General features: G+C 35.9%; 3 protein-coding genes and 2 pseudogenes across 9 annotated transcripts; 1 reads left to right on the top strand and 4 right to left on the bottom strand.

Annotated features, from left to right (window-relative positions):
* Positions 1–6317: 6317 nt before the first annotated feature.
* Decr1 (2,4-dienoyl-CoA reductase 1) lies at positions 6318–48062 on the bottom strand. 3 transcript variants are annotated; one of them, XM_058583713.1, is made up of 10 exons: positions 47951–48062; positions 33095–33297; positions 31580–31637; positions 31368–31454; positions 30278–30425; positions 14179–14278; positions 9245–9317; positions 7084–7230; positions 6601–6663; positions 6318–6490 (listed from the first exon to the last, which is right to left on the bottom strand). In XM_058583713.1, the coding sequence occupies exons 2-10, from the start codon at positions 33259–33261 to the stop codon at positions 6431–6433; spliced, it is 903 nt and encodes a 300-aa protein (XP_058439696.1). In that variant the 5' UTR covers positions 33262–33297; positions 47951–48062; the 3' UTR covers positions 6318–6430. The 3 variants fall into 3 exon arrangements, with proteins under 3 accessions (XP_058439696.1, XP_058439695.1, XP_046314568.1); XM_058583712.1 differs by having other exon boundaries at positions 47946–48049; XM_046458612.2 differs by lacking the exon at positions 47951–48062 and adding an exon at positions 47120–47265.
* Positions 48063–48633: 571 nt separating this feature from the next.
* Positions 48634–52236, bottom strand: LOC124102358 (large ribosomal subunit protein P1-like; annotated as a pseudogene).
* Positions 52237–52247: 11 nt separating this feature from the next.
* Positions 52248–87336, top strand: Nbn (nibrin). 5 transcript variants are annotated; one of them, XM_046458621.2, is made up of 16 exons: positions 52248–52407; positions 55402–55535; positions 57399–57547; positions 57976–58135; positions 60409–60512; positions 62870–62987; positions 63539–63732; positions 69468–69565; positions 71507–71636; positions 73534–73809; positions 75000–75450; positions 78472–78534; positions 79491–79646; positions 80437–80550; positions 85925–85974; positions 87157–87336. In XM_046458621.2, the coding sequence occupies exons 1-16, from the start codon at positions 52371–52373 to the stop codon at positions 87185–87187; spliced, it is 2265 nt and encodes a 754-aa protein (XP_046314577.1). In that variant the 5' UTR covers positions 52248–52370; the 3' UTR covers positions 87188–87336. The 5 variants fall into 5 exon arrangements, with proteins under 5 accessions (XP_046314577.1, XP_046314576.1, XP_046314578.1 ...); XM_046458620.2 differs by having other exon boundaries at positions 78472–78540; XM_046458622.2 differs by lacking the exon at positions 55402–55535 and having other exon boundaries at positions 52274–52407; positions 78472–78540.
* Positions 82223–82399, bottom strand: LOC124102383 (U2 spliceosomal RNA; annotated as a pseudogene).
* A 12035-nt stretch (positions 87337–99371) lies between the features above and the next one.
* Positions 99372–122607, bottom strand: Osgin2 (oxidative stress induced growth inhibitor family member 2). Its single transcript, XM_046458636.2, has 6 exons — positions 122478–122607; positions 115873–116027; positions 111919–112055; positions 111239–111430; positions 103915–104006; positions 99372–101388 (listed from the first exon to the last, which is right to left on the bottom strand). Exons 1-6 carry the CDS (start codon positions 122519–122521, stop codon positions 100356–100358), a joined length of 1653 nt encoding a protein of 550 aa, XP_046314592.1. The 5' UTR covers positions 122522–122607; the 3' UTR covers positions 99372–100355.
* Positions 122608–126674: the final 4067 nt, after the last annotated feature.

Genomic DNA, 126674 nt, shown 5'->3' with positions numbered 1-126674 from the left:
CAGAAAATAGAGTGAAACACACACACACACACACACACACACACACACACACACACGACGCACCTACAAGGGTAAATAAATGTAAGACTATGAGCTCAATGTCTACCTCACACCACAAACAAAATGCATTCCTAGTTTCTATCTAGGTGTAAAGGTACGCAGACAATAACATGGAAAAGCATTTTCAAAATCCCTGTTATGAAATATATTTTAACCAATTAGGAAGAAACAGACTGAAAGAACTTAACATTCACAAGAGTTTTTTCATATTTAAATCCTTTTTTAATATAGTAAAGTACCTAAAGGCAGTGGGGACAAGAGAAAATTTTTTTATTTAACATTAATTTAAAATATTGTAGGGACTCACTTGCCTCTCAAACAATGATCAACTCCCTTGAAACAAACAGAGAAGTAGAGAGAGGTAGATGGCATGTCCAGTATCACCCAACCAGATGTCTAGATGAGCCCTCAGGACTTCAGACTCTGCACAAGTGCTCTGGATCTTAGGGGTGCACCAGAATAACTGTGAAAGGACTCTCAGTTAGGATAGCACAAAGCAGCATTATCCATACTGTCATCCCTAGTTCCAAACACTGAGCCCCTGCAACTGGAAGACTCAAAGCCCTTATCTCTCCTAGGTTCCAAAGAACAGAGTCTGGCAGTAATATGTGTCCCAACCACATCATATATTCCTAAGTTCAGACAACCCTAGGCATAGGACAGTTGGTCATGGAGCTATAACCTCCTCTTACCTCACCCGAGCCCTGAAACCTAATGTCTTGGCGTTTGCTACAACTCCCAGAAAGGAGATCCTGATGAGACCCATCTGCCAAGAGATTGAACTAGTCATCCTTAGAAAAGATGTCACCAGAATTACCATGGTCCTCCCTGACCTCCAACTTAGGCTTCTGATATTCATAGGACCCCAGATTCATCTTGATATGCTATTGTTTTGGACTAGCAGTCTCTTCCTCTAGGAACACTCACAACCAAGTGGGTCCATCAGACTTTTCCACCATGTCCTGGCTTCCCCCTTGGTCTCCATTCCTACAGGCTCCCAACAGTCTATGACCATGATGGTTTCCTTCCTAGGAAGATAGGACGTTTCCTAAAGTGATTTACTAAACAGCAAAAATGGCCACTATTCTTTAAATGGAGCTTGTTCACTAAAGGAAAAGACACTGTTAGGAGAGAAAAATAAAATTTCAGTGTGGGAGAAGATATTTGCAACAATTATAACACAAAAGCACATATATCAGAAATATAATACTTGTAAAAATAAATTTTTAAAAATATAACCCAATTAAGAAATATGTAAGAAAGCTTAATAGGCATTTCACAAATAAAAGAATATGTAAATTTCTAATAAGCATATAAAAAGTAATCAACTGTATCACTGATCAGGAGAAATGGTAATTTTAAAAAACAAGATCCATACGCTCATCAAACAAAAACCATACGCTCATCAAAAATGCCAAAAGTAAAATGACTTTGCTAAATATTGATAAGGATGTGGTACAGTGGAGATTCTCACATACTACATGATGGGAGGTCAAACTGCAAATACTTGACAAAGCCATTTAGCAGTATCTACTAAATTTGAAATATGCATACATTATAACCCAGCAAATTTCACTTCTATGTATTATCGAAATAATGGTGAAAGATATGTACATATGTGTGTGTGTGTATATATATACACACACTCCCCCACCCAAATGACAAGCATGTTCACAGCAGCACTATATTTGTCAAGGCCTCAAACTGGAAACAACCCAAATATCCACTAACAGAACTAATAAATTATGTATATTCATATACAGTATATATTCAAAGGAATGATCTAAGACAATGAGGATGTGCAATCAGTTACCACACATAAAAAAGCCAGAAACAGACTATATGTTGCATGATTCTATTTATATAATTTCTAAAGCACACTAACTATGGTGGTGTTAGATGTCAAGATCATGGTTTTGGGGCTGGGGATATAGCTCAGATGGTAGAGTTCTTGCCTTACATGCACAAGGCCCTAAGTTCAATCCCCAGTACCACAAAAAAAAAAAAAAAGTGTTCTTAAAAGGAGGTGGGGAGTCTTGATGGAGGATAGAAAGGTTTCTAGATTTCTGGTAATATTGTTTCTTGACCTGTATTTAGGTTACATGTGTATGCTAATTTTGTGATAATTCATGATTGGTACACTTTTTAAATTAAGGCTTCTCCAACTATAAGATTCTACTATTCATGTGGGAGCAGTGGTACACTCCTGGAATCCCAGTGGTACACTCCTGGAATCCCAGTGGCTCAGGAGGCTGAGGCAGAAGGATCAAGAATTCAAAGTGAGCCTCAGCAAAAGCGAGGCACTAAGCAACCCAGTAAGACCCTGTCTCTAAATAAAATACAAAATAGGGCTCGGGATGTGGCCTCAGTGGCTGAGTGCCCCTGAGTTTAATCCCTGGTGTACACACACACACACACACACACCCTGACACCAAAAAAAATATGGTGCAGTCACATTCTTGCTGCTTTAGTTTCCACAAGAATAAAAAGGAAGAAATGATTGTCCCTCTATAATAGAAATATTTCCTGGTGGTTTCCCCAAGTCAGTTTTAAGATGTTAACAACAGCCCTTACTTTAAATGGCTGCATATTAATTCTTCCATTAGTGCAACAGGAACAGGACTATAAGTATCTGAATGACAGTAATAATTCTTGAGATGAGACACTGATGTGGTTATGGCCCAAAAGCAGTCGTAATCAGGACACTGATTATCCATAAGTAACATCTGTTTCTCTTTCAGACTCAGGAAGAATGTCTGGTAGGGGAAATCTCCATGTTTGGTCCTCTCTGTCATGCTCATAAACTTATCTCCCTCATCCACCTCTTGTAATATGATAAGACAAACTTTAAGAGATAACTAATAGAAGGGAAAATGCATACAAACTCATAATAAATCAAAAATTTAAATATACCATTAAGGTTCCAACAAGTAAAATGACAAACACAAAATTCTCAAGTATAGAAAAGTGTTAAAACTCACTAGTAATTGGACACATTTGTAAAAGAGCTATCCTTTGTTTCTTATAAAATTGGTAAATAGTTTTCATTGTTGGCAGGTATTTGTTGAAATTGGAATCATCAGACATTGCTCAGGGAGGGTTAAGCCCATACAAATTTTTGGATAAAAATTTGGAAATGAGTATCCAAGGCATTTAAAAGCTTCAGAACCTTTGATTGATACTACTACTTCTAAGAATCTGTCATGAGGAAGCCAGGAGTGCAGTGGCATTACATGCCTGTAATTCCAGTGGCTCGGGAGGCTGAGGGAAGAAGATCATGAGATCAAAGACAGCCTCAGCAACAGCAAGGCACTAAGCAACTCAGTGAGACCCTGTCTCTCAATAAAATACAAAATAGGGCTGGGGATGTGGCTCAATGGTTCAGTGCCCTGAGTTCAATCCCTGGTACTCAAGAAACAATCTGTCATGAGGAAAAAAAATCCAAATTATAAAAATGTTTTAAGCACACAAATATGTTCACATAGTTTTATTTATATGACTAACAAAATAACCTATGATATCATTTACATGTGGAATCTAAGAATATTGAACTCAGAAGTTAGAAAATAGAATAGTTGTTTCCAAAAGTGGTGGTGATAGGGAGTGTTGATCAAAGGAATTTTAAACAGAAGGAACAGGTTTTGAGATCTATTGCACAGCATGGGAACTACAGTTAATAGTAATGTATTTTAAATTTCAAAATGACAAAATAAATTTCAAATATTTCACCATTAAAATGACATAGATCAGCCACGTGATGGATCTGTTAATTAACTTAATTAATCATTCCACATTTTATACATTCATCAAAACAGACTGTCCTCCATAAATGTATCCAGTTATGATGTGTGAATCAAAAATAATAATTTTAAAATGCACTGCCAAAAGGCAAACCAATAAGCATCTTTGAAGGAAAAAATGTAATTAAAAATAAGAATTCTAAGAACAAAGAATTAAATTGTGATATTTGTAAACCAGAGAACACTAAAAATCATACTTTTATTTAAAAAAAGTAGGATCTGATTGGTCATATAATCTGAACTATGAAAAGAAAAGAAGGTGGTTGAGAAAACACTAGAGAAAATATTTTTAAAATTATAAAAATATAAATATAATATTCATTTACCCAATATATAGATATATTGGTGAAAGTAGTGAAGAGAGTGTGTCTATGTCCGTGTATTTTTGGTGACAGGTGGTGGGTGGAAGGTGGGTATAGAAATGTGTCGCGACCCCTTGCCTGCAAGGAAGACGCAACTCGGGAATCTTCTTTCAGCAGTTTATTCAGGCCCTTGATATTTCTTCTTCTCTCTCTCTGATGCCCCTCCCAGCCTTAATAAAGCATCCCAAGCCCCAATGCAAAGCTGCCGCGTGGAGCTTTCTCACAGGGTGGTGAAAAATCATGTGCCAACTTTCCCAGATAAGAAGTTGTTTGTCACAGACCACAGCGGAGCCAGCGTCATCTTGTAATGGCGACCATAATCTGCAGAAACGGCAGAAGCGGCTCACCACAGAAATGGAATAAGAATGCTAAACCATCATTCATGGAAGAAACAAACTTCTAAAACTTTAAAAACAAGAAGTGTATTCTATAAAGAAAAAATAGTCAAAAGAGCTGAAGATAGTTGGAAAATGAGCAGTTGAGGGAGGACTGCAGTAGCCTCTGTGTAAATTATACAGAGATGACTTTAATAAAAATAATTAAGTGAAAGAGCAAAAGGGTGAAAACTTATTCCAAAGTATGAACATAAGTTTTCCTTATGAAATTAGTGAGCTTGTCCTTTTCTATTCTTTTGCATTCTCACTTTTTCTATAACAACCAGGTCTTAAAAATAAAAGGTACAAAAACTAGAAAGGCCATCTTTCATTTGTTTGTTTGCTACTTTATAGTGTTTTTATTTGTTTGTTTCATCTCACTTAACAATCCATGAAGCAGATATTATAATAGATGAAGAAAATAAAAAGTAAGACACAAGGTCTTAAAACTACCAGCACTTTTCTTTCTTAACACTATGGGAAATACTAACAATTAAAAAAAAGATGAGTGAGAAGAAAACAAGGATTACTGTTTAAGGTAAATGGAGATGGGGTATTTGTACTGAAGAGTATACAGAAAGTGTTAACATCCTAAAAAGCTAGTGAAAACCAAGGGCATTTATTCCAAGCCTATAACATTATCCTGAGTGTACACTATAAAATATAATAAATGTAATTGATATTCACAATTATCAAAGTAAAAAGATTGCCTTAAAAGGTTTATAGCATATAATTCAAATAGGAAAACTGAATTCCTCCATGGACCTCTTCAGATGAAGTAAGATAGAAGCTGGTCCCCTATCTGAACAATTTGGGCAACAGGGATACTCAGTCTAGTGAACATGTTATCAGTGACTTCTATGAAAGCAAATGGCCTTCTAGGTTCAAAATTATAACTGTAGACTCAAGCCTTTGGTTTTCTTATTCTATTCTCACGATTATAAATTAGTCAACAAAATATGAAATTATACACACAAAAATATTTTATATGCTTTATTTATCGTCTCTACCCAGAGAAATCTAGTTTCTTTAAGGCTGAGATGAATGCTGTCTCATGGGAGCCACCTTCTCTGAACTTAAGAAACAAAATGAGTAACTTCTTCCTCCACACTTTAATACTGCTAGAATAAATGTGTCATGCCTAATTGTTTACCTGTCTACCTATCCTGATAGATAATGAAGTTTCAAGAGGGCAAGGGATGAAAATAGGAAAGATAGTAGAATGAATTGGGCATAACTTTCCTATTTTCATGTATGAATACATGACTCCACATTATGCACAACCACAAGAATGGGAAGTTACACTCTATGTATGCATAATATGTTAAAATATATACCACTGACGGTATAACTAAACAAAATGAGTAACTTCAAATTTAAAAAAAAGAAGATAATTCACAAGTTTAATGAAAAAGAAATTATTAGAAAGGTGGAATCCATTGAATTTAGTGTAGATTTCTTTCCTTTATGCCCCAGCACAATAAGCATAGTGTAATATGCAACTTACATGCTACTCTCACCATCAGGTTTCCCTTGACTTTCCAGATCACAACTACCAGTGCCTCACTCTGTACTTCTAAGCACTTTTCACCTCTAGGCCTTTCTCCATTCTCCCACCTACTCAACAAAACAAAAAAATTAAACAGGTGATATCCTATCTTATTCATCTTTAAATATGTAATAACTTCCACTGGCCAGGTACACAGTATACTCTCAGCAAATGCTTGTTAATTGACAATTTATTAGACTTGAAAATACTTGAAAGATTACAGTCAATTTATATCATTTTTAGTCTCTAAATTTTACGGCACCCAAGATTAAGGCCAGAGTGATCTTAAGAGCCCTTTGTCTTTCGGATGAGTCCCTCTATTGTGTCCCACTCCTCCTTGGTGACCTGATAGAAGAAAAAAAATGTCAATTTAAAGGGTTTCTTGCATGTTTACAAAGTTTAGCATATAATATTGCTAGCTACTAATATTGATTATATACACAAAATGGCATTACCTTCCTTAGGCTGTTGAATTCACCTGATATAAATACTTCCTCTCCACCATCAAATCTAATAGTCTGAAAAAAAAATTAAAAACTCTGAAACTAGCTTCTTTTTAAAAGCTTCCGAACCATTCCCATTTTCATACCCTAATTGGTTGAAATATCTCCTTAGTACTTTCAAAACCAAATTTTAAAGAATAAAACTGATGATTAAAGTTAAACTGATATATTCTATTCAGAATACTCTTTCCAACATCTCTACAATTTCAAATTCTACCCAATCTTAAAAGATCATCTTAAAGCTTTGCCTACCAAGGTAACTTGCAATTAATAAAATAATTTATTGAATAATTTTTATGGGCTAAAATGTAATATTTTTATATTATTTACAGCTAAATAAATATTTTAAATCATATTTATATGCAACATTGTCAGAACTGCTTCCAAATTAAGGCTTCCCAAACTCCCCAAAAGTCAAAGAGATGAAATGCTTACTGCTCCATTAATCCAAGAAGCATAATCACTACAAAGAAAAACAGCAAGATTTGCAAGTTCTTCCATGGTCCCCAGGCGTCCACAGGGAATTCTGTCAATCATTTCTTTCTCAAATGTCCCAGCTGGGTCCAAACGGCTAAAGGCACCCTTTAAAATTAAGAAAATCATTAGGGTTTTTTTTTGTTTGTTTGTTTGTTGTTTTTTTTTTTTGTTTTGTTTTGTTTTTTTTTTTTGTGTGTGTGTGTGTGTGTGTTTAATCCAACCATTTTCCTACTTAAATTTGCAAAAAATGAAATGCTACTATGGCAGCCTGTTCATACCTTAGGCTTTGGGAGTGACAGAATTTCACTAAATTCTTTAATATTCACTCTAAGCCAAAACAGGTCATTTTACCTAAATTTGAAATTTAAAAAAAAAATCAATAGAAAACATAACTATTAACCTTAGTTTCTTCTCTGTAAAATGAGGACATGTACCTTAGCTACCTCACCAAGTTGTAAACATCAAATGAGCAAATGTATACAAAAGTCCTCTGAAAAATGTACAAGCTCAGTGTGGTGGAGGCAGTGGAATTACTGGTCATTTCATTTAGTGAACAGAGAAAGGTGACTCAAGTAGGAGGTACTTTCTTTTCTTCTTCCCAGAATAATAAGAAAGGAATAAAACAAGCATGTTATGATATTAAAATCATGTAGATCTTAAAGAAAAACCATAACTAACTTAGTCAGAGCAAGATGAGGTATAGATATGCACTGATCAATAAAAATGACTGGAGCTTTCTGTCCTAGAGCCTTGAATTGTAGATAATGGTTTTTCTCAACACAGTTCTGAGACAGAATACACACCTGAGACTCTTTATAGGTCCTCTAGTTCTCCCTAGACAGATAGGGCATAGACACTGGTCCCAACCCTGGTTCTGAGAGCTTCTACTCTTCAGCTTTCTTTAACCTCTTTAAAACTATGTACCTAATCTTTGGGTAGAAGTCATATTTCCACTGCTAGACTATAAGTTCCTTGATAGCAAGAACTTTGTCACAAATGTTGTTGTATCATTCCCAGTACTTTTGTGCACAGTGGCCACTCATTAAATGTATGTTAAATAAATAGTAACATGAAAGTGATCTTTCCTAGATATTGGAGTCCAAGGAATAAGTTTCTGTAACTGCAGAATTCTTTTCAGATAATTCTGAGCACAGGCCACCCTAAGCCATGTGTTTTAATAAATGTTTTTGAGTTATTTTTTCCCTGCTTTTATTAGATTCTTTATTATTGAAGTGTCAGATAAGAAGATATTCAATCAAGCTTCACTCTGGTAATTTTTTCATTCCACACATTAAACAGCTAAATAAATTGTTCTTGCCATTTCCATGTTAAAATTTAATATCCCAGAGCTACCTTGCCACCCAAATGTTCTTTAGTCTTATTTATTAAATTCTTATGCATTTTGATTAGGTTTTCCAGCCATAACCCAGTTGAGTTTATAAAATCCTGTTTCACATGCCAACAAAAGGTGTGAAAGTCAAATTATCTGGGGGTAATGTTAGAGAACAGAGAACCTGTGGACATTCTGAGCAACATCTGTAGCAGCATTAGTGATAATTATGAGTTGCAATGAGTATCTGTAAGGATTATTATTTATAGGTGAAATGCATGCCTTCGGGAGGATTTTTAATCAGAGAAACGTAGGAGTTGGATGACATCCATAATTGATGGAAAGTGAAAAGGCACAGGAATGAGTCAAAGAAAATGCTACCTATAGCAAGACCGAGCCTTCATGATCAAATTTTAGGGCACTTCTTAAACTAAAAATATAGTTACATTTCCATGATTAAAAAAAGAAAAGAAGTCAAAGTAACAAGAGTCCTTAAAATTTGGCAAAAATGAAAAAAATACCAGACAATAACAGATTACAATAACAGAAGCAAATTGGAAAAACAAGTCAGTACTGATGGTTTAAAAGGTCCTAGAAGACAATGAAACAGACCTCATCATGATGTTCCACAGCTGCTATATCCCTTCCCATCCCATTATTTCTCATGTTGAACAATGCCAAAAGCTCTCTTCCATACTGGACAGTCCTTCCTATGCCACCCAGAGTGCATTCATCACTGCTTCATTCTTTAATAATTTACACTGTTAAAATAAGGCAACTATAACTTACTTTAGTTTTTATAGGCCCCGGCTGAATTACATTGAATCGCATTCCATATTTACCCCATTCAGCTGCAAGGGACCTAAAAATTTAAAAAGACAAAACACATTAAAAAGATTACACCATATTCTGAGAAGCACAAATAACCAAGATTCACTGCATTCTTAATCCACACCAAAGATTATAATACCCCTCTAGGTACATAATAGTATTATTTCCTATGTTATAGATAAGGTAAAGTGAAGGTAAAGACAGGTGAAATCATTTTCCCTAGGTTATATGACTAATCTATCAACCTCAAGTGGTCTAGCCCCAGAGTTTGTGCCCTGAGTCACTCTGCTGTACCACTACCCATTTGTTTTAATGTCTTTACTCGCTATGCCACTTATCATTTACACTACAGAATAAGAAATCCAGTATCAATACAAATTTTAGAGTAGGTATACACTAAGCACATAAAAACATGAAAGCTTCAAGCCCTTCCCTCCCATTTTCTGGAGTTCAATACTACATTTACAAAGTTCATTATAATTTTACTTGTAACCCTGGGCACTGGATTCCAATGTCTGCAGCATCACAAGTTCTTTAATTGAATAAGAAGTGAATTACACAGACTTAAAATATCAACCACATCCATGTTTATCTAGTCTTTAATATAATTGTTGAATTGAGCTTTAAAGGTAATAAAAATCTAATGCAGCCTTACTAAATGTCTTGAAGCAAAATATAACATTAATAGCAAACATGGAAACTTGAAACAAACTGACAAACATACTTGACAGATCATTCTTTTTTAAAAAATATAAACTCATTTTATGAATTTATACTGTATGTATATTTGTTTGTATAAAGAAACTTAATTTAGTTTCAATTAATGAGTTAGGGTAGCTTAAAAATATAGATAATGCAAATGAGAAGACAAGAAAGGCAAGGAAAAAGAAAAGGATAAGAAATACAAAGGGGCAAAGAATGAAATAAACCTCTAAATATATTATGATGTTTCATATGGATTGTAATAGGCAGGTCACAAATTTCTATCCACTCTTTCTATAACCCTATATAAAAAAGGTAAGCCTAATCAGTTACATGGTTCACTGTGCCCCCCAAAAAGGAGCAAACTAATGCTTCAGAAAAACACAATTGTTTCTGATACAAAAATTAGAATATTTCTTCCGAGAAGATTTATAAAAGGAAAATTGTATAACATAAAAATGTCCTTAAGACATTGTATCTTTGCAGTGGATAAAAAAAGGATAAGTTTTATGAGACTATAAGATATCCTTATTATAGTCAGGCAGTACTTCAAAGGTCAATTCAGTAAAACCAGTTTTGTGTGATACGGCACATGTGAAACAGTTCAGTCTGTTACTCTGACTTAGTCCATAGATGCATTTTATTTATTTATTTTTTAATTTTAGGTGAATAACAACCATACATAATAGTAATCTTCACTGTGATACACTTTTTACCTTAGATGCATTTTAGAAAAATGGGTGGGTAGCATCTCTTTCAGGCAAATCATACATAAAATAAAAATTGCTTCTGTGAGTGGTCCTTTTAATAATATTCATGACCATGCCTACCATAGGCATGTATTTACAGAACACCTACTCCAAAGTGCTGGAGAAGTAGTAACTTTATGTTTTAACAGAATTACTCAGCCAAGCAGAATCTGTTATCCGGTAAAATACTGAGCAACTTAATAAGGAAATCCGCTTAGGAGAAAAGCCATCCTATCTCTTCTAAGAGGTATACCAGATAAATCTGTTTCGTGCTAGCACAGTCTATCTGCTCTCATTAAGCTAAGTTATATACTGAAGAACAGGATAAGGAATCTATCTCATTTGGTTAGATCTGCATGTTAAGTTGAGGTACAATATACTCAACACATGTTAGCCATTATTATTCATGCAACAAATGTTGATCATAAACACCAACACTCTATAAGTACTGTGTAGTACCCAGTAAGGAAGTCAGTGTCTGTTCTCAAAAGAGTAGTCTATCTGAAGAGATGCCAATTTGGTTGTATACTTGTTGTACCTGGAATAATGTAAAGTGTGTCATGGCTGCTTGAAGGACAAGATATCTACTCAAACTGAGAGGGCAGCGAAGGCTCCCCTGAAGAGGTGGTATGGAAGCTGGCACTTAAAAAAGATTGAGTTTGCTGCAGGAGGTGACAGCAGGGATGCGGGGATGATGGCAGGGATGCGGGGATCCAGGCATATGGAGAAAGAAATACAGCTCAGGCATATGCGTCAGTACGAGTAAAGGGCAAAGGTGCAGACAACATGCAATATTTGGGAATCTACAGGCCTTTATCCAGTTGACTGTGTACTATAAAGTAGAAAAAAGGGTTAGTTAGTTCAGGCTATAAAAAAAAAAAGCACATATTTATCGAGCATTTATTAAGCTCAATACACTATGTAGGAACACAAAGAAAAGCCATATGGAATCCAAGTCCTGAAAGGATATGAAATTGAAACCTCTAACAAAGAGTCAAAGGTGCCAATGAAACAAATGCTGACATTACACAAATGCTATCATGTTTTCATCCTTTATTTCCAATTCTTTCTGACATTAAAAAAAGGTAATTATTCAGAACAAGATTTAACTTCTGAATAAAGTTTCTATGGTTTGACTGTGTCCCCAAAGGTCATGCATTAGAAATTTTATACTCAAACAATAGTTTGGGGAGGTGAGACCTAATAAGAGGTGATTAAGCCATGAGGGCAGACTAAATTAATGTTAAATCAGAAACGTGTTAGTTGTGGCGAGAATGGCTTCTCATAAATCAAAGTTGACCCCCCTCTTGCTTTCTCTTCATTTTGTGCCATGGAAGGATATAGCAAAAAGGCTGTTGCCAGATTCTGGCAACTTGATATTGGATTTCCCAGCCTCCAAAATTATGAATAAATAAATCACTTCTTTATAAATGACCTGTTATAAATTACCCAGTTTCAGGGTTTGTTTTGTTTTTTGTTTTTTGGGTGCCAGAGATTGAACCTCTGTTCCCGGCCCTTCTTTTATTTTATTTTATTTTTTATTCTTTATTTATTTACTGCTTTTGTAGTTGTAGATGGACAGCATGCCTTCATCTTGTTTATTTTTATGTAGTGCTAAGATAAAACTCAATGCCTCACACATGCTAGGCAAGTGCTCTGCCACTGAGCTACAGTCCCAGCCCCCTCCTTTTATTTGAGACAGAGTCCCACTAAATCTCCAAGGCTGGCTTTGAACTTGTGATTCTCGGTTTCCCTACTTGCTGGGATTACAGGTGTGCACCACCGCATCCAGCTCAAGTATTCTTTTATAGCAGCACAAAATGGACTAAGATACAAAATAATTCTCTTTCTGTCTCAACAAATGTGTTACTGCAGATCTAAATGTTAAGAGTATTTTGGAACTTGAGGAAGAAGAGAATAGAAATGCAGTTCAACAAGCATTGAACATCAGCAATGTGCCAGAATCCTACTGGGTAATGAGGACACAAGAATACGGTCCCTCCTCTCATAGATCTCACACCCCAGTGGGGGAAGTCAGCTTTAATGTTATGTTTAAAAGTCTATCTTTCCTTTCTCTGTGTCCCTGCTACATCAACATATTTTAAGTTCATCTAGAATCTATTTTTCAGTGTGTATGTCTTCTCACTAGACTGGATTAAACAAAGACTTAAGGCACAGAGAGTGATAATTAATTCTGTGTAATGAGGAAACATGGCCATAGAGGTAATATGACAAGAATCTTTAAGTAGACAATATATCGTAGCAAATCCAACAGCGAAGTTAGAGACATAAAAATGTCTAGCATAAGCTAGGTATAGTGTGGTGCACATCTGTAAGCCCAGCAAGAAGGGAAGCTGAGGCAGGAGGACCACAAGTTTGAGGATAGCCTCTATAACTTAGTGAGACACTGTCTCAAAATAAAAAATAAAAAGGCTGGGGCTGTGGCTCAGTGGTAAAGCACTCCTGGATTCAATCCTCAACACCAAAGAAATTGCTATTGGCATGTTTAAGGAAAAGTGAAACAATTCAATGGAAATTAAAACACAGGAATAATGGATGAAATGGTGTAAAAATATAAATAGGTGAGGACCAAGGCTGTTCTATTTCCATAACAACCACATCCTTTGTTTCTGCACAAAGGCATGCACTCAAAAAACACTTAGTGAGTAAATTGATTAAAAACACAAAGGCCAGGGACAAGTCTGTTTAGAATGCCATACTTAGTTACAGCTTTTATTCCAAACACTAATGGAATATGAGCGAAGGTTTTTATCTAGGGAATATCATATATACACATATATATAAAGAACAATACTTCTGGTGAGAATGTGAACAAAAAATAAAAGGGGAAGAGGCTGAAAGGAAAGAAATATATTACAGGATTATTAAACCAGACAAGCAATGAAAACCCCCATAACAACAAATACGATGGGGAAAACAAACTCAAAAAGACATCGTAATCTGCCAAGGAAAAGCCACTAATCTTGGCAAGTGCTCATGGACTGTGTTAGCCCCATTAATCTTGCACAGTAGGAAAAATAAAAGGATGAAGATGTGTTCACAAGTTTAGAAATGGCATTAGTAAAGACACATGGTAGAGTGGAAAAGGCTGTAGTCCTGTGGTACCTAATTAGTAGATACTGGCCCCAAGTGACTATTAAAATTTTTTTTCAAAAATTAGTTTCTCAGTCACAGTAGCTACATTTCAAGGATTCAGTGGCTACATGTGGCTGTTGTATATTGGAATTATAGGACATTTCCATCACTATAAAAAGTTCTATTTATAGTGCTGCTACAGAAAAATAGGACGAATCCAGGAGAATGTGTGTCTCTTAGTGAATTCAATTTGTCTTGTTTTACTTTTCTTTGGGTGAAGACTAGAAAACAGGAATTTTAGTACCATGAGCTATCTTCAGCAAGAGGTAGTAAGGTAGTTCTCACTTGTTCATGGCTTCCACACCTGCTTTGGAAGAAGCACTTGGTACTACAAAACCAGATCCAGTCTCAGCATAAATGGTTGTAATGGCAAGAAATGCTGCTCCTAAAATGTTAAAGGATACAGTCAATTAATAATACAGCCACATCCATTTCCATCAGGAAGGCAATATTTACATGAACAGAATCTGATTCAAGGGAGTATCACAAAAACTAAAGTATTTTTGATTTTTTCTAAGAAAATTGTTATATCTTGCTACCAATCTTGCCTTCTTTAGATGGCCCAGTCTGTACATACTTAGAATTATACACCTAGTAAGTCAAAACAAAGGCTCTAACCTCAAAGAAATGTCCCTATAACATCTTCTATAATCAGCTAGGTGGGATTCCCATTAACTAAGTACCACTTAAATAAAAATAAGTAATACTTAAAAAAAATTGTCATGAACTTATGCCTTTAGCCATGAAAGACTTATCCTCTTCTTGTAAACATCAGAAAAACTAAACAAAAAACATAATACAACTACTTTCAGATTCTGTACAAGGGGCAGAGAAGGACAGTGATACTTGAGAGAAGGAAAATGAATGAAATGAGCCCTAAGATCATCCTGGGGCCCTAAGATCATCTTGGGTTTTTGCCTAAAGGTACCACATAGACTGTGCCATAGGGAAAAAGAATCCAAGCAGAAAATGGCATTCAGCTAAGATAGCAATCAGAGTTTGGGGAGACTGAGGAAAATAAGCAGGGATGGAGCACCATAATTTTTCACAGTCTGCTTGAGTCTGGCCAAATGCTGAGGTATGCACATAAGAGTGAAATTCCATAAGGACAGGCAAAAAACAATTTTCAGGGAGCTCTAAGCTGAACAACTCCAGAGCTCACATAGGACAGGAGACACAGGAGCTCTAAAGAGCTTCGTTGAACATTCAGCGCTTTCTATAGCTATCGGCTACGGGGACTCAAACGCGAGAGGTTTGTCGCACGGAGGGTAACACTGCTTATTCAGCAAACCGCCCCGCAGCTAGAGTCTGCAGCGCGCGCTGGGAAATGAGGAGATAGCGACGCAGGAATACAGCGCTGCAGTTTCTGCCAGCCGTGTAAGCACCGTACTCAGGGCTGAATTCTGGGTTCGAGACGGGGGAAGGAAGCGGTCCATCTCGGTTCTCCACACCGGTCAGACCACAGAGGAGGCCAGCAGCCACCATGTTGGAAAGCTGACGTCACCATCCCTGTGTTCGAATGACCGCAGCTCATTCAGCCATAGAACAGGTAATTTCAGGCTGCCATTCGCCTGCGGCTTGCAGACAGATTGCTCGGGCTCAGTGCCTGGGTGCTTCTTAGAACCTGCTCTTATCGGAGCGAACATCGAGCGCGGGGTGGGCGAGTTCCGGCTCCCAGAACCGCCCTCGACCAGGGCTGGGGAGCCTGCGGAGGCTGCTTCTTGGACCTTGCTCCTATCAGAGCATACACCAAGCACTAAGCGGCCAAGTTCCGGCTCCCGGAACTGAGCCCGCGGGGGCTGCTTCGTGGAGCCTACTCTTATCGGAGCATACACCGAGCACAGAGCGGCCGAGTTCCGGCTCCCGGAACTACCCTGGCCCAGGGCTAGGAGCCCGCGGAAACTGCTTCTCGGTCCGGGTCCTGCTGAGGGCCGCTCAGGACTCACCCATTGCTTTGGTTGCCCAGCAAGGGGAACGAAATGCTGCCATTCACATAGGATACCAACATGGCAGAGATCTGATGTCATCAGAAAGCGGTGGAGAAGAGAACTTCATCAATACCATCGGCGACAGAAACAGTTGGTCTCCTGGTAGGGGGGGTGAGGCACAGACACCCGAGTCTCCTCGATTTGTCATCGAGCCAGAGGGGAGGAGCCGGGCCGCCGCCAGCGCCCGGAGCAGGCCCAGCGGCTCGCCAGCGTGGTGACCGCGTGACCCCAATTGGACAGGGGGCGGAGCGGAGCCGCCACCCGTGCCCGCAAGGTGGGCAGACCCGCGACCCAGTGGTACACGGGCGTGATAGGAGGGGCAGGGCAGAGCCGCCGCCCGCGCTTGCAAGGTAAACAGACCTGTGACAGACTGGCGGGTCAGGCCCAGTGGCCTGTCAGCGTGGTACACACGTCACCCCAACTGGAGTAGGGGCAGAGCAGATTCTTCTCCCACGCCCAGATCAGGCCTTGCCGGTGTGGTGGTCACGTGACCGAAACTGGAGTGGGGGCGGAGCGGAACCGCCACCCGTGCCCGCAGGGTGAGCAGACCTGTGACCAACCTGCAGATTAGGCCCAGGGGTCCGCAGGCGTGGTAGGAGGGGCAGGGCAGATCAGCCGCCCGCGCCTCCAAGGTAGGCAGACCTGCAACAGACTGGCGGATCAGGCCCAGGAGCCTGCCGGCGTGGTACACACACCACCCTAATTGGAGTAGGGGCAGAGCAGAGTCGCCACCCATGCCAGGAACAGGCCCAGCGACCTGCAGGCGGGGTAGCCACGACACCCCAATTGGAGTAGGGGCAGAGCAGAGCCACCACCCGTGCCCGAAAGGTGGGCAGATCTGCGACCGACCAGCGGGACAGGCCCAGGGGCCTGCCGGTATGACAGACACGTCACCCCATTTGGAGTAGGGGCAGAGTAGAGCCGCCGCCCGCGCCTGCAGGGTAGGCAAACCTGCAACCGACCGGCGGATCAGGCCCGGTGGCCTGCCGGCGTGGTACACTCGTCACCCCAATTGGAGTAGGGGCAGAACAGAGCCGCCACCAGCGCCCAGAACAGGCCCAGTGACCTGCTGGCGTGGTAGTCACGACACCCCAATTGGAATAAGGAGAGAGCAGAGCCGCCGCCCGCGCCTGCAGGAAAGATACGCAAGCAGTATGAAAAGACAAGGAAAGAAAGGACCACAAGCAATGCAGGTCAACGCAACTTTAGAAGAGGTAACAGCTGCAGAAGATGGAATGTCAGATAAAGAATTCAGGATATACATGCTTCAGATGATCTGGAGTATCAAGGAAGACATTAGAGAGCAAAATCAGACAACGAAAGATCACTTCGACAATGAATAACGCAAACAAATCCAGGAAGCAAAGGTTCAACTATACAGGGAGATAGAGGTTATAAAAAACAAACAAACAGAAATCCTAGAAATGCAGGAAGCAATAAACCAACTTAAAAACTCAATGGAGAATACTACCAGCAGAGTAGAACACTTAGAAGATAGAACATCAGACAATGAAGACAAAGGATTTCAACTTGAAAAGAACATAGACAGCTCAGCAAGACTCTTAAGAAACCATGAGCAGAACATCCAAGAAATATGGGATAACATTAAGAGACCAAACTTAAGAGTCATTGGGATACAGGAAGGTACAGAGCTCCAAACCAAAGGAATGAGCAGTCTATTCAATGAAATAATACGAGAAAACTTCCCAGACTTGAAGAATGAGACAGAATCCCAAATCCTAGAAGCCTACAGGACGCCAAATGTGCAAAATCATAAGAGATCCACACCTAGACACATTATAATGAAGATGCCCAACATACAGAATAAGGAGAGAATTTTAAAAGCTACAAGAGAAAGGAAGCAGATTACATTTAGGGGTAAGCCAATCAGGATAACAGATGATCTTTCAACACAGACTCTGAAAGCTAGAAGATCCTGGAATAACATATTTCAAACACTGAAAGAAAATGGGTTCCAACCAAGAATTGTGTATCCAGCGAAATTAAGCTTCAGGATGGAAGATGAAATTAAAACCTTCCACGATAAACAAAAGTTTAAAGAATTCGCAGCTAGAAAACCATCTCTTCAAAACATCCTCAGCAAAACATTACAGGAAGAGGAAATGGAAAATAACAATGAAAACCAACAGTGGGAGGTAGGACAGTAAAGGGGGGGAAAATAATCAAAGAGGAAAACAAACCATGTTTAGTAACAGAAATAAACAAATATGGCTGGAAGAACAACCCATATCTCAATAATAACCCCAAATGTTAATGGCTTAAACTCACCAATTAAGAGACACAGGCTAGTAGAATGGATCACAAAACAAGACCCAACAATATGCTGCCTACAGGAGACGCATTTGATAGGAAAAGACATACATAGGCTGAAGGTGAAAGGTTGGGAAAAATCATATCACTCATATGGACTTCGGAAACAAGCAGGAGTGTCCATACTCATATCAAATAAAATAGATTTCAAGCCAAAGTTAATCAAAAGGGATAAAGAGGGACACTACATACTGCTTAAGGGAACCATACACCAACAAGACATAACAATCATAAATATTTATGCCCCAAACAATGGTGCAGCTATGTTCATCAAACAAACTCTTCTCAAGTTCAAGAGTCTAATAGACCACCATACAATAATCATGGGAGACTTCAACACACCTCTCTCGCCACTGGACAGATCCTCCAAACAAAAGTTGAATAAGGAAACTATAGAACTCAATAACACAATTAATAACCTAGACTTAATTGACATATATAGAGTACACCACCCAACATCAAGCAGTTACACTTTTTTCTCAGCAGCACATGGATCCTTCTCAAAAATAGATCATATATTATGTCACAGGGCAACTCTTAGACAATATAAAGGAGTAGAGATAATACCATCCATCTTATCTGATCATAATGGAATGAAACTGAAAATCAACGATAAAAGAAGGAAGGAAAAAGCATACATCACTTGGAGAATGAACAATAGGTTACTGAATGATCAATGGGTTATAGAAGACATCAAGGAGGAAATTAAAAAATTCTTAGAGATAAATGAAAACACAGACACAACATATCGGAATCTATGGGACACATTGAAAGCAGTTCTAAGAGGAAAATTCATTGCTTGGAGTTCATTCCTTAAAAAAAGAAAAAACCAACAAATAAATGATCTCATACTTCATCTCAAAATCCTTGAAAAAGAAGAGCAAAACAACAGCAAAAGAAGTAGAAGGCAAGAAATAATTAAAATCAGAGCTGAAATTAATGAAATCGAAACAAAAGAAACAATTGAAAAAAATTGACAAAACTAAAAGTTGGTTCTTTGAAAAAATAAACAAAATCGACAGACCCTTAGCCATGCTAGCGAAGAGAAGAAGAGAGAGAACTCAAATTACTAGCATACGGGATGAAAAAGGCAATATCACAACAGACACTTCAGAAATACAGAAGATAATCAAAAACTATTTTGAATCCTTATACTCCAATAAATTAGAAGATAGTGAAGGCATAGATAAATTTCTTAAGTCATATGATCTGCCCACATTGAGTCAGGAGGATATAGACAACCTAAACAGACTAATATCAATTGAGGAAATAGAAGAAACCATCAAAAGACTACCAACTAAGAAAAGCCCAGGACCGGATGGGTATACAGCAGAATTTTACAAAACCTTTAAAGAAGAACTAATACCAATACTTTTCAAGCTACTTCAGGAAATAGAAAAAGAGGGAGAACTTCCAAATTCATTCTACGAGGCCAACATCACCCTGATACCTAAACCAGACAAAGACACTTCAAAGAAAGAAAACTACAGACCAATATCTCTAATGAACCTAGATGCAAAAATCCTCAATAAAATTCTGGCGAATCGGATACAAAAACATATCAAAAAAATTGTGCACCATGATCAAGTAGGATTCATCCCTGGGATGCAAGGCTGGTTCAATATACGGAAATCAATAAATGTTATTCACCACATCAATAGACTTAAAAATAAAAACCATATGATCATCTCGATAGATGCGGAAAAAGCATTTGACAAAGTACAGCATCCCTTTATGTTCAAAACTCTAGAAAAACTAGGGATAACAGGAACATACCTCAATGTTGTAAAAGCAATCTATGCTAAGCCTCAGGCTAGCATCATTCTGAATGGAGAAAAACTGAAGGCATTCCCTCTAAAATCTGGAACAAGACAGGGATGCCCTCTCTCTCCACTTCTCTTCAACATAGTTCTCGAAACACTGGCCAGAGCAATTAGACAGACGAAAGAAATTAAAGGCATAAAAATAGGAAAAGAAGAACTTAAATTATCACTATTTGCAGATGATATGATTCTATACCTAGCAGACCCAAAAGACTCTACAAAGAAACTATTAGAGCTAATAAATGAATTCAGCAAAGTGGCAGGATATAAAATCAACACGCATAAATCAAAGGCATTCCTGTATATCAGCGACAAATCCTCTGAAATGGAAATGAGGACAACCACTCCATTCACAATATCTTCAAAAAAAATAAAATACTTGGGAATCAACCTAACAAAAGAGGTGAAAGACTTATACAATGAAAACTACAGAACCCTAAAGAGAGAAATAGAAGACGATCTTAGAAGATGGAAAAATATACCCTGTTCATGGATAGGCAGAACTAACATCATCAAAATGGCGATATTACCAAAAGTTCTCTATAGGTTTAATGCAATGCCAATCAAAATCCCAAAGGCATTTCTTGTAGAAATAGAGAAAGAAATCATGAAATTCATATGGAAAAATAAAAGACCCAGAATAGCAAAAACAATGCTAAGCAGGAAGTGTGAATCAGGCGGTATAGCGATACCAGACTTCAAACTATACTACAGAGCAATAGTAACAAAAACAGCATGGTACTGGTACCAAAACAGGCAGGTGGACCAATGGTACAGAATAGAGGACACAGAAACCAATCCACAAAACTACAACTATCTTATATTTGATAAAGGGGCTAAAAACATGGAATGGAGGAAGGATAGCATCTTCAACAAATGGTGCTGGGAAAACTGGAAATCCATATGCAACAAAATGAAACTGAATCCCTTTCTCTCGCCATGCACAAAAGTGAATTCAAAATGGATCAAGGAGCTTGATATCAAATTAGAGCCCTAATATCCAGAGTATACAAAGAACTCAAATAAGAGAACAAACAACCCAGTCAACAAATGGGCCAAGGACCTGAACAGACACTTCTCAGAGGAGGACATACAATCAATCAACAAGTACATGAAAAAATGCTCACCATCTCTAGCAGTCAGAGAAATGCAAATCAAAACCACCCTAAGATACCATCTCACTCCAGTAAGATTGGCAGCCATTATGAAGTCAAACAACAACAAGTGCTGGCGAGGATGTGGGGAAAAGGGTACACTTGTACATTGCTGGTGGGACTGCAGATTGGTGCAGCCAATTTGGAAAGCAGTATGGAAAGCTGGGGATGGAGCCACCATTTGACCCAGCTATTCCCCTTCTTGGTCTATTCCCTAAAGACCTAAAAAGAGCATGCTACAGGGACACTGCTACATCGATGTTCATAGCAGCACAATTCACAATAGCAAGGCTGTGGAACCAACCTAGATGCCCTTCAATAGACGAATGGATAAAAAAAATGTGGCATTTATACACAATGGAGTATTACTCTGCATTAAAAAATGACAAAATCATAGAATTTGCAGGGAAATGGATGGCATTAGAGCAGATTATGCTAAGTGAAGCTAGCCCATCCCTAAAAAACAAATGCCAAATGTCTTCTTTGATATAAGGAGAGTAACTAAGATCAGAGTAGGGACGAAGAGCAGGAGAAGAAGATTAACATTTAACAGGGATGAGAGGTGGGAGGGAAAGGGAGAGAGAAGGGAAATTGCATGGTAATGGAAGGAGACCCTCAGGATTATACAGTGGAGGGGGTAGAGAGAGAGGAGGGGAGGGGAGGGGAGAGGTGGGGAGGGGGGATGGTGGAGGATGGGAAAGGCAGCGGAGCACAACAGACACTAGTATGGCAATATGTAAATCAATGGATGTGTAACTGATGTGATTCTGCAATCTGTGTATGGGGTGAAGGTGGGAGTTCATAACCCACTTGAATCAAAGTGTGGAATATGATATGTCAAGAAATTTGTAATGTTTTGAACAAGCAACAATAAAAAATTTAAAAAAAAAAGGTACACTACAAATAATACTACATGTTGATTTCCATAGTATCCACAATATTGCAGGTTCTCCATAAATAAAATATATTAATGAAAGATTAAAAGAGTAATCTTTAGCTCCACGGAAATCAGTGATTTTCTATGTCTTTAGTTTCAGCACTGGGGAAAGAAAATATTCTAATATTTGCAAAAGGATCAAAATACATTTATATATTTTATAAAACATGCTTTAAGAAGTTTAAAAGACCATAAGGGAAGTATTTTGAAAAACATTTAGATAATTTCTTTTTTCTCTTCCACATATTTAGTTTCTCTTTCCCTCAGCATTTTCTTTTTCTCAGCACATGCTAGAGAACATGGAGGTGGAGGAGGGGGCAGGAGTACCATTTTGAGGATATGAAAAATAAGATCAGTGATGTTAGTCATTCTAGTGACTCCTTTTATATATCAACCTCAGCTTTTCAGATCTCTGAAAACTCCTTTGCTTCCAAAATCGTACTCTCTTAGAGCGGAAGGATGCAGAACACTAGTGTGCTTCATCACAGTGCCCAGATACCAGATGCTAACTGCATCATTCTTATACTGAAATCTAAAAACCACCTCAAGAGTGCCAGTTACTTACACAAAACAAATGCTCCAACAGAAAGTGCACTATCTCTCAACTAAGATTAAATGGATGTTTTTTCCAAGTGTGGGAGAAAAGAAGTTAAGCATTTATATGTCATTTAGAGGCCAAAAAAGAAAAGTTATTGCATATTTCTCTTTCTCCCTGTAGGTTTTATTACTACTTAGAATTAAATACTGCTCATTTTTTATTTTCCCTGAGCATAAACAGGAAGAAAACTTTGAAACTGCACTGTTCCAATAGGAATGAATGCTGCACGGTGAAACAATTAGCAGCTAGACTTCAAAAACAAACAGTGGGACCAGAAGTTCAAAGTAAGAAATTGCCAGATTTTTAGGGCTAGTCACAGATACATTTTCTTTTTGTAGGAAAGCCAGTCATTTCAATGAAAATAATTGCCATAGAAAATGTTTGTATGTAGCAAGTTTCTAACAGCCCAATACAGACTACAAAAATGAATTTATGTTATTTACTGAGGCCAAGAAAATGGAGAAAGGGAACAATATTAGGCTACAAAATGGAACCCAGAGCTAGGCCCAGAGGCATATGCCTGTAATCCCATTGGTTTAGGAGGCTGAGGCAGGAGGATTGTAAGTTCAAAGCCAGTCTCAGTAACTTAGCGAGACCCTAAGCAACTTAGTGATACTCTGTCTCTATATAAAATATAAAAAGGGCTGGGGATATGGCTCAGTGGTTACTTGCCCCTGGGTTCAATCCCCAATATCAAAACAAAAACAAACAAACAAACAAAAAACCCCAACAGAGAGACCATAGAACAGAATACAGAACCCAGAAATAAATCCATGTACTTGCATAATAGTCAACTAATTTTTGACAAAAGTGTGAAGAACATTAAGAACATACGATGGCCAGGCACAGTGGTGCATGCCTATAATCCCATCAGCTTGGGAGGCTGAGATAGGAGAATTACGAGTTCAAAGCCAGCCTCAGCAACTGCAAAGCAATAAGCAACTCAGTGAGACCTTGTCTCTAAATAGAATGCAAAATAGGGCTGAGGATGTGGCTCGTGGTCAAGTACCCCTGAGTTCAATCCCTGGTACCAAAAAAAAAAAAAAAAAAGAACATATGTGGAGAAGGACACTCTTGTCAATAAGTGGTGCTGGAGAAACAACTGAATATTCACATGCAGAAGAATGGAACCAAATCTCTACCTTTGATCAGTTTCAAAACTTAACTCATAATGGATCAAAGACCCAAATCTAAGACCTGAAACTATAAAACATAGAGGTAAAAATTCAGGATATTGGAATGAGCAAAAATTTTTTGCATAAGCCCCCAAAAGCACAAGCAACAAAAACAAAAATAGATGAATAATATTACACCAAACTAAAAAGCTTTTGCATAACAAAAGAAACAACAGAGTGAAGATACAACCAACAGAATGAGAGAAAATGTTTGCAAACTATTTAGCCAAGCAGAGATTAATGTCCAGAATATATAAGGAACTCAAAAGCTCAACAGCAAAAACACATCCAATTTAAAATAGGCAAATGATCTGAACAGACATTTCCCGAAAGATAATATACAAATGAGTATATGAAAAAAATGCTTAATATCATTAATTATGACGGACATGCAAATCGAAACTAAAATGAGATACCATTTCACCCCAGTTAGAATGGCTATTATCAAAAAGACAAAAAACTACAAATGCTGGCAAGGATGTAAAGAAAGGAGAACTAAAATTGCCCTGTATAATTCCAGTAGGAGAGGATTCTAAAAGCTGTTCTCCCCAGACTTGGCCAGGTATACCTTTTCCCTTTATTGTCTCTGCTTTGTATTCTTTCACTGTAAAGAACCATACCCATGAGTAATAATTAAAAAATATAAATGAAATTTAAAATTATGCTAGCCTGTCCTCATTATTCTAAAATGGAAAAAATTTGTGTAATACAGAAATATTAAAAATAACACTGCATATTAAAATAATAAAATGTACATAAGATTGGGTCCAATTTCAGAAGAAGATTCAAAAGCTCTAAAATCTTGTTTCAATACAAAGAACGAAAAGTATACCAGTCAATGAATAGTTTTGGTTCCAACGGCCAACAGAGATGGCACTGTTATAGTTAAAGCTTCATCCCAGGGTTTCATAAACTGACTTCCAGACCACTCACGTATAATCGAATTAAGCCTTTATTGAAGCGCACCAGTGGTGGCTGACCAGAACATAAAGCTGTTCCCCTGATCAGCCCCGAACAATTGCAAGGGCACTCCTTATAAACCTGAAAACCGCAAAAGGGATGTTCAGGGGGCCTAGCCAATGCAAGCAAGCCAGGTTACAGAAGCGGGACAGTGCAGTCAAGCAGAGGGAAGCCTAACCAATCACAGTTAGCCCAGTCACCCCAGTTACAGAAACAGAGCCCCGTTACCCTAGTTACAGAAACAATACCCCATTAGGTAGTTTTGTGTTCTTAAAGGTTTCTATAGCAAAAGGAAAAGAACATCTTGCCCCAGTCATGACTCTTCTACTTGGCAGGGTTGTTTTACAGGATGAAGTCATAAAACAAAATGGAGTCACACTTGCTCCTACTACCACAGCACAGTATAGTACAAAGATACCTGGGCTACCCACTACTCATCTACCTCACAGAAAATGCCCCATTTTGAAACTAATAATATCATTTTTTGGATATCATTAAAAAAAATTTTAATAATCTGTAACTTGAGCTGATTCTACATTTGACTTCGAAGCTACTCTGCTACTTTCATTATAATCTGACTCCTGGCCTCACAGTTACAAATACATATATACCCACATCTCAAACCCAGATTCTGCCATCACCCTGGTGGCAACACCCACGTGGATAAAATCATAAATCCTATAGCTCTCTGACATCCCACCCCCACTGATCTCCAGTGCTTCTCCAATTAGGCCATCACCTGATCTATGTTATCATTACAAAATAATGAACACAGTGCCTCACTCTTAGGATTCAGTCCTTCCAATCCTCTCACACTTTTATACTACATGTACTTCTTAAAAATTTGTTATAAATTCTTGGTGTTTCTTCTCCTTCTTTAGGCTTATAATTTCCTCCTACTCTAATTTTCTGATGCTCATGCTGGACTATTACATGAATTAATCACTCAATTCCTTGCCGTCATCTCTTAAAGCATTCACCCACAACTGCCTCTCCATGCTTACCTAGGAGTTTGATACTGTTACAAATGTGGGTGGATGTCACTGGAAAGATGTGTCTACACATTTCATCTGGGCTCTCAACTCATCAATTCTCAATATACATAATAAGCTCCTCCACCAGTGTTTAGGATTCAGAACTCCTAAAACTAGATCATGTTTTTATTGGTTGTGTCTCTTTCTCCTTCATCTTTAACACCTCTTTTCTTTGGGCCCTCCTCTGAGCCATTAGTCAAGGTCTTATCTCCACTCTGAACCTATCTCTTCCTAAGACCATCCAGTTAAACATTACCCATCTCCAGAGGATAAAGTCCATCTCTCTTAGCCTCATCTCCTGCCTCTCCAGGCATTGTATGGTACCCCTTGTACCTTTTAAACACACAAGTAAGTGATTGTTTGCAGCTTTACCTCTTCTATTATTATATCTGGCAAATAACCTTACCACAATCATAAGCAGAGAAACTTTTCTTTGATGAGGAACTCAAGGAAATCTGTTTCTCAGCCATTTTTCAATAAAGCACAGACTAATAGCTAAAAAGCATCAATGCTCTTAAAGTTAGCCAAATGCCCACATAATTTTTTAAGAAAATTGAGCAACACTTTATAAAGGAATATTATCTATTAAATAACAACTCTTCTTGTTCAAATCTTTAATATACCACATTCTCATATAGGTTGCAACCTGCAAGTTTAATTACAATAAGTGGTAACTAGGGTTCTGGTTTTTCTAATCCCTTTAATTATGACTCATAAGCTAAAGTTCAGGTACTTAACAGTCCCCTAAAAGAAGCCTAAAAATACACTTACAGAGGAAATTAACAATTTTATTTAATGGCTAATCTGAATTAGCTTGGGCCAGGCATTATTGTTAATAGAAGAGGAGGAGACACAGAGAAGTAACTTGCCCCAGTTACACTACTAATAAGTAGTGTAATCAGGCTAAGCCATTTGGTTCTAGAGCCATCATTCTTTACTACTATATAAAAACAGTCTCCCCACAAAATTTCCTACTACATAGTTAAAAAGAAAAAAAAAGATTTATGTTCAAAATTCACAAATCACCTAATCTTTACATTATCTTCACAAAACAACAAAGACACATGGTTACTCCATGATTGTTTAACAAATGGAAGTGAAATCTTCCACCCAACTATCAAGGAACTCTAGCAAAAAGGGATTTTAAAAGGATACTAATGTTGCCATAAAAAGTTCAATTGATTACTAAAAGTATGCTTTCAAATAGTCTCTAAATGCACTTAAAGAAAGCCTTGGACAAGATCCAAACAATGTACCCATATGGTTCTTATATACTTAAAATCTCTACAACACACACCTCACATTCACACTGCTGACAAATATGCAAACCCTATTCTGTTCTCCTCCTCCTGTTCTGACACAAGCCATTTGCCTTCATTCTATTGTGAGCTATCTGGTCATCTTCTTTTCCATCTAAGGGTAAAGCTGAAGGACACAATTGAAAGAAGGGTTAAATACATCCTCAACTACCTTTGTGTATTTTTACAAGGTTTCACTGAATGAACAAAGGACCATCTTTATGTTTCACAATAAGAACAGTAAACAGCCAGGCACAGTGACACAAGCCTAAAATCCCAGCTGCTTAGGAGGCTGAGGCAGGAGGATCACAAGTTCAAAGCCAGCCTCACAACTTAGCAAGGACCAACTTAGTGAGACCCTGTCTCTAAAAAGAGCAGGCTGGGAATGTGGCTCCATGGTTAAGCTCCCTGGGTTCAATCGCTGCTACCAAAAAAGACACAATGATAAGGAAAAAATGGAGAAAGAATATAAAGGGATAGAAAGGGTTTTACAGGTAAGAAAGAAGGAACGGGCCTTGTTGATCTTGATGGGTAGGAAAAGAAGACTTCTACCATGAAACAAGAACAACATGCAGCCTGGTTTTAAATGCTGAAGTCTACATTATAGCCTCTAATGAGGGAGTCCTTCATTGAACAGTGGGACTGAAGCTGGGCTAAATGATTCTGAATGGCTTAGTGAAAGAATGACTCTAGTCAGAGCATGCATAAGGGGGCAAACTAGAGCTGTTCTGGACGGACACAGATTGGACAGGTTGAGGGCACTGGATTATGGAAGATGAGGGAAGAGTAACTTATTATAGTAGCCTTAACTGCTTAAAATGTTTATTAATACTAATTCAACAAAATAACTCTTATTATAGATCAAAAACATCACCTCTTGTGAATTTCAAAGCTACCTGTTGATTCTAGTATTTAACAGAAAAATTCAGTCTTTATGCTATCCATATCCCTTGTGACTAAACCTTCAAACCCATTAATGTGTCTTTCTGGTGACTGCCCCAATATCTTTCCTTGATTGATTTCTTACATGCTGAGCCACTTAACATACTTTTGATCACATATTACCATGCATTTCTGATCCTGAACTGACTTCCAGGTTCATCCACATTGACACAATTGAGAGGTCATCTTAACACTTGAACTCTTTCACTGTTGATTCATTGCTAGAATAGACCCTTCTGCGCTGTACTTTCCTTGGCCCAAGGGTCCAAGTTCTCCAAACTCTGTCAGGTTACATCAATAACTGACAGGAATCTTGGAAGAATAAAAACTGGCTTCCATCTTTTAAAAGTCTTACCTAATATATTTTTAATGAAGCCCATAGAATTTTAATCCAATGTGATGAATAAAAATAGATCAAAGTCTATGTTAAAATGAAAGACAATAATGAGAAAAAGTCAGACAGAAATCTAAGGGTCACAGAGATGGGCAAGAGAAGAAATGAAAGAGATAATGAGGCAGAGAAAGACAAAATGATGAAAGAGATGAAGATAAAGAGAGAAACAGATACCCCAAAATGAAAAGTTCACAAAGGCAGAGAGAGAAACAAAGACACAAGCAAGAGGTAGAAGAGAGAAAAAAATCAGGAAGAACAGAGAAACAAAAGAAAGATACAAAGTCCAGAACAGAGAAGTGGAGAGAGAAGTAAGCCCATTCTTCCTGTCCCACTCCCCAAATTTATCTATCCCTTCTGAAAATAAATAAAGAAATGTATATAAACTTTAAATCTAAATCATATCCACTTTGCTGCTGTGAAGTGACCGGATAATTAAATTTCAACAAGCATTACAGGGAAAGGATGGAAGTCATTAGTATCCAAAAACAAGAACAAAAAAAAGAAGAAGCTGTGCCTCTGCATCATCATCCTTCTTCCCTTTCTCAAGCTTGATTGAGGATTATCCATGTTGTACAGAAGAAGACATTGAACCTCAGAAGATAAAGCCTTCTGACTCAGGAAGAGGAACCTGGCCAGCTCCAAGCCTGCCTTTCTCCCCTCCCTTCTCAAAGGCTATCCTGATGATCAGGAGAATTCTTCCTCCCTGTCCTTGTCCAGAATGCTTTCTACCCTCTCTGAAAAGCACCCCCTCATTCAAGGTACAAGCCCAACTTATTCAGGGACAGAGTCTTGTCCACCTCTGCCTCAGGCATGCAGCATAGGGCCTGGTACACGCAAGCCAGCAGTTTTTGTCAATGAATATATTAAGTTGGCCCTACACATAAAGGTGTACATACACATATATATGTTATACATGTTTACTATGTATGTCAACAGAACTTGAGTAAAGTTGTTCATATTACTAACCAAAATATTGTAGTAATTTCCATCTACATCTACTCCCCCTCTGGTATTCTCAATCTCATTGATGTCATCACCATCCAAACTGTTCATCCCAGCTAAAAATCCCTTTATCTAATTAGTAAAGCCTCTAGTTCGTATTTTCTATGCGTCTCCTACTTTATCTCCCATGCCATGTATCCACATGCCAAAATTTAAAAAAAAAACAACAACAAGATCTCCTGAATGATTCTCTTTAAACTTTTCCATGCCCCACATTGTTGCCAGTAACCTTTTGAATTAAGTCACGTTCTTAATGAAATACCTTCAATGGAAAGAATTAACATCAAACTCCCTGTTTTAGTATTGGGAACTTCCCTGGCTATACCTCACCTACCTCCCCTAGCCTTCTCTGTCCTTCTCTATCCACATCATTCCCTAAAAAACACTTCTTTTTTTCCCCTCCACCAGACTTCTCTATCCAGGGACAACACATTTCTTTGCCCTCCCCTTTTCCACATCTACTTTTTTTTTTTTAACATTCAACTCAAATTGCATTTTATTCCTCAATCTTCTGACTGACGCTAGGGAGAGGAAGTCATTTCTGTATCTGGATTTCCAATGCCCTTGAAACATGTATATATTATGGCTTACATCATAACATATGGTAGTTATTTAAGCATCTTTTCCATTACAAAGTAAGTTGTGTAAGTAAAGATTGTCTCATTTTCTTTTTTAAGTGTCCTAGGGTTTAGTACAGAATCTGTAGAGAGGAGAGACCTAATAAATACAGGAAGAATAACAAACATACCTTTCTGTGCTTTAATAAGCTGTTTTCCAATTTCAAGCGTCACATAGGCCGTGCCATTTAGAACTATGTCTGTTATGGTCTTCCAAGCATTGGGAGAGAGTCTTTCAGTGGGTGAAATAAAATTTCCTGCTGCGTTGTTTATCACGATCTAATTAGTGGATAAGGCAAGTTATAGAAACTTTCAGATAAGGTAGAATATTTTCCCACTAGGGCTTTTATTTTTGAAGCTTATTAATCCAAATAATATAATACGGCTTAAGTTCATAGTCAGCTTTTAAAACAATACTATGAGACTGAGTTCAGTTTCATGTTCTTGGAGTCTGAAAATCTCCTATTATTTCCCAAGTTCAGAATCCTAACACGTCTTTAAATTAGGGTAGTTCTATTATTAAGAAAAAAAAAAAAGACAGAGTAAGCATGTTTATCATGTAACTACACTATTTCAGGGAACCTTAAGAAATGCCTCTGGATTTCTGTTATTTACTTTTTAACTTAATGAAACTCTTGGTCATTGACCTGTTTCTTCAGGATCAACTGCTTAGTTGTATGACAGATTCAATATTATTAGATGGTTTGAAAATATCTTTAATGTAGAAAAGTACTCACTCTGAGATTATTGAAGAAATGGCTTATCTCTAATAAATGGGCCAAATAAAATGTCCATTTATATCTCAGGTTTTAGAAGGAGAAATTTGGAACTTCTTGCAGTTTTTCTTACTTGTATTGTTCTCCTCCACCAAGAGATAATCAAAAGTTATTAAGAAAAGCAAAGACCATGAATCATATAAACTAGATATTGTGTTCTTGGACTAACTGCTCTTGTTATTTTATAATCTTATTACATAAAGTGAAATCAAGTTTGTTCCATGATTATAAATGCATTTTTAAAGTATTCCTGAAAGAAAGAAGGGCAGCAGTACACTTAATCTTTTCCCTGCTTTGAGCAGAGTTAGCATTTTCCTAGGGATAGAAAACATGTGCTTCTCTGTACAGCCCTTGCTCACATCAAGAGTTTATTTCATTTTTGCATCCTGATGGGTGTTATCAACTTCAAATGACTCTCACTTTGTCTTCATCACCATTAGCTTACATCAGGAAGTCCTGTGACTTTGATCAGTTCCAACACAGTCTTGTGAACCATATCAGGATCCCTCACATCACACTGAAGTGCATGAACCTGCATAAAACAAAGAGAAAAAAAGACTTCTACTCTCCCCAGACTTCCTAAACCAAAACAGGAGTAAATTGTTTAAACATGTTATAATTCACAAATTTAATTTAAATGACTGCTTTTGAATGTACCTTATTTCCAGTTTGAGAAGAAATTTGTTCTGCAGTAGCTTTCAAAACATCAATCTTCCTAGAAATAAACACATGGTATGATGCATGAGTTCTGAAATGACTTCACGTATTTTTCTTTTTAATTCCATAAATTAGAATCTACAGCTTAAAGTAATGCATTTTTGAGAAAATATGAGTTATATCTACATACAAATCAATTTGAATGAATTTATTTTAAAAGTTAAATTCGAACTATTTTTATATATTTGATAGTAATTCACTGAACTGGACACTTTTTGGGGGGAGGCTGAGGTACCAGGGATTGAACTCAGGGGCACTCAGCCACTGAGCAACATCCCCAGTTCTATTTGGTATTTTATTTAGAGAAAGGGACTCACTGAGTTGCTTAGCACCTCACTTTTGCTGAGTCTGGCTTTGAACTCACAATCCTCCTACCTCAGCCTCCCAAGCCACTGGAATTACTGGCATATACTACCAAATTGAGCACTTTTATACCAGTTACTTTGACAAATATTTAAATTATTTCCTTAATTATAATCATTGTACCTGTTTTTTCCACCTGAGCCAGCTTTACAAAAATTAAAAATAAATACATTTATGCTATAGTGTTAGTAAGTTGTTCAAATAACCTATATGCCTTCCAAATCTTATGTCCTTGAAATATATAAAATAAATCATGAATATAAAACTATATAGTAGTAAAATGAAAATAAAACTCTTAAAAACATTGCAACAAAAAAACAAAAATGTTCTGGCCAATGAGCATTTGTGAGTGACACAGTAACTGTCATTCAGATACCTAAAATTTTATACCACTCAAAACTGGAAGAAGGGGAGGATCTTGTGCTAGTCTCCAGCGCTCCAGACTTTTAGATATAGGGTACCAGATATGCCTAAGTAAGAAGATACACATTCCACTTGGTTTTACCCTTCCCAGATTCATCACAACAGATGTGATGAAATACCTGTGCATCTAAAAGAAAGTGGAAGGAAAACTTCTAATATCCTGCTACAAGGTTAATTATCAATTGAAGCAGTAATCACAATCACTCCCACTGGAAAAAAAAAGCAGCCTCAACATAGTATTTTTTTAAAATATACTTTTTTTAAGTTGTAGATGAACACACAACCTTTATTTATTTTTATTTATTTATCTTTATATCATACTGAGGATGGAACCCAGGGCCTCACATAAGCTAGACAAGCACTCGACCACTGAACTACAACCACAGCCCAACATAGTACTTTTTAACTTCATACACAGAAAAAAACAAACAAACAAAAATCTATGGGCTGGATTTGGGAAAAGTAAATATTATCAGTTCCTTGATTGTCTTTGTTTCTATCATCTCAAATCATAATGACTTTTTCCAAGGAAATTTATTTAGTAATCTGCAGAATACCTTATATAAGATTAGGATGCAAATCAAACAATCCAGCAAGCAGTGTTTTCAATATTATGACACAGACGGGTTCTTCACCAGACTCTGAAGTGAAGGGCTGAGACTCACTTACCTGCTGGCTATCACACATTGAGCACCCAGGCTGGACAGAAAAGTTGTCATGGCTTTGCCAAGGCCAGTACCTCCTCCAGTAATGAACGCCACTTTTCCTTGAAAGCTATTAGGTGGCAGCATCACTTTTTGAAGGGGAGGAAAGAATTTAGACTGTGAAGCTTCCATGCTTTGATATAATATTTTTGTTCCATAACTGAAAAACTAAAAGGGAAAAAAACAAAATGAAACAAATTGAACTGCAGACATATATTTGCACAAGAGATATTTTAAATTTATTCTTGAATTTAATATTAACTGAGTTCTTGGATTAATTCAAATGTACTGCAAACATAATTATTACATTTAATCAATTATTATTCTTTTTCTTTCTGAGGATTAAGTAACATATGAAGGGGTTAAAAAACATGGGTTCTAGAACTATAGACTAAAATAGTGTAGAATTTTCTCCCTAGTCATATAGTCAACAGAAAGTTATTTAACCTTTCTGTGCTTAATTTTCTTCATCTATAAGATGGGAATAAAAGAACTCTCTTCATAGGATTACTTGAAATAACTATAACTATAGTATATAGCATATTTATATATAATACATTAGTATGCACTATATGTTCTATACATACTAACATTATTATTTGCAGGTGTTTTGCTTAAATTTTACTTTAAAAAACTGATATAAAACATTTTTATTTTTTTAAAAGAATAATTTGGGGACTGGGGCTATAGTTTTGTTGGTAGAGTGATTGCCTCACATGCATAAGGCCCTAGTTCAATCCCCACTAACAACAAAAAAAAAGAATAATTTGGATAAATATCACACTTCATTTTTGAATTACTGAAGAAAATTATTTTAAAATTCTTTAATGCTAATTACATCAAATGCCTCTATTTTATTTTTTTCTAACCAATAAATTTAGAACAGAAATTTATAATCACATTACATTTGAAAACCACTGGATATTCTCTCATAGTTAATTATAAAACACACTGTAAGAGTTTAACATAACAAACAACAGGAGCTACCATTCATTAAGTGGTTACCATATGCCAAGGTCAGATATTAAACTACCTAATCACCACAACTATCACATGAATTAGTTATTTTTTTAATCCCATTTAGAGGAAGGGTTCAGACAGATTAATAATATTGAGCAAGTGCAGGACTAAGATTCAAACATGGGCTGACAGACTCTGGAGCCCTCCTCTGATAACCACCTTGTATGTTGCTTCTATCTAGTCTCGAGCTCCTACTTAATAATCACATATAGGAGGTATGTAATATTCCCCCACCAGGAAAACAATTGCAAGGTCAAAACTCCAGAATCTCATCTTTTCCTGCTAGAGTATTCCTAGCTAAATAAGCTGCCATCAATTGATCCAGGATATCCAGAAACTTACCCTAAAGAAATAATCAGAAATATGATCAATGATTTAGAGTAAGGTTGTTTGTCAACTGGAAATTACATAAAATGTTTATGATGTAATATTGAGTAAAAAAAGAAAAATATATTGTATTTTCTTAAATAAAACCAAATGCTCAGGAAAAAAAAAAAGACTAGAAGGAAATAACAGCAGTAAGCAGTAGATTGAATATTTACCATCTACCAAGGTCTATTAGACTTTCCCCCCCCCCTTTACTTCCCTCCCCCCTTCCTTTACTTCATATAGTAAATTCTGTTGCCATTCTCATTTTATAGATGGGAAAACTGAAGCACAGAAAGATCATGTACTGTATTTTTATAGACAAATAATAATAAGTACTTAATAATAAGTACTTCACTACTCATTTATATAGTTCTATTTATTTATAAAGTACTTACACACTAAATACTTTACATGATCTACCAATAATGTGAAGAGAGAGCCTACAGAATGGGAGAAAATCTTTATCACATGCCCCTCAGATAGAGCATTTATCTCCAGGACATATAAAGAACCAAAAAAAAAAATTAACACCAAAAACAAATACCCAATAAATAAATGAGCTAAGGAAATGAACAGACACTTCACAGAAGAAATACGATTGATCAATAAATATATGAAAAAATGTTCAACATCTCTAGCAATTAGAGAAATACAAATACACTGAGATTCCAGCTCACTCCAGTCAGAATGGCAATCATCAAGAATACAAGCAATAATAAATGTTGGCAAGGATGTGGGGAAAAAGGTGTGCTCATACATTGCTGGTGGGACTGCAAACTGGTGCAACCACTATAGAAAGCAGTATAGAGAGTTCTTAGAAAATTTGGAATGAAACCATCATTTGACCCAGTTATTTCACTACTCAGTTTATAACCAAAGGACTTAAAATCAGTATACTATAGTGAGACACCCACATCAATGTTTATAGCATTTCAATGCACAATAGCTAAACTACAGAACCAACCTACGTGCCCTTCAACAGATGAATGGATACAGAAATTGTGATATATATAAACAATGGAATATTACTCACCCTTAAAGAAGAATGAAATTATGGCATTAGCTGGTAAATTAATAAAACTGGAGAATATTATACTTAGCAAAATTAGTCAATCCCAAAGAACCAAAGACTTAATGTTTTCTCCAATATGCGGATGCTAATTCACAAAAGGGGTCAGGGGGCTAGGGAAGAATAGGGGTGTTTTGGACTAGACAAAGGGGAGTAAAGGAAAGGGAGGGAGTATGGTGGTAGGAACGATAGCAGAATGAATTGGATGTTATTATCCTATGTGCACATATGATTACACAACTGGTGTAACTTTACATCATATACAACCAAAAGAATAAGAGGTTATACTCCATTTATAAATGATGTGTCAAAATGCATTCTACTGTCATGTATAATAAGAACAAATTAAAGAAAAAAAGTAATTTATGTGATCCAAATCTAAGATCTGACTTCAGAGTCTATCTTTATAGTTATTATCTCTAAGTGATGGAATTATGGATTATTATTTAATTTTTATTTCAGTTTGGTTGGTTCTAAATACTTACAAAAATCTATCAAGTATTATCTGATTTCATAATCAAGAAAAATGTTATTGAGAGATAAAATGTGAGAATTTATGTAAAAAAATTGAAGATAAATTGATAAATCTGGTTATGTTCCATGCTAGTCATATTTCTTTTAACTTCATATTGACAAAGCTTTTTTTTTTTTTTTTGGAATCCTTTTGCCAATGTTTGAATCCCAAGCAACCTGTAATAATCTTTTTCTACCTAAATGGCAGTTTTACCTAAGGCTGCCACCCACCTCCAGAATTACTGCATTAAGATGATGAATCAGGAAGTTTGCATGAGTAGGCTGGTAAATTTGTCACTACCTAATAATAATGAAAAAAAAATGTATTCTAATTTTCCAAAGGCTCTACCATGAATATTTTTTACTTAGTTTGTGGAGGAAATTAGATGGGAGGCTTTATTAAAAATAACTAAAGAAGATATTTATATACTAAAAACATTTTTCTCAACCTCCTAACTGCTAGGGGAAAGCTTAAAAAGTAAAATATCACATTTGATAATAACAATTCCCAATAAATATCTATAACAGATTATTGTATAACAAGATCTTACCTATCTTTTTTGATCTGATCAATACTGATCTTATGACTTCATCACTTTAGCTATCCAAAAGTGAAAAAAAAAAACACCCTGATATACTATTTTAATTCACATTACCCTCTGACCATTCATAGTATATATGTGAATATAAATTCAGCCATCCCTTGGCCTGTTCAAGGTTAGTTGCTCCATGTCAGCACTGAAATACGTAGAGATGATCAGGTCTCACAAGATCACATTGTATACACTCATATTTCTACAAAGAAATATTCTGAATAACAGTAATCTTACTTGGTCATTTCCTTTGAATTATTTTAAAAAGTGGATACAAAACAGGCTTTGAAAGATTTTTCATGTCTTGCTTTGTAGTTTTTCTAAACACAAGCTGTTTAGAAATAAATTGTTTCTGAAAATGGAAATAACACCTTTCCTATCAAGATTGATCTCTCTGGAGATCTTTGGTGATCTAAAATTCTTAAAACTCTCTGAAGTCCTCCAATTTTGACAATACAGATTTATTTTTTAGTGTTAGAAGCTATAATCTGCCTCAAGAAGGTTAACTACCCCCGGTGCACCCCACCTCCAAACTCATCAGCTTCCCACTTTACATAAACAATATCTTCCTCCTTCATATATTGCTAAATTACACCTAAACTAATGAGTCACAACCAGCTTCTAATCCTCAAAATGGCAGTTCTAACAGTCTTGACCTTATCTCTTCCCTGGAGGATAAAAACCGTTGTCAATGAGAGTCACACCTAAATTATTTAAGGATTTGGACTAGTCTAAAATGTCTAGAGTCAAAATCTAAAGGTATATTGGTGATCCTAGGCCAAATGTGTTTTATAAGACCTAATTTGGAATTTTAAGTCAACATTTAGATATTGGGTGAATTCACAAAAACCAGAAGCTCTACTAACACTTGGGTCCAACTTCCTACATGATTCAGCCCAACCTGCCTGCCCCTTGGGACAGACCTAGGTTCTTTTTGGCCCTGACTCACATAGGGACAGTAAGCCCTTTTTACTGGGTGGCTTTCATTTACAGAAACTTTACAAACCTGAGATATTTTGAGTATAGAACCCTTAGTCTAAATAAAACCCAAGAAGCTGTACAAAAGAAGGATTTTTATTTGTGTGTTGGAGGGGGTTATTTTGTTTTGGCACTATATGTAAGTTTCTGAAATTTCATATAAAACAGATTTCTATAAAAATATTAAGATCTATATTTTAGAAAATCCAGTTTCAAATCTGTAAAAAGTTATATAGTAATAGACTCTTACATGTAAGTTGTGAGACTAAGTTCATATTTAAATAAGCATTAGCTTAGCTATTTTACCACCACCACTATTACCACCACCACCATCATCATCACCTCTTCTGATGAAGCCTCCATATTAAAATCCAATCCCTCAAACACACTGATGTCCTCCAGAATCAAAAAGAAAAAGTCAAATTATTGACCCTAGCATTCAAACCTTGTACAATATGGCCTCAGCCTAGCTTTCTACTTGTTCTACCTCATAGACTTACTAACTCCTCAGCACTCCCAAAACTTATCAAGTACTTTCACCTTCTGGCCTTTGCTCCTGCTTTCTCTTCAACCTAGAAGAATCAGCTTCCAAACCAGGCAAGAATGTCAACATCTTCCTTGACGCTTTAAAACAGGTGCCTCCTCAATTAAAATTAGTAAATGAGCTAGGCATGGTGGCCTATGCCTGTAATCCCAGCAGCTCAGGAGGCTGAGGCAGAAGGACCACAAGTTCAAAGCCAGTCTAAGCAAAAGTGAGGTGCTAAGCAACTCAGTGAGACCCTGTCTCTAAATGAAATATAAAATAGAGCTGGGGATGTAGCTCAGTGGTCTAGTATCCCTGTGTTCAATCCCCAGTACAAAAAAAAAAAAGGAGGTAAATGATCCCCTCCCTCCACCAGGCGCCAGACTTCCACACTAGACTGTGAGGACTCAGGAAGACGGAACAGTACTTTATTCAGCACTATAGCAGGGGATCTGGCTCCAATTAGGCATTCAATAAATGCTTATTTTATTGGATGTAACACTGGTTGACCATGCTCCAATTCCATTCAAAAGTGATTGGGTGCAGACATGTAGTCTTACACAAATATACAATACAATCCAGTTCTTTGCCACTTGTTTTTAAAAATTAGAAGTCACTTCCAATGACCATTAATTATGGAATCTTAACTGTGAGCTTATACCCAAGAAAAGAAAAACAGAATCTATTTGTATGCATATTATTAAGTCAACAGCAAATAGAAAAATGGGCTTAAAAAAGGTAGCCCACACAAAGAATATACATACAATCATATTTATAAGTGAATAAGCTTGTATAAACAAAGACAGATATCAGTTTTCTCTTACCAAACTGATTAAAGTTCAAAATTTCATAATACATAACACAAGAAACAGCTTAGTAATGCCACTCTTACACTCTTTGATATGAATTGTGGTAAGTTCTTTCAAGGTCAATTTGGCAACATTTATCAAAATATTGAATATATAAAATTATATTAAATATAAATACACTTTTACTCAGTAGCTCCACATTCAGGAATTTACTCACAGATGGACTCATTTGGGAGAGGTGGGAGAAGAAGCTCTGTTTGAAGATACATTAAGTGGCTGGATGGGGGTGAGGGAGGTAGAGCACTTACCTAACACAGGAGACTCTGGGTTTGATGGAAGGAAGGAAGGAAGGAAGGAAGGAAGGAAGGAAGGAAAAGGAAGGAAGGAAAAGGAAGGAAGGAAGGAAAAGGAAGGAAGGAAGGAAGGAAGGAAAAGGAAGGAAGGAAGGAAAAGGAAGGAAGGAAAAGGAAGGAAGGAAAAGGAAGGAAGGAAAAGGAAGGAAGGAAAAGGAAGGAAGGAAGGAAGGAAAAGGAAGGAAGGAAGGAAGAAGGAACGAAGGAAGGAAGGAAGGGACGGAGGGAGGAAGGAAGGAAAATGAAATAAAGAAATTCTATTTACAATAAAATCTAACAAATCTAATAAAAGAAATGCAATACTTGTTAGCTGAAAACTATAAAACATCATTTTAAAAAATTAAAGAAATAAAAATTAAATAAATGAAAAGATAGCCTGTGTTTATGTACTGGAAAACTTCATTTTGTGTAAAGGGAAATTCTTCCCCAGAAGATTCAATGATATCTCTATCAAAATTCCAAAGGGGCTTCTGCAAAGATTGACTAAATACCTAAAATTGATATGGAATGCAACAAAATCAAAATAACCAAAGATGTTCATTAAAGTATGGATCTATTACCTACTAAAAGGAGAGAGAACTTATATGCCAAATGTAAACATTGTTATGTTGATTCACTCACTCAACAAACATTTGTTGAATACCAATAATGTGAAACATTATGTGTTAAGTGAAAAATTCAAGATAGAGAAATATATATCACATGCTCCCATTTGTGTGGCTTTTTAAAAAATGAGAATATTTTTGTACATATGTTGATAAATACACAAAATTTGTTGGAAGAACCCATAAGAAACTATTCATTGTAGTATCTTCTTAGAAGTACTTACTATATTGACAACTATATATCCTTTGATAGAGCTTTAATGTTCCATATATTCATTAATTAATGCCATTAAAAACAATTAACACAAAACTGAATCATATAAACAAGCACACAATACATGAAGGATACAGAGAAAAAGTTATAAGAAGAAGAAAAGTGGTATAGAATAAGTTTCATAAGGACATATGCCTTACTTCAAGTGTAAGTACTCTATATTCATACTTGAATGTGAGCTTTATAATAGACAATGAAATAATTCCATTTCTTTTGGGGGAGAGGATTCAAGGTATCTGTTGGTTTAGATCAAATATTTTTAAGTTGAATTTATTGACTCAAATTCCTATCCCAAGAGCTTTACAAGCTGGACCTTAGCTGTAATATAAAAACGTCAGGCTAGTAAATACTGGATAACCATCGTTTTCAAAGGATGAATTTGAAAAACTTACATCTTTGTCCTGCCAAAGCACCTCATGTATTTCCTGCACATACTAAGCCTTCTAAAACTAACCCAGCTTATTTTGTCCAATTGCTAGAAAGCTACTTGTCTGTGCCATAAAATTATTTTTTTAATGCCAAGACCACTGTTCCTTCAAAATGGTGCATGTAGTTCTTGGCAAGAGGTATCCAGAAATACAAGAGGCAACTAGGTAGGACACTCTACTGGATGTTTCACTGCAGAAAAGGATACTCCCATAGAATTGTCTCACCCCAAATGCCAGTAGCAAAGGTTGAAGAACTGAAGTACCCAAACTCTACCAAACCCACAGCTCACCAGAGGCCACATTAAGCTGGAGATCTGTGTCTGTGTACATTGCTTGAGCATGTCTACCCATTCCTTAACTTAATGCAGCGCACTGCACAGAGGCCACTGGTGTCTGAGCTTCTGTCTACAGACCTCGTTACCACAGCAATTTGAAGGTAAGGCTGAACAAATATAAAAGAAAATGCCTCACTGGACTCCATGGCTAGGCTGAATCATGCAATTGCTGGTAGCAAGATAGAAATTACATTTTTGAGTAATGATACATCTTATAACAGGGAACATGAGTCCTTGAAAAAGTGGATACTCTGTTGCTACAGGGTATACTTCCCATTTTTATTACAGTTCTTATTTATCTGCAGTTAGATACAGACCAAATAGATGTTTCCTAACACTACACAATGAGAGAGATGAAATCAGTAAATTAGGAGGCAATTTGAAATATTCAACTGGGATCTTCACTCCTCTGCCTTTCATTTGATCTCCTATTCCATAGCTAAAACTAATATGACTCTTTTTTTGAACCAAAAATCAGAAACCCTGCTTTTGCAAAGGGTTTGTTTTGATTTGGGAGTTTGTTTATATGAAAAAGCATTAGAGATAAGTGTGACATTATGATTGGGTATACAGTTCATTCAGTTATTTATTCTGAGCAAGTTTTACGGCATTTACAATGCCCCATACCCCGTTCTAGGCAATGACAATACAGCACTGAATGAAACAGATACAACAGTCACTCTTTAGTGAGTTTATATTTTGGAGGACAAGGGATGAACAAATTACGTGAAACATATAGTATATTAAACGTTGATTGGTACTGCAGAGAAAAATAAAGTATGGAATAGAGGCAGAGCATTGCTAGTTTTAAAAAGGTGGTCAGCAAAGGCCTCACTAATGTGACATTTGAGCAAAGACCCGAAGGTGGAGGGGGATGAGTCACTCAATTTCAGGCAAAGGGAAGAGTATGTAGCAAAGGCCCTTAGGAGGAAGTTTAGTATTTGGAGGAATGGCAGGAGGCCAGCATGGCTCAAGTAGGAGAGTCAGTGGGAAGAGAAGAGGACAGTGAGGCAAAGGGGACTGGATCACCAAGGCTGAGTCAGCCCCTAAACAGACTTTCACTTTTGCTCTGAGCTGACAATAAAGTCTACAAAATTTTGAGCAGAGTATTAATATAATCTGCCTTAAGCTTTTATTTAGAGAATTTTTCTGGATGTTGTGTTGAGAATGGGGACAAGGGGGAAAGGTTAGAATCAGGGAGACTAAACCATTTGTGTAACAGGCCAGGCAAGAGATGATGATGGCCTTAACCAGGATGCTATCATTAGAAGTGGCAAATAAAATTACTTGCAAATGAGAAGGCTCAGGAAAATGAGGATGTAATGAATTACCACTAGACCTAACATTGCCTGGTTCAAATCTTTCTTCTTACTTTAAAAGCCCAACCTCACTATCCTTTGACCTAATTTGACTGAAAACAGATAAATGGGTCAGTTTATTTGTTCACTGAAAAGGTCAAGGCCATTCAACTGTGAAAGCTTTTTCTGCCTGTGTCAGCCCACCTCTGCTACTTCTGCATTGCCTCTGTGTTCTAGAATGATTAAGACTTAACTGAAGTAGGAAGAGGAATGGAGTCCTATTAGACAGGAGGCATTAGTTAGATAAGAGATACTGAAAGCATTAGAAATAGAGACAAGACAGCCACACATTGAACCTGAAAATTAGCTTGCACCAAATATTAGAAGTAATAAGAGAAGAGCTCAGGATGGCACTGTAAGTAAAATAACTGGATTGATATGAGAAGACCCACATTGGAGGACTGAGGATAGAGTTCTGGACTAGAAATGCTGCATCTGGGCTCTTTGCCATATCTACCACAAGAATGAAGACCACTCTCAGCAATCAGCCTGCAGACATCACTCAGAAGAGATGCACATTAACTGTGATGAATCCTAGAAGAACAGTCCAGAGGGACATCAATACAGAACTCAATCTTCTTGGAAAAAAAAGAAGCTCCGTGATGACAAATGATGGAGAAACAGAAAAGAACTGACTACTGTTCACACTGTCTGTAGCCACATACTGAACATGATCCAGGGGGCAACTGAGCTTCCATGACAAGATGAGGCCTGTGTATGCTCAGTTCTCCATCATTCAGGAGAATGGGTCTCTTGTTGGAATCCGAAAAATATTGGGTAAAAATATATACATAGGATTTAGATAAGGACAAGCCCAGAATGAAGAGTGATTCCTTGAAGGAAATGATACTGAACTTGTTTCAAATTCAGCTGCTTTGATTCAGCAAACCCCAACAGTTAAAAACAAGGATATCAGGAAATTCTCATCAATATGTACGTTCCTGAACAGTTCAGCAGAATGACAAATAAGATCTAACAGTCATCCTGTTTCTGTATAAGGTCCTGGGTTATGAAACCAACTTGTGATATTTTAATGACTCAGTAAAAGACCACTACCGTAAGGAAAGAAAGAAGGCAGGCAGGCAGGCAGGCACTAAGCCAGTTTTGTAACAGAGAAAAAATCAGGGTTTTCCTCATTCCAGCACTTGTGAAACTCAGTTCTGTCACTGCTTTTAGGACACAGCATCTTTCCTCTCTATCCACTGCCTGATTTCAAAGCCTATATCTCACACCATTCATAAATAGTAAGGGCCTATTCAGTGTCTTCTTTTAACCAGCCTCCTGCCTGTGGTCTCTGCTTACCCCAGCCCACCCACAATGCTGATCTCCAGGGAACTCAAAATGTAACCATGTTACTTCTCTCCTTAGTATTCTCCCATGGCTCCCAGAGCTGTATAAAGTGCAGATTCCTCAGCTTCACAAGTATTCCAAGTGGTCAGGACCTGGCTCTTGCCCTTCTCTCCTGCCTCATCCTATTTGAAATTTATTCTCAGGGCAAAAAGTGCTCAGGGTTCCACCAGTTTCCTACCTCCCTATCTTTCATGAATCACTCCCCACCATCACTACCACGTTCATCATTCAAACCCAGCTCAGAGTTCTGTCACCCTCTGACACTCCCAGACATAATGTATAGGATGGTTTAGGCATCCCAGCATCTGCTAACATTTTGAGACTGACATCACTTACTCTCTCCTCCACCCAACTCCCCCTTGAATGCCCTCTTGGATCGTGGCACAGTCGGTCCTTAGCTCAAGGGTCAACGACAGAAATCTGGGCTTTACCACATACCACACATTCAAACCATCATTCCAGATCATTTTAGTCCTTAGTAGCTTTAACACTGCCCTTGGTTCAGGTCCTCATCACTTTTGTTTGACTTCTGGTCTCCCTAATGAAATCACCTTCCTGCTTACAACTGTGATGGGATCATACCACTTCCTCAGCCCCACCTTTATTCCCAGCTCCTGCTTTCAATGAAGTTCTCTCAACATACCTTCTAAACATCCTTCCACATCAAGTCTCCCCACAGCGATTATCATTCCTCAGTTGATGCATGGACAATCACCCAGGTTTGACTATCTAACTCCACTCTAATTCTCAATTCCATAGCTTCGGAACAAAACTCTGACACATCCATGTGGCCAGCAGGCTGCTCACTAACATGTCTCTAACCCCTCCCTCCTTACTCTACTGATAACCTCTATTTGGGGCCTTCACACAGGCTACTCACTGACCTAGAACTTTCTCACACCTCTCTCACTGGCTAACTCCTCCTCTTTCTTCATGAGTCAGATTAAAAATACACCCAAAACAATGCTCCCATGAAACTAGATACTCTCCAATGTGGGGTGAGGGAAGGATAGGAAATGCTTCTTCCAAGATCAGATGTTTCCCTTTCTCTTCTCCTTTTTTTTTTTTTTTTTTTTGTTGTTGTTGTTGATGTGTTTTGTTTTGTTGTAGCACTGGGGACTGAACCAAGGGCCTTGCAAATGCTAAACAAGTGCTCTACCACTGAGCTATACCCCTAGTCCTTTGAGACTGAGTCTCACTAAATTGTTGAACCTGGAACTAGTGATACTCCTGACAGCCTCCCAAGTCACTGGGATTACAGATGTGTGTCACCATATCTGTTTTTCATGTTTTAAATACGTGTCTATCTTCTTCAGGGCAACCAAAAGAAATTGAGAACAGGGTTCATATTTTTTTAATTACTTCATCCCCAAGACATAGCTCAAGGTCAGCAACAGAGCCTGTTCTCAATAAATGTTTTTTAATTTCGGCCTACTAGCTAAAGGCACAATCTAAGATAGCATTTCACAAATAGGTTTTATGACACATGAAACATTTCTGTTGGTTATGGTAACAAAAGTATTCAAATAGGGGTTTTAATTCTAACAACTTGTATTTGCCCTCAAAAACATGATGTTCCCTGGAACAAACTCCCACTTCACAGATGTTAAGACTTTTCTTCTACTTGAAATTCAAACTACAACTTCCATGTGCCAAAAAGGGGAAAACCATATTAACAGGGGGCTCTCTGGCCTCAAACCCCAAACCTCAAAACTTCCACTTCTCTTAAGCAAAGGAATTTAGTAAATAGTCAGGTTATAATTAATTTTTAAATGAGTCCATTTTCTTCTTCTCAAACTGTGCTACTTGTTTCAGAGGAACTGGGGTATGGCCTAACTGACCTTATTATTAAGATTAGTGGTTTGTGTTCAAAACAAAACAAAACTAAACTAAAACTAAAACTTTTTATATCAGAACTGTTGTAGATTTCAAATGAACAGTTCTTGGAAGAGTAAGAAAATAGTTTTTTGCTTTTTCTTTCCTACAATTGTCTATAACTTCCTCTTTACAGAAAGAGGATATAGTATCAGCAAACCCCTAGACATGCGCACATCTCTTTTTAAAAAGTTCTCTAACTTGAGAGAATCACCATACCCATTCCTGTGTTCATATCTGGTACCAATGTTGCCCATATTTTTCTAAAGAAAACACTATAGCTGTCCACTCTGTCAAACTGATTTAAAGCGAGGGGGGGGGGGGGGCCGGGGCTCTTAACAGTTGACAGGTTAACTTTTCTACATTATGAGGTGCCCCTCTCCCAGATTTAACTCCAAGAAGGGGTCTATATATAGTTTAGGTTTAGTTTGTTTCATCTTTATGTGAATTTGCTTTGTGAAAATTCACTATACAATGTGGAGCCATTTCTGTCACATTCCACTAAAATAGATTGAGGGGCAGGCAGTTAAGAAAAGGACACCCTCTGCTCAAAAATACCTGCTCCAGGAACTGTATCACAGAACCAATCCAAGAAAACAAGCTTAAAAACAAAATAATCTTTAAGATTATTATTATTTTCTTAAAAACTAACTACAGAAATGCCAGCTATGACCTTAAGACCACATTTAACCACTGCAAATCGGAGCCAGCCAACTACTGAAAGTAGGGAAGGTGCCAATGAACTTTCTTCCAAAATAACTCTCCTATGAGATTTCTCTGTTCTAATAAAACTTCTTGGGGCTGGGGTTGTGGCTCAGTGGTAGAGCACTTGCCTAGCATGTGTGAGGCACTGGATTAGATTCTTAATAAAATAAAGGTCCACCAACAATTAAAAAAAAAAAAAAAAACTCATTGGTTCTATGGACATATCAGTCACCCCGTCTGTGCAAGTGGATTACAATCCAAACAAAAGTCCCTTGATTGCAGATTCGTCTCTGTATTTTTTGATTGTCTGTATTGATGACTAACTCACTTAAATTAACACATAAACGGATCTCAGTAGAGTTTCTCCCTCGCATGAGCCAGGGCCTGGGTTCATTTTCGCACCGAGGGGAGGGGGTAGTGAAGAGTTCTGATGATGACAGCATCAATGCTCCCTCTGGGAACCATTCCCTATCACGACCCTCTCTCACTCAAGGTGGGATGTGCCCTTCCCTGCCTCTTTCTACCTATTTACACACAACTTTGAAACTTGCAGGAATTGTGAAAACTTGAAAACCACGTGCCTCCCTATCCACCTATGCTCACAGCCTTCTTATCTGAAAGGGGACTGTGACCACCGCCCGGTCCCTCACTGGGCACGCAGCTCCAGCCCAGGCACCTACACGTCCTCTTTCCGCGCGCGTCCCTGCGCCCTTGTCCTGGCTCGGCGCGGCCCGGCCGCCTCCTCCGAGGCAGCCTCCAGCAGGGCGCTCGCAGGGAGCAGCCCGACCCTCGCAGGGAGAGCCGGACCCTCAGCCCCTCTGGCGCCGCCTTACCCGCGGGGGGCCGAGGCCACAGGGCAGCTGGGACGCCCGAGCAAAGAACACACGGCCCGGAAAAGCCATGTCACCTGCAGAACTCCGGCCGGAAGACTGCGGGGCTCCGGGGCGGGCCGGAAACTAAGTTCCGGGGGCTGGGCCGGGGCGGAGGCCCGCGGTCCCTGAGGACAGGATCTCGGGGCCTCCGGGACACTTTCTCCCCGCCGCCTGGACCCAGAGCGTTTTGTCCAGCGGGAATAGCGGTTTTGGCGCCCCTGTTGTGGGTGGACGGACCCCGGCGCCATACGAGGGTTTGCAAAATTGCACAAACGCGCGACACACCCCCGTTGCCCACCCAGTGCCAACACCCTTCTGGGTAATTTAAGTCTATTCCTTAAGTGCATGTTTAAGTTCGTCGTGGAGGTCGCGCTAACTCACATAGTGAAGCCAGATTTAAAGTTAGGTAGTCAGTGTAGTTAGATAAATCGGGTCTAATGCCGAGTGAAATCTAAAATGGAGACCATGCGGAGAATGACTCAGGGAAAACACAGGACAACTCATGGAAGTCCCGAAAAGGCCCTAGGCCAAAGTCCACCTCAAAGAAATGTTAATGAACAGCCCCCAGCAAAAAGGTGCTGACTCAGAAGTCCTTCCTGACCAGATTACTTCTTTGGCCCACCTGTGTCCCACCCCTGGGGCCTTCCCACCTACATTCCATCACTGAAAGAACTATAAAAAGGGGAGACAACATCCCTTCCATGGATTCCACCTCTTGGGTCCCCTTCTTCCTCCGGGAGAAGTCTTTTCCGCTGTCCTTTAATAAACTTCTAATTTCTACTCTGACCTTGCCTTGGCGTGCTTCTTTGGTGTTATTCTTCAACATTGGGGAAGCAAGAACTCGTCACCAGTCAACAGCGGTAACAATAGTAGCAGCAGAATAGTAACTCAGATTTAAAACAAGGCTTCCTTTTCCTAGGGAGAAGCGGCTGCAACCTTGCAGGACACACCGCCGCCTATCGCCGAAATGCAGCCTTACTTGGACCTCCCGGACCAAAGGAACTGGTACACAACTAAAAATGCAAAGATCAACCCTGGAAGAACAGGGGTTTGAACTGACCAAATCCGTTTACTCGCCCCCCCCCCGCAAATTTTTTTCCCTATTTTTGAGACCTGGAACATATGGGGGGGTGGGGCTTCACAAACTATGGAGCATAGAAATACTGAAAAAATGTAAAGTTACATATATCATGAATGCATAAAATACACGTAGCTAAGTCCTTTTTATCATGTACTATAATAAAATATGCACGAATCTATTTTTATTTATATATTTTTTATTTATATAAAACAGTAGAATGTATTACAACTCTTTATTACATATATAGAGTTCAATTTTTTTATTTCTCTGGTTGTATACATAGTATACTCAAACAAATTCGTGTCCTCATACATGTACTTTGGATAATAATGATCATCACATTCAACCATCCCCCCCTGCCCCCTCCTTTCCCCTCCCACCCCTCTCACAATTCTATTTTTAAAGTTAAAATTTGTTAAAATAGGCGTGCAAACATGAACCATACATGGTGCCATTTGTAGTCAACAGAAATGAAAAACCAGTAAAGATTCAGTTTGAAATCACAGCTGCATAAAATTAACTGTAGTACATATTACATTACTTTGAAAATTTTATAGCCACTTCCTTTTGCTATTTCTGTGAGCTTGGGTGTCACCATCTTTTAGTTGATCTGCAGTTCACATTGCAGTAAAAAGTGATCTCTTCTCATGTTTTTTGTTGACTATAACATAATCATACAAAGTATGTGCTAATTGACTGTTCATGTTATTGGTAAGGCTTCCAGTAGACAGCAGGGTATTACTAATTAAATTTGGGGGATTTTCAGAAGGGGGGAGCTTTAATTTACCATTCTTTTATCTCCCAGATTCAGCACAATAGTGACCCTTCAACAAACATTTATCCAATGACTAAGTACTGATACTATTGCCATTTCCTAAACATGGACCATAAAAATAACTTAGAGAAAAACTTGTAGCAGCCATAGGAGCTAGTAAGGAATAGACTAGAGACATGAAAGAGAAATGCCATTCCAGAAGCAACAAATTTTGTCCTTTAGGAGCCATGGGATCTAACTAATGTCAGTGCTTGGGTTTGGGGTTTTTTGTTTTTGTTTTTGTGTTATTTTTTTATCAGCAAAGTTCAGCTTTTTATTGAACATGTTACAAGAATTAAGTCAAAAATGTCTTGACTATCTGTCTTCAGCAGATTCTTCAGATTCTTCTTTCTTTGCTGCCATTTTCTTCTCAGCTGGAGTAGCCCTGGTGGAGGGAGTAGGACGTCCTGCTGGTGCTGCATCAGCTGCTGGAGTAGGCCCACCAGCCCCTAAGTTGCTAATGTTGACATTGGCCTGGGCCTTTGCAAACAAACCAGGCCAAAAATGTCCAACATTTACACCAGCTGCTTTAATGAGGACATTGTTTTATCCTCCATGACAGTCACCTTGTTGTTGTGCAGGAAGAGAACAGAGTAGATGCAGGCCAGCTCAGAGACCGAGGCCATGGTGCTGTGAGGCATGGTGTCAATCGCCAAATGAAATGAAGGCCTCCCCCCAATGCGGCCTTAGCTTCATCCGAAGAACCAGGCACCTTGGCAGCCGCTGAGGAAAGGTTTTATTACTCATAGAAGCTAATATTTCTCAACATTGTTTTGGATGTCAGACTGTTCAACATCCTATAAATGTATTTCACTAATCCTCATAAGCATTCATGAAGTGTACACTACTATTATCAACATTTGGGAAACTGAGGTAGAGAGCAGTTAGGTAAATTTTTCAACTTATGGAATCAGATGGAATCTGAGCCCAACTCTGTCTGGCTCTAGCACCCTTGCTCTCAGGTGGAGTGTAGACTTGATCAACTACTGAGGTTCAAAGTGAGCTATATGTCTTGCTAGATGTGTAATGTTTTAACAGGTTATAAACCTGAGTTCCTTATCTGTGAAATGTAGATATTAAGAATTCACAAAGTTGTAGCTGGGTATAGATGAGATAATGTACTTAAAGCACTTAGAACAGAGCCCAGCACATCAACAACCAGTAAACACTATTATGCACATAAAGAGTGGACCATTGTTAATCAAAAACTACAGGAGAAACTCTGACATCATTATTATAATAATGTTTCTTTTTTATGGAATAACAGGCTGTAACTATTAAGCAAATTTAACAAGATCATTACCAAGAAAATATACTATCTCATGGGGAAAAAAATAAGGAAGGGAACCTTCCCAGGGGAAGAGTGGGCCAGAAAAGTTGTGACTTTGCTCAAATACATTTTTGTAAACTGATTTTGGGTACTGTATATCAGGTTTGTAATTAAGAGTAATTAAGAGGCAATAATGCTTTTACCAAGGCATTGACCAAAAGCTAGCAAGAGGCTTACTTAGCCTTTTTAAAGAAAGATTTTATATACATTTCAAAGATAAAGAATTTACAATGACAGGTTGTATTATTCAGCTTTCCATCACTGTGACGAAATACCTGAGATAAACAATTTATAAGGAGCAAAGGCTTGGTTTGGTTTCAGATCATGGTCACTTGGCCCTGTTCCTTTGGGCCTGTAGTGGCATGGTATATCACAGAGGAAGCACATGGTTGAGGAGGTCTATTTACCTCATAGCATCCAGGAAGTAAAAGAGAGAGAAAGGAAAATTCCAGAGTCCCAATATCCCTTTCAAGGCATGCTCCCAATGACCTAACTTCCTCTCACTAGTCCCCACCTCCTAAAAGTTCTACCACAACCTCTTGCTACCTTTACAACCCAGCAATGTCTTTCTCAAGGACATGAAAGCCATCCCTTTGAAATATAATCCACATGGAAGAATTCTCAAGGAAGACCTTGAAGATAGGAACCTAATATTTGACTGTTCTGACTCCAAACAGCAAACCTATCTCCTATCATTAAGCTAGGAGAAGTTTATTTTTCCTTTGGATCAAATCAATTAGCTACCACAGACCGTTATCCCAATTACCAAGTGAATTTAGGCTGAACTATACAACAAGTGTTACTGCGCACTTTTCAAAAAAATCCTGAGTTCAATTCCGAGTAGCAAGAAAAAGGAAATAAGAATAGAACAGATAGATTCTTATTTCATTCCTGATGTCAAGGGAAAATGATCAATAATTTATCTTAAGTATAATGTAAGCTGTAATTTTTTTGTAGATGTCTTTTATCAGGTCAAGAATGATCCTTCTATTCCTATTTTTCAGTGAGCTTTTGTCATGAATGAGTATTGAATTTTATCAAATGCTTTTTCTGCATCTACTAAAATGATGCAGAAAATTTTCTCCTTTTTAAAGAATTTATTCTGGTGAATTATGCTGATTTTTTTTTTTCCTCCAGTGTTAATCCACCCTTCTGTTTCTGGAATATAGACCACCTGGGTGTGGTTATTCTTTTTATAATACCACTTGATTCAATTTACTAATCTTGTATTAGGATTTTTGCATCTATGTTGGTAACAAAGACTGGTAAGCTAAGCTTTTAAAGTGGCATGTTTTTATTTTCTGTTACAGTCCGCTTTTGTCAACCAGAAATTACATGATCAAAAATGTGATCTCAGATGTTTATTTGGCAATGTGCAAGAGGTGAATGGTATCCTCTTAGGGAATGATGGGCCAGTAAAAGAACAGTTGGAAATGTAGTCTGCTCAGCACTTAGAATGGGATTAGATGAAAGTGGAACCTGATAAAATGGAGAATTGATTTAAACTTTAAAAAATATTTAATGTAATGAGTTGCCTTTCAGGTAAAATCCTTACCTTCATCATTATTGATCTAAGTAACAACCGAAATTTAAGACATTGCAAATGCAAGGAACTAAACGATCAGTTAGCGTATTTGATCAGAAGACTTCATCACATTGCTTTAGGGCTAATTTTAAAAATTATTTCCTTTCACAATCAGAAAAAAAAAATCTTATATTTTATGAACACCTTAAAATAAAACCCGGCTTTCATTCTCTTAATGCAACACCTTTCAGTTCATACTGCGTTGCTCCTTACCACCAGGTGGCGCCCTAGCGCTCAATAGCATTCCCGCCTCATCCCTCGGTTTCCAACAGGGCTTGCGCGACTGCCGGGAGCGCGCACGTCCTAGGGTTCCCGCGCATTGCCCATGCTGTGATCGCGTGCACATCCGCTATCCGCTGCGAGGCAGCCGGTGGTCAACTCCAGTCCTGAGGAGCCGGACCCATGTGGAAGCTCCTTCCCGCTGCGGGCCCGGTCCGAGGTAAGGGTGGAAGGGAAAGATAGAGACCCGGCTTTCCCGGGAGCAGCTGCTGCGTGGAGTGTGCGGAGCGACGCTTCCGGTCCGCTCTCACTGCCTTCCGGCGCGGCCTCTGTGCCAGCCCTGGGATTCTGTGAAAGCGGGATGCGAAAGTCGGAAGTTTGCGTGAGGACGCCGCATTTTCTTCCGGGACGGTGCGGCGATTCAGTCCACACCAGACGGGAACCAGCACCTGCTCACGCGCCCTGATGGAGCGAGCCCCGGACGCCTTCCTTTTGGGACACCTGGTCGTAGGCTTTTAGGAAGAGATCACCAGGAAGTTAACAAAGCCAGACCACAGGATGACAAGGAAGCGATCTGTCTGGGGCAAAGCGTTTCTTTTTTTTCTTTTTTGAAGAACCACGTGGCACACAGGAAAACATGCTTTCAGATTTGTTTCAGACCTTTCCCCCAAAATAGCTGTACAGTGGGAAAAGTTGATTCCCCAACCCCTTTCCTGAACTTCTAGCAGTAGAGATTTTTTCCTCATAAGTTACTGGTTGCCTCCTGTGTGTTGTTATTCGTTGATAGAAAGTTAAGCAAGTACCTATAATTGGGTCTTGTCTTCGGAAAGTTTACATTGTGATTGGAAAAAAAAATCAATGAAGAGGCTAAATTGATAATGTCTGGGAATGTGAAGATAACTAGAACAAAAATACATAGAAGAGGGCATCCCTGTGGCTTGGAGTACTGCGATTTGTCCACAAATTTTGTGTTTGTGGACAAGTTATGATTATGTTCATTTAAAGAAACTTGACTGGGGGACTGGGGTTGTAGCTCAGCAGTAGAACACTTGCCCAGCACGTAGGAGGCGGCCCTGGGTTCGATCCTCAGCACCACATAAAAATAAATAAAAGACGTTGTGTCCAACTACACCTAAAAAAATAAATATTTAAAAAAAAAAAATCTGACTGGTTCTCAGGTCTCCTGTAGGTGTGTTATAAGAAAAACTTAAGAGACCGCCAGGGCCTATAGTGCATCCATGTAATCCCTCCCACCTACTTGGAGGCCAAGGCAAGGAAGATTGCCAAGTTTGAATTCAGTCTGGGCAGTGCAGGGAGACCTTGTCTCAAAGTGATAGGATGCTTTCCTAGCCTATGCCAGACCCTAGCATTGCTGAAAGAAATAAACTTGGAACAAATTAAGTTGAGCAGAGTTTGAAGAAATAAGGATTTGTGGATCAAGCATAACCTTAAATGAGTAGATGTTCAGAGCGTTTCGTTCAGCCTCTTGGCCAGGCAACGTTTATGGACAGGAAAGGAAGCCATACAAAACAGCTTGATTGGTTCCACCTCAGCATTTGCCTGATAAGTAACCATGGTCTGATCAGTTGACAGGCAGTCTGATTGACTGATACTCAGGTTAGGTTGTAGTGGAGTGTCATGAACTATTATCATAATCTGATGCAAGCTATAGATCAATTCCCTAATCCAGTTTGTGTTGTGTGGTAAACAACAAAGGTTTTTCCTTGAAACTATCCAGGTTAAGAATCTGATTAACAGGACATGTAGTCCAAACTGCTTTCCAGAATGGAGTTCAGGGCTTTCCTGGGCTCCTTTCCAACTTGTCTAATATAACTGCTCTAATCATCCTACAATTGTGGTAATGGAATCCCCTGCTCCCAGGCTAAATTTCACAAATCCCCAACATACTGTTACTCCAACAATGTGTGATTTACAATGTGTTTTTAAAACTAATAATCATTTCCTATTGATGCTATGTTTAACATAAAAACAGAATTCCCCCAAATCTGCACTTGAATCCCATCCAGAATTTATTGCCTTGATCTATATTATTTACTCCTAATCCATTTCAGACCTTTTATGTACCTGTTTATGTTTGAAGGCTTTTTCTAATCATTTAGTTTTATTAATTGTACAAATTAATGGGTTTCACTGTGGCATTTCCATATGTGCATTATCTTTTTTTTTTTAATTGTACTAGGAAGAGAACTCACTTTACCACTGAGCTACATTCCCAACCCTTTTTATTTTCTTCTTATTTTTTTTTAATTCACTAAGTTGCCCAGATGGGCCTCAAACTTGTGATCCTTCTGCCTCAACATCCTGAGTTGCTGGGATTACAGGTGTACACCACACCTGGCTACACATGTGATGCTTTGTCAACCTTCTTTAATACCCTCCTATTTTCTTCTCCTTTCTTGACAGTCCATTTACTATTTTCAGGTCTTTTCTTTCTTTCCTTCTTTCTCTCCCAGCCCCGCCCAGTTTCTACATATCAGAGAAAACATGTAGTACTTAATCTTTCTGTGTCTGGCTGATAACCTCCATTTCTATCCATTTTCCTGCAAATAACATTTCATTCTTTTACGGCTGAATGAATTTCATTTTGTATATATACTGTATTTTCTTTTTATCCATTTCTTGATGGGCACCTAGGCTGATTCCCTATTTTGGCTATTGTGAACAGTGCCACAGTGAACATGGGTATGCAGGGCATGCTGACTTTACCAGGAGTTGTATAGCTGTATTGTAACTTTCATACCTTTTAATTACTATGGCTTTATGGCATACATTGCCGTCTGATAGGGCAAGTTCCTGTAATACTATTCAAATTTTTCTTGGCTACTTTTAAACATACTTTCCTAATAAATTTTTGAATCTATGTAATTGAGTTCCAAACACAATATTATGATTTCTTGGTAATACATTAAATGTATAAGTTAATTAGGGGGAACATTTACTTCTTTCAATATTGTTTTCCCTTTAGAAAAATGATATAGCCTTTCATCTGTTTAGGAATTATTTTTTGTCCTTTATGGGGCTTTATTAGAAAACACAAGTTTGATATAAACAAAGTTGATTAACATTTAAACATCAAAAGTTTTATTTAAATATTTGACATCACATTTTCTGTACACACATATATGTATGTATGTGTATTTACACATGTGTCTTCAATTTACTTTTTTTTTTTCTTTTTTTTTTTTTGGCTTAGGAGAACCATGCAGACTTTTGACTGGTATTGAGTACATTGTTGGAAGGAAAAACTGTGCCATTTTAATTGAAGAGGATCAGTCAATCAGTCGAAATCATGCTGTGTTAACAGCTAACTTTTCTCTAACCAATCTGGTATGTTACTAATTTTATTTCACTAGTTTGAAGTAAGGCAACTGAAATCATTACAGATTATCTTGGTGCATATGAAAGTTCATTGGACCTTTTGTTTTCATAGAACTGGATTTTTTTAAGTTGTTGATGGACTTTTATTTATTTATATGAAGTGCTGAGAACTGAACCCAGTGCCTCACGTGTACTAGGCAAGCGCTTTACCACTGAGCCACACCCCAGCCCCTGGATTTTTATCTTAATGTTAACAAAATTAAGTACTTATAATTTGGGATGGGGGTATTGCCCTGTGGCAGACCACTTGGCTAACATTGCATTTAATTAGCAATACTACAAAAAAAAAAAAAAAAATCCTTATAGTTGGCAGTGGTACCAGTGATATTTGTGTTTGAAGTTTCTGTGTTAGTAACTTACTCTTAGTGATTTAGAAACTCAGAGGAAGTAGAGCATGTTTGTATTTATTTTCTTAACATTTTGTGTTAGCTTTTTATCACTGTGATGAAATCTAAAGAGAAGAAGTTTTATTTTGGCTCATAGTTTGAGTCCATGGTTGCTTTGCCATATTGCCATGGACCCATTACCTCATAGTACATTATGGTAGGAGTTCTTGGTGGAGGTAACTACTCACTTCCATGGCAGCCTGGAAGCACAAAGAGCAAGAGCCAAGGTTCCAACGTCCTCTTCAGGGACATACTTCCTTTCATTAGGCTCATCTTTAAAGATCCCACCACCTCCCAGTGGAACCATAGGCTGATAACTGAGCCTTGAACACATAGACCTTTGGGAGGCACTCCAGATCCAAATTACAGCACATTTATTGAGTGGGTAATGTGTATCAGTCATCATACCAAGTCTAGGAATAGAACAGTGAATGATTGGACCTTCATGACTCTCCCTATGGACACAAGCATTTCCCTTATAAAACAAAATTTCACAGTAAAAATCATTTTATTGTACAAGGAAAGATAATTCTCAAGTATGCCACACAGCTCCTTTGAATAGCTTTGGTGATTTATTTATTTAATTATTTTAAATATTTTTAGTTGTAGATGGACACAATACCTTTATTTTATTTATTTTTGTATGGTGCTGAGGATCAAACCCAATGTTTCATACATGCTAGGTAAGCCTGTACCACTGAGCCACAACCCCAGCCCCTTGATGATTTATTTTAATAACACAAATCGCTTGTGATTTATTTAATCACAACCATGGATACAAATGTATGAAAAGAGAAATGTATATAAATACCTGTGCTCACAATAATGTTTGTGGTACTAAAAAAAGGCAATCCATTATTTTGAGCAGTGACCACATATAGCAAAAACTGGGTCATTTTGTGATATTTTGGTTTTGTGTCTGTTCTTTTAGGTATAGAGAAACATTATTGAAATTCCTACAGAAAAAGTAAATTATTACTATAAGTAAGAAACTCTAGCTTTTAACTCTTTATTCTTATTGGACCAGTTTTTACAATGTGATTTTGATCATTTAAAAAGGAAAAAAGAATTTTTTGGAAATGAAACTGACATATTATATGTGAAACAAACTGTCCCAAAACAAAAACTTCTAAAATGTGTGAAATCAGAGTCAGGAAAATCCTATAACATAGGATTATTAATATAATTGCACTGATTTTAAAAAAAGCCAATATATGTTATAAAAGCAGTAATCTGGGTTTAAGAAATTTTCTTAAGAAATTATTAATTGCCACTTCAGTGATTATTCCTGAAGGCAACCTTAAATTATATTGTGTACTTAGCTTTTGCTTGTTCAAAAAGTTATTCATCTTTTGAAATCCTTTCCTTGAAAATTGAATTTCTGAGTGGTAAAAGACTATAAATTATTTGTTGATTTTTTTTTCAGAGTCAAATAAATGAAATCCCTACATTAACGATAAAAGATAATTCTAAGTATGGTACCTTTGTTAATGAGGAAAAAATGCAGAATGGCCTTTCTCAAACTTTGAAGACAGGAGATAGGGTTACCTTTGGAGTATTTGAAAGTAAATTCAGGTGAGAAGTTTTAAATTTGACATTAAAATGAACAGTTTTATTTTATATCAAATAGTTCTAAAAGATAAGAGTATTTATGGATAATGAATTGAAAACAGGGTATCAATATAATTAAGTTCCTAGCACAGTAGTGAACCCTTGTGGTTATACATTTGTCAATCATAGGTAGTGATAAAAGTGAATGGCAGTTTGTGCAGGCTCTGAGAACCATAATGGGAGTTCAGTTGCTTGACATAGGTGAAAGTATAATGTTAACTTTGATCATTTTATCTTTACTGGAACTCAAGACTTAGGAAATGATAATTTCATAGGTTATAAAGTTTAATGATACATAAAAATGTGATGTGAGCTTAAAGGTTTAAATTTCTAAAAATTGCCATGTCTATAACTATAATAATAGAACTTTTATAACTTATTTTCACTTACAGAGTAGAATATGAGCCTTTGGTTGCATGCTCTTCTTGTTTAGATGTCTCTGGGAAAACTGCTTTAAATCAAGCTATATTGCAACTTGGAGGACTTACTGTAAACAACTGGACAGAAGAATGTACTCACCTTGTTATGATGTCAGTTAAAGTTACCATTAAAGTAGGTGTTAAAATTTTTTAAGTTCTATAAACCTAAGCTTACTCACCTACTAAGATTTTTGGTTTTTTTCTCAGTACCAGGGATTGAACCCAGAATCACTTTATCCCTGAGCCACATTACCCACCCTTTTTTTTTTTTTTTTTCAGACGGGGTCTTGCTAAGTTGCTTAGAGCCTTGCTTAAGTTGCTAAGGTTGGCTTTTGAACTTGTGATCCTCCTGCCTTAACCTCCCAAACTGCTGGGATTATAGGCTTGCGCCACCACATCTAGCCTGTACCTATACACAGACTTTGAAAAAGATTTGCTTTGAAACTATCATATCTCTTAGTCATAGATTTGTATATTTCCACTCCCTGGCTTTATTTAGGTTCGCATGGCTTTTTGGATAACCTGTTTATTATCTGAGACAAGCAGAAGCACATAAAATTAGATTTCAGATTTTGATTTAGCATTTTCAAAAGGATTTGTGTTATCCTTTCACCATGAAGTTTAATGGAGTTCATAATTTGTGCTGTCTAAAAGCAAAGAGGCTTGTTTTCAAAATTAGCATGCCATGTCTCTTCTGTGAAGTTGTCTTCCTCCAGTTTCTGATATCATTTTGTGATTTGAAGCTCTCTTAGTATTTTAGTATTTATTTGATTTAAGGCCCTAATCACAAAGACTTTTTAAGTTTTTATGTAGTTTTACATTAATAAATCTTCACAACCTAAAGATATGTAGATGTGTACCTTTAGAAGATGCTGATTATATGTTAAACAGTAATATATTTTGGTATGTTTTCAGATTTTGCATCTTCCTCAGATTTGTTTATGTCCAAATCTAATTGAAGAATGACATTGGGAGGTGATTCGTCTCCTTTTAAACAGGTTAACTATAGATATGTGGGATTGTTTTAGGTTAATATCTATATAGAGATGATTCAAAAATATTTTAATGTTCAATATAATTAATACAATTAAATATAAGCATTACTCTAAAGAAGTGTCATAGGCTTGCAGCTTAGATCAAACCTCAAGTTAAACTTGTACCTTGATTGGGGATACCTCTCATCAAGAATTTTTCATTGTTGCAAGTTTATGAAATTGATTCATATATTCAGCACATGAATAGCCTCCGTAGTACTAATTTATACAAATAAACCCACAGATGGTAGATTCATAAATCAGAATGTCTATTAATTTATAGTAGGAATATACTGTTACTGTGATTGGAATATTTGAGTATGGGCTCCAGGAAATCCCCATTAAGATAGTAAAGGTACTTAAGGAAATGGAGTAAACAATCATACACTTGTGTGGTAGGTGTAAAGCAAGATCAAAGGCAGTTAGATTATCTTGAGAAACTATACTGACTCCATGACAGAACTGAATAGTGAATCTTTCTCTATTAGACATTAACATGACTTTTTTCAATATTTTTTATCTTTTTCCATATTTCTGATTAATCATATGCCAAAAAAGAAAACATGGTCATTGTATTGTTTTTTGAAAAATTTTCCAAAATGCAAATTAACTTATATTGTTAAAATTATAGAATGTTAGAACCAAAAGAGAACCTAGAAGTACAAATTGAGATATGGAACAATTAAATAATTTTCCAGGAGTCACATGAGTTATGGTTTACTCAATCCAGTATTGAATTGCACATTACTACTTCATGCTATAAGTTATTTATTTCATTCATATTGGAGGTTAGTATCTCAGATTCTGTTCTTGAGATGTGCCCTATATCTGCTTGTCCCTGTTTAGGCCAGACCCTTTGTTATTAATAACATCCTTATAAACTCTTGCTGTATTATTTCATAGATTTATGCCCAGTCTTCTGCATTTTCATTTCCATTGCTCATAGTAATAGTTTCAAATCTTTTCAGAGTTTGTGACTGTATCTGATTTGAGGCTTATTTATTTCTTAATAGTCTCCTCTGCAGCAGATGCATTTTTTTAGGTCTACAATATGCTTTTCACATTTTAATGTTTTTAAAATTGGAATATGTTTTAAATTGATTGATATTTTGTTACATGTCCCACCACCACCCCCTCAAAAGCAATTATTAAATTAAATTTGTGAATGGTTGATTTTTTTTAGTAACTTGTATTCTAAAACTAAGCAATAACCAAATACATTTTATAAATTGTGCTTCCTTTATAAATTTAGGACTCTAAAGGAAAAACAATATAGAACAGTCTCTTTCTAGTTTATAACTTAAAACATTTTATTTTTTTTAAAAAGTTGATGTATGATCATATATATTTATGTATATTTTCTTCATTTTAGACAATATGTGCACTCATCTGTGGACGTCCAATTGTAAAGCCAGAATATTTTACTGAATTTCTGAAAGCAGTTCAGTCCAAGAAACAGCCTCCACAAATTGAAAGGTACATTATGTATTTCAAATATAATATAACAAGATAGGACATATAAAATAGATGGCACTGATTTTATTTAGACTAATACCCTGTTTGATGACTATTTTAGTATGTAATAGTTGCTGTTATAATTCAGTATTGCTAATGGCAGTTTTTGTTGTTGTTGTTGTTGTTAGCTTATAAAGAAAGGATTCCTCAAATTCCTTGTTGGTTGTTTCTTATGTTCATAAAACAAACATTAAATAAATACTAATTACTTAAAGAAAAAAATGGAAGGAGAGTACATGGCCTTGAGATTTGGTCAGAAGAGCATATGTTCCATCATGCAAGAGGAACCCCTGAAAATGCATGATGCAGCAACCGTCTTCAGGAGCCATGTAGCACAGAAAAAAAATAGTAGCAGAGCTATGGCCTTGAGCATAGAGCTTGTTTTTTCTGAGCTTCAGTTATCTCATTTCAAAAATGAGACTCATAATTGTCCAGCTGAGTTCTTAAAAGTATTAGTAAGAGTATACAGTATTTAAAGTCTGAGAATGTCACCTTGTTTAAAAAAATGGTTCATGTTGCTAATTGAAACAATATATGGGAAGATTCATAAAAGCTTTATTTTATTATTAGTTTGATGCTGTGTCAAGTTTGTGAACCATCAGTCTAGAAGATTTGTTCCCTCTATTATGTTAGTGATGCATAGAAGTAATATATATTGTCCTTGAGAAGGAAGATATTAGGCTTTTTATTTTTCGGATTGTATAGTTAGTCAATTTAATAGCACAAGAACTTCTTTACTTAAAAATGCATGTCAGTAGATTACAGTCTATATGGCAGAATTTTTAGGTACTATAAGATTGAATAATGCCTAATTCACTGTTAACCAGGAAAGTCTATTATATTAGCCCATATTTGATGATGAGCATTGATGATCAGGTTCTTAATATTTTAAAATGCCTATCATTTGCCTTAATAGATTTCTACACCTATCTGGATCTATTTTGATACATTTGTTGAAAATTTCTCGGTACTCAGTTACTGGTAGAAAAAAAATATTTTATTTAAAAGCATTAATTAGTTATAGAAACGATAGGAAACTAGTGATAAAAATGATACAAAGTTTATAGGAAATAAACTTACGTGACTTTTTATATTTTTAGTTGTAAATGGACTTAATACCTTTATTTTATTTTATTATATTTATTTATCTATTTCTGTGTGGTGCTAAGGATTGAACCCAGTGCCTCACACATGCTAGGCAAGTGCTCTACCACTGAGCCACAACCCCAGCCCCTGAGTGACTCTTGATTACATGAATAATGCTTCTTTAGTTTTGCAAAAGCATGATTACTAATCCTATATTTAAGTTAGGAGGCAAAATATATTTTTACCCAAGAAAAAGTGCAGTCCTGTTTAGTTCAGCTATATCTGTATCTTTGCACTATCATCAAAAAGCAGTTGCAGTTTCATGTACCTAACATGATTTGTGATAATTCATTTCATAAACCATCCTCGAGATGCTAGTGTAGATGAAGTCATTTTTAAAAGATTCTGTTTAAAAGGAGTATTTAACTTTAATCATCTGTATTCTAACAAGGGACATTTATTAAAATATTCTATATGTCTGAACATATGGACATTACTCCTTAGAAAAGGACTTGCTTTTAATTTTTTACGGAGTGCTTAATATATTACCTTATTTCAAAAAAGTATTGTTTTTGGAAGATACTATTAGGACATCAATGGGTTAACACTGTGGACCCATTTTCCATGGGTCTCTTGCATTCATCCCCAACTTCTTAGATATGCCAAGAATATAAATCCCTGACATCCCTTTACACAGTCCACTTCTAAGTTATGTTTATAGTGAGAAACCTTGAGAAATGAAATAATGTCTCCCTCTTGGGGCAAAGAGCAGGCTTGCTTATAACTAGTTATAAAAAGCATAATTTCTCAAGGTCATTGTTCCTCACTTTTGCAACGAACTACTGTTATGTGCCTTCTTTGTTTTCCTTGTAGAACTTGGATAGGAGGAGATCTGCCACAAAACTTTCAACCTTTTGTAATTCATGTAATCTGTTAGAATCATATATATTTAATTTATATCTTGTTATGATTATCTACCTTGGATTATTTTTATTTTGAGAAAATAAAGACAATTCTGCTGTAATATGTGGCACCTTTCACCATATTTTTTAAAAAGGGATTTAGATGAGTTTTGTCATTTTGTGCCAGATAGAACTCTTAATTGTTTTATTAAATACTAAGATAGTATTAATGAAATTGAGTCTTTCTACTATCAAATAGTCACATCATTTACTAATTTAATAGTAAACATACAGAGTGGTATATAAAGTATTCTTTAATTATTTTTACAGTTTTTACCCACCTATTGATGAACCAACTATTGGAAGTAAAAATATTGATCTATCAGAACGACAGGAGAGAAAACAAATCTTCAAAGGGAAAACATTTATATTTCTAAATGCCAAACAGGTAACGTTTCCCAAAGAAAACATTACAGAGTAGGGCTCGTTAATACTTTTCATGATAGTTATTAATAGCATTTCATTTGGGAGCTTAGTGTAGCTTTGTGAAGTACAATAAAAAAATGCCCAGGCACCAGAACCTACCAGGTAATCCTGTGTATGATTACAGTATTTCTTATTACCAGTTAAGCTTATATAAATAAACTGGAGAGGACAGAAAACTTATATCTTAACTTGTTCAGTTGGTAAACATCCATGGAATGTCTTCTGTGTACCAAAATGGAGATTCCAAGAGTTTATGTTGTAGAGAATTATGCAGGTAAGTTAGACTGTGTGGTAAATGTGATGAAGTACAGGCAAGGGAATTATTAAGAGGGCTGCAGAGACACCTGCTGAACCAAGAATTTTCCCAAAGTGGAACCTCAAGTTGCCTATTCAGCAAGTAGAACAAATTCTACTTCACATCTCCAATCAAATTCTTACATATTAAGAATGTACTAAAAAAAAAGGAACTACGAATGTTACATCACTTTTTTAAATGTTTCTTTTCATTTTTAGCATAAGAAATTAAGTTCAGCAGTCATTTTTGGAGGTGGAGAAGCTAGGTTGATAACAGAAGAAAATGAAGAAGAAGATAGTTTCTTTTCAGCTCCTGGAATTTGTGTTGTTGATATAGGAATAACGAATACACAGATATTAATTCCTGATTCTCAGAAAAAATGGGTCCATTCAATTATGGATGTGCTCCAAAGGTACAGAATTATTCTTCATTAGTTAAGAGAAAAAATGCAGGGAGGAGATTTTATATGTAATTTTCCTTATTGTGCTTCATTTTAACAGATAGAAGAATTATTATAAAGGATGTAACCTGTAATATACATGAGAACTGATTGTGACTTGATATGCTAGAAATAGAATATCTGTGTACATAACAACTTGATCTCAAGATTGTTTGCCTTTTTATACTATACAATTTGTAGAAACTTCTCTTTAAATTAATAAAGTAATATTAAGTTTTTCTGTAGAATATGTTGCAAAGTGAACATTCAGAAAGTGATTTTTTTTCTGAAATTGGAGCTGAAATGTATTTGCCCCTTGATGTTTATTACCAATTAAAATGCATATAAAATTTCTATCCATCTTATATGAGTTCTTATGGGTAAGTAGGTGGAAAATGTCACATACCTTAGAATGGTGTTTATAGTGGGGAAGGAGAATATAAAAGAGCTACAATCAAGTGTTTGTTTCCATACACTTTTTTTTTCTTTTGTGGTATTGAGAACTGAACCTAATTCCACTATTCGGCCACATCTCCAACCCTGTTTATTTTTTATTTTGAGACAGGATCTCACCAAGTTGCCCAGGCTAGCCTTAGACTTTTGATACGCTGACCTCAGCCTCCCAATGAAGTGGAATTACAAGTGTGCACTACCACACTTGACTTCCTTAAACTCTTTATTAATCATAATATTAGCATTGTTGAAGCCAAAAACTAATAGAAATACCAGACTTGGCAGTCTGTTGATTAAATTTCTTTTCACCAGCAAAAAGTAGTTGAGTCCCAAAATGGAAAGTCCACAGCCAGCTTTCTCCAAAAGACACGTTTCCTTTCCCAGAAGTCCTTCTGATTATGGGAATTGGCTTTTTTCTAAATAAAAAGTTAAAATTTAGTCATCTGTCCTGTAAGTATTTTACTTATTGAAGATGTATTAACTACTGTAAAAGTAGATTTTGTAACAAAGTTACACCAATCTACTACTACAACAAAAATGTACTGTATTTTTTGAGAACCTTAGATGAAATTTGGGAACTCTGCCTGTTACTAGTTATTTTTTTTTTATCATCTCCTTCCCTCATCTATTTCCTAGGCTTGCACAAAATTGGATGAATTTATAAATGATACATTGTCATCATCAAATCATACACAGTATAAAATCTTTTGATTTAATAATTATATAATTAGTTACTTTTAATACTGAAATAAGTATTTTAAAATCTGCCACTTATAATACATGCTAGATAGTTGATCATTCTGAATCCTGGGATCTTCATTTATCTGCTTGTACTTTTTGGGAGTGGGTGTATGTGTGCATGTTATTAGGGTTCTGGCCTAGGGGCACTTTTTAGTTTTTTTTATTTTGAGAAAGTCTTGCTAAATTGTTAAACTGCCTTCAGACTTACAATCCTCCTGCCTTAGCCTCCTAAATTACTAGGATTACAGGCATATACCACCACACTCAATTTACCTGCTTGCTTTTGTGTAGTTTTATAGTTTTTTTAATGTATTCCTAATATGGATTTGTATATGTCTCTTATATTTAACTTTATAAAATGGTTATTGTGCTACATGTAATCTTTGTTTTTTTTTTCTCTCATTTCAATGTTATGTTGTAAGTATTGTGATACATGTTGTAAATTATTTGTTTCTATTGTAGAATATGTTTCACTTTGTGCATATATTAGTTCATTTATTCAGCCCCCAGATTTGTTATCTGGTTTTGAAACCTTGTTTCCAGATTTTTAAAATTTTAAACACTGTTATCATTTTTTGTACCTTCCCTATTGGTACTGGTACAGATTCTTTTTTTTTTTTTTAATTTTGTTTTATTAGCTTATTTTTTTACATGGAACTGAGGGTCAAACCCAGGAATTTTATATTACATGCTAGACAAGCACTCTGCCACTTAGCCATTACCATAGACCCAAGATTTCCTTTTAGAAATATTTCTAGTTTTTTTTGTTAGTTAGTTGGATGCTAATCTTATAATGCGGCGGGGGCGGGAGGGGCATGGGATAAGTGAAGGAACTTTTGATTGGGCAAAGGGAACGGGGTATGGGAATAGGAAAGATGGTGGAATGAGATGGGCATCTTTAAATACCCTAGGTTCATGTATTACTTCACGAATGATATGACCCTACTTTGTGCACAACCAGAGAAATGAAAAATTGTGCTACATTTGTTTATAATGAATTGAATAGCATTCTACTTTCATGTATAACTGATTAGAACAAATGAATAAAATTTTAAAAAATATTTCTAGCCAACAGATATGGTGGCCCATTCCTGTCTGTAATCCTAGTGACTCTAGAGGCAGAGGTAGAAGGATCACAAGTTTGAGATCAGTCTCAGCAACCTAGCAGGGCACTGAGCAACTTTGCAAGACCCTGTCTCAAAATAAAAAAGAGCTGAGGATGTGACTCAGTGGTTAAGCATCCCTGAGTTCAGTCCTTAATACCAAAAAAAGTCTGTGTTATGTGTACATACAATGTGCACATGCACATTTCTAGGACTAGAATTGCAGGATTATATGAATGCTGAACTTTGTTTTTCATTTTACATTCCTACCCACAATAGAAGAGATCCTTCTAGATGCATATCATCTTTTTTTAATGTATAGTTTTATTGTGGCTTTTTTAAATAGTTTTTTTTTTTAGTTATGCAGGACAGTTCAATTCATTTTCACATAATTATATTAGCATGGAATATATCTTGTTCTAATTCACACCCCAGTACCTCAATACTTGGTATTGTCATGTTTTCATTTTTACCAGGTGAATGGATTTATAATCATTGCTTACTGTGGTTTTGATTTGTGTTTTTCTGATCACCAGTGATACTTAATTCTTCACACATTTATAGAACATTTGTTTTTCTTGCTTTGTGAAATACCTGTTTATGTCTCTTGTCCAGTTTTCTGTTAATCATGTTTTTTTCCTTCCCTTTTCTTCTTGTGCAGAAGGTGAAGTTTAGGGCTTTGAAAATGCTAGGCAAGCACTCTACCATTGACCTATACTCCCAGCCCTGTGTTCTTCTTTTTACTACAAATTTACCCAATATTCTTTATACTCAGTTTATATTTTCCTATTTTTATTTTCCTCAGTTTTAGTCATTGGTGTGTGTATATTTAGTTATATAATTTTATCATATGTATGTCTATATTCATCACCAGGGTCAGCATACAAAATAGTTCCATCCCTCATATTGTCTTTTTATGACTATATCCACCTCCAAATCTCCTTTCCCACTATTCATTCCTCATCCTGAAACCATGCCCACCACTTATTTATTTTGTTTCTAACATTTTTTTTTCGACGGCAGGGCGGGGGTTTACCAGGGATTAACTCGGGCACTCGACTGCTGAGCCACATCCCCAGTCCTATTTTTTATATATTATTTAGAAACAGAGTGTGAATTGCTTAGTGCTTCACTTTTACTGAGACTGGCTTTGAACTTGCAATCCTCCTTCCTTAGCCTCCCGAGGCTCTGGAATTATAGGCATGCACCACAGTGCCTGGCTTGTTTCTAACACTTTGTCTTTTTTTTTTTTTTCTTTTAATATTTACTTTTTTAATTGTAGTTGGACACAATATCTTTATTATATTTATTTATTTTTATGTGGTGCTGAGGATCCAACCCAGGGCCTTGTATAGCACTTTTAAATAAATAAAATGTCTTTTAAATAAAATGTATTTAAATGAAAACCAAGAGCATGTAATCTTTTGGGATTGGCTTTTTTTCACTCAGCAAAAATCCTCAGATTAATAGGTTGTATCAATAGTTCATACTTGTTTATTGCTGAGTAATATTCCATGGTGTGAATACCATAGTTTGAATCATTCACCATTGAAGGAAGTTTGCCTTGTGCATAGTTATTGTTACAATAAAGCTTCAGTTAACATATACAGGTTTCCATGTGTGTGTGCTTTTTGATTTATAGCAAGTTTTTCTATTTTCTTGATGTTATATTTCTTTTTTTCACTTATGTGCATTGCAAAATCTGTTACCACTTTATAACTTACCTTTTGCAGTGGGATAAAAAGAAAAGACATCTAATTTTAATATAGTAAAAATTAATATCCTTTTATTGTCAGCACTCTTTTTGTTTTGTTCATAACATCTATTCATAGATCAAAAAGATATCTATATGTTTTTACTAGTATTTTGATATTTTGATTTGAAATTTTTTAATTTATTCATTTATTTATTTTTGGTACAGAGGATTGAACCTAGGGACTGAGCTACATCCCTAGTCCTTTTTATTTTTGTTTTGAAACAGACTCTTGCTAAGTTGCTTTGGGTAGCCTTCAACTTGGTATCCTCCTGCCTTAGCCTCCCATGTTGCTAAGACTATAGGTGTGTGCCACTGCTCCAGGCTATGGTGCTTTTTTGTGGGGAAGGGTTGCTGGGGATTGAACTCAGGGGCATTCAACTTCTGAGCCATATCCCCAGCTCTATTTTGTATTTTATCTAGAGACAAGGTCTCACTGAGTTGCTTAGCACCTTGTTGTTGCTGAGGCTGGCTTTGAATCCTTCTGCCTCAGCCTTCGAAGCCACTGGGATTACAGGAGTGCACCACCATGCCCAGCCAGGCTATGATGCTTTTTAAAATCTTGGTTTTTTTTAGTGTAGTATTGTTATGATTGCACATATAATTGAATCGGTACACACAAAAAACATGTTAAGTATTTTAGACTAATACAACCATATAAAATGTCTTTACAATGAGTATTAAAAGACATTATGTAGCTTTTTGTTAAAATTTTAGGTACAGCTTTAAAAATTTTTAAATTTTAAAAATTATTTTAAAATTTTATTGAATAGGGCTGGGTTATGGCTCAGCCGTTAGAGTGCTCGCCTAGCATGTGTAAGGTTCTGGGTTCAATCCTTAGCTCCACATATAAAGAAATAAAATAAAGGTATTGTGTCCACCTACAACTAAAAAGAAATATTTTTTAAAAATTTGATTGAATATTGCTTGTTTTATAAAATCAGTCATTCATATTACAGAACAAAAGAAAATAAATTCGTCAGAAGATTCCTTTATTAAGATATCTTAATATATATAAATTTGGTAAAATGACTTAACTTATTAAACTTATACACATGTATAGATGTAACTTACACATAGTTATTTGTGCTTCTCTCCCTCCTCCTCTTCTTCTTCTCTATTAAGTTTTATCTTAGAATCATAGTAATCATAAATTTGTTTTTAAAAGTTCATGTTGTGGGCTGGGGATGTGGCTCAAACAGTAGCGCACTCGCCTGGCATGCGTGCGGCCCAGGTTCGATCCTCAGCACCACATACAAACAAAGATGTTGTGTCTGCTGAAAACTAAAAAATAAATATTAAAATATTAAAAAAAATTCTCTCTCTCTCTCTTTAAAAAAAAGTTCATGTTATTTCATCTGTGTATTACTCTTTTTATTCTGAAAATTATTGAATTTTAGAACTATTAAGATATGTATTCTTTCCCCTAGCTCCTTAGTTTACAAGCGAAATTAACTGAGTTACTAACAGGTGATGGACCTGCCCTAATAATGTTTCCCAGTGAGTAAGCTAGTGCCCTATGTATTTTCAGAGTCTGTTCATACCATAAAATTCTGATATGACTTTGGGAGGATAAAAAATTTGATTCAGTTTGACACCATTTCAATAAAAGTTGTTTTAATATATTGTTATGCTTAAACTTTTTTTTTTTCTAATAGGCAAGGTCTTAGACCTATTCCTGAAGCAGAAATTGGATTGGCAGTTATTTTCATGACTACAGAAAATTACTGTGATCCTCGGGGCCAACCCAATACAGGTAAGTAAAGCATTATCTTATTGGTTTCTTAGCAACATTATTATGTACATTGATGATAGATTATATGCACTTTAGAGTTATACCTGCCAGGTATGACTGTATTCACTTTCCTTTAAAACTCAACAGTGTATTCATTTGTTTATTCATTCAATAAGTATTTCTGCTGTGTATTAATCACTGTTCTAAGATGTTGAAGATTCTAGTTGTGAATAAAGTAAAGAACAGCACTATTCCTGTGAACTTTTTACTCTAAAGGTCAAGATTCAAATAGTGAACAAGCAGAAAAACACACACACATGATTCCAGATAGGGCCATGTATAAAGAGGAAGGCAAAACAAGGTGATGTGATAGTGACTGGAAACAGGTTTTAGAGAGGTAGTCAGAGAAGATCTCACTGAAGATGTGACATTTGAGCTTCATGCAGCCTGATTGATGAGAAAAGGCAATTATGTGTGAATCTGGCATAGAATCCCACACAGAAGGAACAGATCACTCTGGTGTGGAGAATGGATTACAGGGGTCCAAAATAGAAGTAAGGTTATCAGTAGAAAGCTATTGTGGAGTTACTCAGAGATGATCATTGTTATTCCTTTATTATATTCAGCCCTCTGTTTACCCAGGTTGTACATTTGAGAATTCTAACAAAAATTCTTCAGTCAAAAATATTTGGGAAACAAAAATATTATATCTATTTTATCTATACTGAACATGTACATACTTTTTAAAATATTTTTTTAGTTGTAGTTGGACACAATACTTTAAAATCAATATTTTATTGATTTATTTTTATGTGGTACTGAGGATTGAACCCAGCACTTCACACGTGCTAAGCGAGCGCTCTACCACTGAGCCACAGCCACAGCCCTCAGAAGTTAATTTATAGTATACAGGAAGTTGTGTATAGGTTTTATGCAGTACTATACCATTTTATATAAGACTTGAGTATTTTGGATTTTAGTATACATGGGTGGGGGTGAGTCGAGAGTAAGTGCTAGAGCCAATCATCTGTGGATAATTAAGGATGAGTGTATATTCCTCTGCCTTTTATCTCTTTTTTATAAATAAATTGATACTGCCATTATAAAGATCATTCCTCTATTGTTTTCTTGGCTTTTTTTACCTTAAAAATATTTTCATTTTTTCTCTCTAATCACTGCCTCTTCTTTGCCTAGCTACCAAAGCATTCAGTCTGATTCTTGTGCACATTTATTTGCTTTCTGGTTTCTTTCTATATTTATTTCATGAAGAGTTATTGGAGTTTGGCTAATAGACAAGTTAGAGAACAGTATCATATCATTATTTGCTACCGGGGGGCAGGAGTATCATTTACACTGTAGTCCATCCAATGGCACCTATGCAGTTGGGCCATGTACCTTCTGAGTGTTCGACAATCTTAATTTAAATGGATAAGGAATGTGTTAAGCTACATTTTGGAAGAAGTGAACCATTTAGGGCCTAATGACCAGGAATTAATTAGGTGTGTAGGTCATTAATAATTATTAGTAGTAATAATAACTGCTGTCTTTTGAGGTGCAGATACCAAAGTTAGCATTTTATATACATTGCTACAGTTTAATTTGCAAAATAATCCTGTGAAGAAAGAGGATATCATATGTATTTTATAGATGAGGGAACTAATGTACAGAGAGTTTAAGAAATTAGCCAGTGGTCATATAGCAAGTAATTAATTCAAATTGACTCTTAGGTCAAACCTGTTAAGACATTACTACACTGCAGTACAAAGCGCTTGTGTTTTCATGTTTGAAGTTTGGAGAAATGATAGTGTGAGATGATTGGGAGCACTGACTAGAGACAACCAGGTGCAATATTACCTAATTAATCCTCTCAGCATGGCACAGTTTTAACAATTTTAAATGATCAAATGTCCATCTCGTGTCTAGTAGTTGTGATATTTTTCTTTCCACTTTTATGATTTATAGGATTAAAGACAACGACTCCGGGACCCAGCCTTTCACAAGGTTTGTCAGTCAATAAAAAACTAATGCCAGTGGCTTCAGTGAATACTACAGCATATGTAGCTGACACAGAATCAGAGCAAGCAGATACATGGTAAAGCTTCTTTGTTAAAAATTATTGCTATTTTATGAATAAGTTAATAGAATATTCAAGAAGTCAAGTCAATATCTTTAGCAAGTCATCTCTTAGGAGTTAAAGTCTGGGAGTATGAGATGCCAGGAAAAATCATACCGTAGGACAGGAATCAACAAATTTTCTGTAAAGGACCAGCAGTAATATGGCAGTGTGGGCCACTGGCTTCTATTATAACTATTTAACTCTGCCATTGTAGCATGAAAGTAGTCAGAGACAGCCAGCATATAATTGAATGTGACTGTGTTCCAATAAAACTTCATTTACAAAAAGAAATAACAGACCTGATTTGGCCTATGGGCTGTAATTTGTTAATTCCTGTCATAGGATAATTTGTTTCATACCTTACAAACATACATGGAAAACTAAAAGAATTATAGTACTTCATTTGTAACTGGTGAAGTAAGTTTGAAACTTGTAGTCTCCACCTATCTGCAGTTTCACTTGCTGCAGTTTTAGTTACTTGTGGTAAACTGTGGTCCAAATATATTAAATGGAAAACTCCTGAAATAAATAATTTGCAAGTTTTAAATTATATTTGTATCTGAATAGCATGATGAAATCTTTTACCATTCTACCCAGGATGTGAATCATCCCTTTGTTTAGGAAATTCACACTCAATATGCTACCCATCTGTTTGTTGGTCACTGGTAATCATAATGGTTATCAAACTGACTGTCTTGGTATTGCAGTACTTCTGTCTAATCCTTACATAGTATCCTCACTCTTCATCACAATGCCTACATTATTCATCTTTTACTTCATCTCATCACATAAACATTATTCATCTCACATCACAAGAAAGCTGAGTACAGTATTTTGAGAGACACTCTATTTGTGTAACTTTTATCATAGTCTGCTGTCATAAATTATATTACTAGTTTTTAGTCTCTTTATCTAATTTATAAAGTAAATTATCTTAGTTGTATATGTATAGGAAAAATGTTTATATAGTTTGGTACTACCATTGGTTTCATGCATTTATAGAAATGTCTTGGAATGTATCCCCTAAAAAGATGGAGATGGTACCATGTGTATATCTGTCTTGTATTATGATTTTGTATAGTTAAATATTACTTTTAATTTTTTAGATACTTGATAGGGTCTGCTAACTATCTGAATAGTTAATATTTGTCCATGAAGTTATTAATATTTGTCCATGTCAGTGGTTATTTGAAGAGGGATTGTAGGTTTGGTTTTGTTTTTTAATGGATGGGATTAGCTATTTTGTATTCTATACTATTTTTCATTTACAATGGTGTATTTCAAATATTCCATATTGAAGTATTTATATTAATGTACTTAATGATATCACTATATTAGATCATATTTATTTTAGTTTTTACTACCCTCATGTTTTATATTCTGTCCAGATTTAACTTTTTAAAGGTTGGATAGATGCATATCAGTTCATCTAAAGTGATCTAAATACCCTATTATATGTGACACTATAATAATAGGAATAATAGGAGTTTATTATAATTTTCCAGTTTTTATGAAGGTACTTTTACATAAAAATACTAAAAAAAATTTCTCAACAAAATAAAAATTACCTGGTATTATCACCTAGTTTCATTTATAATAGGATACTAGGTTGATATTCCTTGTTTACTTGACAGTCGTTTTGGTAGAATATGCCTCTATATATGTGTTATAGGGGATGAAGAAGAGTAAGATACCAACCTTTTTCAAGGCACTTAGATGACAGAGGAGCTGTTTTCTTGGGATAATATATTGCCCAAATTATTATCTAAATATAATCTTATAAAGTTATATTACAGTAGAACTATTTAAAGATCTTTGTTTCTACATAAAAGTTGCTATGAACTTTACCTTCTGTTCTTTTGTTTTTCCACAGTATGTTTTTGAATGAAAGGCCAAAAGAAATAAGTATCTCCAAGATGGAACAAGAAGTCAGAATGCTTTCACAAGAAACATTCACTGTACAGGAACCTTCCAAAACAAGCTCCAATAATAACAATATAGTATTAAACACTTTGGTTAGGACAAAAGTCCCAAACTATCAGCTTTCACCAACCAAATTCCTAGGTGTAAATAAAAGTAGAGATTGGTCTTCTCAACAGCAGCAGACAAACTCCATCAAAAACTACTTTCAACCATGTGCCAAAAAAAGGTATATTTTTAATAACATTTTTTTCTTGTGCCTCTGAAAAAAATTAGCATTTTTTATATTACTGTAGTAGAGTATTTGAGTCTGTTATGCTCTAGTGTGCTCCTTTGGAAAGCTCTGGCCCCCTAGCTCCTTCGCTCTGAGAAGTGCCCTAATTTCTTCCTTTATTAAGACCATTAGACAGATTCTTCTTCATCTTTCTTCTTCTGTACCTTAGCTTATCTGCTGTTTTGTTTGCTGCACTTCTTTTGAAGAAGAGTTTACCCACACCTGCATTCCAAAATCACCTTTTTTGCTTTTTTTCCCTTGATAATCTCTCTCACAAGGTAAATAAAATTTTACCTTATTATATAATCTTTGGTATTTCTCTTCTGTCTTCCCAAATGAATATTGTTGATCCTTATTTTCAGTGGCTTATCAGTCCTTCCCTTGCCATCTGTTTGTGTTGTCAGCTCCCTCCTTCAAACTCTGATCACCTAAGTTACTACAAAGACCTCTTGAATAATCTGTGTGCCCAGTATCCTTACATTACTGTTAATAGTACATCACCTTTAACTCTTTAATACACTATAAATTCATTAAGCTTCTAGATAGTAGATACTCAAGTCTGTGTCTTCTGTGGACTTCAATACAATTTGCATGCACAAAGTTTTCAGTATTTATTGAGTGAGTAATATAGTATTGTATAGAATACTCTCAGTGATAGATTCACATAGTATATGCAGTATACAGTTTATGCCATGTTCTAGATTTAGCCACTCTTGTTTATTATTTTGAATACACCTCCCATTAACTCATAGGAATATATACCCAATTTAATTTTTCCCTGCCCACAAGTTCCCTACATTATAAAATTAAGCTGTGATCTCCTGGCAGTAGGTCCTTTGTGCATTTATCTCCCTTTTCTTTCACTTTGATATAACATCTGACTCTTCTTCAGCAAAGAAGATAGAATTCTCCATTGCTTTAGGGTGGATAATTTATAGGGCCTGTAATTCCTATCAAAACAGAATGTATGTGAATTTGGTACTATTTTCAAATGCTTATTTGTTGATTTCTAGTGGTATTGTTAATAAAATCAGGATTACATTGTGAATTAAATGGAGTGAGTGGTGAATAGTGCCAAATTTGAAAAATTATGTAGCTGTGTTAATCTTTTGGTTTTGTTCTCTCTTTTTTTTTTTAAATCTAAGGGAAAGAGATGAAGAAAATCAAGAAATGTCTTCATCCAAATCAGCAAGAATAGAAATGTCTTGTTCTCTTTTAGAACAAACACAACCTGCTACACTCTCACTATGGAAAAATGAGGCGGAGAATCTATCTCAGAATGAGCTTGTGGACAAAAAATCAAATAACTTATTTACAGATGATGAAGATTTAGAATCCAGTGTGAAAAATTCTTCTGATAAATCTCTTTCTACAGAAAACCTTAGATCAATTAAAAAAAGAAAAGAAATTGATGATTTGGCCATAGAAGATGAAATATCAAAACAGTTATTCAAGAGCATGAAACCAGAGTTAGAAAGTGAAGTAAAAGTTGAAAAACAAGAGGAAGAGTTCAATATAAGAAAGAAGTTAAGGATGGATATAGAAACAAATAATAATTTTAATAATGAAACAATACCAGAAAGCAGCAAAATATCTGTAAGTAACATTTTTAAATGAAAGCTATTGCCAATAGTAACTTAGAATATTAAAAACAACTCTAGATTTTGTATTAACAGTATGAGCAGCTATTGTGTCTACTTGAAAAAGAAATTAATGTTTTGAACACCCAGTATGAAGTGTAAGAATTTGCTGTTCAGTAAGATAAGTGTAAAAATACAGTGGCTATGCAGCAGGATAAAATAAATAAAAACAAATAAAACTATTATACATGATTGTTTTGGTAGACTTCCAAATTAGGCTATACTGTTATAAAAGATTTTCAGCCATGCTGGTAAGTTAGTGGATGTTTTAAAAGAATAAGCAGCACAGAAAGTAGAAGAAAGTTAGTAGAACAGAGCACTTTATCTACTAAGTAAATTTTTAGATTAAAACATGTATGACATCACTAGGATGTTTGTTATAAATTTTGTTCTTTAATGTGCTTTTCTAGTTTTCATGAATGTTGGTAATTTATCTTACTTTAGCTAAGAAAGCTCTTCATATTATTTTCTATTTCGTGTATCAGTAAGTTGACCAACTATCTGTACTGATTAACTCATTAGATCAGAACACAGAACTGATGAAACCAAAATGTGAATTCTAAATGTCCTTTTGCGGACTAAGTGCATTAGAGTCACCTGGTAAGCTTTTTAAAAATATGATTCCCAGACCAAAAATCTTACAGATCCTGATTCAGTACATCTGACTTCCGGCCCAGAAAAAAAAATTTCCTTCTTGTGTTAATTGAGAATTCTTTAAAAAAAAAAAAAAAAAATATATATATATATATATATATATATATATATATATAGTTGTTGTTGTTGATGGACATTTATTTATTTATTTATTTATATGCAGTGCTGAGAATCAAATCCAGTGCTTCACACATGCTAAGCAATCACTCTACCACTGAGCTAAAATCCTGAGAATTATTTTTTTTTATTCTTTTTTTTTCAAGTTGTAGATGGACACAATACCTTTATTTTATCTATCTTTATGTAATGCTGAGGATGGAACCCAGGTCCTCATGTGAACTAGGCAAGCACTCTACCACTGAGCCACAACACCAGCCCCACTAATTGAGATATCTTTTGATATTTTTTAAAATTCTAAAAGTAGTGGCTTAAATAAGATAGGGTTATTTTGGGGGAGGGGGAGGTTGTTTGTGTTTGTTTTACTTATATAAGAAGCCCAGAAGTAGATAATCAAACTCCTTTCCTAGCTGTTTGTCTTTTGGCTCTGACATTCTACTTTCCAGACATCAAGTTTACCTTCTGGGTGTTTTAGTTCATTTTCCCTGACTATAGTAGAATTCTTGAGTGAGTAATTTATAAATGAAAGAAGCTTATTTAGCTTATGGTTTCAGAGGTTAGATGTCCAAGGTTGAATAACTACATCTGGTAAGAGCTTAGTCCCGTGTCATAACATGGTAGAAAAGTAGAAATGTAGATAGGTTGATGTGGGAGAGACAAGAATTGAGGCTCAGCCTTGCTTTATAACAATCCACTGTTGAAATTACCAGTCCTGTCCCACAAGAGCAACGTTCTTCCCCTTCCCTCTTAATCACACTGCAAACATCCTGGTCACTGTTAAAAATATATAATGGGCAAAGAAGACAAGGGTCACAACCGTTTTTACAATCCTGGAACTCATCTACTTAATGAGGTTGCTTAATATTATAAACATTTAGTCTTAAGAAAGATCCTATTTATATTATTTTGACCACATCTTTGTAAACTACTTTTCCTTACAGAACCTTTCCTCCTGTGTTTATTTCTGATTTTCTTTGATGTTTTCTTTTTTTAGTCTTTTTTTTTTGGGGGGGGGCGGGGGGAGGGGGAGGGGGACTTGTTTTCCTTTTCCTTAAATTTCCTTTTCCTTAAATTTTGTGCCAAATTGGTCCCCAGATCACACTGCACACAGATCTGTGTGGAAATGGTTGTGGTTTTAGTTAATCACAGAATTCTTTGCTCCATCCTGTCTGACCACTAATGGATGTTTCATTATTGACTGCACATTGTCCCAGAGCTATTGTTACCCACCCCAGGCATTAGTCATTAGAGCACAGACAGAGAAAGAAAAGAACAAAGCACTATGCACTCTTGACATGGGTACCACTAAACAGTCTTTTCTGGACCAGAAAAGAACTTTCATTTACTATGTAAGGTTTATATGATATATAATATCAGGCAACATGATTATTCTATTTTGCTTATGATCCTACAACATAATTTCTTTTATCTTATTTTACTGTTTCAAAATTCATGACATTCTAAATGAAAAATATAGTACAAGAACTTTGGAGAACAAATAGATATTTGATGATAACACACTTTAGGACATATTAAAAGTTAAATCATCACATTCCAGCACTAAATTTATTTTAATAAAAATCTAGGTACAAAACTGTTTTTGCTTTTGGTGTAAGTTATTTTTAAAAACTCTTTATTTAATTGCTAATTCATTTGCAGTTGTAAGTAATGATATAAAGAGATCCCATATAACCTCATCCCATTTTCCCTAATTATTTGGACAGCTTAACCAACTACAGTATAGTATCACACCAGGAAATTAACATTAATGCCGTTAACCAACCTTACTCAATGGGAAGTTATTTTTAATTTTTTCTTTTTTATCATTTTAAGAATTAATTTGAATTTATGAAAGCTCATCAATAAAAGGAAATGATTTGTTGGTTATCCTACCATCCACAGACAACCATAAAATATGTTGGTATTTTGTATAGTTTGAATCAACTGTTAATGCAGTTTTATTAATTTATATTATGTTCCTATTGTTGACTATTCTCAACGTACATAATTTATATGAATTTTGATACCTTCCAGTTCTTTGCTTCAATATTCATACTAAAATATCCTTACATTTATTTTTATTTTTATCTCATAATTTAGGAAATATACTTGAAGGTCATATGGCTGGGTCAGTATGAATATCTCAAAGTTTTTAGAAATTTTATTAATAACTTCTGTGAACACTATTTTTTATTTTAATTTTTAGCAAGAAAACAAAATGGGGAAGAAATGTGAGCTCAAAGAATCACTATGGTCAACTAAAGAAGAGGTATCTGTAAGGAAATTCTTTTATATTTGATGTAATTTTCATGAAAATTTGACTTACAAGGATCAGCAATCTTATTAGTTATATTCTTAGGATTAAATTGCTTTGAATTTTAAATTCTGGACTATTTCATGATTGTGCCTCCTCTGGAAATGGATAAATCATACTATAATCATGATATAGTGTAGTGCAAAGAAAAGCCTGGGTGTAATTCTCTTCTCTACTGCAGAGATAAGTGACCTTGCACAAGCCATTTTCACATTTATGAACCTCAGGTCCTTTGTTTGTAAGATGAGGTTAATGCTTTTCTAGAGGGGTTGTTGTTATATCAAGTTCAATAACAGATTTATAAATATAATATTTATAAATTCCAAAAAAATTAGGGCATTTTTATTTAATTGAGGTCCTTCTTATATTCTATCACTATCAGATGATCCTTTTCTTCTGGCTTTTCCCGTTTTTCTTTTCTTCCTGTTTGTGACTATCTTAGACATGGTGGCAACTTTCATATGAATTATATAGTTCAGCAATTAAAAGAATTAAGATGGTTAGCCTTCAGCAGCTCTAACAATGCTGACCACTGAACAATTGAATGATAACAGGAAAAATCTTCAGATTTAGTAACTATTGACCTAGAATAAAAAAACACCTCATTTAATAAGATATTATATTCAGAATTAATGATTAATTTTTTTGAGATATAAAAAAATAACAAACTATTGAGACTTCAACAGTTTATAGATGAGAACATATAGAATGTTTTCAAAGTTATAGAATCATTTTCTGGTTTTGAAATAGGTGTTTTGATTTCAAATACAAAATTCAGGTACAAGAAATAAACCCTTCTTACTGTTTTGTTTTTCAAGTATTTTAACTTTTTTCTGTATATACCCAAATAACAAATAATTTTCTTTTTCCTTCTGATTTCTTCTAATTTATCCATTTTAACCCCATTTAAGAACAGTGATGACCTTCAGGACAATAGTGAGATGCTTCCAAGAAAGGTGTTACTGACTGAATTTAGATCATTGGTGGTTAATAATTCCACTTGCAGAGATCCATGTGTGGTAAATTATGATTATGGTCAAATAAAGAATTTCAAGAAATTCAAGAAGGTAGGTGTTTCTTTAACTGTGTCACAAGAGGGCAATGTTTGAAATGTTTTTAGAAATACCAGTGGCATTAAATAGTAATAAAAACAGTATGTTGAAAAATGATGCTGGTTTCTCCCACTTTAAAAAAAAATAAGAAGGACTAAACTAATAATTAATATATAGAACACCTAAAATGACAAAGATTTTATCAAGACTGAATTCTTTATAGGTTGCTATTTACCTGGCATGTCCCATAAATACTAAGGATTTATTACTTATTTCCTAAAGTACGATAATATCAGTGTACTTGATATGAAGTTTACATAGGAATTTTTTTTTACCCCTTTGTTTTTCAACAACTAAAATGTCAACTGAAAGTATAAATTGTTTCCATCTCCAAAATGCCCTGATAAGGAACTATAAACTGAAAAGTTTTGAAAAGACTTAAAATTTTAATCAGTGTTAGAAAGGGTGTAAACCTTGAAATCTTTGAAACAAAATACAGTGCTTTAAATTATAGTGTGTGTTCACTTTGGTTGCTTCAATTGCTAGATGATAACCTAAGGCCATTTGTAAATAAAAACTACAAACTAAAACTTTTAAATACATAAATTCCAGTGATATGTCTAAATCTTGATATGGTAGAGAAATAACTAGAGAATAAAAACAGATGAGTCCAATAACAGTTTCCTTTGTCTCATTTGTAGGAGCTTAACATCTTTGAAAGTTGTGTAATCTTTGCTTTTTAATCTTTTTTTTTATAGTCATCTTAATTTACTAACATGTTTAACCTCACTGCTATTATTAACAGGTCATATTTCCTGGAGCAGGAAAGCTTCCACACATCATTGGAGGATCAGATCTGATAGCTCACCATGCTCGAAAGAATACAGAATTAGAAGAGTGGCTTAAGCAGGAAATGGAGGTTTGTACAAAATAAGGCCTCAAAACTTTTTGACTTGCATTTCGAGTCCTTTGCGGTTTTCTTAGAGCAGATTCTTCTTAAAACCAAACTTAAGTGACCTAAGGTCATTCAAAAATGTATTTCTAGAATACAGGGTATTAATATTAATCTGTGACATTTCCTTAAGGGAATTCTGTATTTATTTTTATATAATTTCTTTAGTTGTATATGGAAACAATGCCTTTATTTATTTTTATGTGGTGCTAAGGATTGAACCCAGTGCCTCACATGTGCTGTGCAAGCCCTCTACCACAGAGCTACAACTCCAGCCCCTAGATTTATTTTTATTGCTTAAAAAAAGTAGGACTTAAACAGATGAAAATATAATGTAAAGGGGGATAAAAGACTTAAGTCACAAAAATCTTAAAGGAAACTAAAGAATAATAATTAAAAGGTTGGCCATATATTCATATGGAAAATTATATATATCAATGATGTAATATATAAATGAAATGTCCTTTTTATATCTAGAAATTGTGTTTCAACAGTTCTGCAATTTTCTCATTATTTTCTTGAACATTACCCTTTCCTTTATCCATATCTCTTTCTAGAACTTTAATTTGAAATAAGTTAAATTTTCTCACTGTCTTTCTCTGTTTGTTTCTCTGGATAATATTTTGATAATTTATTCAGATTTTCTTCCTGTTTGCTATTTTTGTCTTTAGCTCTGGTTAGTATTGCACCCATTCATTGAGTTTTAAATTCAGTCTATTTCATTTTTTTCATTATTAGAACTATGTTTCTTTCTTTTCTAAATCTTATTCCCTGCTGATGTGTTTGCCTAATGATACCAAAGTGTTTGTTGATCTGTTTTTTTGCTCATAGGGTATTTTATTTCTGAGTATATCCTTTGTGATCTTTGTATATGAACAGATCATTTTCCTCAAAATGTAATCTGTAGGATTTTCTGAATCCTAAATTCAGATTTAGGACAAAGATAATGCTTATGTCTTCCAGACCCGCGCCCCCCCCACCCCCCACCCCCCCACACACACACTTTTTTTTTTTTTTTGGAGTGCTGGGGATCAAACTCAGGATATCCTGCGTGCTAGGCAAGCACTCTATGCTAAGCTACATCCCTAGTCCTAACTTTTAAGTTAAAATCTCTTCTTGTGATTGTTTTAGGTCACTCAAGTGTTTGTATATATTTACAGTAGAACAAGTGACAGCCAACTTGTCATTATAAACTTCAAGTGAGGGTTAGGGTTGTGGCTCAGCGGTAGAGTGCGCATCTAGCATGCATGAGGCCGTGGGTTAAAAATAAATAAATAAAATAAACGTGTTATTAAAAAAAATACTTTAAGTGAGATTTTCATTCTTTCTTTCACCAAGTGCCAAAGTCAAAATAGGCAAGTTTTTTACCATCTCCTATTATTTCTCTTTCTCCCTATAGTACTGGGATCTGTAAAGTCCCTTAGGTTATCTTTCATGTCACTCACACCCCATGCAGATATCAAATGAGATCAAATTTTTCATGGTTTACAGATGAGGGCAAAAGCTGACTCTAGTACTTGTTAACTGTCAGGGTTCCTTTTCTTGCTTTATTGTGGGCATAGTGTACCTTTAGTGATTCATTTTTAAAAACACATTTTTTAAATCAGGGATTTTTTTTTTTTTTTTTTTTTTGGTGGAAGAGGGCTATACCATCCCTGGAAGTATTGCAGTACCAGGTCACTATGTGACAGAGATATCTCCTTTTCCATCTCCTATTTTCAAAAATCCATTTAATATGATGTCCTCTAGAAGACATATCACATATTTGACTAACCAGAACAGATATTACATTCATTATAGACAAAGGCCAAGAAATACTGAAGTTATTTTATATAAGGGTTAGGAAGGTTTCTCATAAAAGTAAAGATATTAGGAAGGTCACTCACAAGATTTATTGTCAAAAATTAAAGAATGGAAGTCATATCCACTCTTCTCTTTTGAAATAATAATTAGCTTTATTATTTTATAGCTGTGCATTCTTAAGAATTATAGCAGTATACAAAAGAGTGAAGAAATTAAAACCTAAAGCTCAGGAATTAACTCTTTAAGCTTTAAGTGAATAACATTCCAAGTATCTCTTTATTGAGGAAGAGTGGAAGACAGAGACATGCTGGTAACAGGAAGGAGAGATCCATAGAAGCAAGTTAAATTCAAAGTATTGCTGAGTTGGTGTAAATGTTTCTTTCCTCCAAGACATTTTATTTCCTGAGATACCTCTGAAACTAAAGGGGAATATTTGAAAAACACTGTGAGACTAGAATGAGTTTGGGTTTTAAATATATATTTTAATTTTACATACTATTGGTTGTCTCCCTACTGTGAAGAGTAAGGACATTATTTGAACTTACCACACCTCCTCTCCCTCACTTTATGGCAGTCCTATTATTTGCTGAGCTCGCTGCATTTAAGGAATAGCAATCCTTTTATTGAATCATCTTTGCCCACCACATCTGTTTCTTCACACATATTCATAGTGGTTCTTAACCTCCTTGACGTGTCAAAAATTCAGATTTCAAGCCAGGCCCATTAGCACGTGCCTGTAATCCCAACAGGTCAGAAGGCTGAGGCAGAAGAATCATGAATTCAAAGCCAGCCTCAGCAACTTAGCGAGGCCCTAAGCAACTCAATGAGATCTTGCCTCAAAATAAAATACAAAAAAAAAAAAAAAACTAGGGATGTGGCTCAGTAGTTAAGCACCCCTGAGTTCAATTCCTGGTACCCCTCCACAAAATTCAGATTTCAGTTTTCAGTTGTATCTATTCTGTTCTTTATCATCTGTGTGACATTGAACAGATTACTTAACTTTATTCTTTTTTTCTCCTGTGTAGAATGAAAATAATAATAGTACCTCTATTTCATAGGCTTGTAAGGATTAAATGTTAAAGATATGATGAGTGGACCATCCCTAACCCAAATTCTAGAATACTCCAAAATCTGAAACTTTTTGAGGGCTGTCATGGTACTACGCATGGAAGATTCTGTACCATGAAATTTTGTTTCATGCTCAAAATTATTTCAAATATTTTATAAAATTACCTTCAGTCTATGTGTCAGATTTATATGAAATATTAAAACAAATGAATTTCATGTTTAGACATGCATTCTAGCCCCATGAAAATCTCATTTTGTATATACAGATATCCTGAAATTTAAAAAAAAATCCCCAATCTGAAACACTTCTGATTCTAATAATTTTCCATCAGGGAAACTTGAACTATATAAAGTATTTGTAACTGTGGAAATAGTATTAACTATTTTTGCTTCATTTATTAAAGGATGTTATTATGGTCCTCAGTTTGTTTACTTCACATTTCCCTTTTCATTGTTTCTTTTTGGTCATCTAATTTTTTGTTCGTATTTTATTGCTTTTAATATTATTAATTTTATTATTATTGTTTTGGATTATTATTTCTTACAGACTGGGTTTTTAACCTATCTTTTGCATTTTCTGTTCCCATATCTCTCTTTTTTTTTTTTTTTTTTTTTTTGGTTCTCTTTATTATGTGAAGTAGCTTTATTATTTTCTTTCATCTTTAGTTGTTCAAAATGAAATGTTTTAAACAGACATTCTCTTTGCTAAGCAAAGCATCTTGTACGGTTTTATTTGGGTATTACATTCTAAAGCCAGTGGGTAAGGCAAAAATTGAGTGTAATCAAAATTATTCATAACCCTCCTAGCATACCCTTAGTCAACAGAATTGCCCTGGTGCCTATCAGTGAAATAATCAAAAGCACATTGCATGTCCCACATAGTTTCTGTTACCTGGAAACACTGAGTCAGAAAAAGGAAGGACTCAACCGGAGTTGTGTGCTGCTTTTATTGAAAAGCTAGGCTAGCTCTCTTCTTAGATTTGAATTAAATAGCCTGTATTGGGAGTGCATTCTATCCCAAAAGAGAATAACCAAGCATTTTAGGTTGGTCATCTCACTTATCAAGAATCCTGGAACTTATGCCTTTGATCATTATCTGTTCTACTTCTTCACCTCCTGTGACAGTAGACCCTTTCTAACAGACTGCCAGCAGTGTTTTCCCTTCTCAGGCTACCTTTTCCCCAAATTTGGTACCTTGGCAAGAATTTTCAGGTATGGCCAGTTCTATAGCCCTTTTTAATAGGTTGGGACAGCACTGGTAATGAGGTGCATGAAAATCTTTTGGTTCTTTACATAGCTGTATTTTTTAGTACGTGGTGTAGGATTGTACTCAATTCATTACTGCAGTTGGGTTTTGTTTGGTTGGTTGGTTTGGGCATGGGGGAGGAATTGGGAGAATTTCATTAGGAATTAGAGGTGCTTCTGTGTTCTAGCATTTATACCATTGATTTTCTTTTTTTGCTAGAGCGAAAGCACCTGGGGAGGATTTACTCTGTAAAGCAAGTTTTCTTCTGCTGTGTGTCTACTTCATATATACATAAATATCATATTGTATCTTACTTCCCTAAGTTTGCCCCACTACTACTTTTTTCCCTTCTCACAGGATTAGGTAGGGATTGAACACAGGAATACCACTGAGCCACATCACCAGCCACCACCACCCTTTTTAAAAATATTTTTTAAATTTGTTATAATTAGTTATACATGACAGTAGAATGTCTTTTAACACTTCATACATAAGTGGAGTATAACTTCTCATTTGTCTGGTTGTACATAATGTTATACAGGTCATATAACCATATAGGCCCATAGGATAATAATATCTGATTCATTCTACTGTCATTCCCTATCCCCATGCCCCCTCCCCTCCCTTCACTCCTCTCTGTCTAGTCCAAAATTCCACCACCCCTTATTGTGAATTACCATCTGCATATCAGAGAAAACATTCAGCCTTTGGTTCTTTGGGATTGGCTCATTTCACTTAGCAAAATATTCTCCACTTCCATCCCAGAGCACTGAATTTTCATTAAGTAAAAGAATTCTGCTGGAATGAACATTTAAAAGTTCAGCAAGCTAGCAATCTATGTTGGTTGCCTTTCAGAGCAGTTGGCTGGAGAAAGTTGTTTAATTAGCAATTTTGCAATAATAATCTTAGCATGAAGTGAAAATAGGAACTGTTGAATGGGAGAGATGTTGAAGAGGCAAGATTTATAATATCTCAGATGTGGAAATCATAAAGACAGCTTACCAAAACCTGTTAACAGAGCTAGGGTTGTGGTTCAGTGGCATAGCTCTTGCCTGGCACATGTGAGGCACTGGGATTGATCCTCAGCACCACATAAAAATAAATAAACAAAATAAAGATATTGTGTCCATGGATAACTAAAAAAAAAATTTAAAAACCTGTAAATATAATAATTCATTAAGTTCACTACTAAGCAAATGTTTGAAATTCTGTTAACTTTGACAGGTACAAAAACAACAAGCAAAAGAAGACTCTCTGGCTGATGATCTCTTTAGGTAAATTATTGATTCACCTTTCTTATATACCTTTGAGAGATGTGTATAAAAAATTAGTTTTGCTCACAGAGGTTAAAAATCTGTTTCTTCTTAGTCCCTCACCTAAAGAATATTATTTTACATATATATTTCTTTTTATTATTTTCACCTCTTAATTATGTTTACTGGATATACCATCAAGGTTTGGGGTTGATTAAGTTATATAATAAGATACAGAAAAAAATTGTATGGGGCATTTAGGCAAAATGAAGTTTCTACTGGGTGAATTTGTGACTTGCTTAAGCTCTGAGAGGAATTATGAATGAATGGGTTTGAATTTAGAAGTAAATGCCAAACCACATGTTTAGTTTTAATTGGCACATAAATAAAAACAAAGACTGGATTAGGATTTCAGAGGAGATCATTTGAGTTCAGGGTGATATGGCCATAGGCTGGATTAAGATTTCAAAGCAAGTTTTTGTGAGAGGCTTTAGGAGAGGTAAAATGGGTGATTATAATATAATCTGATTTAACACATTTTCACCATTTGTGGAGGCCCAACAAACCTTATAATAATTGCCTCTCAATAACTAATAAAATACTATATAGATGGTACCTGCTGGCTAACAGAGAGTAACATTTTCCCAAACTTACTTAAATACTATATTTTTAAGTATTGTGCAGCCAATTTTATGATTCTCTAATTTCACATTTGACATTATAAATGGCTGATAAAAATGTTGACAAACAATACTGATTTTTCATAAGTAATCAAATGAGACTATCTGGTTTCCCAGGTGTATTTACTTAATGGCTATAGGAGAAAACTTTGTTAAAAAAAAAAAGTAATTATATTTAGGTTAATTATGCTCTTTTGTGTGAATGATGCACTTTAATTTGAGGAAAGGCAGATGTGGGACCTATTTTGATGCTATACTAGATTTTTAATATTTCCTTAATTATTGTAATGCTTTACACAATTTTTTGTTATTGGTGATACTTGTCTTTTACTAACTATTCATCAAAGCAATATCAAGAGAAAAAAACAAATAAAAATGTGTTTGTTTTCTGATTCGGAGGACAAAAATTACCCTTTTCATCTAATTTGTCAAAAGTGTGGCTGTAGTTGGAAATCCCTTTAACTTTAAAGGCAAAAGAAAATGGGATCACTTATCTAAATGAACACCATTTCTTGTTTTGCAGATATAATCCTAATGTAAAAAGGAGAAGATAATTGAGAACTTTAAAGGGAAGCTGTGGAAACAGATTTCCTAACAAGCATTTACTTCATGCTAACAGGGATGTCTCAATGGTGTATAGCAGAGATTTAAGTCCCAAGTACTCCATGTCCTAAATTTATTAAATAAAGTGCCCAAAACTCCATTTGCTGTGTGTGGTAATGAATATAGTTTGTTCTGTTTTCATGCTTTTGTCATTTCATTCTCATGATAAATTTTTTTCTATTTTTAAAATGTTTACTTTTTATTCAATGGTTAATATAAACATAGTCCAAAATCTTAAAAGTACATAAGGGTAAAGGACAGTGTCCCTTTTACTACCCATCTAGCTATTATAGAAAAAATCCATGATACTCATTTCTTGTGAGTCTTTCCAGATTTTTAATTTCTGTTCAAATTCCTATGATTGTCATTTTTGTTCATTCCTATACAGATGATAGCATTACACTGTGTTGCACCTTGCTCTTCACCTAATGTATTTGAAGATCTTAAGCATATCAATGTAATTTTATAATTTTTTCTTTTATACTGACTGAAGGCCTCCTGGTTCATGCAAGTTTTGTCACCCTATTAATATTACCTTTTTTTAGGTTAAGAGTATAAGATGTGAAACTATAGCATAAGTTAGTACATATAGTAGTGAGATCTTATGAAAGATTCAGTGTTCATATGCAGTCAAAAGAAGTCACCACATTTAAGTGTTTGTCCATGATACCCTTTGACCTGCCCTGAGAATATACTCTTTTTTAATGGAGATAGTTTATAAACATCATAGGTCTTTGTTTTATTCTCACCTTTCATTGTACTTTCAAATTCTTTGTTTTAGGAAGCATTATTAAACATGCGAAGCACTGCCCTCCACAACACTGAAAGAACTCAAAGATTAATAATTAAGGGTCTGTATTTGGAACTGATGGTCTGTTGTTAAAACTCTTTTAAGTTTTTTAAGTGGATGGACGTGTTTCCCACTGTTTTGCACTGTTCCATCTTTATAATATGGTTCTGCCCTGAACAACTTGAGTCACAGACTTGCTTAACTGGGGTATGTAATTTTCCCCCTGGCTTTGTTGGGAACTCCTTTTTTCTAACTCTTTTATGTGTTTTAGGAGAAAGAAGGAGAGGGATAATGCACCACTTTTCTTCGTTAGATGAATGGGAACTGTGACCAGCCCCAATTCTACCCTAAGGATTTAGGTGCTAAGGATCAGGTTAGCTTCCCAATGGCAGGGAGGAAGTGACCTGTCTTTGGCCACAATCTGACAATTACCATTCCCCAGCAGGCTTCATGCCAGTGGCACACCCTCTTCTCAGGGCACAGCTTACTTACTATTCAGGATTATATTTCCACCCCAGACTTCTTCCTGATTCTTTAGCTGAGGCTTTGTAGTTGGTCACACTGGAAATCTACATCTGATTATCTGAATTAGGATCATGACCCAAATTCCTTAAGAGACTGAAGCAAATTGGGACCTGGATAATGTCTTCTCAAGGCTCTGTATAACTTCCTTTTTGAATGCTTTTGCCTTTTTTGTCAAACAGATGACTCAAAATTTATAAGAATAAAAGTATTGAATCAGACCACTTCCCTTTAAAGATGATGATAGCTGGTATGTAAATGTGTTGGAGGTATTTTACTGCTTTGAACTGTAGAATTGAATTGCTTCTTGATCTGGCACTATCCAGGCTAGCCTCCCAAACTAGGGGAACAGCACTTCTTTAAAAGGAAGCATCAGCTTTCTTAGCAAGTTGAGAGAATTTAAACATCAGGATAAGAGGTGTGGATTTTATTCCATAGAAAGTGGGGGAGTTGTTGACACTTTCCAAACAGGAATTTCAAAATAGGTGTGCTAATTTTACATAAGCTGTATGAGGAAATGGAAGACACAGACATTTCTACACTGAATACTAACTGAAGAAACTAATCACTATCTTAGTCAGGAAAAGATTATAAGGAGTTAGAAGTTTAAAATGGTTAGACTTGGAGCAGGTTCTAGTCAGGGTCTTCATTTAAAATTCCCAGAAAATTTTTGAACAGACCTATGTAAGTAATTGTTACCTCTGAGGCCTCAATGGAGTTCCAAGTTCAACAATACCTCCATGTACCTATGATTTAGAGAGAAGGAAACTCCAGTTAAGAATCAATACTACTAATCAGTTTTCTGGAGAAAGAGGAATGGAACAATGCTACTGCCATGACTTCCCTTATAATTAGAAATAGCAAAAGGGACAAGAAACTGGTTTCACCTTCCCTCTATTTGCCAGAACCTAATTAACCTATTTTTGCAAGTTCAGACTATTTGCAGGTAGAACTCTTGTAGCTGCAAGGGAGTCAGTCACATAGTTTATAAGCTTTCTTGGCCTTCCTAGAGAATGGAATGGGGTGAGCCAACCTACAATTTCTACTATAGGCATAATGATCAATTAAAAAATTGTTGAAATAGACTAGGATATTGTGAACACTTTAATTGGATTTTTTGTTTAATTTTTTATTCTTTTTAGTTATACATGACAGTAGAATGTATTTTGACATATCATTACATGGAGTATTAACTTTCCATTTTTCTGGTTGTACATGATATGGAGTTAAACTGGTCGTGTATTCATCATATACAAACATAGGAAAGTAATGTATGATTCAGTCTACTGTCTTTCCCATTCCCATTCCTCTTCCCTTCTCCCCTTCTCTCCCCCCTCCCACCCCCCCCCCACCGTCCAATCTGGTGAATCTCCACTCCTCCCTTCCGCCTGCCTATTATGAGTTAGCATTCACATTGGAAGCTGTATATGAATTATGGGTTTGTTTGAGCCATCATAAGGCAGGGAGTTTGCTTTTCTGGGAACTCCTGGGTGAAATTCCCCAGTTTGAGAAAGCCCAGATCATGCTGGCGCCCTGCCTTAGCTCATAGCCCTAGGTTCAAATGAAGTCGCCAAGAGATGGGCATAACCTGCCAAGCCCCAAACAACTTGTTTTCTCCATTTCACCCTGTTTTCCTAAAGAAGCTTCTCACTGAATCCCTTTGGTGTTTCACTATAAATAAAGCATTCTTAACACAACATGTTGAACATTCTTTCATATATTTGTTGATCGATTGAATTTCTTCATCTGTGAAGTTTCTGTTCAGTTCCTTAGCCCATTTATTGATTGGGTTATTAGTTTTTGGTGTTTTTTTTATTTTTTATATTTGTTTTAATTAGTTATACATGACAGTAGAATGCACTTTGATACATCATATATAATGGAATATAACTTCTCGTTCTCCTGGTATACATAATATAAAATCCCACGAGTCATATGGTTTTATATGTACATAGGGTAATTAATATCTGAGTCATTCTACTAACCTTACCCTGCTACCCCCACCCCTCCTTTCACACCCCTCTACCTAAAGTAACTATTCTTAGATGAATGGATAAAGAAACTGTGTTACATATGCACAGTGGAATATTACTTAGCATTAAAAGAGAATAAAATTATGGCATTCGAAGGTAAATGGATGGAGTTAGAGAATATTATGCCAAGTGAAGTGAGCCAATCCCAAAAAACCATAGGCTGAATATTTTCTCTGATAAGTGGATGCTGATCCATAATGCAGTGGTGTGGGTCGGGAATGGAGGAACTTTGGGTAAAGGGGAGGGAGGAAAGATGGTGGAATGAGATGGGCATTGTTACCCTAGGTACATGTATGACTGCACATACGGTGGGATGCTACATCCTGTACAGAGAAATAAAAAGTTGTGCTACAATTGTGTACAATGAATCAAAATACATTCTGCTGTCATATATACCTAACTAGAATGAATAAATAAATTTTTAAAAAGTAAATAAAGTAACTATTCTCCCTAGTCCCTTCCTCTTTGTAAAATAGCATTCTCATATCAGAGAAAACATTTGTCTTTTGGTTTTTTGTTTGTTTATTTATTTTTAGTTGTAAATGGACACAATAACTTTATTTATTGGTTTATTTATTTTTATGTGGTACTGAGGATTGAACCCAATACCTCACACATGCTAGGCAAATGCTCTACCACTGAGCTACAACCCCAGCCCTTTATTTATTCTTTTTTAAATATTATTTTAGTTGTTGATGGACTTTGTTTATCTTTATGTGGTGCTGAGGATCAAACCCAGTGCCTCACACGTGCTAGGCGAATGCTCTACCACTGATCCACACCCCCAGCCCTGTTTATTTCAAGCTTTTATTTTCAACCAGCCCTCACCTGTGACAATTACCTACTCCCTCCCCAAGCAGGCTGTGGCCAAGATTTAGGATTTGGGGGATTGGCTTATTTCAATTAGCATAATAGTCTCCAGTTCCATTCATATACTAGCAAATGCCATAATTTCATTCTTCTTTAAGGCTAATATTCCATTGTGTATATATACCACATTTTCTTTATTCATTCATCTGTTGAAGGACTCCTAGGTTGGTTCCATAGTTTGGCTATTGTGGGTTCAGCTGCTGTAAACCTTGATGTGGCTGTGTCACTGTAGGGTGCTGATTTTAAATACTTTGTGTATAAATCTAGGAGTGGGATGACTGGGTCAAGAGTGGTTCCATTCCAAGTTTTCTGGGAAATCTTCATACTTCTTTCCATAGTAGTTGCACCGATTTGCAGTCCCACCATGCATTATATGGGGGTGCCTTTCCCCCCACATCCTCACCAATATTTACTGTTATTTGTATTCCTGATAATTGTCATTCTGACTGGAGTGAGATGAAATCTCAATGTAGTTTTGATTTGCATTTCTCTAGTTACTAGAGAAGTTGAACATTTTTCCATAAATTTGTTGATTGATTGAATATCTTCTTCTGAGAAGTGTCTGATCAGTTCCTTAGTCCATTTATTGATTGGGTTGTTTGGTTTTTTTGGGAGGTGTTAAGGTTTTTTTTTGTTGTTGTTTGTTTTTAATTTCTCAATTTTCTTTATTTTTATTTTAAATTTATTCTAATTTGTTATATATGACAGCAGAATGCATTTCAATTCATAGTACACATATACAGCACAATTTTTCATGTCTCTGATTGTATACAAAGTAGAGTCACACCATTTGTGTCTTCATACATGTACTTAAGGTAATAATGTCCTTCTCATTTTACCATCTTTCCTACCTCCATCCCTCCTCCCTTCCCCTTCCTCTCCCTTGCCCCATCTAAAGTTCCTCTATTCCTCTCATGCACCACCCCCACCCCTGTTATGGACCAGCATCCACATATCAGAGAAAACATTCAGCCTTTGGTTTTTGGGGATTGGCTTACTTCACTTAACATGATATTTTCCAACTCTATCCATTTACCTACAACTGCCATGATTTTATTCTCTTTTAATGCTTAGTAATGTTCCATTGTGTATACATACCAGTTTCTTTATCCATTCATCTACTGAAGGGCATGTAGATTAGTTCCGTAGTTTAGCTATTGTGCACTGAGCTGCTATAAACATTGATGTGGCTGCATCACTGTAGTATGCTGTTTTTACGTCCTTTGGGCAGAAACTAAGGAATGGGATAGCTGGGTCAAACAATGGTTCCATTCCACGTTTTCCAAGGACTCTTCATACAGCTTTCCAGACTGGTTGTACCAATTTATAGTCCCACCAGCAATGTATGAGTGTGCCTTTTTCCCCACATCCTTGCCAACACTTATTGTTTATATTCTTAATAACTGCCATTCTGATTGGAGATGAAATCTTAAGAGTAGTTTTGATTTGCATTTCTCTAATTGCTAGAGATGCTGAACATTTTTTCATTTATTTGTTAATTGATTGTATATCATCTTATGAGAAGTGTCTGTTCAGTTCCATAGCCCATTTATTGATTGGGTGGTTTGGAGTTTTTGTTTTGTTTTGTTTTGTTTTTGGTGTTATGTTTTTAAAATTCTTTATACATCCTAGAGATTAGTGCTCTGATATGCAGGTGGTAAAAATTTGCTCCCAATATGGTTCTCTGTTTGCCTCATTGATTGTTTCTTTTGCTAAGAAGATTTTAGTTTGAATCCATCCCATTCATTGATTCTTTATTTTATTTCTTGCGCTTTAAGATCTTGTTAATAAAGTCAAGGCCTAATCTGACATGATGAAGATTTGGGCCTGCTTTTTCTTCTATTAGGCATAGGGTCTCTGGTCAAATTCCTGGTCTTTGATCCACTTTGAATAGAGTTTTGTACATGGTGAGAGATAGGGGTTTAATTTCATTTTGCTGCATATGGATTTCCAGTTTTCCCAGCACCATTTGTTGAAGAGGCTACCTTTTCTCCAATGTATGTTTTTAGCACCTTTGTCTAGTATGACATAACTGTATTGATATGGGTTTGTCTCAGTGTTTTCTGTACCATTAGTCTACATATCTATTTTGATGCCTATACCATGCCAGTTTGCATATTGAATTTGTAGTTTGTGAAGTTGCTAATTTACCTTTATTTTAGTTTTTTTTTTCATATTCCTCAGGATTTTTACACACACAATTATGTAATCAGTAAAGAAAGCTTTACATCTTCCTTTACAATTATTTTGCCTTTTCATTTTCTCACCTTATTGCATTGGTTACAACCATCAGAACAATGTTAAACATGTTATTCTAATCTTAGTTCCTCAGATTTTCCATTTCTTTTGGCAATTTGTGTCTTTCAAGGGCCTTATTCATTCTTTAAGTTATCAAATTTATGGGCAGAGTTATTCATAATATTCCTGTTGAAATTTTCATGTCTGTTTAATATCTAATTTTATCTCCTTTTTCTTTTTTGTTATCAGAGCTTTGTGGGTTTTTTTTTTTTCCCAGTCTAGCTAGGGTTTTTCAAAAAAATATTTCATTGTTGTTTTGTTTTATTTCATTCATATTATTTCCTTTCTTCTACTTTGGGTTTCATGTGCTGATTTTATTTATTTATTTGTTTGTTTGTTTATTTATTTATTTTTGTAGTGGTAGATGGACAGCATGCCTTTATTTTATTTATTTTTTGTATGCAGTGCTAAGGATCAAACCCAGTGCCTCACTCATGCTAGGCAAGTGCTCTGCCACACAGCCTCAGCCCTCAAGTACTGATTTTTCTAGCTCCTGGGGATCATCGATTTTAAACTTATCTTCTAATTATCTGTATTAGAACTATGAATTTCACTTATCACTGTTCTAGCTGAATGTGACAAATTTGTACTTTTTGTTGTTGATATTCAGTTTACAATGTCCTAATTTCCCTGATTTTCTCATTCACACATGTAGCTTACACATTTTCGCATCCATCAAAAAATGTAAGTTAATTGGTATTTTATGTTATTATTCCTAAATTAAATTCCACTGTAGTCAAAGATTATATTCAGTAAGTTTTTAATCTTTTGAAATTTTTTGAAATTTGTTTGTGAGAAGCATAAGATTGTTCTGTGTTAGTGAATATTCTATGTGTATTCTACAACTTAGGAAGTAGGTGTTCTAAAAATGTCAGGTCAGTGGTTGATAATGCTTTGGAAATCTTATCTTTTCTGATTTTATTATTATTACTTAGGAATAATAACATCTTCCGTGATTGTGGATTTTATCAGTTTTTCTTCTTAGTTTATTGTTTTGTTTTTCGTATATATCTTAAAAATCAGTAATAAGCTACATATACAAGTCGGATAAACCTTTTGTTATGAAACACCTATCTCTAGTAACACTTCTCTTGAAGTCTTTATTACTGTTTGCATGGTGTCTTTTCCCATCCTTTTACCTGTGAAGGATTGGTTTCTTTAACATGAGTCTCTTGTTACTTCCATATTGTTGAAAGTTTATATTCAGCCAGACACAGAGGCACAGGCCTGTAATCCCCAGTGACAGGGGAGGCTAAGGCAGGAGGATTGCCAAGTTCAAAACCAATGTCAGCAAATTAGCAAGGCCCTAAGCAATTAAGTGAGACCTTTTTATTCAGTCTGATCTTTGCCTTTAAACTGATGAAGCTTAACCCACGTATATCCATTGTAATTATTGTTATGGTACGGCTGGAGTCTGTTATCACACTTGTTCTCTCTTTGTACTGTTAGACTGTTTTTCTTTTTTCCTTTCTGCTTTCTTTTTAGTATTCCATTTTATCTTCTCTGTTGACCTTTTAGTTGTCTTTTTTCAGTAGTTGCTATAAGGATATGCATTCTTATTACAGTTTATCATCAACTACCACTTCATGTATACTGTATATACCTTATAAAGTATACTTCCTATAATTTTTTCTGTCATTGTCAGATATCTTACTTCTATATATCCTAAATCTTCAATTCTTAAATCTATTAAACTGTTTAAACATTTTCCTTTTTAACAATTAGATTTTAAATAATTCAAAAAACTTCTATTTACCATTTCTGGCACTCCTCTTTCCTTTCACATAAATGTTTCACTAGGTATAAGGAACCTTCAATGTGAAGTACTTCCTTTAACATTTCTTTTATTTTTTATTTTTATTATTGGTTGTACAAACATTACATAGTTCTTGATATATCATATTTCATACATTTGATTCAAGTGGGTTATGAACTCCCATTTTTACCCCGTATACAGATTGCATAATCACATCGGTTACACATCCACTGTTTTACATATTGCCATACTAGTGTCTGTTGTATTCTGCTGCCTTTCCTATCCTCTACTGTCCCCCCTCCCCTCCCCTCCCCTCCCCTCCTCTCTCTATCCCATCTACTGTAATTCTTTTTTCCCCCTTGTTTTTTTTCCCTTTCCCCTCACTTCCTCTTATATGTAATTTTGTATAACAATGAGGGTCTCCTTCCATTGCCATGCAATTTCCCTTCTCTCTCCCTTTCCCTCCCACCTCTCGTCCCTGTTTAATGTTAATCTTCTCATACTCTTCCTCCCTGCTCTGTTCTTAGTTGTTCTCCTTATATCAAAGAAGACATTTAGCATTTGTTTTGTAGGGATTAGCTTGCTTCACTTAGCATAATCTGCTCTAATGCCATCCATTTCCCTGCAAATTCCATCATTTTGTCATTTTTTAGTGCAGAGTAATACTCCATTGTGTATAAATGCCACATTTTTTTTTATCCATTCATCTATTGAAGGGCATCTAGGTTGGTTAGCAGGCATCTTGGTATCACATTTTCTCAGTTTTAAGTATGTCTTTATTTCATCTTTGGAAGGACATTTTCACTGGATATACAATGTTAGTTTTGTGCTGCTCTTACCTCTGCACTTTAAAACATTATAGATAGAGTGTTTCTTGATACTCATCTCTCATCTTCTCTCTGAATTTCAACATTAGATCACTGAGATTATCCCTTAAGTCATTGTCTGCTAATTGTTTTTCAATCCTTTTACCTCTGTACTTCAGTATTGAAAGATTTTAACCTCTGCCATTAATGTACATCATCTCTTGCATTGTCCTTTACATTATGCTCAGAATTTTTTCAGTTGTAAAATTTCATTTTAAAAAATTTGAGATTCCAGTAACTATCAATCTTTTCTAATATTTATATCAACTTTTAAAGGACCTATCTGCTATTTCCAACATCTTTATCAACTCTAGGTTTGTTTTGATTGCTTAATTTTTCTCCTGGTTGATTGTCCTATTTTTGTTTGCACACCTAATAATTTTACACCTAATAATTTTACTGTATGTTGGATATTGTGGACCCTATGTTCAGAGTCTGGATTTTATCTTCCTTTAAAGAATGTTTTGTGCTGGCAGGTAGCTAATGTATTGTCAGATCTGCTAAATCTTGTTGAGGCTTAAGTTTTAGGCGAGGTTACAGTAACCCTATCCTCAAGACATGGCTTTTTAGCGTTTTCAGTTGAATACCTTGTGGGGCAGGGGGAGTCCAGCAAAGTCTGTCTCCCTTGGCTGGTCAGTACTCCTGTCTTCCAGAACCACATACCTCCAGAATCTCCATGTGGTCCTTCCTGGCTTAAGAGTGCTCCCAGGCTCCATGTTTCCCACTCTGCACTCAGTTTATGTAGTACTGAACCAGATGTAAGGAAATCACTGTTAATTTCTGGAGCTTCTCTGTGTAGCTTTCTCCTCTCCAGTCAGTACTCTGCTCAGCAAATTGCACACATTTTACTTTGTGTTTTAGTTTGCAAAGTGCCCACAGGTAGAGGGTCATGATAATTAAAGGGGAAAAAAAACTCATTTCTCATAAGAATCGGTCCTGAATCGCTATGTTGTAAATACTGCTTTATATGTATTAGACTTTCATAGTTGACTATCATTATTCTATAAATGGAATCAGGAAGTAATTTTGTTAGTTCTAATTTTAAAATTGAAGGTTATTTTTCCTTCTCTTTTTTGGTTTATTCTGTGTCTATTTGCCCTGCTTTTTTCCTCAAAGACACCATTGTTCTTGAATAACCTGGGTGGAGAGCTAATTCAGGATCAGTAGGATGTTTTATCCTTCTTCCACATCCTCTCTTCAGGCTCACCTTCAGGACCAGGATCATTACCCCCACCAAGAATGTACAGAATGGAGTTTTTTAAAGACTATTTGATCTGATGTGGTCAAAACAGCTTTATGGAATAAGCAGTCCTGTAAAAACATTAGATGATAAAAATGACATTTAAATTCAGTCTTATTTCATTTCATTCTGGGTTCCAGTTTCTGAAAGTGAAACTTAACAGAACTTGCTTTTATTTAATAATAGGGTTTATTTTGAATTTTTCACCACTTCCTATTGTTTACATACTTTAAAATACCTTTGTTTTTAAAAAATCTGCTAATTAAAATTTGATGCCATGGAAACATATTACATGATAAAACTTGGATTCTGAAAAAAAGTACAGTTGGATGAGTTCATATACCCAAGACACTGAAAGCTGTAACTAAATCTGACTTTTATCATTTTATACATTTTTTAAAAATCCTCAATAGATTGTGCATTACATTCTTTCAACAACTATGGACTGTTTGCCATATACCAAGATGCACTTGGAAAGACAACATCTTCACATCATTCCACGTCTATTCGAGTATTTAGTAATTTTCTTTTCCTTTAATACCTGGCTGACGTTGAAATGTAAGGAGATCTGATATTATGGAAAAGAATTTAATGAAGTTTAGGGGCTATGGTTGTGGCTCAGAGGTAGAGTGCTCACCTACCCCATGTGAGACACTGGCTTTGATCCTCAACACACATAGAAATAAAATATATTGTGTCCACCTCTAATTAAAAAAAAAAAAAGTGAATATTTAAAAGATTGAATGAAGTTTAAAAATAGAGCAGTATAATACATCAGAAAAAAGATTTACACGTTATATGTTGCACAGGACAGCTAGGATTGAGGGAGAGGTGGGAAATTGGAGATTGTCAGAGATGAAGTTACCCAACAGGTTTACTTAGGGCTTCACTGAAGCTTTACTTTCCCTGAATCCTTTTTTAGAAAAGGAATACTCTCGTTACAAAAATGCCACTGGTTCAGTTAAAGCAGCCTTCTGAGATGTAAGGAGATGTCTACAGGTCTCATCCATCCCTAGAAACCATCTTTATAACAGTCATTTAAATTTATCCAGTCCAACTCATTCAGAGAACAAAAACAAGCAAACACAACAGTACTTTCAATCACGTGCTGTCATAAGATGTTACACTATTTCAATAAAGAGTGAAATTAGTTTGAAAAAAGTTACCATCAAAATACTGAACTAAAACTGGATTACAGTTATAAAAATAAAGTTAAACTTGACAATTACCAAGAGTCTAAGAATTCATCTGAAGCAATCAATTGGAAGAAGTGAATATATTCTGAATCATTTAAAGTAAATTATGATCCTGTAAACTAAGCACATAGCACTGCAATAAAATGAACAGAAAAAGGGGACTGGGGTTGTGGCTCAGTGGGAAAGCACTTGCCTCACATTTGTGAGGCACTGGGTTCGATTCTCAGCACCACATATAAATAAATGAATAAAATACAAGTCCATCAACAACTAAAAAAAATTAAAGAAAAATATGAACACATTAGTGCATTATTTTTAATTCTAAGAAAAACTGAAATTCAATGATCACATTCCAGATGAAATAATTGTACCAAAAAAAAAAGGCTAAAAAATTTAATTTTTCAAGAAGAACTTCAAAAAACTAACATTAAAAATTCTGGCAATGTATGGAAATGCAGACATGTGCACAAAAAATATAGATCAGGATTACTACAGCAGATAAACCCAATGAACAAACACTATAAGAGATGTCAAAGTAATAATCATCTTAGGAATAAAAAATAATCATTTTCTAAATTAACCTTTAATGATCCTGACAATAACCAAATGGTATTACAATTTTAGGAAGTTCTTACCATATCCAAATATCTTAGTTTCAGTGACAGAAATTAGTTACTCAATGTTCACACAAAGATAAGTAGTTCCATCCACAATTTATTGAATTATAAATCAGATTAATTAGATGTTACGATGATTATAAGTAGAGAATAAACCTGGAAAATGTCACAGCGGGTTCTTGTATGTCAAGGTGCTTACTAATATTATTGGAATGTTTAAATTATGAGAAGTTAAGAAAATGAAGTACCTATCAAGGATTCAATAATAAAAATATTTTTAAAAGACCATCATATTTGGTAATAAATTATTTATAAAACTGACAATTTCAAAATAAATAAAACCTGAGTTGAAAATGCCTCCTCCCCCTACCCTGCCCTAGTATACATATTTTATATCCCCATTTTCACTTAGGCCAGTGTTCTCAACCTTTAATAAGCATACCAATGTCTTGATTTCTGATTAAGCAAGTATACTGTGGGGCCCAACAGTACATTTCTAACAAGCAACAGATAAAGCTGATGCTGCTGATCCTTGGACCACCCTTGGAGCAGCAAGGTGCCCAAATATGTCCTCACTAGGACAATGTCTGGCCTAACAAGTGTGTGGTTTTATGGACTCCAGGCTGTAATATTTTGCAATCAAATAAATAACCCAAAATGATCACAAAAAATAAGTCTTGGAAGAAAAGAATGTTTTAGTTAAGCTTGAAGTTTACCAAGTTGGCAGTGTTTCTATTTGTCTGACATCTCCAATACATTACAATATAAATCAGTAAGCCAAGTTGTGGTAGTTATAAAAAATGAAGTTACTATAGCTTGAGGCTCTCCTCCAGTTAATTCAAGTCCAGAAAATTCAGGCCAGTACACTGCAAAACCACTATTAAAAATCTTTAATAGTAAACTGCCCATTTAAATTCTTTGTAAACTTGTTTTAAGCTACCCCATCTTCTCCTCCTCTTTCAACAATCAAATGCTGTTTTTTCTTCTGTCTTGTAGCTAAACAGCGTGTAACACCCAATGCCCCTCCCTTTAAAAATCGAACAAAATTGTCTCCGACCAAAGGGCCTAATGCAAAAAGGTTGGCTTCTTTAACACATTCATAGGTATATGCATCTATTTCCACAGGATTACCCTTACATGTGATTGGCTGGCTTGAATTATGGCCTAGGTAACATCCTTGTTCCTTTAGGAAAGAAAGATTAGGATGAGACCCTATCAATACCACTGCTGCAGACAGCTTAAATATTTTCTTCAATCCAGAGATGCTTTGAAGAATGCATTTCATGTCCGACTTAAAGGAAAGCACATGGTGCTCAGGAAAACTGGTATAATCAGACAAAAGATTTGAGTCAGCAGAATATATCTGAGTACACATCATATGATAGACTTTATGATATTCAGGATAAAGCTTTTTGGGAAGCTGCTTGAAAATTAAGCTTGGATCAGTTACTCGTCTGCGGAAAACATGGATCACGGGGATATTATTGTTGTAAGCACACAGTACTGCGTCAGCTGCAGTAAGCCCAGAACCTACAATTAACACTGGATCCACTTTGCCATGTAACTTTCCTTTACTTATAGCAGCTCCAAATTCAGGCATTGAATGAAACACGAAAGGAAAATCTTCCCCTTCAATTTCGAGATGAGCTGGAGAATCCAAAGTTCCAGTTGCTAGAGCTACATTCTCAGCAAAGAGGCAAAAGGGAACATGAGAACCATCTGCTATTCGCTGATAACCTCTGATTTCCCAGTTTCTCTTGATAAATTTTGACTTCTCTGTCTGTAAATGCTTTGTTGAAATATCTGAGTCTTGACTATCATTTTCATCCTGATCTCTGTAGAGTCTTGATACAGAGGTTATATAAGTATTCTCTCTGAAATTCTTCTGAAGACCCATGACTTTTACATAATGTTTATAGTAGCGAGCTATTTCCTCTGGCATAACTCGATCCCCTTTTAGATTCCTAAAAAAAGAAAAGAAAAAATATCCTATGAAGAGAGTTCTTAAGTTGCCACATTTATTATTTCTCTAGTAAGTATTTATATCTTTTTAGTTATTCTGGACTGTCTTAGCTAAAACTTATCCTAAAGCTTTATAAAGAAAGCCTGTTTTTGTTTTTAATTAAAAACTTTTAATGAATAAGTTTTATCAACAAAAGAAGACACAAGGGCAGGGACATTAATTCATCTTTGTTCCTCCAGTGCCATTCATAGTGTCAGCTCAAATTAAGTTGTTTGATAAACTTTTATTAAGTAAATGAAAGAATTAAAATGTGGATATCTGAAAATTAGACTACTTTATATCTCAATTATAATGTGTAACTGTTAACTGAATTACATAGATTATAATCACTAAGAAATTACAGTTCTAACTATAACATCTATGCTTCTTGAAAGATTTATATAATACCATCCTGCCATGATTTTTTATTTTTTTTAAGGTACCAGGTATTAAACTCAGGGGTGCTTAGCCATTGAGCCACATCCCAGCCTATTTATTTTTTATTCTGAGACAGGGCCTTGCTAAACTGCTCCGGCTAGCTTTGACTGGTGATCTTCCTGCCTCTGTCTCCTGCAATGCTGAGATTACAGGCACGTGGCACCAGGTCCAATCTGACTGTTTTTTTTCCTAAGTTACAGTTTTCTAAAAGACCAAAAATAATTCATCTGTCTTCTGCTGTACAAAATAATTTTACATCTAAGCAAGTAAGATATTATATTTTGCTCAATGTGTTTTCCTCCTCGGAAAGAGAACTCAAAGTATAAACTGTTCTTCATGAAAGATGTACACTAGTACATCTTTCATTTTTCACTTGGCTTGTAAAACATATGGTCAGTAATATTCCCAACAACCATGCCCAAATTAGAGATAGGTAGCAGTAAAAACAAACCAAATTATTAAACATAATGCACTATTACTTGTAAACGGAAGTTCATAAAAATTTTTTAAAGTATACTATAATTTATTTAGAATACATTAAATCTTAACATTTACAGAAAACCCATGAAATGGTTACTATTATTATCTCCTATTATTTCTATTCTTTGCAGAATAGAAAATTCACAACTACTTGAAGTTATTTGCCTGAGACCACTACATTAGAAGTTAAAGTCAAGTCGGGTGCAGTGTCACACACCCATAATCCCAGCAGTTTGGGAGGCTGAGGCAGGAGGATATCGAGTTTAAAGCTAGCCTCAGCAAAGATGAGGCACTAAGCAACTCAGTGAGATCCTGTCTCTAAATAAAAATACAAATTTGGGCTGGAGATGTGGCTCAATTGAATGCCCCTAAGTTCAATCTCCAGTACCCAAAAAGAAAAAAGGGAAGGACTCAAGCCCTGCCAATCTTTTAAGAGACATGAAACTAAGAGCAGAGCTAAAGCTAATATTTATCACAAGACTAATTTTCACATAATATTCAAGATACAATATGCACAATATAAAAAGATAAATGCTTCTGTTAAAAAAATCATAAAGCTCCTTCTCTTACTTGTTTTACAAAGGAAGAATGTACTGAGCAATTTGGCTTGTTTACTTTAAAAAACAGGGAACTTGGTATAACCTGCCTGATTTTGTAACTTTGTTTGAAACCCATATATAATTCCATCTTAAAAAGCCTAAAAATGAAACTTTAAGGTTTTCATTTAAATTTTTTTTAAATTTAAAGGTTTAATCTCAATTACTCATGCTCTAAATCTGATCATCTTAAATTTCAAATGAAAGAAAACATATGGATTAAATGATTCTTATCTATCAGGGAGATACTCAAATGTCACATCTCTATTCTAACAAAGGTTAAATAACTTCCTGCTTTAACTTATTTCCATTAATAGTCAAAGTGGAATAGATTCTCTTTATTGGTAATTCCTCTCTAATTTAATACCTATCATCTGTGAAAACAATAGTGTTTCCATATTTTTCCTTTTTCACTTTTGGATTCTTTCCCTCAAAATAAAACAAATTTATATTCTTCCAAAATGATATTTTTTCTGTTATTCCTACTTTCATATTTTCTTAATTAAAGACTTACTTTCATGCCCAAGTAGCCAACCATATCCCAAATTCTGAATTATTCCATCATTCTACATAGTCAATCATACAATATACACTCTTTACCCTGAAAATCAAACACTTTGGGTATGTACACAAGATATAAATAAATGAAGTTATATATCCACTCATAAAAATGAGTGGTTGAAAGTATAGAAAATGATATGTGGGTAGCTGAGAAAGTAACCAAACAGTGATTTAACAGGAAAGAAATTCATGATTAACAAACTTTAAAAAAAATCTATAAACACTTTCTTATTGCTTAGTTTTATAACATCTCTAAAAGGAAACTAGCTCATAATTACTGCTTCAGGATATATTTTCATCTGAAAAACATGTATATTTATATTCTTCATCCAGGACAGGATCACAAATATTGTGAAATTTTTCCAGTCTTTTTCATTTTACAACAAAGAATTTTAAAATAGTTTGATCATTACCTTCGTTTGCTAGATATCCAATCTTTAAATTTAAGTCCAGGAAGCTCCATCCAGTTCCCAAAGCTGATTGTCAACATGGAGCCTTCCATATTCTGTTAAAATTAAAAAGTAGTAGTTAAAAAAAAAAAAAAAAACTATTAAACATATCATGGGTTTTTATAAAAGCTAAAAATTCCATTTATAATAATTAAGACTCTAGACATGTTGTCCTCAATGTACTCATAAATGTTTGTATAAATTGCCTCCAAAATTTTATTCCAATAAGCTTTTACATATTTTCATCATTTGGTATTATCCATTTATATATCTTCTTTTATACAGTTATACAATCATAAACATATTTAGAGGATTCTTCAATGTCTACACAACATTGATAGCTTTAGCTTATAATTGATATGATAATCATGTGTACTTATTAACGTTGATAGCTTTGGCATATGATGGATACGTTAATTTAGATGTACCTGTTACAAGTCACTATTTCCACTGTTTTTAACAAAAAGAAAAATATTCAATAATTTCTAAAACTTAAGATATTTTTCCATTTTAACATTATTTACAGTTTTTTTGTTTTGGCAGTACTATAGATCAAACCTAGGGCCTCCATATGCCAGACAAACATTCTACACTGAGCCCAGACCTCATTTACAGCCTTTTAAAAATTAGAAAACTACTTTTCTACCCTCCATCAATTTTAATTCTGAAGTCTAGATTGGTTTGGATATAGCAACATCTTTTACTACAAATAGAAAAATAAGCAGTGGTTTCCTGAGAAACAAACTCACTGCTGGAGTTAATGCTGTCATCAAAGAGGTAAGCACTTCAAGCTCCTGGACCTACTTACTTCTGCTCTCCTTGATACAAAGGAATAAATGTCCAAGGGTCAAAACATTTATCCCAATAACCAATAATCTCTTTCATCCCACTGTTTTAGACATCATTATTCTTCTTACCCTGTTTTTATAAGGCCGAGAACTGGGAGTGGGGCCTATATTATATTTTTTTAACTTACCATGTGCAAAGCCTATGGTGCATTATCTGAGACAGCATACAGATCACCACTACGGGTAGAGAATGCAGCAAGATGCACATGATTTGAGGCAGACTGGCTTTGATAATAGGTTCAGAATCAAGAAAATGAATCATCATTAAAAGGAACTGTTAAAATTTTACTGAATCAGAGATTTTCTGGAGCCATAATTGCCTCGTGCAGAACTCAACCTTCAAGAGGTTAAGAGGTAGCATTGTTGACAGACCTAGTTCTCTGATCTCACTTTTCTACCAATCAGTGTTTGTTTGTTCTATGCAACCTATAAGGCATGAATGTCTGTTCTCACAGAGACTGTAGTGTAATATGGGAGCAAACCAGATACAAGTACAATATAGGAACATATGTAAAGTATTTTATTTCTTTAAGGATACATACAAATGGGCTTCTAGGAGTGCACAATTAGAAGGAGAATATTCCAGGCAAAATAAAAATTAATGTAACAGCTTAATGAGAAAGAACTTAAGTAGCTTTCTAAAAATAAAATTTAGCAGGCTTGGGTTATTCCAACCCTTAATATATTAAGAAAGGCTTGTCTTCTGGACAGGGCCTTGTCTACTCCCTCCTAAGAGATTACTCTGAGCCCCTCAAGTATTGTTTTTGTTTTTTTCATGCCTGAGGCCTTGGCCATGTTCTACCAGTGTGGCCATGTAAAATTATCCTAACGATACGATTTACAGTCAATACCAGTGTTTGCGTTGGAGGCAGAGGTCTGATGGCTGAGGTCAGACACACAGGCACTGCTGGCCTATATGACTGTTGGTCCATAAAAAATCCCTAGACACCAAGCATGAGTGAGTTTCCCTTGTTGGCAACTCTACATGTGTTGCCACACACTGTTCTGTTGGGAGATTTAGCACATCCCTATGTGTTTCTACTAGAAGCATACTCTTAGTTTCTCCTTGACTTCGCCCCATGAGCTTTTTCCCATTGCTATGCTAATCTATATCCACTCATGCAATAAACTGTAAGCATGAGTAAATCATTTTCTGAGTCCTGTGAACACTACTGTATCACAGAGACTGAACATTGGATTCTGCAACATGAAAATGTCAAAGCATGGAATGAGAGTGTGGGGAATAAGACAAAAAAGCTAAATAGGAGTTAAATCACATGGAATATGGTAAACTATATCAGGAAGTTTGTATACTATACATTTGACAAAGGGGGAGAAATTAATGGCTTTATCCATGGCATAACATCTCAGATTGTGTTTTAGTAAGACAACTCTGTCTTTGGTATTAAGAAAAAAATTGAAAAAGACAAGCTGAGTAGAAAAGGCATTTAGAAAGAATTTTGCAATAATTTGGGCAAAAGATAATGATAGCCAGTATTTGCAAAATTACAATTATGATAGGGAGAAGCACGGTAGGCAGACTCAAAATATGTCTCTGATATAAAGAATGTTAGGGCTGGGGGTGCAGCTAAGTGTATAGTATATACTTAACATACAAGAGATGATGGGTTGAATGCCCAGCACCCAAAAAGAAAAGAAAGAATGGAAAAGATTTTGTGATAAATTTGAAGTGGCAGTTGAAGAGACATTAAGGAAGACTCCCAGGTTTCTGGCTTGAGTAACTACAGGACTATGTCATTTAATCATAAGTAAATTAAAGAAATTAGATGATTAAGATAATTAATTTTAGGAATGCTGAGTTTCAGGACACCTTTGGAATAAAAAAAAAGGGGGTTAGAACTTAGATGTAGGAGAAAGAATAATATAGGTTAGAGATTTTTATTTAAGAATCAAGCAGCATCCATATGCAAGTCGTTAGACTAGATGAAATAACCTTGAGAGTATGATAAGAAGACCTTGGCTTGGTTGGGATAGAGGTCACAGAAGCACAGTTTTAAAGAACAAGAGTCCACAAAAGTAACTGAAAAGAAGTACCAAAGAGAAAGAACATCAAGGAGACTAAAGGTTCAGAAAATATAAGAAAGATATTAGATTTAACTGTCAAATGCAATAGATCTGTTATGGTCTGGATGGGAGGTATTCCCCAAAAGCTCATGTGTGAGACAATGCAAGAAAGTTTAGAGGCAAAATGATTGGGTTATGAAAGCATTAACCTGAGCATTATTCCCAATAGGGATTAACTGAGAGATGACTGAAGGCAGGTAAGGTGTGGCTGAAGAAGATGGGTCGATGGGAGCATGTCTTTGAGGGAAAGACATATTTTGTCCATGAGGGAAATGTACTCTCTCTGCTTCCCGGTGCCATGCTTCCAGCTTCTGTTTCCCACTACACTCCTCCACCATGATTTTTTTTTTTAGTAGTGTTTTTTTTTTTTTGAGAGAGAGAGAGAGAATTTTTCAATATTTATTTTTTAGTTTTTGGCGGACACAACATCTTTGTTTGTATGTGGTGCTGAGGATCGAACCCGGGCCACACGCATGCCAGGTGAGCGCGCTACCGCTTGAGCCACATCCCCAGCCCCCTCCACCATGATGTTCTGCCTCATCTCATGTCTTGAGGAATAGAGCCAGCTGTCTATGGATTGAGACCACTGAAACCATGAGCCCTCAAATAAGCTATCCTCCTTTAATTGTTCTTGTCAGGTCTTTTGGTCATTGCAGTGAAAAGGCTGACTAAAACAAGATGTCAGGAAATTTTGAGAAGATCAAGTTAAGCAAAAAAGGAAATTATTGATCTTCAGAAAGAATAGTTCCTATGGAAAACCAGAAACAGAAGCTACAGTCAGGGAGCTAAGGAACAGGAGGCAAAGGCATGGAAGATGGTATGTGCAGGTAATCATTTCAAGATATGTTAAAGAAAAGGATAAGACAAGCTAACACCTAATTTTTTTTAAAGACAGAAATAATTTTAGTACATTTATATACTGTCCAATAAAAGCTGGCATAGAACTAATGGTATAAGAAGATAGAGGAGATCAAAAACTGTCCTTAAGGCGACAAGGGTCCAGATATAGCTGTAGGTGCCCCTTAGATAGGAGAAGTGATATATCTTCCCTTATAACAGGGACAAAAAAACAAACAGTAAGCATGAATACAAGTAAGTATGTAGGGTAAACTATGAAACTGTGGAGGTTCGATACTGATTCTATTTTCTCTGTAAAACAAGAACCAAGAGCACATCTAAGCATAAAAGAGAACTCAAAAGACAGGGGTTTGAAAAGAACTTAGTAACTTTTGCAGGGAAACACCAAATGCTACCAAAAGGTGTTTAGGGCCCAAATGAGGCTAGACAATACTTTTCAGAGTTGTATGATTTTTTTTTCCCCAGGGGGTTTAACAGCTTAGATTAAATACAGTTAGATGAACTGCCTTTTTGCTAAACCCATCTAACTGAAGCACAATGGGCCAAGGAAGTTAACTAAGGAAAATAGTTAAATCAGTAGACTGTAGAACCTAAGCTGGGTAAGAAGGTGAAGATCAGGGCTGGACCACTCTGTTTTTGAGGTTCAGAGCAAGTAACTGAGTGATGTGGCTGTAAGAACAGAAATTGTGTTCAGAAAATAAGATGTTTGAGGACTGGTTTCACAAATTGAGTGATTATGAAAGAGATAAGATCCATAGTGGAGCTGCTGGAACTAATATAGAAAAAACTGTTGGCAATGAGGAGTGAAGGGACTATGAGGTTAAGGTGCTGGTTCTGCATCCTGTATGTAGAGTAAAGTCATTCAATGTGATAATAAAATTTCAGAAACAATAATTAAAGACCATGAGCCAGATGTCACAAACTGAGTAATTAATGGATATAGTTTGGAAAGGTAAAGGAGCTAGAAAATGACCTGTTCAAAGGAACGTGGGAATTTACAAGAAAGCAATGAGAAGTAAAGAGAACTCCAACCTCACCAGCAAAATGATAAAACATGAGGCAGTGGGAGAATGAACAGGCTTCACTTCAGAGGGCTGCAATAGGAAAGGTATCTTTAGGAAAAAGCAAGTTTTCAAGAAAGGGCGGAGGAGGACCACATAACTCAAATAGTTAAGAATATAGGGTTTATCACTGAGGTTCTAGAGGACACAGTTTATAAAGCTTGGAAGAGAAGAGAGTGGTAAGAAACCAGATCACAAAATGGAGATAAGAATGAGAGAGGGTAGATGTCTAAGGCTAGCGAGGATGTGCGGAACACATGGCAGAGGGAAAGTAGCATAAACACATCAACAGTACAATAGGTAAGCCCTGAAAGATTAAGATTAAGGTATGGAATGGACAGGTGGGAAAAAAGAATTATGCCTGGGAAAGTCAGAAATCCTCATTAGAAGTATCCTTGACAAATGTATCCAGCCTGAATCCCAGTTATTTATATCGATATTCTAGTTAACATATTCCTGAAGAAAAGATAAGGAATTTTTAGGTATGTTTCAAACTTTACCTCTGACTCAAATACGCTTTTAGAAATGATGGTTTATCCAGACTTTAACTTTTCTACATGAAAGTAAAAGAAATGAAGTAAAAAGAGATCAATTATTCCCTGCACAGTTTTTTTAAGCAGAAAAAGTTAAGTATACAATAAAACCTCAGGAATTTAGAGAAGGCAATCTAAATACCCTTCCCCACATAAAACATTATGGCTTTTTCAAGAAATAAAGTTTCATTAAGAATTCTTCTCAGCAGGTCAGGGTAGAGCTCAGTGGTAGAGTATATGCTTAGCTTGTGTAAAGGCTGGGTTCAATCCCTAATACCAATTACATAAAAAAGGAAGACAGTACTATTCATAGAGCAAATATAAACACAGCTTTGCAAGTAACAGAATTTTTTCATATCTTGTATTGGCGGCTTCACAGTTATAGACATTTGTTACAGATCATCAAATTATACACTAAATAAATGCAGCTCATTGTAAATCAACTATTCTTAAATAAAGTTAATGTTAAAAATAAACAAAAATCTTAAACAAAAAGGTACAGATAGTTTGGCAGTTTCTACATAATACTATAAAAAAGAATTAAGATTTTAAAAGTTATTAGTCATGTATATTATATAGGAATATATCAATACCCTGACATAGTCACTTAACAAATGTAAACCACTTTTTAGATGTGTAACATTGTACTAATAGGAATAGCCAATTGAAATCTGTGTTAAATATTTGATTATTTAACATGCTGAAGTTCTCTTAAATCTGTATTTCATAACAACAAACTAAATTATTTTTTATTTTTATTTTTTTGGTAAAAACCAGGGATTAAACTCAAGGGCAGCTGCTGTAATAGCCACATCCCCAGGCCTATTTTGTATTTTATTTAGAAACAGGGTCTTACTGAGTTGCTTAGCACCTTGCTTTTGCTGAGGCTGGCTTTGAACTCACGATTCTCCTGTCTCAGCCTCCAAGCCACCGGGATTACAGGTGTGCACCACCACGCCCAGCCAAACTAAATTATTTAACATTTATTTGTATAACATATGACCATTCATTACATTTTGACAATTCTAGACATAGTGTTAACTAGGGATATAAGAATGAAGAATAATTGGCCCCCTACCTAATGAAATATACTGGATGAATCTTCAATTTATTGGTTCTCTTGTTTAACCTCTGCTATGGACTAAATTGTTCCCCTACCACAAATTCTTATGGTGAAGTCCTAATCTTCCATGTGATGTCATATAGAGAGGGGGCCTTTGGGGATTAATGATATTTAGTTGAGGTCATGAAGGTAGGTCCCTCTAAATAGAATTAATGGCTTTATAAGAAACAACTGCTCTCTGTACATGTGAGGACACAGTGAAAATGTAGGTGGCTGCCTGAAAGTGCCTGAAAGCCAAGAAGACAACCCTTACCAGGATCCAAATTAACCAGCACCTTAAATTTGGACTATGCAGCTTCCAAAAATGTGAGCTATAAATACCTGTTGTTCAAGCCACCCAGTTTTTGTTATAGCAGCTGAACAAACTAATACAACTTGTTTCTCTTAATACATTTTTTTTCATTTTTATCTTGAAAATGTCTGGAAATAATAAATATTGGTTTTGAAATAAGATGTTGAGATGTTGTTAACTTGAAAATAAACGAATGAATAAGTTTTGCTATGTAAAACATTTCTGAAATGTTTTCTTTATAATTCTTGTAAAATACTATAGAAAAATGCTAGTTCTAAGATTGTATTAATAATAAAAATTTGGCCTTAACTGCTATAGGCAATTAACTGATATTTAACCAAACTGAGGAGCATTAAAATTCTTCTCAGATAAAAATGCAGTAAACATATACAACAGTATTATCATCATAATGCTTGAATCAAATTGATTTCATCAGGACAACAAATAATAATTCGTGTACATGAAAAGGCTAAAAACAATATACTCACATGCCAAGCCCCACCAGGTGGACCTTTACCAAGAACTAAGTGAGGGATATAATGATGTTGCTCTAATTTCCAATGCAAAATGGATGGATAATCATACCCAAAGTCAGCATCTGGATGAAGAAGTGTGTCAAAAAGTACTGCAACTGGATTGGATGATCGGCCCTCAAGGCCTTCAGACAAGTATTCTAAGTCCTGAATGGAAAAAAAGGGCAGAGTCTGAAAAAAGTCATGACCATGATAATTATAGTAAAAGCCATTACTCTTAAGCATTTCCCAGATAGTGAGTTATAGAATACTGATGTTCCTTGAGATCTTAATGGATTCTTTGGTCAAATAATACAGGTAAAATTTAGGTTTCCACAAAGCTAACCAGATCCTTACACTGGAAAAGTTGAAGATGGCTTTTGTATGTAAAAAGCAGCATTTTCAAACTTATGTGAGCATACAGCAACTATTAAAATTCCACTAGAACACAATTTGGGAAATTATGCTTTAATAAATTCCATAAAATAGATAGACATAAATAGATATAACTTCACAGAATACACTTACGAATTTAAAATAAAATAACAAAGTTTTATTTAGAATGAAGAATTTTTAACTGAGAAACAATGCTTATATAAATAAAACTAATTTTGTATCAGCATAAAAAATTTAAAAATTGACATAATAAACAATACCTGATCAACAATGGAAAGATGTCTTGCTTCTTCTAATTTACTATGTAAAATTGTATTTGGGTGTATTGTTTCTGATGATAAATATGGTCTATAGCCTGATAACATATAAGAAAGGCATATTCCTGAGGGTCCATTTCCTATTTTGAAAAAGGTAGAAAGAGGTGTATTAATACTCTTGTCACTTGGCTTTCCTCCTACTTCAAAGATGGCTCTTCTCCCTCACTTATTCTTTCTTCTCTAATCTCACAAAACAAGATGTCTCACAAAACAAGATGTCTCAAAGATTCTGATCTTTGCTTCTCTCTATTTTCTTTTGGGAATCTCATCTACTGAAAGTTTCAGTTCTTTATGCTACTAATTCTCAAAATTAGTTCTCTAGATGAACTTCTTCCCCCCAGATACATCCCACATTTCCATATGCTACTTCCTCACTCCACCTGACTGACCTACTTACTAGTAACAAACATGATGTCAAAAGCAAACAGGAGTCCCTTCATGTAGATGCTCTTTGCTTTAAATTCCATCACCCATCTCCAATATGGTACTAGCAAAATCCTGAATTAATCAAATTCTGATTCTAAACCTATTTTCCATCTATATTCCATCAGTTGTCTTTGCTATTATCACTTCTGTCTTCTGTTTCTCCTTCTTGAGATTTACCTACTCCATTTGACATATTGCATCCACATAAGTTTGGTAACACATAGTCCTCATTATGTTATCCCTCTATTCTAAAACCAATATTGCTTATTCCTGACTATTCAGTGTTTCCACATTCTGGTCACAACCATCTTTCCATTATCAGCAATTAATAATGCCTTCCTATAGGTATGTATATTTTAATTAAAGCCAAATTGGTTTTCTTGATGAACCCCACTGAACTACTTCCATTCATGTAGCTCTGTTAGCCTAGGTTGCCACTTCTATTTTGAATCTCTATCAAAACTTTAATCCAACAGAGAAAATTGCTAGCCATCACAAAAAAAAATCATTTTTTGTCCATTTATTTAAATAAAATATGCTTAAAGACATAAGCAAAAAGAGTAAAACCATAAAAATACTAGAAAAAGGTAATATTTCTACATACAATGCTAGCATGGAAAAGCTTTAAGCATGACAGAAAACCCAAAAGACAGAAAAATAAACCATTTGACTTGATAAAAATTAAAAATAAGTGACAAACAGAAGTAAAAAAGCTAATTTCCTTGAATAGAGACAAAAAAAAAAATCACATGCTAATCGACACAAGCAAGAGTAGCATTTGAAAAAATCAAACATTTGTTCATAATTTAAAAAAAAAACAGAAAGAGAATTTTCTCAACATGATAAACATCATCTATAATAAAGCTACAAACTGGGTGTGGTGGCACATGTCTGCAGTCCTAATACACAAAGGCCACAAGGCAGGAGGATCATAAATTTGCAGACAGTCTGATTAACTTAGTGAGACTCCATCTTAAAATAAAAAATAAAAAGGGATATAGCTGTTGTTGTACAGCACTTGCCTAACATGCATGAGGCCCTGGTTTCAATCCTCAGTACCACAAACAAAATAAACAAACAAAAAAACCTTAGCTGACATCATAGTAAGAAACTAGATACTTCCCCTCTAAGATCAGAAGACAAGGAACCATAAATATATATTGTTAAGTGAAAGAATCCAGTCTGAAAAGGCTATATACTCTACAATTCTAACTATATACATTTTAGAGAAGGTAAAACTGGAAGACTATGGAAAGTGAAGACTATGGAAAGATCAATGTTTTCTAGTAATTGGGGGTTGAAGGAAAGGTATAAATAAGTGGAGTATAGATTTTTAGGGCAGTGAAACTATTCTATAAATACTGTAATGGTAGATACATAACATTATACATTCTGCTAAACCCATGGAACTACTTATCAGAGTGAACTCTCATGTAGATTAAACATTTTAGTTAATAATAATGTACCAAAATTGATTCCTCAATTATAGCGATCATATCACACCAATACAAGATGCTAATTTTAATAACAGGAGAAAATGAGGCAGAGAGAGGAGAATATGAGAATTCCCTTTATTTTCTGCTCAATTTTTTTTATAACTGAAAATGCCCTAATAAAAAAGTCTATTAATTAAAATAGCCAACCAGCAGAAGTTACTAAATTCCTTGAAAGAAAGAGGTACAACACTCAAAAGTAAATAGGCAAAGAATACAAAAAGGCAATTCAGAGAAATACAGTGTAATAGGGAGAATGCAACCTCATCCCAAAGATGTCTCAGTACTAACTCCCAAAACTTTCTAATGTTATCTTAGCAAAAGAATACATTTTGGGGGCTGGGGATCTAGCCCAGTTGGTATAGTGCTTGCCTGTCATGCACAAAGCCCTGGGTTCAATCCCCATCACCACCACCAAAAAAACAAAACAAAAAAACAAAACTATTTTTAATTAAGGACCTTGTGATGGAGAGTAGCCTGGATCATATAGGTAGGCCCAATACAATCATCCTGAGTCCTTAAAAACAGAGAATCAGGCTGCCCAGCATTGAAGCAAACATTACTGGCTTTGAAGAGGCAGGAGGGAGCTTAAAAGCAAGTAATATGACCAGCCTTTAGAAACTGGAAAAGGCAAGGAGACGATTCTTCCTTGCAGCCTTCAAAAAGTTAACATAGCCCTGCTGACACCTTAATTTTAGTCAAGTAAGATCAGCTCTGAACTTCTGACCTAGTAAACAATAAGATAATATATTTATATTGTTTAAAGCCCCATGTTTGTGGTAAGTTGTTATAATAGGAACATAAAAACCTTACATATATTAAGGAAATCAGCTCTTTACCTATGCTCAGGTATTGCTACTCCAAATAGTAATGGAACTATGTACATTAGGGTAAGCAACTCACAGGTTAGATAAGACAAATAGGGATAGATTGTTTGGGGAGGAATAGGGTAGACAAATGCAGATAAAGGTAGTTTTCTGAAAGATACGGTTCCTTGTCATCCTGGATGAAAAATCGAGATTGGATATAAAAGGGGAAAAAGTCAGATACAGGATATGGCCCCTGAGATCTATCTTGGATAGGAAATACTGTCATCTATTTCCTAGAGGAGAATCTAGTATAGAAGAACAATCTTGCTCTCCTGCCCATCTCCCTCCCTAACTTCCTAGTATCTCCACATGTTAATCAGAGAACACAGCTTTAATTCCCTTCCTACTAACTCTGAATTAAGGTACAAAGGATATACAACAGTAATGTCATGGTTAAGGTTATTATAAATATCATAACAGCGTACTACAATGTTGCCAATTAAGGATTAATATTACAAATTGGGTTACTAACTTGTATAAATCACTGTTTGAGTCTCTCCCTATATGTGTGTCCCCTGCCAACATTAGAGGGCAATAAGGTTATAAGGTATAATCTAATAATATACACTGAATGCTCACTTCAGACCTCTAATATTGGTTATTATCACTACCATGACACTACTATACAGTTAATAGAATTCTTATTATCAGGTCTCCAATGAAATGTATTAAATTCTAACATAGCCACTAACATCAGATTACTTCCTCCAAAGATTTGATTATTAGTTTTTTTAACACATAAAACTTCAGAATACTTTTTAAATTAGAACTAATTCCTTTATTATCTTTTCCACAGATTCTCCTTAAAAACTATTTTTAAAAATTATTTCTAATTCACACATAGTTTAACTGTACATATTAATGGAGGTACTCCGGCATTTCAACACACGTATAAAATGTCTACTGATCAACTCAGGGTAACTGACATATCTATCACCATACACGTATATCATTTCTTTGTGTTGAGGACACTAAAACTTCTCTGTACTAGCCATTTTGAAATAAGACTACTTTTTAATATAATCCTAAGAACTTGCACTGCCTTACTGCAGATTTATTAAAGTAGTAAGGGCAGTAAAAATTTTTAACAACAAAATGAAACAACTTACCTATTATTACCACAGGCAAAGTCACTGACGAATCTTCGAGTAAAGAAGTTTCTTCAACTAATGGCATTGCTTTAACTTTTTGCCCCAGATTATCACCAAAATATTGCACTAAGGAATTAAAAATCTCTCCTTCAGTTTCAGTGTCACTATAATTTCTTTAAAAGCAGAGAGAGAGAGAGAGAGTCAGTCAATATAGCCTTGACATAAAAGTCACTTTTTACTCATATTTTAAGCCATAAAATACTTAATAGTTTCACAATGCTTTGAAATTAGTAGTTTAGCTGTATGTCAACCTATCCTACTTTGAAGGCCAGAAGTTCTAAGTAGCTGTGTATCTTGTAGGCAAGCTTTTTCAAGAAGCTGTCTTTAATGATCAAAGATACAACATTAGAGATTTTATAATTCTGAGACCTTCTATGATGACTAGTTTCTCTACTTTTTCTCATTAACTAAAAGGCAAATGCATTAAAATATACAGTCATAAATGTTTTAAGGAAAAGTTACTGTAGTTAAATATTACAAATTGGGTATTCGGTAAAAGAGGTTTATACACTTTTATTATCAAGAAAATATAAAAATAAGGAATGATTTTAATGTTGATCTCCAATCTTTATTTCCCAATTGCCTCTCTAGAAACTAGTTTTAGCACTGTGGCATGTTCACACAATAAATGGAGTATTCCCTGAACATGGTTAATGCTATACTATTTTGTGGATTACTTTGAAATAGAATTCCTAAATTATTTTCCATATTCATACAGTCAGCAATAGTCATCATGTCTGGAAGTATTGAGACCCACGAGTAGATATGTTTCTTAGTATTCCCCAAATGATAAATGACAGATGGATCAGCTATTTCACAAGACTAAGGGTCAACTCACTGATCCCAAAAGATGTTGGCAAATGAAAAGAATTAGATGGAGACAGCAAAGTCTGCTTCTGTGTATCCCTCAGAGGTCCCAATCTACCTTCAGATTGGGCAGAGTTCTCAAAATACTATGAGAGCTTTCTTAAACCAAAGAAAGTAATGTCTACCCCTAAATATCTGGACTCATCTTACATTGCCAAAATAGATAACCTTCTGGACTGGCAACTAAAGAAAGCCCCTCCTCACACTGCAAGCACACTATCCCTGGAAGGAAGTATCTTTTATGATCAATCCATCCCTTTCAAGAGCATTCTAACTACTGCCTCTGATCAGATCCAGATGTATCTGCTGTCTTGCTTGCTTCTGCTTCTTAGAGTTTACACTAAACCTGAGTATTTTCTACTTTGGTCTGTTCCTGATACTTCTCCAAAGTGTGTGCAAAGGACAAGTCCAGCTCCTGTTGGAGGCTTCTGACCAAAGTCATTTTGGCTACCCAGGCCGAATAAACATTATTGTTGTAATGATCACAATTCTAAGGAAATGCAGACTTCTCCCTTAATCTCCCAGACATCCCTACCCCAAACACTGTTGCTTCTCTCTATATATATAACCTGGAAAATAATAACTTTAAGTCTACAAATAAATGCTATGAAATTAATAAGTAATATTCAAATGCTAACAGGATAAACCATAACTCATGAAAAACTACAAATTACTTTCACCTAAAGGTACAGTAGAACTCAGTTTCTATAGGACTCATTTTTAGGGGGCATTTAATATTCTAAGTCGAGCTGTCTCAAGCAATTATTTTTCTGGCAAGCCTTAGAATTTTATTCATCTATAAATTCTATATATAGACTATTATAAGCAACTATATTTCATTTCACTGAACTTGTCCTCTCAATCAGTTTATTTAGAAAAGTAAATCAAGAGCTTAAGACAATCAGAAATAAAATGCCCTCTGGTGGGCTTCTGTTAATCAAGAAAAAAAAAGATAGCTTTCAAAAGCTCAAAAACATAAGACAATAGGTTACTTGATCAAGCCTTACATTAAGGCAAACGGAAGAAACACTAGAAAGAAATTTTAAAAGACTTTCAATGAATTATAATTCATACATAAAATTCACCCTTAGGGTATACAATTTGATGGTTTCCAATATATTGACAAGGTTTTGCAACCATCATCCCCCTAACACAGTACATTCATTAGCAATAATCCTCATTTTCCCCTTTGTCCAGCCACTAGCAAGCACTAAACTATTTTCTGAATTACTGAATTTGTCCATTCTGGACATCTCATATGAATTTGACCACTCACAAAACATGTTGCCTTTTGTGTCTAGCTTCTTTCACTTACCACATTTCCAAGATTCACTCATGTTAGAGCATGTATGAGTACTTAAATTTCTTTTGAAGACTGAATAATATTCAATGGATATGTTATACATGGATATGTTACATTTTGTTTGTTATCATTTGTTGAACACACAGGTTTTTTCCACTTTTCTGCTATTATAAATAATGCTGCGATGAACACTCACTGAAGGTTTTGTATTGACAAGTTTTCATTTCTCTAAGGAATATTCCCAGAGAATATACAGCAATAATTTGGCCATTTACTCTATCTATATTAACATCTTGAGGAACTGCCTCATCCTTGCCAGCACTATTAAGTCTTTTAGTTAACTATCCTAGTGTGTGTGAAGTGGCATCTCAACTGCAAATTTTGTTTATTTTTTAATATTGGGTCTTGCTATTTTATCCAGATAGGCCTTAAACTTAAAATACTCCCTCAGCCTCCAGAGCAGCTGCCTTTAGGATTTATATTCCTTAGTGACTAAAGTTAAGCATATTTTCAGGTGCTTATTTTCCATTTGAATATTTTCATTAAAGTATCTATTCAAACCCTTTGCCCATTTTTTGTTTTTGTTTTGGGGGGATTAGGGATTGAACTCAGGGGCACTCAGCCACTGAGCCATATCCCTTGCCCTATTTTGTATTTTATTTGGAGAGGGTTTCACTGAGTTGCTTAGCGCCTCACTTTTGCTGAGGCTGGCTCTGAACTTGCTATACTCCTGCCTCAGCCTCCTATGCCGCTAGGATTACAGGTATGCACCACGGCACCCAGCCTTTGCCTGTTTTTAACTGTTTTTTTGTTAAAAAAAAAAAGTTTTTTATATATTCTGGACAAATGTCCCTTTTCAGATAGTTTGGAAACATTTTCTCCCATTCTGTGACCTGCCCTTTTACTTTCTTGATGATGTCCTCTGAATGAATAAATTTAAATTTTTGACCAAATCAAATTTATTTTTTGGTTGCCATGCTTTTGGTGGCATATCTAAGAAACCGCCGCCTGATCTAGTTACAAGTATTTATTCCTACATTTTAAGAATTTTATAATTGTAGTTCTTACTAATAGGCCTTTTGTCCACTTTAATTTCTGTTCATAGGGTAAGACACATATAACTATCTTTTTTAAAATATGTTTTTAGTTGTAATTGACACAATACCTTTATTTTATTTATTTATTTTTATGTGGTGCTGGGGATCGAACCCATCGCCTCGCACGTGCTAGGCAAGCGCTCTACCACTGAGCGCCAGCCCCAGCCCCTAACTTCATTCTTTTTTGTGTGTAGATATCCAGCTGCCCTGAAATTCATTGAAGATAATATTCTTTTCCCATTGTCTCAGGTCCCTTAACAAGAGCCAAAGTTTCATGTTATTTAAGTTTTCTATATATTAGCTTGCCTAAATTTACACAGTATAAATAATTTGTTTTGATTTCTTATTATCACTGGTGTAATCTATCTGTGTGGCAACTATTTGTAATAAACTTGCATGGTATTTGATAACTCAATAGTGTTAATCAAGAAAAAAAGATAGTTTTCAAAAGTTCAAAAAAAAAAAAGATAGCTTTCAAAATAGTGGTTTCATAGAGACATGAAAAATCCTGAGTCAACAGGAAAATAAAATTAAACTATGGTTAACTGATTTTACATACAGCAACAATGAAACAAAAGCCAATTAGTAGCATTCTTTCTAAAAATAATCAAACCCTACATTATAAATTTAGTATTGCTGCACATGTTTTACAGTATATGCATATACTATGAACAATGTTAATTTCTACTTAGATTTTCCAACTTTATGAAAACTTTATTTAAGACCAGAATTCGTGGGCCAGGCACACAAAGTCTGCGGAAGGAGGATCACAAGTTCAAAGCCAGTCACAGCAACCCAGCAAGGCTGTAAACAACTAGCGAGACCCTGTCTCTAAATAAAATATAAACAAGGGCTGGGGATGCAGCTTACTGGTTAAGTGCCCCTAGGTTCAATCCCAAGTACAAAAAAAAAAAAAAGACCAGAATTTACTTTGAGTAATAAAAATCTACTTTTCCTCTATTTGGGGCATCAGTTAAACTGAAAAATATGTAATCGAATTTAGAAAACAGTAAACAACAACAGTAAACAACAACAGTTACCAAAACATTCAGTATCAAAGAAGATAACTAAGAGGACTTTAGAAGCTTCCCATTTTTTGGTTTTTGAAACATTATTTTCCCAAGTTTCAAAACAAATTTAAAAGGATAGTGTAAGCAAAATATCTAGATAACAAAAAGACTTTTCCCACATTGTAGCAATATCTCTTTAAGTAATTAAAATGAAATGCTTTAATACCTCAATTTTTATAATCTTTGGAAGCACAATTCTAAATTTTACCAAATCAATACTAACACATGAAAAGAAGTTTTAAAGTCACAAAGGCAGTCACAATTGTCATCTGCCAGAATAGGAAGTACTAGGTTAATAGACAGTTCTCACTAAACATATCAATTCAAATATCAGACAAATCCCCAAACGTAGTTTGTCACAATCTGTATAAAATGTGTTTCTAATGAATCTGCACAAAGATAGCATTAGTAAATGAGAAACATTCCTAAAAAATTTTTTAGGTGACCTTTTTTCTTTTTTAGAGGCAGAAAGCTTGCAGGCTTGTTGTCCTTTCTCTTAAAGACCAAAATGTAGCCCCATGCTTTTTGTTTTTAGCCCCTATTCAAAATTTCAGTGCACAAAGATAAGCAGATGGTATTTACTGCCTAGTATTTGAGGAAAGGATATAAATCCCAACCAGGCACCTGAAGAATTCAGCTGTATACAAAAGGTTGTCAAAAGGCTTTGTGATAGTATTTTCTCAAAATGATGTTAGTTTCTCAGGGGTTTAAATTTAACAAGTTTTCATTAGGGAACCAGTTCTCTAAAACTCTCCAACTCTCCAAAATGTGTCTGATACTCTCAAAACCCTGTTTGTTAAGTAGACGACAATTTGTCTTGAAGCTACAAAAGCAATCTATTACATACTTTTTTATTTTTTATTGATTTTTTAATATCCAGAATTTGGAGACTCACACAAAACTCACTGGGCAAGCCTAGCTTATTGCTAGTACAACAGGAGTCCTGAACTTTCTCTGTGCCTTACATTCCTTTCATAATTTGGTAAAGCCTCAGGACCTCTTCTCCGAATAATAGCATTAATAGGACTTACAAGGAAAACATTAAAATAGTTATTAAAAAAAAAAAACAAAAACTCATGCGGTTGGGGCTGTGGCCCAGTGGTAGAGCGCTTGTCTGGCACGTGTGAGGCACTGGGTTCGAACCTAAGCCCCACATAAAAAAATAAAATAAAGGTATTGTGTACATCTACAACTAAAAAATGTATTTAAAAGAAAACCTCGTGACATACAAGTAAATGTGCATTAAAGAACAATTCATTGATGTACAGTAATTACTGTAATTCTGAAGAAACATTAAGCATAAACAGTATTTCTAGATATCTGCAACTAATGTGATAGGGAAATATTTGTGATTTACATTGATGTCAATCATAATTACTACTTTGGTTTGTTACTTATACTCCTAACTGAAGGAAATGCTAATTTTGTGAAAATAATATATTTTCGGTCCAAGTTCATAGACCACCTATATCCTATGAACCCCAATTATAACTCTTGATTAGAGTTTCATAGCTTACCCCCCAAAAAATAAGTGTTACGCATCATCATTCTGGAGCATTCAAACGTGTAAATTTCACCCCTGGGTTAAAACCATTTCTAGTGTCTTTAGTCTTCTCCCTTGCAATTGAAGTTCTGATCAACTGTGCTAGACATAGAAAACCCACCCACTTTTATTTTTTAAATGTATTATCTTTCTCACCCCTTAAAAACTTTCCCCATCACTGAGTATAAAACTGTGACACTTTTTCAAATTTCTACTCTATATCTAGAAACTGACTTATCATAAGCAACATCTTAAGTCAGAACCTATTTGTAACCAGATCACGACGCTAAACGTAGTTTCCTACCTTCGGTCAACCCAGTAACTTATGTTATCAGAAAAAAAAATAATAATAAGTAACATTTTTTTTTTTTAAGGAGGCCCTTCGCGGGAATCCGTCGCTACAACTTGGCACGACTTGGAAGTCTCAGCCCGCCGTAACCGACCCATCCCGGGCCTAGCCGGTCTCGCAGTCCATTCCGTGACCCCCGCGGTCCTGGGCGAGGGAAGGAGGGCGAGCAGAGAGCCCGTCGGCAGGACGGACGAGGCGGGAGAGCGACGCGGCGGGACCCCAGCGGCGGCCGAACGCAGCGCTGCCGGTCCTCCCCGCCCGCTCGGCTCGGCCCACCTAGGCCCCCGCCGCGCTCCACCCGAGCCGGCTCCCTTCCCGTCCCCGGAAAAGTCACCTGAAATGACCGGCCAGGGAGCAGCGGCAGCACCACACCGGCATGGAGCGCTGCGCGAGGGGCGCCCGAGCGCGGCCACCACGGCCGCTGCCGCCGCCACCCCCGGCGGGGCTGCCCGCTCGGGGCGCCCGCTTGCTCGGGGTTGCGGTGTCCGCCGGGCGCCCCCGCCCCGCGCCTCGCCGTTGCCGCGGCTGCCCGGGCTCAGTCTCGCCGAGTCCGCCTCCGGTGGCGGCTTCCGCTCCTTGCCAGCGGGAAGGCGAGCGCCGGCGGCGGGTGATCTCGGGCGCCGCGGTGGGGGCGGAGCGGGGCGGGGACGCTGCGACGACAGCGCCGAAGCGCGCGGGCTCCTCCTCACAGGTGCGGCGGCGGCGGGAGAGGCCCGCGATTGGTGGAGCCGCGGCGACGGCGAGGGGCCGGGCCTGATGGAGCGGAGGCTGTGCTGGCGCCTGCCGAACTCGGCGGGCCCACCGCGCGGCGGCGGCGGCGAGGCCCTTCTTGAACCTCGGCCTGCGCCCGGTACGCAGCCTGGGGGCTCCCATGGGTCTGAGGCCGGAGCGGAAAAGGAGGCGCTGCTAACCCAGCCCTGAGGAGGTCCCCGCGCCCCGCGCGGCCTTCGCCACCCTGCGGAGGTGGGGGAAAGCCCGAGCTCCTCGCCCCGGCGCAACCTTAGCGCATTTGCTCGCGCTGGCCATAATGCAGACTCCAGGAGCTCCTGGGTACTGCCGTCCGACACAGCATCACAGTCACCTGGGGCGTCCTCACACCACTGGTGCAGGGCCACATCCCCAAAGATTGCAATTTTTAAAGTCCACCTTCCTGGAAGGGGTCAGCCTCCCTTCTTTCAGTAAGTGGCTCTCAGACACGCTCAAGTGTGAGCAGTACAGACCTACCGAGTCAGTGTGGGGAAGTGGGACGGACTGGGTGCGTGTTGGAGTCCCTCTAGGTGACTGTGATGCGATTTGGAGGTAAAGGTAATTCGTAATAGTGAGTGTCCCTATTTGGTGTTTGTCAAAATTAGAAGGCGCGGGGTGAGAGGCTGGCAGTGGACAACTGGAAGGAATTGATTGCATACTGTACTGAACAGAATTGCATTCTATCCCGCCTCCAGAAAAGCCCCGATTATTTGGGGGAATTAAAATATCAATATTTGTGTTTGGTACCCACTCCCCCTAACCCCCGGGGTTTGAGCCGCAGAAATGCAAAACTCACTAGCTTTGCCACTAAGCTGCATTCCTAGCCCTTTGTATTTTACATTTTGACACAGGGTCTTGTTAAATTGCCGAGGTTGGCCTCCAGTTTGGACTCCTGGCTCAGCCTTCCTAGTTGCTGGGATTAGAGGCAAGTGCCCAAGAGCCCAGCGTGTTTGTGTTTTTAAATATAGTTTTTAAAACAAGTTTTCGGATTTTCCTGGATATTATCCTTGACCAGACTTGCAGTTTGCAGTTATTTTAGGTTTTGTGGTGCTTAAAGAGAACTGTAGGATTCAACTTGCCAACAGGTTTATACAATCAAAGAGTAGGTTTGCCAATATTAAAAGTTCTCTTTTTCTCTTCTTTCAACTACTGACAAATGTGACATGTTCAGTTTAATGTTGGTTCTAAGAGTGAAGCATGAAGTTTAATATTTACACCATTATCCTTTTAAAAGTCCCTAAATTCTTGACAGCTATGCCAATCAGATCGTACACTGTTTTATTATATACATTTTTCCTTCATGGCTTTGTTTTCATTTTTAGTTTTCTTGCAGTATTTTCACAATAAATAAAAAGTAGGTATGTCAGTTTTGGGGCTTAATCTGGTTTATATTTAACCTTGTGAACTTGCTGTGATGGTTTACACTTGATAACACCTTGTGGTGAAACCAGGCAACAATGACTGTGTAGACGATTTTTATTAGGGCAAATGAGGCATATCCGAATTTTCATATTTTTGAATTGAAATTGTGGGTGAAATGTTATTTAAGCATAAAACCCATGGTTGGTGAAGTAGTGGGGAAATAGAATCAGATACTGTTGGTGAGAGTACAAATCAGTAGGTAATCCAAAACTCTATCACTTGCATTTGAGGAACTCAATGTACTCTATGACCACAATCAATTAGATTGATTGAATGGTAGTTCTGGGTGAATGGTAGTTCTGGGTCCACAGTGTCACTTGGTTGTAAACTCCTTACCAAACAATCTTGCTGATATATACATTAAATTATAGTGTAGTGACCAAGAAGATCCTATACTGGAATCTTCACTATCTTAGCTGTGTGATCTTGGGCAAGTGACGTTAGCATCTCAGAGCATATCCTCATTTGTAAAATGAAGATAATGGAACTTACATCATCAGTTGTAATGATAGAACATTTATGAGAATCACAGTGCCTGGCTCCTATTGGTTGCCAAATAAATGTTATTTTTCAGTATTATTTGTAATATTGCAAAGTATTTTTACATTTCCTAAAAGAAAAATTCTGAAAAGTATATGCTGTGGACTGAATTGTGTCCCCCAAATTTTTTAATTGAAGCCCAACTACTAATGTTACTGTATTTGGAGCCTGCCGCAGTCTGGCTGGGCACAAATCACTAGCCACTGAAGCAGGAACAAACTTTATTTTTAAACTGCAGGAAAACACTTCACACAGCTCCCGGGGAATCCTCCCGAACGTGCCACGAGGCTTGTCCAGGAACCCCCAGCCGGAAATATCTCTCCCTGAAATTCCTCCTCCTGCACTTCCCCAACCAATGGGAACTCTCGGGGAATCCCCGGAAATCCCCACGAGAACTCCAAAATAGTGCGAGAACTCAAAAGTTGCGGCAGAGGCGGATAGTAATGCCTCGCCTGTCAATCAATACTGTTGGCAAAATGCCAGGGGCCATACAGACTCGGCCGTGGATCTCAGCATCTCCCCCTTTTTGTTTAATTAAACAACAAGCAATGTGGCTTAGGGACCGTGCCTGTTAGGCAGTCCAATTCAACATATGGTCCTTACCCGTCATCGGATGAACTGACCTCTAGGCGTCAGCCTCCTGTCTTAGGTTGGTACCACTGCAATTGGATCATACCCGTCACTGACTACCGGTCCAACATACAGCCATACTTGTGGATAGGCCTTTGCACCAGTGGGGGGGTGAGGTTCTTTGCCTCACCTCTGTTGGCCCCCAAATTTTAGACCATCACTAGTAGAAGGGAGGAGGATGCAAAATGCCATGACACTAAGCCAATTGAGGGCTCCTTTGAAAAATTGTACCACCGGTGACACCATCAGCAAAAATACTCCAGCACTACCACAATTCGCTGTACCAACAGATAGTTCACAATGCATACAAGTGATACACAGTCCAGGCAAGGTCTGCAAGCAATTCAAAGCAGAGGAATCTGTCAATATGTCCATTTCCTCCCAAAGTAAATCGACTCCTTAATTGAGCATTACTTGTTGAGTTATTATTCATTGATGCATCAGTTTTTACAGTTTGTTGTGATAACTATCGAAGAAGCTGTAGTTTGGTTTTATCTTTGTCTTCACCGGCACTGGGATGAAGATAAGAATTCTGGCAATGATGCTAAGAAAAAAAATTATGTAACATTCCAACAGGCACTAAGAAAACAATTTTTTGAACAATTTACATTATCCTGAACAGAATTATTAAATATAATGAGAAGGAAAGGTGAAAGTAAACAAACAGATCTGTTAACCTCCTTATTTGTTCACATATTAAAACAATTTTCAACAGCTGTTTACCCAATCTAAATTAAACCATTAAAATTACATGAATAAAAAAATTCGGATCCATTTATTCATGAGCGCTCCTCATATATGATATATGGACATACGCACATACAGACATACAACACAAAACAGAAGTGTGCACACATAACATACAACACATAAGACAATAGTAAAGGCCTTGTAGCTTTATCTAGGTGAAATCTCCATTGCAATGCTTAAAAACTCCACAGTCAAAAAATAAAACTGATCAGAAAAACATTAACCTAGGTCTGTATGAGCTCAAAAATAAAATAGAACTTTGTGATGTGGGAAAAGGCAAATAATAAAATAAATATTGAAAAAAGCATCCTGGTTAATCATTGTTGCAGATGTAAGAATAGCCAAACTGGAGTTCTGGATATCAGCTGTTATGGATTTGAGTCAAATCATCTTCCTTTTGGCCTGTAGAAATTGTTTTAGTTAATCTCTCTGGAATCCAAAT

This window comes from Marmota monax, unplaced genomic scaffold, assembly GCF_021218885.2.
Source record: "Marmota monax isolate L192 unplaced genomic scaffold, Marmota_monax_Labrador192_F-V1.1 WCK01_AAM20220418_F8-fsc00147, whole genome shotgun sequence".
NCBI lineage: Eukaryota > Metazoa > Chordata > Mammalia > Rodentia > Sciuridae > Marmota > Marmota monax.
Note: the sequence above shows the minus strand (reverse complement) of the source record. Positions and strands in the feature narration are given on the sequence as shown.

Coding starts and splice junctions, on each gene's coding strand:
- Decr1 (XM_046458612.2), bottom strand. CDS start 47,188: ATGGCTTTTCCGGGCCGTGTGTTCTTTGCTCGGGCGTCCCAGCTGCCC. Junction 31,638..33,094: donor CAATGTGTGATAGCCAGCAG/GTAAGTGAGTCT, acceptor GTTTATTTCTAG/GAAGATTGATGTTTTGAAAG. Junction 30,426..31,367: donor AAGTCACAGGACTTCCTGAT/GTAAGCTAATGG, acceptor TCCACTAATTAG/ATCGTGATAAACAACGCAGC.
- Nbn (XM_046458620.2), top strand. CDS start 52,371: ATGTGGAAGCTCCTTCCCGCTGCGGGCCCGGTCCGAG. Junction 57,548..57,975: donor GTATTTGAAAGTAAATTCAG/GTGAGAAGTTTT, acceptor TTTCACTTACAG/AGTAGAATATGAGCCTTTGG. Junction 62,988..63,538: donor TATTTCTAAATGCCAAACAG/GTAACGTTTCCC, acceptor TTTCATTTTTAG/CATAAGAAATTAAGTTCAGC.
- Osgin2 (XM_046458636.2), bottom strand. CDS start 122,521: ATGCCGGTGTGGTGCTGCCGCTGCTCCCTGGCCGGTCATTTCAG. Junction 112,056..115,872: donor TTTGCCTGTGGTAATAATAG/GTAAGTTGTTTC, acceptor TTTTCAAAATAG/GAAATGGACCCTCAGGAATA. Junction 111,431..111,918: donor ATCTTTCCATTGTTGATCAG/GTATTGTTTATT, acceptor TTTTCCATTCAG/GACTTAGAATACTTGTCTGA.